Source organism: Papio anubis, chromosome 2 (genome assembly GCF_008728515.1).
Source record: "Papio anubis isolate 15944 chromosome 2, Panubis1.0, whole genome shotgun sequence".
Classification (NCBI taxonomy): Eukaryota; Metazoa; Chordata; class Mammalia; order Primates; family Cercopithecidae; genus Papio; species Papio anubis.
The window spans coordinates 129,595,962-129,740,140 of NC_044977.1; positions in this window are offsets into that span (position 1 = coordinate 129,595,962).

Here is a 144,179-nt window from a genome sequence, read left to right on the forward strand (position 1 = left end):
CACAGCCAATATCATACTGAATGGGCAAAAACTGGAAAAATTCCCTTTGAAAACTGGCACAAGACAGGGATGCCCTCTCTCACCACTCCTATTCAACACAGTGTTGGAGAGTTTTTTTTTGAAAGCGGAGTCTCGCTGTTGCCCAGGCACGGTGCAGTGGCGGGATCTCAGCTCCTGCAAGCTCCACCTCCCAGGTTCAGCTATTCTCCTGCCTCAGCTTCCGGGCAGCTGGGGCCGACCAGGCTCCTTCTCGCCGGCTATTTTTTTTTTTTGTATTTTTTTAGTAGAGGCGAGGGTTTTCACCGAGTTAGCAGGATGGTCTCGATCTCCTGACCTCGTGATCCGCCCGCCTGGGCCTCCCAAAGTGCTGGGATTACAGGTTTGAGCCACCGCGCCCGGCCATGTTAAATATTTTAATATTGTTACAACTATAATAACAAGTATTGTTCTTCTGAGTAGTCTTTTAATGGCAATATCAAAGTCAGCATTCGAAATTTCTGAACAGAGAGAATGAATTTACTTGTTTTTTGTAAGTTTATTCAATAATTATTTAACTGATTTAGTGGAAGATCAGAATATGTCAACACAAAATAATAAAGATCATTGAGGCTAAGGCAATTGAGAAGAAGCACATACAGCAAAGCTTTCTCCCTCCTTCTATTTGCCTAAAAGTAGGACATCAATTTCCAAAGACAAAAGGTTAGGTAGAACAAAGGTTAACCACGGAAGATAACTTTAGACACTTATGGGCCTGGAGTTGCTACAAGAGGACTAGGCATTGAACAGTTTTACTAATTAGCCTTTATCTGTAATTTGTTTATTTGTCTTTCCACAAGTTGCTACTCATAGACGCTAAAGGTCCTTTTCCTTTGTCTTGACAGGTCTCTAAAAATGTATTGTTCATAGTTGAAGATGATATACAAACTGTAATTCAGAGCCTCCACCTTTGGAAACTATTGCCTGCATATCCCCCATGTTCATATGAAATACACATGATAATAAACTTTTGTTTGCTTTTCTCTTGTTAATCTGCCTTTTGTTACAAGGGTCCATTCCAAGTAAGAACCCATGAGGGTCAAAAAAAAAAAAATTATTATTCTTTCCCTACCATTTGTATCCACTCAGTACTGGAAACTACATAATGTAAGGGAGGGAAAAATTGTTGCCCTCTACCCTCTTAGGTTCTTTGGCTGGGCTACATAAAATGACATAAGACTGATTAAAAGGAAAGAAAATAATTTTATTTATCTACATATGTATGGGTGACCTACAAAAATATGAGACTCAAGGAAAGGCCAGATGATTTAAACTTATATAGCATCCTAAGCTACAATAAAGAATAGTGACTTGTGTTTTCTGAGCAGTAGTGAAGACAAATTATTGCAAGATGAGGGGAGGAAATGTGAGTAAAGATTGTCTTTTTCTGATACCACAGAATAGAAAACTTAGGAATAAAGCTACATACCTAAAACCAATGATCTTAGATAAAGTTGATAAAAGTGAACAATGAGCAAAGGACAGCCTATTTGACAAATAGGTAAATGATGCTGGGAAACCTGGCTAGCCATGTTCAGAAGAATGAAACTGGACTCCTATCTCTCATCATATACAAAAATTAACTCTAGATGGATTAAACACTTAAATGTAGTACCTGAAAGCATAAAAATCATAGAAGAAAACCCGGGGCAAACTCTTCTGGACATTGATCTAGGCAAAGAATTTATAACTAAGACCTTAAAAGCAAATGCAACAAAACAGAAATAGACAAATGGACTGAAATAAAGTAAAAAGCTTCTACATCGCAAAAGAAATAATTAACAGAGTAAACAGACAACTTAAAAATGGGAGAAAACATTTGTAAATTATGCATCTGGCAAAGGACTAATATCCAGAATCTATAAGGAACTCATACAAGTAAGAAAAAATAAAATAACCCCGTTAAAAAGTAGGCAAAGGACATGAACAGACACTTTCAAAAGAAGACGTACAAGCAGCCAGTAAACATATGAAAAAAATGCTGCATATCACTAATCACCAGAGAAATGCAAATCAAAACCACAATGAGATACCATCTCACAGCAGTCAGAATAGCTATTATAAAAAGTCAAAAAATAAAAGATGCTGGTGAGGCTACAAAAAAGGGAAATGCTTATACACCATTGGTGGTAATGTAAATTAGTTCTGCCACTGTGGAGAGCAGTTTGAAGATTTCTCAAATAACTTAAAATAGAACTACCATTCAATCCAGAAATTCAATTACTAGATATCTACCTAAAGGAAATAATTCTGTACCAAAAAGACACAAGCACGTACATGTTCATCTCAGCACTATTTACAATGGTAAAGACATGGAATAAAACTATGTTGGTAGATTGGATAAAGAAAATGTGGTACATATGCACCATAGAATAATACACAGCCATAAAAAATGAAATCATGTCCTTTGCAAAAACATGGATGCAACTGGAGGCCATTATCTGAAGCAAATTAATGCAGGAACAGAAAACAACTGCCTCACATTTTCTTATAAAGGGAGAGCTAAACACCAAGTACTCATGAACATAAAGATAGGGAAAGTGGACACTGGGGACTACTAGAGGGAAGAGGGAGAGGGCGGCAAAGGCTGAAAAACTACCCATTGGATACCATACTGACTATCTGGGTGATGAGATAATTCATACCCCAAACTTCAGCACCACCTAAGATACCCATGTGACAAACCTGCATATGTACCCCCTGAATTGAAAATAAAACTTAAAATAAAAAAGAAAAGATTGACTTTTTATGCAGATTGAAGTTATCTGATGATGGAGATACCCGCCTGGTATAGATATATTTACTAATGAAAATTTGTTTTATAGATGTAAATATCCTTTACGAAAGAGCAGCTTTTCAGCAGTACTCCTGTGCCTGTAGTTTCTCTAAATAACCAACTCCAAAGAATCAATATGCCAGTGAAGTATATTTTTGGGTGCCATAATCTGGTATACAGTTAATGTTTTCAGATGGTGTATCTTGAACTTCAACAATATTATAATATTATATAAACTACATAAATATATAAAGATAAAAATGAATAAATATAGTTGGCTGGCATATTGAAAAATTTCTAAATTATTTTTATAAGGTTTTTCCTAGATTGCAAATTTGCAACCTTTATCCTATAAAAGGCCTAATTCAGAAATAATTAAGTTCAATAGCACCTCACAAATGTTAACAGAAATCAGCCAGTTTTTAAAATTTTTATAGATTTAGGGGTACAAGTGAAATTGTGTTACATGGATATATTGCATAGTGGTGACTGGACTTTTAATGTATCCATACCCAAATAGTGTACATTGCACCCAGTAGGTAGTAATTTTGTCTCTCACCCCCATCCTAGTCTCCCACCTTCTGAGGTTTCCAGTGTCTATTATTCCACTGTGTTTGTGTGCCCATAGTTTAGCTCCCACTTTTGAGTGAGAACATGCAGTTTTTGACTTTCTGCTTCTTTTTATTCTTTCTTTAAGACAGAGTCTGTCTCTTTCCCTGTCACCTAGGCTGCTGTGCAGTGATGGGATGACAGATCACTGCAACTTTGCCCTCTGACCCAAGCAATCCGCCCTCCTCAGCCTCCTGAATAGTTGTCACCACAGGCATAGACCACCTTGCCTGGCTAACTTTTTTATTACTTTTGTAGAGACGGGGGTCTCCATATGTTGCGCAGGGTGGTCTTGAACTCTTGAGCTCAAGCAATTCTCCCTCCTTAGCCTCCCAAAGTATTGAGACTATAGGTGTGAGCCATCATACCTGGCCTGACTTTGTGTTTCTGAGTCATTTTATTTAGGATAATGGCCTCCAGTTCCATCCATGTTGCCTCAAAAAAGATGGTTTCAATCTTTTGTATGGTTGTGTAGTATACTAACATACATGTGTGGTGTGTCAATAGAGAGATAGATGATAGATAGATAGATAGATAGATAGATAGATAGATAGATAGATAGATGATAGATAGATCATATTTTCCTTATCCAGTCATTCATTGATAAATACTTAGGTTGACTCCATGACTTTGCCCTTGTGAATAGCGCTGTGATAAACAGATGCATGAAGGTGTGCTTTTCGATATAATGATTTATTTTCCCTTGGGTAGATAACCAGTAGTAGGATTGTAGGATTGAATGGTAGTTCTAATTTTAGTACTTTGAGAAATCTCCATACTATTTTCAATGTGCTAATTTACATTTCCAACAGAAGTGTATAAGCATTTCCTTTTCTATGCATCCTGGTGAAAATTTGTTGGTTTTTGACTTTTAATTCTGACTGTGAGATAGTATCTCATCATTGTTTTAATTTGCATTTATCTGATGATTAGTGATGTTAAGAATTTTTTCACGTTTTTGGGCCACTTGAAAGCAGCCAGTTTGACTCTTTGCATGAAAGTAGTTCTTCAATGTTTAACAAATTCAGTATCTAAAAGTATCAGGATTTCTTAAAGGCATTATATATAACTTGAAATACATGTATAAAAATGGGGCTATATTACATATATTGAATTAATTTCTCAAATTTTAAATAATTTTCAGGTATGCAACATCAGGTCAAAAGTAAGAGTAAACTCCACTTTTGCAAATACATGTTCAAATTCTGAAATTCAATTATTTATTATACATATTCAAATGGATACATTTTTGTGGTGGAAATTTTACCTTTATTACAATGGATAATGTGATGTCAAACCCAAGTATGATGAGTAGTTTTAAGAGTAATGTAGATGCTATTGTTAAAATCTGCTTATATGAGGATTGTGCTATGTGTTGCAACCAGCACAAACATGTTCAAACTCCAAACACCATTTCTTAAACAATACTTTGAAATTCATTTGGTAAATGGCAACTGCCAATAATAAAAAAAGAGAAGTAGATTTGTAACACCTAAACTAAGAATCAGCTTATCTGGGTTCTCAGGGTCCCATAAAGCTGTGATCCATGTCAAAGTAGCCCCATTTCTTATTGGAGCTCAGAGTTCTCTTCCAATCTCATGTGGTTGTTGAGATAATTCAGTGTCCCATTATTTTGCTGGCAGTCTACTGAGCATGATTCTAAAGTTCTATATGCTACTCACTGTGCCTTCTCACAATTCAGTCTTAGTGATGGTGGTTCAGTTCTCCTGCCTCAGCCTTCTGAGTAGCTGGAACTACAGCGATGCACCACCTTATACAATGTATTAAATAAGTTTGTGCACAAAACAGAATTTTGGTTGTGTTTTGACTATGACCCATTGCATGAGTTCAGGTGTGGAATTTTCCACTTGTGGCATTATGCCAGCATGAAAAACTTCCTGATTTTGGAGCATTTCAGATTTAAGATTTTAGGGTTAGGGATCCTCAACCTATACCTTCTTTTCCGAGTTGTGAGGATTAAATGAGTTATTACATGTAAAGCATGTAGAACATAGAGTAATTATGAATATTTCCTATTATCATCACCCCGGTTATTTTTGATGATCATTCATGTATAGTCAATTAATTAGAAAATCCCAGTACAAAAAAGATAATACAACTTTGGGAAAATATCAAGCAGCTAAAACATTCCCCATAAGACATATTTTTAAAATAAATTTGATAAAATAGTTTTTTTTTTACTGAGTTATAAGTAGCAGTTGTAGAAAATTACTCATTTGACTACCTAATATCCACTGTCACTCATATTCCTTGTTAGGTAAACTTTGATTTTATATGGAACACCAATGTGATAAGCTCCAGGAAATGCATACAAATTGTTTTATGCCATTCATAATCCTATTGCTTGCTTCTTCAGTATCCCTTGCTGCTGGGGTGCCCACAGGGCTCAGTGTAGGCAAAAAGTCTTACACAGAACTCAGCCAAGAGGTTTTAGGAATGTTTCTGCTTCCCTGCCAAATGATAACAATGGCTCTGGCATTCATTGCTTTTTTCCCTTCCCCATGTCTGGAGATATAGCAGCCATCTTGAAGACAAGAAGAAAAATAACAACCTGCAAATGATGATGGAATAAAAATTCATAAGGAGCCTGGTTCTTTGATGATTCATTAAGTAACTGCGTCAGTGCCAGCAACCAACCACCTCTCTCTATTCTTATTATAAGGGATAAATGAATGTCAATTTGCAAGACACATTTTATGTGCTGATTCCTGTTACTGTTAGGTAAGTAGAAACCAATACAGTTTTTAGACGGTATGAAAGATTGACTGAATAACCTGATATTACAAAAGACAAAACAAATAACAGACACTTCTAAAGAGTGTTTTTATATGAATGAATAAGAGAATGCATGGACAGACAAGTGTGTCATTCATTAAGTCATTGTTTTCTCTGACTTGTTTAAATCTACCACATGCTCTAAATTTGAACAGAGATTGCCTTTGAATAAAGTTCACAGTATTTTACCTCATGAAATTCTCTGTTATAATAGCAATCTTGCATCTCAAGAATAAACAACCGTCTCTCCCTTAAGAAAAATATGCTGAAAAGAACAGAAAAGAAACTACAAAGAAAATAAAACCTCAGGGCTCTAAATCTTTATCTCATTATCTGGTATGTTCCCTCCTAAACCCACCCCCAATCCCAACCTTACCGATACCTCAACCAGTATTTGTCATTTGAATCAACCTATTTTACTTTCTTTTAAGTACTATACCCTATTTAAAATTATTTTGCTACTGTTACTATGTATATATTTATTTTGCCTTAGTAATTTGTCTCCCCTCCTTACAACTAAATTACAAGCTCCATCAGAGCATAGATTATGAGATGCCTATGAAAATTTTACATAAAGATCTAGAAAATATTCCAGAATATTGGAGATAATAAGTGAATGAATTAAGAAATAAAGGAAAGAATGATAATAATAAATAAATGTAGCCCCCAAAATATTTAAGTACCTTTTACATAACAGGCATAAATGAGTGTTCAATAATATTTAAGAAAGCTTTCATATATTCTTGCTGTTGGAGCACTGCAAGCCCATTTGCATTTCAATGCAAGTTTTCTGCAGACTCAATAGAATTTGCATTGTAAATATGCAGCTATTTTTTAGGAGAATCACAATAATATTTAATAATATCTACATTTGAAATACATAGGCACAAAGAGTCTATGAAATAATTGTTCATTAAATAAAGTCTTATTTCGAATTTGTAAAAATGCTGCTCTAATGTAAATAACACCAGGTCTCCTTAAGGTCTCCCAATGTCAAACCATCTTCAGAGAGTTTCACCATCAACTTATCAGGTTACAACTGTAGATGAAACAGCATTCTAAGCAATGAATATAAAAGATATCTTGTATAATAGGAATTAAGAATCTTTTAGTGTCTTTTTCCACTCATTTTTCTATGCATGAAAATACAACCGTATAAATTTTAAAAATTCAAACAAGAAGAAAGGCTACACAATGACAAGTGCCTTTCTCCCACCTCAGACTCTGCCTCTGTTCGAGTGAGGAAATAGCTAACAACAAGTCTTAAAAATTAATCTTTGATTTTTGAAAATACACACAAATAGGTACTTACCAATGTACACACATAACTTCTACCACATATGACAGCAGATTTAATATATCTGTTCTGTGTGTGTGTGTGTGTGTGTGTATTACAAGTTATTAATTTACTTAGCAGTATATTCTGGAGATCTAGCTCACTGTTCAGGGTTCTGTTCTATGGCTCCAGGCCCTACTAATGACCATTTGCAGTGTGTTCATTAAAGCTGTAATGAGTATGTGTATGTATATCTATGAAAATTGCAGAATGCATGACAGGGACATTTTTATAAATATTTAAAAACTGTCAGCATATTTGTTATACCAAAATAACGTGTCAATTATGCACAAAAATCCTGTTTTCCTATAATTTCTTCAATATTATATATGACAAAGAATTTTTATTTCCATCAAGCTGAAAAGCGAAAAATTCCATTTCATTTTCTGAATCTGTGCAACTTTTAATGTGAAATACCTCAATATATGTGACTTTTGATTGACTTACAAGCCATTATAATTTATTTCTCTCTATATTGCTGTTCATGTCCTTCCTTCCTTCCTTCCTTCCTTCCTTCCTTCCTTCCTTCCTTCCCTCCCTCCCTCCCTCCCTCCCTCCCTCCCTCCTTCCTTCCTTCCTTCCTTCCTTCCTTCCTTCCTTCCCTCATTCCTTCATATTTTCAGAAATGTGGGGTTTATCATATTGATTTTTAAGAATTATTTTAGTAAATTCGTCCTGTGTCATAAATAATACAAAACTGTTATCTTTTATTTTTTATTTGTTTAATGATTTTTTGTTTGTCTTTTGTCATATAGGAAACATTGCTTTTTAGGTAATCAAATTTTTCCACTTAATATCTTTTGACTATTAGGTATTCTATGTTAAGTAATTTAAGAAAAATAATACCCCAAAATTTTGATTTTTCTTTTTATTTACTCACTGTCATGTATAAGACCTTATTTCTGGTCAGTTGGTGGCATCCACAATACAGATAAATAGGATCTTTTGGTCTCTCATCCTCTAGATACTGAACCCATATTGATGTTTTGTCACGTATTGTGTCACCTGTCTCACCATTTCCTACCTCTGGATCCTTTTCCCTGGCCCCTCTGGAACTCAAGCCATCAGTTAATTCACTTTATCTTCAGCTGTTGTTATAAGAATTTTCTGAATTTTGTTGCTTTAAATGACACCTGAAATTATCTGATGACCCTACCTTACTAGTATCCCTCTCAAGTTGAGACTGTTTTCTCTTATATACCATTAAGAATGGAGAAAAAATAATTTCTTCTTGCTCATTCTTGCTTGCTTCTAAACCATTACCCATCCTTCTTTCTCCTCCTTTCACTTTGAATCTCATGTCATTATATTGGTCTTCAAGATCCCTCTATACTGTAGTCATCTACCAACTTCTGTTTATTCTCTCATTTGTTAATGATTTTAATTGTTTCCGCTGAAACCACTTCTGTCATAGCTTCAATAGGCAGGATTATGGCCCCTAAGAAAATTTCACATCCTTGTCTCTGGTATTGTGAATGTGTTATCGTACATGCAAAAAAATACTTTGTTAATGTAACTAAGGTTAATGATTAATTGAGTTTAAGACTGATAGGGAAATTATACTGGTTTAGACAAGAGAGCCCAATAAAATCTCAAGAGCTCTTACAAGCAGAAAAGAAGAACAAAAAGGGAAAGCAAAGAGATTAAGCATGAAGGATTCAATACCATGTTGCTGGCTTTGAAGATGGGTCCATGCGCAAGGAGTAGAGAGGAATATCTAAGAGCTGAGAATAGCCCCTGGACCAATCCAGCAAACAAACAGGGATTTTATTCCTACAACTGTAAGCAACTTAATCTGCCAATAAGCTAAATGAGTTTGGAAGTGGATTATCTCTCAGAGCCACTAGATAAAAGCCCAGCCCAATCAACACCTTAATAATTTTTTTCTGAAGAGAGAGAGAGAGAGAGAGAGTTATTTTGAACAGAAAATTCAGCCATGCTTTTCCAGACTTCTAACTTTAAAAACTGTAATATAATGAATTGGTTTTGGTTTTAATCAGCAAGTGTGTGGTAATTTGTAACCCATTACTATGCAACAAATACACACTTCCTGGCAATTTCAATATACACAAAATGGATCCCTCTGGCATGCTGATCTAGCAGTCCTTGACCTTTCCTCTAGTTATCTTGATTTCCACTTCTCCTTAGACTCTTACACTAATGGGCATACAGTAGACATTTTCATTACTACTTATTTTTATAAGTTAAATTTAATAATCTAATTTTCAAAACGTCACCTCCTGTTTTATTAGCTTACTCCCTCTAATACCTTGACTATCACAATCCTTTGATCACATATAGCCAGCAAAGTCATGATATCACCGTCCTCCTTTTCCTGTACTTCTCCTTGCTAATACATCTACTTTTATCCTAATATTTCAAGTACTTTGATAAATAAATATAATCACTCCTTGTAAAATGTATTTAGCTTTATTATTCCTTTTTAGCTCTTTTATTCTCAACTCAACTAGAGCCCTAGTTAAATACAACTCTTCAGTTATATTTGGCTGCACCCATACACCTAAGCATATTTGGAGAAAAATGTCATAGTGATGCATCTTTCAATCTATGATCACTTGTGGTGGACTCTTCATGTTATCTACTAATTTCACTGTATTACTTACTCAAGTAACTCTTACATTTATACTCTCCTAGAGTAAGGGTCTCTCTTTTTTTTTTCTTTTTAAATCATAAAAATTATTCAGACTATAAATAGAAATGAAGATCCTCAAGATTCAAAAATCTAAAGATTACAATAAAACAATACAAAATATGATAAACAAAATGGCAATTAAAACAAAAATAAAATTGATCTGATTGAGCTAAAAAACACACTAAAAGAATTTCATAATACAATTGCAAGTATTAAAGGCAGAATACACCAACCTGAAGAAAGAATCTCAGAGTTCAGAGACTGACTCTGCAAAGTAACTCAATCAAACAAAGATGTTTAAAAATGAATAAAAAAGAATGAGTAAAACCCCTGAGAAATATGGGATTTTTGTAAGAGAACACATCTGTGATTAATTAGTGTCCATGAAAGAGATGAAGAGAAAGCAAGCAATTTGGAAAACATATTTTAGAATATCATCCATGAAAATTTATCCAACCTCACTAGAGCAGTTAACATTCAAATTCAAGAAATGCAGAGAATCACTAGGAAACACCACACAAGAAGACCTTCCAAAGACACATAGTCATCAGAATCTCCAAGGTCAAAAAAAGAGTTAAAATGTTGAAGGCAGATAGAGAGAAGGGTCAGGTCACATCCAACAGGAACCCCATCAGGCTAACAGCAATTGTTTCAACAAAAACCCTATAAGCCAGAAGAGAATGAGGGGCTATATTCAGCATTCTTAAAGAAAAGAATTTCCAATCAAGAATTTTATATCCAGTCAAACTAAGCTTCATAAGTGAAGGAAAATATTAATAAGACCATTTTCAAACAAGTAAATGCTAAGGGTTTTCATTGCCACTAGCTATTCCTTACAGAAAGTCTTGAAGGGAGCGCTAAATATGGAAAGGAAAGACTGTTACTGGCCACTACAAAAACACACTTAAGTGCATAGATGAGTGACACTATAATGCAACCATACAAAAAAGTTTGCATAATAACCAGCTAACAACATAAGGATAGGAACATATCCATACACATTAATACTAACATTGAATGTAAATGCACTAAATGTCTCAATTAAAAAGCACAAAGTAGAAAGTTGGATAAAAAAGGAAGACCCAACAATACGCTGTCTTCAAGCTACTATCTCAAATACAATGAAACCCATACACTCAAAGTAAAGGGATGAAGAAAAATCTACCAAGTAAGCAGAAAACAGAAAAAAGTAGGTGTTGATATTTTAATTTCAAACAAAACAGATGCTAAACCAACAAAGGTCAAAAAAAAGGGCAGTACATAATGGTAATGGGCTTGATTCAACAAGAAGACATAACTATTCCAAATAAATATGCTCTCAACACAGGAGCACCCACATTCATTAAAAAAAAGTTCTTGGACACCTACAAAACAAAAGACAGTAATAGTGGGAAACCTCAACATTCCAGTGATAATATTAGACAGATCATTAAGAGAGAAATCTAAAAAATATATTCAGGACCTGAAATCAACACTTGACCAAATGGACCTAATAGGCATTTAAAGAAGACTCTATCCCAAAACAGCAGAATATACATTCTTCACATCTGCAAATGGCACATACTCTAAAATCAACCACAAAATTGAACATAAAATAATCCTCAGCAAATTCAAAAAAACAATATTATACCAACCACACTCTTGGATAGCAACATGATAAAAATAGAAATCAATACTAAGAAAATCACTGTAAACCATATAATTGCATGGAAATTAAATGACGTGCTTCTGAATTACTATTGGGTAAATAATAAAATTAGAAGCAAATTTTTTTAAATGAAATTAATGATAATAAAAATATAACATACTAAAATATCTGGCACACAGCTAAGGGAGGGTTAAGAGGTCAGTTTAGAGCATTAAATACCCACATCAAAAAGTTAGAAAGATCTCAAATTAACAACTTAACATCACAACTAAAGGAGCTAGAGGAACAAGAGAAAAACAACCCCAAAGCCAGCGGAAGACAAGAAGTAACTGAATCAAACGTGAATTGAAGGAAATGGAGAAGCAAAAAAAAAAAAAAAAAAAAAAAAAAATCAACAAACTCAGGAGTCTATTTTTTGGAAAAAATGAATAAGACAGATTACTAGCTAGACCAAAAAAGAAAATAAGAGAGAAGATCAAAATAAATACAATCACAAATGACAAAAGGACATTAATACTGACCCCAAAGAAATACAAAAACCCCTCTGTGGTTATTATGAATACCTCTAAGCACACAAGATAGAAAATCTAGAAGAAATAGATAAATTCCTGGAAACATACACCGTCTCAAGGCTGAACCAGGAAGAATTTTAACTCCTGAACAGACCAACAATAAGTTGCAAAACTGAACCAGTAATAAAAATTCTACCAACCAAAAAACCCCAGGACCAGACAGATTCACAGCTAGTTATACCAGATGTATAAAGAAGAGCTGGTACCATTTCTACTGAAACTATTCTATAATATCAAGGAGGAGAGACTCCTCCCTAACTCATTCTATGAGGCAAGCATCATTGTGATATGAAAACTTGGCAGAGACACAACAATAAAAGAAAACTTCAGGCCAATATTTTTGATGAACAAAGATGCAAAAGCCCTCAATATGACTCTAGCAAACCAAATTCAACAGCAAATCAAAAAGCTAATTTATCATGATCAAATAGGCTTTATCCCTGGCATGCAACATTGGTTCAACATATGCAAATCAATAAATGTGATTCATCACATAAACAGAAATAAAAACTAAAGACTCATGGTCGTCTCAGTACATGCAGAAAAGGCTTGCAATAAAACTCAATATCCTTCACATTAAAAACCCCCAACAAACTGGGCAAGAAGGAACACACTTCAAAGTAATAAGAACCACATATGACAAATCCACAGTCAATATCATATTGAATGGGCAAAATCTGTAAGCATTCCCTTTGAAAACTGGCACAAGTATGCCCTTTCTCACCACTTCTATTCAACATAGTAGTTATAAGTGTCTAAAAAGAGTAAAACCTTGAAGTAAACAATTTAACAATGCATCTTAAAGAGCTAGAAAAGCAAGAGCATGTACCATGACTGGGCTGGGACTCAAACCTCGAGATTCAGTCCTCACTCTTCCTTCCCCTTTTCAAGGCAGAGGAACCTCACATGCTAATCAGAATGATGATTATGAAAAAGTCAAGAAACAACAGATGCTGACAAGGCTGTGGAGAAATAGGAACACTTTTACACAGTTGGTGGGACTGAAACTAGTTCAACTATTGTAGAAGATGGTGTGGCGATTTCTCAAGGATCTAGAACCAGAAATACCATTTGACGCGGCAATCCCATTACTGGGTATATACCCAAAGGATTATAAATCATTCTACTATAAAGACACATGCACACGTATGTTTATTGCAGCACTATTTACAACAGCAAAGACTTGGAACCAACTCAAATACCCATCAATGATATACTGGATATAGAAAATGTGGCACATATATACCGTGGAATACTACACAGCCATAAAAATAAATGAGTTCATGTCCTTTGCAAGGACATGGATGATGCTGGATACCATCATTTTCAGCAAACTAACACAGGAACAGAAAGCCAAACATTGCATGTTCTCATTCATAAGTAGGAGCTGAACAATAACACATGGACACAGGAAGGGAAACATCACACACTGGAACCTGTTGGGAAGTAGGGGGCAAGAGGAGTGAGAGCATTAGGACAAATACCTAATGCATATGGGGCTTAAAACCTAGATGAGGTATTGATAGATGCAACAAACCACTATGGCTCATGTATGCCTATGCAACAAACCTGCATATTCTCCACATGTATCCCAGAACTTAAAGTAAAATAAAATAAAAATTTAACGAAACAAAAAATAACATGCAAAAATATATACGTACAAAGTTGTTCATTAGACTATTCTAAAAATTAGCCAAAAATGAAAAAGAAAACTAAATATCCATTAATGGGCACTCCTAGAATAAAGTTTCATGTTGCCATTTAATGAAATATCCAACTGATTATCTAACTGACACTTGAATGTTCATTTCCTGTTATAACATGATATAATAATAATAATAGTGTAAAATTAAACTTCTAAAATGTTAGGCATATTAACCAACAAATCCACATTTATAAAATCATTTACAGTACAATTTTATTTTTAAATATATTGGCAGAAAAAAAATCTGAAAATATCTGAATGTATGAACAATGGAGCAATTGGGAATTTTATTTTGTTTGTTTGCATTTTTTATGAAAAAAATCAATATTCTCTATTTCTGTGAAGAAATAGAAAAAAAAAAACCTTAAAATTTACATGTATTCACAAAAGACCTAGAATAGCCCAAGCTATCCTAAACAAAAAGAACAAAACTGAAGGAATCACATTAGTCAACTTCAAATTATACTACAGCCCTATAGTAACCATAACAGCATGGTACTGGCATAAGAAGAGAGACATAGATCAATGGAATAGAATAGAGAACCTGTAAACAAATCCACATACCTACAGTGAACTCATTTTTCACAAAGGTGCCAAGAACATATAAAGGACAGTCTCTTCAATACATGGTGCTGAGAAAACTGAAGACCCATATGCAGAAGAATAAAATTTGACTCCTAACTCTGACCATATACGAAAATAAAATCAAAATATTAAAGACTTAAATCTAAGGCCTCAAACTATGAAACTACTACAAAAAAAAAAAAGCACTGGGGAAAATCTTCAGGATATTGGTCTAGGCAAAAATCTCTTGAGCAAGTCCCCACAAACAAGGCAACCAAAGTAAAAAAGAACAAATGGTATCACATTAAGTGAAAAAGGTTCTGCACAGCAAAGGAAACTATCCACAAAGTGAACAGACAACCCACAGAATGGGAGAAAATATTTTCAAACTACTCCTCTGACAATTGATTAATAGCTAAAATATATAAGGAGCTCTACCAACTCTGTAGAAAAAATCCAATAATCTAATCAAAAAATGGTCAAAATATTTGAAAAGCTGATTCTCAAAAGAAGACATACGAATGGCAAACAGTCACATGAAAATGTGCTTAACACCACTGAGGATCAGAGAAATGCAAATAAAAACTACAATGACATATCATCTCTCCCCAGTTGAAATGGCTCATATCCAAAACACAGACAATAATGAATTCTGACAAGGATGTAGAGAATGTACAATTATGTACAATGGGCCCTTGTACACCATTGGTAGGAATGTAAATCAGTGCAACCACTAGAACAACAGTTTGGAGATTCATCAAAAAACTAAAAATTGAGCTACCATATGATTCAGTAATCTCACTGCTGAATGTATACACACACACACACACACACACACACAAAGAAATCAGTATATCAAAGATGTATCTGCACCCATATGTTTGTTGCAGCACTGTTTACAATAGCTAAGATTCAGAAGCAACCTAAGTGCTTATCAACAGATGAATGGATAAAGAAAATTTTGCACATATACGCAATAGAGTACTACTCAGCCATAAAAAAGAATGAGATCTGATCATTTGCAACAATATGGAAGGAACTGGAGATCATCATGTTAAGTGAAATAAGCCAGGCATGGAAAGACAAACTTCACATGTTCTCACTTATTTGTAGGATCTAAAAATCAAGACAATTGAACTCATGGCCATAGAGAGTAGAACGATGGTTACCAAAGGCTGGGAGGGGTAGTGGGGGGTTGGTGGAGAGGTGATGGTTAATTGTACAACAAATTATAATAATAATAATAGAAAGTATGAATAAGACCTGCTATTTTATAGAACAACAGGGTAACTTTAGTTAATAATTATTTAATTGTACATTTTAAAGTAACTGAAAGACTGTAATTGGATTGTTTGTAACTCAAAAAACAAATGCTTGAAGGGATGGATATCCCATTCTCCATGATGTGTTTATATCACATTGCATGCCTGTATCATAAAATCTCATATACTCCATATATATATATATACACACACCTATTATGTATCCACAAACATAACAAAGAGAATAAAGTTTGTAAATCGAAAAATAAGAAAATATAAAAGTACTAGAAGCAATTCACTGTGTAACTCCAAATGAATAACTTTGAAACACTAAAGTAAATGGCTTTTCTCTAGCCAAATATAACATACTAAAATGATTTTGTTAAATTGAAGGAGAAAAACAGTCCAGACACATGACCATACATGCTACTAGAGAACTAATTGCAGTAAACCTATTCTTGTGCAATTATGTGTGTGGTGAAAGGAGGCAGGGTGGCCAGAGTCGTGCCTCACCTGCCTTTCTATCAATACTGAGGACAATGGAGGAACCTCTCAGGGTTTATCACAAGATGATATGTAATTGCTTCATGGAATGATAATAAGTCACTGAAGGAATTTGAATAATAAGGCATCACGATCAAAATGCATGTTCAATTTCTCCAAGGTGATAAGGGGAACAGAATGTAGGACACAGATAAAAAAGGCTGCCGTGTGCAATGTGAGATCACTGCTGCTGGGAAGACATGAGAAAATCTGAGGCAGGACAATATAAAAATAGATTTGAATGGAGAGTCAGGGAGAAGTAGGGGAATTAATTTGAAAGTACAAATGACAGCACTTGATGATTGATTGGAAGATATGATTAGGAGACAGGGAGGTATCTAGAATTAGTTCCAGTTCTAGGTCATGTGCAACTAGGAGACATGCAAAATGAGGAGAATAGAAGAAAGAAATAAGGCAAGAAGAATAGAAGAAAGTAATACGAATAGAAGAAAGAAATAAAGCAGACTTACAAGAAAGGTGTGAGAAATGAACAAATGGACAAAATCTCCTCTAGTGCTCTGCTGATAAAAATTAAAGGGCGCTTTTCAGAGCCATTATGTAGTATAGTGAGTACTTGCTGGAGTGAATCAGCTCCCAATACAAACACACCAACACAAACTGAAGAATCAGGACGATGCAAAATATCCCAAAGCAAAATAGTTTCAAAATTCAATTTAACTGCAAATAAATAAATAAATTGGCCCGAGTATGGTGGCTCAAGCCTGTGATCCCAGCACTGGGAGGCCCGAGGCCGAGGCCGGATCCGCGAGATCAGGAGAGTCCAGGGGCCATCCTGGTGAACCACGGTGAAACCCGTCTCTACTAAAAAATACAAAAACTAGCCGAGGAGGAGGCTGAGGTGGTGAGGCCTGTAGTCCCAGCTACTGGGAGGCTGAGCAGGAATGAAGCGTGAACCGGGCCCGGAGCTTGCAGTGAGCTGAGATCCGGCCACTGCACACTCCAGCCTGGGCGACAGAGAAGCAAGTCCGTCTCAAAAAAAAAAATAAATAAATAAAATAAAATAAAATAAATAAATAAATTAATTAATTAAATAAATAAAAAATGGCAGCTTATGCTTATTGAATTAGGTTTATCTAAAGACAGAAAACTGAAAATTATAGTGGCTTAAACAATATAGAGTTCATTTATATCTTATGTAATAAGAGCAGTCTTGTCCTGGTTTGGTAATTATACAATTGGCCAGAATTACAGCTGCTTCTATCTTGTTTCATTAATCTCAAAACCTTCCACTTCATGGTGCAAGCTAGCTATTACACATTAAGTCAATACATCTATCTCCTGGCTACAAAAATAGTGAACAAGAAAGCATTAATCTTCTCATTAAGTATACTTTTCAAAAGTTGCCAAAACCAATTACCCTTAAATCTCATTATATTTTGTGGAAATTTGATACCGTTTAACTAAAAGGAAATTTGAGCAATTTAGTTTTTATTTGGGGAGGGGGGGATGTCCACCTAAAATTGAAGAGTGCTATTTATTACTACAGAAGAAATGCAGACTGGATTTAGGTAGACAGCCACAGAGTTAATTAAAAATAAGAAAATTTTGCAATTATAAGATGTGGATAAAAAATGTTATTCTTTATTCATGAGTCAGAAACTTCTCAGTAATGTTATCTCTGCATGAAAACATTTCGATCAAGATTTTAAGAGTTGGCTAACTTATCTTATTCATGTAACGCCTGTTATTGATTTTTCAGCTTTATGACTCTGTTTCATGACTGCCACAGAAACACATGCTTTTGGATTTTCTTAGCACATTTTTAGGTTTTATCTATTAATAATAGATACATTAAAGCCTTTTATTGCGTGTTGTACTGGACATTCAAACAATGGAACTCAATGTCAGGTACACAAGTTCTAAGAGCATGGGCAGAAAATCTGCAAAGAAAGAAATGGCAAATAAAGTACAAAGGGACTTTGAAGGCCAAGGGCAAAAAGCCAAGAAATGGAAAAGAATAAACCAAGTGGAAGAGAAGAAAGAAGAATAAAGTTTTTCTGAACAGAAGTAAAACATGAGAAATCACATATTAGAGAAGTCAGAAAATATGAGAATGATCCCCAAATCCCCACTAATATAAATAAAATGGAATTTTAATTGTACCAAATCCTTACTAATCATAAATGACATTAGTAGTACTGTGTACTATAAAAACATAAGTCTGGAATTATCTCTAGGGATAATGAGGCTGTGTCTAAAAATATTGCGGCTAAATATTCTGCCAATCACTTAGGTCTATTGGTTTATTTTATAGTCTAGATAAATTCAGTAAAACAAGACACTTAAATTGGGCATACACAAAAATCTGAATACTTCAGTTGACATCTACCAAGAACCTAGGAACAGTGACATGAGGAGGAAAGACACTAATATTAGTTTTTAGTCTTGGTGTCCAAACTGCTTTCTTTCTTACTTGTAAATATGTTTTCATTCTAAGCACATGAAATTAAAAAAAAATATATTGCCCAGTGAATCCTGATCTCCTACAGAATGAAGTAAAAGGATGATGCATGGGATAATCTACATTTATTTTGGAGACAGCAATATCAGTTTAATTAGATTTTACTCATGTAAGAAAGAGTGAAGTAAAACACAAGCCATATTTCTTGCCAGAGAAACACAATACATATTAATTTTTTCTCTAACATCCAATAGTTGCAATTCAGGAAGAAAAGAAAAACACATAGATATAATAATTACAATTTATTCCTTTGAGAAGAAAATTATAAATAAGAATGGAAACAACATTGAATTAAAATGAGAGATTGTCTGCAATAAAATTTCCAAGAAGAAGACATGCAATTCAGACACCCATTTTAGAAAGCAACTGTAGAAACAGTTTTCAAAAATGAATTTTCATAACTGGAGAATATACATATAAAAGACCTAAATGAAATAAGAAGGTGGCAAGTGGAAGGAGAATGAAGAGTTGGGGTCAACAGATCTTCCCTTCTGTATTGTATAGTATACAGTACCTAAATATAGTATTTCCAAGCTTACCTAACGTAACTATCATTCTTTGATACGGCTGGGAATGGTTTTGACATTTGAGGAGTCTTATATTTTGTACACTGATGCTGTGAGAAATGTTTGCAGAACTGCAGATGCCAATATTTTCAACTCTACGAGCTAAGTACCTACTAAAGTGAGTATTTTATAAGTACAGTGATATTGAATAGCCACAAATAAAGATAGGAAGTTGAAATTGCATGTTCATGCTAAAAGATGACTAGAAGGCAGAGAAGCAATACATTTTATTCTAGAGTGGTGTACATAATACAATTTGAAAAGACCACATTTTAAAAATGGAATTCAAGATGGAGTGATACAGGAAGTTTATTTTGTGTTCAAATAGGCCAGAAGAGATAAAAATTTTAATAGCTGTAACCCTACTTTAAGTAGCAGGGATTTTTTTTTTTTTAAGATGATCTATATTTTCATAGACACATGTAAACCTTTACTTTGTTGAAGGGCCTCAGGTCCTAAAATTAGCCTCACTTTGTGGATCTTTAAAGATATCATTTTTATTTCATTATGGTATAAGTTCTAAGAATTAATTAAAACTGAATTTACTCTGGATAAGACATTCTTGTAAGTGACAGATAATAAAAACATATTTTTAAACTTTTATATTAGGTTCAGGGGTACATGTGCGGGTTGCTCTATAGGTAAATTGCATGTCACAGGTGTTTAGTGTGTACAAATTATTTCATCACCCAAGTAATAAGCGTAGTACTCAATAGGTAATTTCTCAATCCTCACCCTCCTCCCACTCCGACCCTCAAGTAAGCCCCAGTGTCTGTTGTTCCTTTCTTCATGTGTATATGAAAACGTACATTTTTTAGATAACAAAGAATCACTGCTCAGCAGCCTAAACAAATAAGCCATAAATGAATTGTTCTCATATTTTAATTACTAAAGATATAATTTATGAGTGTGTTCCTATGTCATTCAATTATTGCCTGATTATAATAATTTTATTTTTAATAATAATTACTTGAGAAACTTGACGTTCATGGAAAAATTTCACTCAAGTATCCATTTATGTGCGTCAATTGTGAGCAGGAATGGCCTTGGAGCTAAAAGTGTCTTCTGTAAAAATCATAAATGAGGAACAATTGAATCATTTCAAAATCACCCAATTTTGCCTTTCATTTAATCTTATTTGTGTTCTAACCTTAAACCATATATCTTGGCGATGATTTTAGTAACATAACTTTACTTAATCAATTGATCTATGTCACTATATCATCTAAACTACAGTTTATTTATCCCTTTGTAATTCATGACATATGTAAACAGTTCCGTGTGTGACTGGTTGTTTGTGCATTTGACCTGAAACATAATATTTCAGTATCAAGCTGTGCCAAATTCTACAAATTCCAAAGAAAGAATATTCTAAATTGTGTTTTTCTTAAAAGTGTGCGCTAAAAATTAATTCACATTTATTTGCACATTTACATTAACTATGCATGTGAATTAAATTGTAGAAATTTACTTGTGTGTGAATTAAGTGATAAAATATTGCCTAGAATTAGAAAAACATTTACTGCAACCAAGCATGAGATTTTGCATACCTAGGAGAATAAGGGGTATCCAAATTCATTAAAATGCTATGCCCCTGGAATCAGACTGCCTGGATATGATTATTGGCCTCTCCACTTACCCTTGTGACTTTAGGTAAGTTACTTCACCTTCTTGATGCCTGCTGTTTATAGATAGTAACGGTAATGACCTCGTATTTATCTTAGGCAGACTAAATCAGATAATACCTAGCAGAATGCTTGACACATACTAAAGGCTCAGTAAATTTTAGCTTTGCTGATGCTAATTCTCTGCGTAGGGGTCCACCTGTTGAGAAAGGGTTCATTATATTGTGAACAAACCTAATCAATTTCTCAGACTCTATATATATTAGCATAGTTTGGGGTGTTTTCTTTTTCAGTTACTATGCAATCTCATTCGATCAACACAGGCATTTACTTTCTCCTTTCTATAAATGAGGCAAATAAGCAGATTATGTTTTAGAGACAGAGGTAGCTAGAGTCATAGGAAAGAAAAAGGGAACCAGATAGGAGAGAAACAGATAGAATGAAGTGGAGATAGACAGCAATAAATGATAGATCATAAGATGGGTGGAGGATTGATAGATGGATAGATAGATGGATGATAGAGAGATGACAGATTATATAATTTGTGTTAAGATTCTATTTAAAATGTGATTGTGAATTTTCTGAGTAAAAAGGATCAGAAAATAAAGAACATGTAAACTTAATGAAAATAATGTTGATATATTTAAAATTTACACCAAAACATAAATGAGTAATATGAAAACTTGTCTCACATATGCAGGAGTACAGAACATACAGTTGAGAAGGCTATTTTGTCTTCTAATTTGCACAACAGTACAATATGATATTAGTTGACTAATTATATTCCCTTTGCACTTAGACATTTAAATAGCCATGATTCAATAAACTATTATTTCAACTACAGAAAATGAAATTCATTGTGGGAGATCTCTCTCCTCCTCCTTTACTCTTTTACTCCCTCCCTTTCTTTATTTATTAATTACTTCTATGCACAACTTAGCAGTAGCTTAAGAGCAAAACAGTTTAAACTAGCATTTACTCAGGAAGGTGATACTGCTCCAGTATTCCCAGAGCATTAGACTTTTTGAAAAGATAATAAAAAATATTATTTTTTCATTAAAAAATTGAAATGAAGGTAAAAGTTCCATAGGAATCAAAATATTAAAACACAATATGAAATGTAGCTTTGAATTAATTAGAATAATTCTGTGCATAAGGTAAAAACAGAAATCTTACTCCTTCAGGATCTGAATGATGGCAAATGTTTTACAATATTTTGGGAACTTTTAAAATATTTTGAGGAGTATTTGCTTTCCTAATAGCCCCATTTACTCTCTTTATAATTTCCATATAAATTGGAGATAGTCTGAATGATAAAACAAAATGTGTTACTTAAAAGTCCATTCCTAGATAACTATGTTCACCCTTTTTTAATAACTCTTACTATGTTTTATACTTTCTCCATGTACCTTTCTGTTTCCCTCATCATCAGGTTGTCAGGTCATAAAAGAAATTGACCATACCTTATTTGTGACTGTGATTTTCAAGCCTAGCCTTCTGTCTCCTACATAGTTGATGATCTATATTTAAATAAATGTATGAAGAGGATGATTATTAAAGTATATGAATAAACTTCATCTGTCTTTGATCATAAAGATACCAACAATTATAGGATTTGGTTGAGAAAGATCCAGAAGTCAGGATGATTCCACTGCCAAGACACAATATTTAAGTCAGAACTAATTTCTACAAATAATTTTATGAAGTGGTCAGCTAACTTTCAAGTAATGAAAATGAGTGACATCTGTGAAACTTGGACCCATACTTTCAGTGCATATGAAAATGCCAGTCCAAGGGAGCCCACTCTACTAAGACACCTGCCAGATCAGGAAAAGCAACTTTCTTGCCATTCATTCACATATCTATGTGGTAAACTTCTACTAAGTGCTAACTAGAGTGTCAAATGCATGTGGTGTCAAAATTTTTCCAAAATGAATTTTATAATCAACAAAATACAGCAGGAAATGAATATCTGCAAAAAAAAAAAAAAAAAGAGAGAGAGAGAGTTTAAGGCATTAAATATGTGCACAGGATGCAAAAGACACAATGGAAAGAATCATTTTCACCAGGGTTTCAGCAAAGGAATTGGACAATGTTGTCTTGAAATTACTGGGGCAGGCTTCAGAACACAAACTCCTAACACAATGGAAAGAATCATCATTTATACTTGGGTTTGAGGAAAAAACTGGGCAATGTTGTCTTTAAATTACTGGGGCAAACTTCAGAGTACAAACTCCTGGATATTCTGAATGAATGAAGCATCTACTCCATCAGAACAATTACATTTCAGGTAAAAATGACCAAAGTGAAAGTGAGTTTTGTCCATCAAGAAGACAAAGTATCTTTGGAATCTGAAGGCATGAAAAGGAACCTAGCATCAAAATCCTGGACCTGCAAACCAAATTGTGAGCATTGTTTTTTTCTTCCTGGGCCTCTGAACATATTTTCAATTTCCTAAACAAATCAACCCTGAGAAGACCACCTGCTATAAAATCTTGGAGCCAGAACTGAGATATGCAGTGATGAACTTTCCAGAATAGTTTATTTTGCTGAATACTCATCAGTGGCATGCTAGAGTCACTTGTTTGTTAAAATTTCAGGAATTTTGTGAACACTTGCTAAGTTAAATAAATAAACAAAACTCTGCCAGGCGTGATGGCTCAAGCCTGTAATCCCAGCACTTTGATAGGCCAAAGCGGGAGGATCATGAGGTCAGGAGATCAAGATCGTCCTGGCCAACATGATGAAACCCCGTCTCTACTAAAAGCATAAAAAGTAGCTGGGTGTGGTGGCGTGTACCTGTAATCCAAGCTACTACTCGGGAGGCTGAGGCACAAGAATCGCTTGAACCCAGGAGGCAGACGTTGCAGTGAGCCGAGATTGCGACACTGCACTCCAGCCTAGGGACAGAGCGAGACTCCGTTTCAAAATAAATAAATAAATACATAAAATAAAAATAAGTAAGTAAATAAATAAATAAACAAAACTCAAAACTCCTCAGTTTCTAGTAATTTTAGTACATTTTGTTATCAACTGTGCCCTTGAGCTTATTTCTGCTGTTGTATTTGTTGGAGAAACTACATGATGGTGTGCTACTACACGTTGTTAGTGTGATCACATTGTTAGTTTCAAATCAGCCATTGGAGGAATACTAGCACCATGGAAATTGTCAAATGCTACAAATCAAGGCTTGATTTATTGTTCATTTGATTGGCTGGGCTTTAAAAAATGATGGATGAAATCTTTATAATGGAGATTAAACTTAAAAGTGCATACGCCTCTAGCCATTACATTAAGAATATCACAAAAATCCAAGAAAATACCCTTCCAATGGTCTCTAAAATTATTATCCAATTCAGCAAAGAAGTTACTCAAAGGGAAGATCTAATAAAGTTTCAACATGTATTTTATTGTTTCACTTTTGTCTTATCAATGTAAATGAAATGTTAAACAATATTTATATAAAAATTGCACTAATTTGTCAGCTACAACCATAGTTTCGTTATAGATACAAGAGTCAGCAAAAATCAATAAAAAATTCTGAAAAAAGTCGATTGGTTATAGGAAATATATAACAAAGAATATTATAAATTTATTTTGTATAAATTGTGAGCTACATGTCCTTATATCAGTGAAAATAATAACTACATATACAAATATATATATTATATGTATATAATTTATATTCTTTTATACACTTATTATTAAAATTGATACAAGAATAAGTTTAAGCCTACAAACGTTAATATGTAAGTTTTGTATAGTTAGTTAAACTGATGAAATTGTTTATAATAAAGTTAGTTATATAAACCTTACCCAAGTTGCTAGTTCCAATCTTGATCCTGTCTTCTTTACATGAATTCACTCTGTACTTCTTTTATTTGCATTTATGACAATTGTTATGAGATTGTATAATTTTTGGCTTAATGTGAGTCTTCCTATACCCAAACATATAAACTATTTGGGGATAGATCTGTGTCTATCTTCTTCCCTTCCAAATATTATGTGTCTATCACAATACCTGACATTAATGGGGATATCTGTACCAGGGTTCATTAGAAATGTCTGTTAAATATTTGCCTGATGAATAAATGAGTCAATTGACAGAAGAATGAATCTTTCTTAACGATTTTATTTTATTGTCATTTGAGCCATGGACACTGATGAAAGCATCAGAAAAACAGTTTGGATTTGTCAATAACATGTTTATAGAACAATAAATAAGTTGAATTTTCAGTGATAGCTCCTTCACAGAATTTAAACACTCAGAACTCTTTGGAAAAGTTTGGTCCTTCTTTTCTCTTTCCACCCCGTCATAAAATCCCACCTGAACTGGGTGAATGTTAGAGGGAGGACAGATAACAGAGGAAAGAAAAAAGATTCATTTGGAATGTAGAAAACTTGAAGTATTATGAAATTATCTTTATAAATAACCAGTGTTGAAAAAAATCAAGTGTTTTTCTCCATTCTTCTCCTCTGTCTGAACTTTTTTTCTGCATATATAAAATAATAGTTTTCATTATGAGAAAAAAAGAGAAATATAGTTCTTTCAAGTTTTTGAACAATTAAAATGTTGTTTTGAGCTGTCTCCCCAATGACTTTATGTCATTGGTCTGAGGAAATTCTGGCTTAGACAAAAGCTCCGAAACCCGATGTGATCATTGTTTTTTTTTTTTTTTTTTTCCTTTCTCAAAAAATTCAGTCAATTAATGATGAATAGTACAAAACTTAATTCCTTTTTTAAATGAGGGAAAAAATACTAAACGACGGATATTCTTACACATTGTGAGACATTTAAGAAATGTTATACACATTCTCTCAAATTTATTTAATCTGAAAGAAAAAATAAAAATGTGTAATAAAATATACAAAGAATAGGTTGTAAAATATTGAAATGATCATATATTTATTTGTAGGTGAATTCAGTAGGCAGACATAATTTGGTTTCTGATTTTTCAAAAGCTTTCTAATTAAATTCTCAGTGCATTAATTTTATACTTTGATTGCCTTTGATTGTTTTGAAAAAATAACAACAGTATATAGAGATCATTAAATAGATGAATAAAAACTAATTATGTCAAATTAAAGTAATATGCTTTTGATGTCAGATTTTGAAAGGGACCACTGGGCATTTTATCATGAGACATTTTAATACTAGTATAAATTGTTCATCATTTGAAAAATAAAAGGTATTACATGGCTTTTTAAAAGTAATATTTTAAAATAAAAGCTGCCAACTACAGTCACACACATCATCAGGGGAAAGCAGCCATGTCATGAACATTTCTACCAGAAATCAAGGTCATAAATTCCTTAAGGACTTAAAAGTGTAAGTCATTTGATTTTCCAAATTCATGTCTACTTATTCGTCTCAGGACTGTTCTTTACGAGACTTAACACTATAGGACCACACTCTAGTTTCTTAAGTGATGGAGCTGAAAATAGTAAGTGAATTCACAACCACCTGTTTGATACCAATCAGCAGGGAAAGTTTCTGAAAAGGAAAATGACTCCTACAAATATATTTAGCTGTAATAAGGAAGATAAAGGGAGAGTCTGTCAGTAAGCAGTTCTGGGAGGCAAGCAGGTTTTGTTTTTGTGCTGGCTCCACCCAACTATGTTGACCTGATTTCACCTACTGCTCCATTAAAAATATGCATCCAAAATTGAAATAATTTACTTAATCTTTGTAACTATATGTCTGTAAATTCTAAAAGATTATCTTCTTTCTGAAAGTCTCCCATTAAAATGTACACTTCCTTTGGAATGACCACTATCTCAACATTCTTGCCCTCAAAGTCAAACGTGGCCCTCCAGTCTTCCTAAATATAGATAGTGTTCCAAGGATCCACAACCAAATGAGGACTGTTTCCACTGACTTATGATCTCTAGCCTAAGATATCTTCAATTAGCAAATTAGCATTGACAATCAACATTTTAATACAGAGAAGTGAGATCTGATACACTGTAGACAAAGGAAGCTGATTTTCTACTTCATAAATCTGCAAAAGAGAGCATGTTGCTAGGATTAAAATATGTATACAATATGGTGCAGTGTTCAAGATAAAGATGTATAGATTAAAAGATTTGTGATCCATGCATAAAATTATCTTGGTACATTATTATGTCCCAATACATTGTAAAGAAGTTCTTGTAGCTTTCTCAACTACAAAACTTTGGAGTTGTAGCTACACATTTCGGGTTTTGTTGTTGTTTTTATTATTTGCTTTAGAGAAAAGTTCTCACTTTGTTCCCCAGGCTAGAGTGCATTGGTGCATTCATAGCTCACTGCAGCCTCAAACTCCTGGACTTAAGTGATCCTCCCACCTCAGCCTCATGAGTGACTGGGACTACGGCACATGCCATCATGCCCAGCTAATATTTATTTTTATTTTTTCTTTTGTAGAGATGGGGTCTTTCTATGTTGCCCAGGCTGGTCTCAAACTTTTAGCCTCAATCCATCCTTCTGTCTTTGCCTCCCGAAGTGCTGTTATGGAGATGTGAGGCACCATGTCTGGCCTTTCCACATTTTGAAACAGCTAGTATCACTGAGGTTATAAGCAACACAAGACCTTTGTGAAATAAAAAGATGTTTATACTGAGAAAGTAATGGTCTGTGATTGAACTGGCCAGAGCACTCAATTCATCTCATTAAGAAGCACACATTGGAATTTAGGTAGGAAGTAAAATGGAAAAAAGAAGATGGTGTGTTCTTCCCTTAAGCTAATAGTGTTACCTGAAATATGATCTTTTCATGGTTTTCAACATTTTATGGGTTACGATTTTTAAATGAATCAATAGTCTGGTTCTCGGTTTTGCTGAATTAGGCTAACACACATACGCATGTACACACACACACACACAAAACCAAGATAAGCAAGTGTTATTCAATGAGCTGAGATAAACAGAGCAGTTGGTAGTTTCACCATTTTGTGGTGATGCATAGGTGTTTAAGAATAGATGTTGGTTCTATGAAAAGCTGACTTAGCCTAAATGAAAAGTAGCATTATTAAAAAATAGAAGCAAACATGGTCAACAGCCCACTGCATCTGTTTTCACATATTTTTTGACTACTTAGTTAAGTTAAATTCATGAAGCATAAAGCACAGAGCAAACAAAATCCAATTTTTGCTCCTATGTTGAATTAAAGTATTACTAATCATGCTTTAAAAGCCATGGCTTTTGCAGACATACTGTAAGTTTTATCAGAGGGAAAACTAAATAACTAGTAACCATTTATTTGACAAGCAGCTAATGGATTACAACTGATGAATGCAATATTTTCGTTCTTTAAAAATCTTCAAATTAATAAAAAGGAGTCTGGTCAATACTGCTATTCTGATTAAATGTCAAACAAAAATGTTCATAAAAGTTAACTTATTTATATGATTTTCCTTCTTATCTATTTTGTTTTTTAAGACTACGGCAATGTGTAGATGGAAAATGGGGAAATGCTAATTTTAGATTAGTGTCAGCTTGCTAATATTTTTCTCTCCAACTTTATATGTAAGTAATTGTCCTTTAAATAAACTATGAATATACACTAAAAGCACTTTAACATATATAATGAGTTACTATGGAGTATTTGTTTTCCTAATTCTTCTATACATATCTATACACTGTGTCGACAATGAGAACAAATTAATAAGCACTTACATAATTGTTCATCATAAAGTATTAGAATTCTATTTTCTTAAACTTTCTCAGATAATTATATTTTAACTTAAAAAGCCATCAATAGAGTACTTTCAATGATTATGTATTTAAAAAAATGTTGAGAGATTTTCCTAGGTATATTTAACACCAACTGTACAATTCTGAAAAAACCATTTGGAAAAAAATTGGTTTTGGGGGCTGTAAATGGAAATTGAAGCAATTTTATAAAAATAAAAAACACAAAAAAGCTATGAGAGTTTCTCACAAAGTTCAACATACGCTTAACAAGTAATCAAGCAATCTGACTTCTGCATATTTTCCCCAGAAAAATAAAAGCTTATGGTTGTGCATAAATATGTGAATGAATGCTCAAAGCAGCTCTATTAATAAACATTCAAAACTGTTACAATCCAAACATCTTTCAATGGGCAAATGGTAGTATACACACTGTGGTGTATTCCACTGAAGTTCCTCTCTGAAGCTCTTTTAATAGGAACCCTATTCTACTTTTTACTTATCCAGGTAAAATTACAAGAAAACTACTCAGCAACAAAAAATAATGAACTAGGAATACACACAACAATTTCAAAAAATCTCAAAATCATTATGCTGAGTAAAAGAAACCAGCTTCAAAAGGTCACAAACTGTATAATTTCATTTTTTTGACATACCCCAAAATACAATACATGAAGTACACTTTCACCATAAAGACCTTTTGATTTTCCCATTGAACCTCCACTTTTCTTCTATTAAAATATTCAACTTTTGTTAAAGCTAATTTGAGAAAGGGAGTCCTGAAAAACCTCACAACTTACCCAACAGATGGGAGAAGGGAATGCATGGTTTTGGGAGGCACTTTATATTATGAAGTTATTATATGTATCTTTAATTCAGGAGTAATTATAGCAACTGCACCTATAATGGGGGCTCAGTGAGGAGTAATATCCTATAAAAATTAAATTTGCCTTCAGCTATTTTAATTAAAGGATAAATATTTTGAGGAAGGACCAAGTTAATAATATTAAGACAAGGGAAATAATGAGTGGAAATATGTGTGTATGTGTTTTCTTCATTTCTGTTTTCTTTCATGGACCATAAAACCAAAAAACCTAGCGACATAGAGAAAAACCACATTTGAAAAAGATACAGTTACTAATATTTATTTTTAAATGCATTATTTAAAGACATAATATGTTTTTTTCTTGCCTAAATTCATGAGCTCCAACTATTACAACACTTTAGAAAATGAACTAAAATTCCATTATTGCTAAGGATTGGACATTCTAGAGAACAGATAACTGGTTGTCAGAGATTATCGGCGGGGGAGTAAATGGCTACAAAGGATAGCATGAAGGAGCTTTTTGCACTAATAGAACCATTTTGTGTGCTGACTGTAGTGGTGGTTACACTAATCTAAACATGTTAAAATTCATAAATCTTTACACCACACAATAAAAATGTCAATTTTACTAAATGATAATTTTTAAAAAATAATCAAACGCAAATACTTATCAATGACTCCAGCATCTAGGTTGTGGTTTCAATGAAATTATTAATCTTTAGATAAGCATTTTTAAAAAGCTATGTCAGAATTAGAGAGAGGGAAATAAATCATTATAAGCTACATATCTTAGGATCAGCTGTGAGTCAATCTGGTATTAAGAACAGGATAGAAAAGGCTGGGCGCGGTGGCTCACGCCTGTAATCCCAGTACGTTTGGGGGTCTAGGCGGGTGGATCACGAGGTCAGGAGATCGAGACCATGGTGAAATCCCGTCTCTACTAAAATACAAAAATTAGCTGGGTGTGGTGGCGGGCACCTGTAGTCCCAGCTACTTGGGAGGCTGAGGCAGGAGAATGGCTTGAACCTGGGAGGTGGAGCTTGCAGTGAGCTGAGATTGCACCATTGCACTCCAGCCTGGGCAACAGAGTGAGACTCCACCTCAAAAAAAAAAAAAAAAAAAAGAAAGAAAACGAAAGAACAGGATAAGAAAAACACGCAACTGTTACAGTTCTATCGACAAAAAGAGTCAACCCCTAAAAAAAATTTGAAGAGATTTATTCTCAGCCAAATATGAGTGACCAGTGACCCATGACACAGACCTCAGAATATCCTGAGAACACGTGTCCATGGTGGTTGGGGCATAGCATAGATCTATATGTTAAAGGGAACCATGAGACAATAATCAAATACATGTAAGATATACATTGGTAGTGTTTGCAAAGGCAGGATAACTTGAAGTGGGCGTTTCCAGGTTATAGGTAAACTTAAAATTTTTCTGATTGGCAATTGGTTGAAAGAGTTCAGTTATTATCTAAAGACCTGGAATCAATAGAAAGAAATGTCTGTGTTACAATGATAAGGGGTTTTGGCAAGCAAACTTTTATCATGCAGATAAAGCCTCCAGGTAACAGGTTTAAGAGAGGATAGATTAGAAATGTTTCTTATCAGACTTAAAGTCTGTGTTGATGTTAAATGCTGGTCAGCTTTTCCTGAATTCCAAAAGGGAGGAGAGTAAAAGGAGCAATGTCCAAACTTTCATTCCTGACATGGCCTGAACTCATTTTGGAATGTCCTCAGCCGAGAAGAGAGATTCATTCAGATGGTTGGTTGGAGGGCATCTTAGAATTTTAGTTTTGGTTTAAAGTTCTCTTAAGAGCTGTCCCTCTCTGTTTTATTTCAGCTTAACAAATAATGTGTTGAACTCCTGGCCTCACTTAGCCCTGAGTGGCACGAGATGCCAGAAAAGAGAGAAAGAAGCAGAAGGTTAAGTTACAAGGAAAGAAAGAAAGAAAGAAAGCAGAAAGAAAGAGAAAGAAAAGAAAGAAAGAAAGAAAGAAAGAAAGAAAGAAAGAAAGCTAAGCAAGAAGAGGGAGGAGGGAGGGAGGGAGGAAGGGAAGGGAGGAAGGAAGGAAGGAAGGAAGGAAGGAAGGAAGGAAGGAAGGAAGAAGGAAGGAAGAAAAGAGAGAGAAAGAAAGAAAGAAAGAAGAAAGCAGAAAAGAAAGAAAGAAAGAAAGAAAGAAAGAAAGAAAGAAAGAAAGAAAGAAAGAAAGAGAAAAAGAGAGAGAGAGTAGATTTTTACTGAAATGCATTGAGTTCAGTGGAGATTTAAACAGTTAGCGAATCCAGTCGCAAGCTACCAGGATTGACATAGTCTAAAGTCAAAAGCTAGAACTTGTCTACAAAGATTGGGTATTCTTTGGGGGAAGTCACCGCGAGTATACAAGACCATAGGTAGCATTATCAATTTTCTCCTGGCAAAGTTCTTTATTTGGCTCCTCTGCCTTATAAGATTTTGAGCAACTTGGAAGCCAGAAAGCATATATAAGATTTTCATGCTTGATCTTACTATGTTCATTTCATATAGTAGGTGTTCAATAAGTAATTATGGAATTTAAAGTGAGTGTGGAAGAGAGTTTTATTTTAGGAATTTTTTCTTCTATTGAATGCAATCATTATGTTTTTTGTATCTTTCACTCTCCTTTTGTACATTTTATGGAGCTATCTATGTATTTAGTTTATAAGAGATGTAACAAAATAAAAACAATGTTTACCTCTTGATAATCGTGGGAAAAGGCCTTCAGTGAATTTCATAGCTTATCACAATTGCTTTGGAAACGTTTTTGTAATTAGACCTAGATAAGTAGAGTAGGCAAGGGTTCCTATTAGTTTCAGAAAGAAACTTCAAGTCTTTTGTGAGTTTGTTTTTATCACCTCAAATTCATTCTTATCCTTAGCCCTCTCTGTTGTGTGGCAGAGATCGTGGTTTAGCTTATTGGTTCCTCATCTTTCCTCATCTTATGCTTCAACTTCGGTGTTCCTGGTAGAAAATTTAAGTCAGTCTCCAATTAACATAGAAGAGCTTTTTACTATAATTAAGTATCCTTTGATGTTCATAATCAAAGCTTAAACAATCTATATGGATTGACAGATTATCTTCCTCCAAGAGCACATTTCTTTTCCACGTGAGTGACATCTTTTTAAAGCACTTTCTTCTGTCATATAGCTGTAACTATAGCTATATCCCTCTTGCTTTCTTCACTAAGTCTGAAAAAAAAAAGAAAAAAGAAAAGAAAATGAACGAGAAGGCAGCAGGAGCTTAACATTCTTTATCTCTTGGATAGAGAAGTAGGGCTTCCAGCTATGCTGGATGCATTTTCAGAACAGGCCAGAAAAGAAAAGCTAATGGAGAACAAAATCTTTCATAATTTCACAGTTGCTAACCATGTCCTGTTTTATATTAAGGTCAATGATAGTGGCTTTTATGCAGTTATCTTTGTCTCAGCTGAGAAAGTAACTTGGCCACGAATTTCTATTTAATTTTCTGTGGAAAGGAAGAAATGGGCATTAATGTGATTTTTAACAGAAACTGGTCTCCAGAGTTAGTGAATCACTTTAAAAATAAGGGCATACTTGTTTTCTCACCAACCTACCTACCTAAGGATTTAAGAAAGCATCCTTTAAGCTAGAGAAGCTCGGCTTCCTGTGGTTCCTTGAATCCATATCCCTCATTTAGGCATTAACAGGAAAGAATCCACCAGCTAACCCCCAATGTCCCTGGCACTAACACCTCAGTTGAGTGTTATTGAAAGGTTACTACTTATCCCTGAGCAAAAGAGGATTGATGAATTTCACAAAAGGAAGCTGGATGGTGTAACAGGCCAGACAGGCAGTGCTTATAAATGGATTTGAACTACAGTAGCTGAAAAATATTTTTCTCTCTTTCACTCTACCTTGCTTTAAAGTTTTAATTCATCAGTCTCTATCTTTTGCAAACTGAAAGTAGATGTGCCACACCATGGCCACTAATTTAATAGAAAAGACTTTTCAGATCCCAAAAGGTTTGGAAACAAACATCATCCAGCCTCTGCTCACTCCCCATTGTCTCCCAGGGCCTCAGGGACCTTTGCCATGATAGCATTGACTAATGCACCAGAGTCATTTTCTGTGGATGAAATATGCTTTCTTTGCCACTCACTGCTGGAGCTGTTTGCTCTGGCTGTGCTTTATATAGAGAGAGCTTTCAATTTTTCAATCATAAAATCTTGCTATTTGAGCTGTTTGCAAACAAAGGCTCTGCATTCAGTGCTCTTTCTCTCAGCTACAGGTACGAACTGACATACTTTGTAAGTTCACAATGGCCAAAGAGTTGTAAATAAAGATTTTTCTTTTCCATTTTTTTCGTATTTGAAATCAAGGAGGAAGTGATAAATATTCCTTATTGGTGACTTCATCATTGTTTGAGAGTCATTTCATAAAGCTTTATCCTATTTCTAATTGTTTTACGATGTTTTTTTCTTTATTCTGATGCTTTGAGGTCTTGGGGGATTGCTGACCCTGGAGGGACTACCCTTCCTAGGATTAGCCAATTCCTAGAGACAGATCACTCATTGGTAGTGTACCTTTTGTATGCAATCCAAGTAATCCAGAGTCCATATCCTCAACGACCTCCTTTAAAAACTCATACTCCAGGCTACTATCCACTGACTCTAATCATCCCAGGACCAAGTACCTAACAAAAGGGACAGCTCCTATGCCCCAAACTCCATTGAAGTTATTCAAATTAGCCAATACTAAACAGCCTTGCTCATCCTTTCCTGAGAAAATCAAAATAAAGTTACTTGCCCACATGTTTTCTTGCTCCTTCTGCCTTCCAACCGATCCACTGGTACTTTCTCCTTTCCTGCCCCCCATCCTGTGTGATGTGCTGTTGCCTCCTGTCTGTAGGAAACTATGAGTGTAATAAACTTCTTTCTTCATAACAGTAGTATTCCTGTGTTCATGTCTTACTATAGCTGATTGAAACAAATCCCGGTTACCTTTACAAAACTATACTATTTTTTTCCTTTTTTTTTTTTTTTTTTGAGCCAGGAGTCTCAGCTCACTGCATCGCCCAGGCTGGGGTGCAGTGAGCCAGATCTCAGCTCACTGGCTCCGCCTCCCGGGTTCCACGCCATTCTCCTGCCTCCAGCCTCCCGAGTGGCCTGGTTCTGGGAGCCCGCCACCTCACCCGGCTTGTTTTTTGTATTTTTTTAGTAGAGACGGGGTTTCACCGTGTTAGCCAGGATGGTCTGGATCTCTTGACCTCGTGATCCGCCCGTCTCGGCCTCCTAAAGTGCTGGGATTACAGGCTTGAGCCACTGCACCCGGCCCTCTTATTTTTTCTTATAAGTGACCCCAAATATTATCAATCAAAACTGTTTTCTCAGTTTCATCGTCATTAATTCAACCATTCATATCAACTAATTTAACTTATCAAGACCCCTACATTAGATTCTTCAGCTTTGGTAAAAAATTGACCATACCCATAACTATATCTCTGTTTTAAATGTACTTCTGCTCCTTTGCTAACTTTTGTTACTAAACACTGATGCTCCATTTCATTATCTATAAAATGCAGTCACTCATTCTATCACTCAATACAAATGAATTGAAATGCATATCATGTGTGAGAGAATGAGTTACAGATACAAAGTAAACATGATATATCTATGCCTTGCAAATAATCTGGAAAGCTGAAGTGGAAGAAATCACTTCTGACTAATTATTGAGGTTTTACAGAAAAGATAATTTAAGTGACTGTATATCTGATGGAGGAAAGCAAGAATTATTCAAGACAGAAAGACATCAGCTACAAAAACATCAAAACTTGAAACATCATAGGACTTACTTGGAATAAAAGAGATTCCAAAGTGTTTGAAATAGCTGTAGTTGGGTTCTAAAAAGGTAGGTTATGATCAAATAATGAAGATTCATACATGACAAGGTAAAGAATTTACACTTTACCTTGTGGTAGTAAGTGGTCAAAACATGAGAGTAATATAACTAGATTTTTGTTTTAGAATGATAATGTTGTTAGCAACTTGGAGGATTGACTGGAAAAAAAATAGACCAAATGTAGTGATAATGGTTGGTAGGCTATCACCACTTTCCTGTTGGGAGATAATGAATATTCAGCTGAGTCAAGAACAGGAAGAGAAAAATAAAATTGTTTGAAATGAGAATCAGAAGAATGTAACCAGAGAAAAACAAAGATGATTTAGTATGGGAAGTATACAAAAAAGGAAGTCTTGAAGGTTTCCAATGGCTCTTACATGGATAACTAGTGATAATACTAATGAGATTAAAAATAAGAAAAAGTTGGCTGGGTGCAGTGGCTCACACCTGTAATCCCAGAACTTTGGGATGCTGAAGTGGGTGGATCACAAGGTCAGGAGATCAAGACTATCCTGGCTAACACAGTGAAACGTTGTTTCCACTAAAAATACAAAAAAATTAGCCAGGTGTAGTGGCACACACCTGTGTTCCCAGCTACTTGGGAGGCTGAGGCAGGAGAATGATGTGAACATGGGAGGCAGAGCTTGCAGTGAGCCGAGATTGCACCACTGCACTCCAGCCTGGGTGACAGAGCAAGATTCTGTCTCAAATTTTAAAAAATTGAAAAAAAAAATAAGAAAAAGTTGATGCACAACTCTACAAATTTTATATTTTTGTTCTGAACAAGTTATATTAACTAAAAGATAAAAGAAATTCAAATATGTTGAAATATGTGATAAAGGCCAAAAAGTTGTTGGAAACTAATATAAAAAGGATTTTTTTAGAAAGTAAAAGATATGTATCACATTTTCAATTTCATACAAAAATTATTATAACTATGCTTCAAAATTTTTTGTAACAAATGATAAAACATACAGTCCTTAATCACTTTTAAATGCTTTGCACCCCATTTCTGAAGCCAAACTTTTAGATTGCTCTGGCTTACGTTTTTAGCTGCTCAAGTTTCAATAATAAAAATTATTGACTTACAGTCGATATTGTTTCACTAACACTTCCCACTACTCAACTACACTTTTTGAAAATAAGATTTAAAGGCAGGTTTGATTCTGCCATATAAACAATTAAAATAGGAGAATTCCAAGATAGTCAATAGGAACAGCTCCAGACTACAGCTCCCAGCATGAGCAACACAGAAGATGGGTGATTTCTGCATTTCCAACTGAGGTACTGGGTTCATCTCACTGGGTTGTGTCAGACAGTGGGTGCAGGATGGTGGGTGCAGTCCACAGAGCAAGAGTCAAAGTACAGTAAGACATCACCTCACCTGGGAAGCACAAGGGATAAGGGAATTTCCTTTCCTAGCCAAGGGAAACCGTGACACACAGCACCTGGAAAATCAGGTCACTCCCATCCTAATACTGAGCTTTTCCAAGGGTCTTAGCAAATGGCACACTAGGAGATTATATCCCGTGCCTGGCTCAGAGGGACCCACACCCACAGGGCCTCCCACATTGCCAACACAGCAGTCTTAGATTTAACTGCAAGGCGGCAGCAAGGCTGTGGGAGGGGTGCCTGCCATTGCTGAGGCTTGAGTAGGTAAACAAAGCAGCTGGGAAGCATGAACTGGGTGTAGCCCACCACAGCTCAAGGAGGCCCACTTGCCTCTGTAGACTCCACCTCTGGGTACAAGGCATAGCCAATCAAAAGGCAGCAGAAACCTCTGCATATTTAAATGTCCCTGTCTGACAGCTTTGAAGAGAGCAGTGGTTCTCCAAGCTTGGAGTTTGAGATCTGAGAATGGACTGACTGCCTCCTCAAGTGGATTCCTGACCCCTGAGAAGCCTAACCAGGAGACACCCCTGAGTAGGGGCAGACTGACACCTCACATGACCGGGTACCCCTCTGAGACGAAGCTTCCAGAGGAACGATCAGGCAGCAACATTTGCTGTTCAGCAATATTCACTCTTCTGCAGCCTTCGCTACTGATACCCAGGCAAACAGGGTCTGGAGTGGACCTCAAGCAAACTCCAACAGACCTGCAACTGAGGGTCCTGACTGTTAGAAGGAAAGCTAACAAACAGAAAGGACATACACACCAAAATCCCATCTGCATGTCACCATCATCAAAGACCAAAGGTAGATAAAGCTACAAAGATGGGGAATAAACAGAGCTGAAAATTCTAAAAATCAGAGCACCTCTACCCCTCCAAAGGAACGCAGCTCCACACCAGCAATGGAACAAAGCTGGATGGAGAATGACTTTGATGCGTTGAGAGAAGTCTTCAGATGATCAAACTTCTTTGATCTAAAGGAGGAAGTTTGAACCCATCGCAAAGAAGTTAACAACCTTGAAAAAAGATTAGATGAATGGCTAACTAGAATAACCAATGTAGAGAAGTCCTTAAATGACCTGATGGAAGTGAAAACCATGGCACAAGAACTATGTGACAAATGCACAAGCTTCAGTAACTGATTTGATCAACTGGAAGAAAGGGTATCAGTGATTGAAGATCAAATGAATGAAATGAAGTCAGAAGAGAAGTTTAGAGAAAAAAGAGTAAAAAGAAATGAACAAAACATCCAAGAAATATGGGACTCTGTAAAAGACCAAATCTACATCTGATTGGTGTACCTGAAAGTGACGGGGAGAATGGAACCAAGTTGGAAAACATTCTGCAGGATATTATGCAGGAGAACTTCCCAACCTAGAAAGGCAGGCTGACATTCAAATTCAGGAAATACAGAGAATGCCACAAAGATACTCCTTGAGAAGAGCAACTCCAAGACACATAATTGTCAGATTCACCAAAGTTGAAATGAAGGAAAAAAGGTTAAGGGCAGTCAGAGATAAAGGTTGGGTTACCCACAAAGGGAAGCCCATCAGACTAACAGCAGATCTCTCAGCAGAAACTCTACAAGTCAGAAGAAAGAGGGGACCAATATTCAACATTCTTAAAGAAAAGAATTTTAAACCTAGAATTTCATATCTAGCCAAACTAAGTTTCATAAGTGAAGGAGAAATAAAATCCTTTACAGACAAGCAAATGCTGAGAGATTTTGTCACCACCAGGCTTGCCATACAAGAGCTCCTGAAGGAAGCACTAAACATGGAAAGGAAAAATTGATACCAGCCACTGCAAAAACATATCAAAATGTAAAGAACATCAATGTTAGGAAGAAACTGCATCAACTAATGAGCAAAATAACAAGCTAACATCACAATGACAAGATCAAATTCACACATAATAATATAACCTTTAAATATAAATGGGCTAAATGCTCCAATTGAAAGACACAGACTGACAAATTAGATAAAGAGTCAAGACCCGTCAGGGTGTTGTATTCAGGAGACCCATTTCATGTGCAGAGACACAGATAGGCTCAAAATAAAGGGATGGAAGAAGATCTACCAAGCAAATGGAAAACAAAAAGAGGCAGGGGTTGCAATCCTAGTTTCATATAAAAGAGACTTTAAACCAACAAAGATAAAAAAAGACAGAGAAGACCGTTACATAATGGTAAAGGGATCAATTCAGCAAGAAGAGCTAACTTTCCTAAATATATATGCACCCAATACAGGAGCACCCAGACTCATAAAGCAAGTCCTTAGAGACTTACAAAGAGACTTAGACTCCCACACAAAAATAATGCAAGACTTTAACACCCCACTGTCAACATTACACAGAATAACAAGACAAAAATTAACAAGGATATCCAGGAATTGAACTCAGCTCTGCACCAAGCAGACCTAATAGACATCTATGGAACTCGCCACCGCAAATCAACAGAATATACATTCTTCTCAGCACCACATCGCACTTACTCCAAAATTGACCACATAGCTGGAAGTAAAGCACTCCTCAGCAAATGTACAAGAACAGAAATTATAAGAAACCATCTCTCAGACCACAGTACAATCCAATTAGAACTCAGGATTAAGGAAGTCACTCAAAACTGCTCAACTACATGGAAACTGAACTACCTGCTCCTGAATGACTACTGGGTACATAACGAAATGAAGGCAGAAATAAAGATGTTCTTTGAAACCAATGAGAACAAAGACACAACATACCAGAATCTCTGGGACACATTTAAAGCAGTGTGTAGAGGGAAATTTATATCACTAAATGCCCCAAAGAGAAAGCTGGAAAGATCTAAAATTAACATCCTAACATCACAATTAAAATAACTAGAGAAGCAAGAGCAAACACATTCAAAAGCTAGCAGAAGGCAATAAATAACTAAGACCAGAACAGAACGGAAGGAGATAGAGACAAAAGAAACCTTTCAAAAAATTAATGAATCCAGGAGCTGTTTTTTTTGAAAGGAGCAACAAAATTGATAGACTGCTAGCAAGACAAATAAAGACGAAAAAAGAGAAGAATCAAATAGACGCACTAAAAAATGATAAAGGGGATATCACCATCGACCCCACAGAAATGCAACCTACAGTCAGAGAATACTATAAACACCGTTATACAAATAAACTAGAAAACCCAGAAGAAATGGATAATTTCCTGGACACATACACTCTCCCAAGAATAAACCAGGAAGAAGTTGAATCCCTGAATAGACCAAAAACAGGCTCTGAAATTGAGGCAATAATTAATAACCTACCAGTCAAAAAAAGTCTAACACTGGACAGATTCACAGCTGAATTCTACCAGAGGGGCAAAGAGGAGCTGGTACCATTCCTTCTGAAACTATTCCAATCAATAGAAAAAGAGGGAATCCTCCCTAACTCATTTTATGAGGCCAACATAATCCAGATAGCAAAGCCTGGCACAGATACAACAAAAAAAGATAATTTTAGATCAATATCCCTGATGAATACCAATGCAAAAATCCTCAATAAAATACTGGCAAACTGAATCCAGCAGCACATCAAAAAACTTATCCACTATGATCAAGTTGGCTTCATCCCTGGGATGCAAGGCTGGTTCAACATACACAAATCAGTAAACGTAATCCATCATATAAACAGAACAAAAGACAAAAACCACATGATTATCTCAATATATACAGAAAAGGCCTTTGAAAACATTCAACAGCCCTTCATGCTATAAACTCTCAATAAACTAGGTATTGATGGGACGTATCTCAAAATAATAAGAGCTGCTTATGGCAAACCCATAGCCAATATCACACCGAATGGCCAAAAACTGGAAGTGTTCCCTTGAAAACTGGCACAAGACAGGGATGCCCTCTCTCACCACTTCTATTCAACATAGTGTTGGAAGTTTTGGCCAGGGCAATCAGGCAGGAGAAAGAAATAAAGGGTATTCAATTAGGAAAAGAGGAAGTCAAATTGTCCCTGTTTGCAGATGACATGATTGTATATTTAGAAAACCCCATCATCTTAGCCCAAAGTCTCCTTAAGCTGATAAAAAATTTCAGCAAAGTCTCAGGATAAAAAATCAATATGCAAAAATAACAAGCATTCCTATGCATCAACAACAGACAGAGAGCCAAATCATGAGTGAACTCCCATTCATAATTGCTTCAAATAGAAAGAAATACCTAGGAATCCAACTTCCAAGGGATGTGAAGGACCTCTTCAAGGAGAACTACAAACCACTGCTCAATGAAATAAAAGAGGACACAAACAAATGGAAGAACATTCCATGCTCATGGATAGGAAGAATCAATATCATGAAAATGGCCATACTGCCCAAGGTAATTTATAGATTCAATGCCATCCCCTTTAAGCTAACAATGACTTTCTTCACAGAACTGGAAAAAACTACTTTAAAGTTCATATGGAACCTAAAAAGAGCCTGCATTGCCAAGACAATTGTAAGCCAAAAGAACAAAGCTGGAGGCATCACGCTACTTGATTTCAAACTATACCACAAGGCTACATTAACCAAAACAGCATGGTACTGGTACCAGAACAGAGATGTAGACCAATGGAAGAGAACAGAGCCCACAGAATAATACCTCACATCTACAGCCATCTGATCTTTGACAAACCTGACAAAACAAGAAATGGGGAAAGGATTCCCTATTTAATAAATGGTGCTGGGAAAACTAACTAGTCATATGTAGAAAGCTGAAACAGGATCCCTTCCTTACACATTATACAAAAATTGATTCAAGATGGATTAGATACTTAAATGTTAGACCTAAAACGTTAAAAACCTAGAAGAAAACCTAGGCAATACCATTCAGGACATAGGCATGGGCAAAGACTTCATGTCCAAAACACCTAAAGCAATGGCAACAAAAGCCAAAATTCACAAATGGGATCTAATTAAACTAAAGAGCTTCTGCACAGCAAAAGAAACTACCATCAGAGAGAACAGGCAACCTACAGAATGGGAGAAAATTTTTGCAATCTGACAAAGGGCTAATTATCCAGAATCTACAAAGAACTCAAACAAATGTACAAGAAAATTTAACAAAAACAAAAACAAAAACAAAAACAAAAAAACCATCAAAAAGTGGGCAAAAGGTATGAACAGGCACTTCTCAAAAGAAGACATTTCTGCACCCAACAGACACGTGAAAAAATGTTCATCATCACTCGCCATCAGAGAAATGCAAATCGAAACCACAACGAGATACCATCTCACACCAGTTAGAATGGTGATCATTAAAAAGTCAGGAAACAACAGGTGCTGGAGAGGATGTGGAGAAATAGGAACACTTTTACACTGTTGGTGGGACTCTAAACTAGTTCAACCATTGTGGAAGACAGTGTGGTCATTCCTCAAGGATCTAGAACTAGAAATACCATTTGACCCAGCTGTCCCATTACTGAGTATATATCCAAAGGATTATAAATCATGCTGCTATAAAGACACATGCACATGTATGTTTATTGCGGCACTATTCACAATAACAAAGACTTGGAACCAACCCAAATGTCCATCAATGGCAGACTAGATTAAGGAAATGTGTCACATATACACCATGGAATACTATGCAGCCATAAAAAAGGATGAGTTCATGTCCTTTGTAGGGACATGGATGCAGCTGGAAGCCATCATTCTCAGCAAACTATTGCGAAAACAGAAAATCAGACACCACGTGTTCTCACTCATAGGTGGGAACTGAACAGTGAGAACACTTGGACACAGGAAGGAGAACATCACACACCAGGGCCTGTCATGGGGTGGAGGCAGTGGGGAGGGATAGCATTAGGAGATATACCTAATGTAAATATCGAGTTAATGGTGCAGCACACCAACATGACACATGCATACATATGTAACAAACCTGCCCATTGTGCACATGTACCCTAGAACTTAAAGTATAATAAAACATTTTTTAAAAAACAATTAAAATAGTTTAAGTCTGTAAATGGTAATATAAAGAATTCTAGACCATTAATATTAATATATCTGAGCAATTATTTAATGTCAAATTTTAGAGTAAATTGCATATTTTTATGTGAATAGATATCACATGTCATATCTCCAAAATAAAATGAACAAAGTTCATTGCTTAAAACTAGTTAGGCATAATGCTTAACCACAAGAAGATCTGAAAACACCTAAACGATAACCTCAGTATTATAGATGATATTATAACTATTTTAGTACAGCATTAAATATTGGAAACAGACAATTTGTTTTCGTATCATTATATGGGCTTATAGACAAGTATCATCAATTGCTTATAGTGGAGGCAGAGCATATTTTTACAAAGAATGATCTTATGAAATAATGTATTATTCAGGACACAAAATTCCAATGAGGAAAAATGACCTAAAATGTGAATGCCATTATCCATTTGGCAGGAGCCATTGGATCAATGACAGAGAACAATTACACACAGCACACCTCAGAGCTCTGCAAGCCTGGAAACAATGGCAAATGGATTTCAATAATATAATAATATCAATAAGTGTATGTTAAATAATTATATGTTATATGTATTATACATTTATACATACATTGTTTTACATATATAAACTTTATTAGTTTATATTATATAAATATACAAAACATATTTAAAATACATCTATCTATTAACTATCTATCAGGCTAGCTAGCTAGCTAGCTACAGTTCTTGGTATAATACAAAGAAAAAGATATAGCATTGCATGGAAGATAAAAAATTTGGGACCAAGGTTAGCTACTAACATCCTTTGCAAAGGAAAATGTACATGTAGTTTTATTAACAAGTAAATACACAGTAATTGCAAATATATGAGTTAAGATCTGCATCATACCTAGATATTGGGGAAGTTTTGTTTTTTCTTTAATTTAGTGATCATTTGTTTCATTATGTATTTGTTTATACTGACTTCAACTTAAGAGAGCACAGGTGGTAAAGAAAAAGATTATCAGTAAATAAAAGCCAGAATTTATATCAATCTTTTACACTATATACATATAACTGCTGAAACTTTAAAGAAACAAAATTATTGTTTAAAAATTATACGTTTAAAGAAGGCTCTAATATGGCATTTCTAGTTAAGACTTATTCTCTTTTATAAACTTATAAGATAGCAAATTAAACATTTATTTTATTATTATGTAAAGGATGATCTCAATATTAAACATATATGGATGGGCATATAAGTGCTCAAACATTATAAAAAGTTATTTTAAAATAATAATCTCCATAATATAATAACTATAGAATATTAAAGAGATTATAAACACTATGACCCACACCAAACCAATGTTAATTAAGAGTAAAGAATGATTTGGCCAGATGCTGTTGCTCATGCCTGTAATTCCAACACTTTGGGAGGCTGAGGTGGGCAGATCACAAGGTCAGAAGTTCAAGTCCATCCTGACCAACATGGTGAAACCCCGTCTCTACTAGAAGCACAAAAATTAGCGGGGCATGGCGGTGCACATCTGTAATCCCAGCTACTCAGGAGGCTGAGGCAGGAGAATCTCTTGAACTCAGTAGGCGGAGGTTGCAGTGAGCTGAGATCACACCACTGAACTCCAGCTTGGGCCACAGAGCAAGACTCCATCTCAAAAAATAAAAGAAAAAAAAAAAGAATGATTTGGTATCCTTTAAGATTTTTTTAGCTTTTGTTTGCTTTTTGAAAACATCCCCTTGAGTGAGTAGACTTACTGAGTGAGTAGAGTTATTTCTATGTAGTTATAGTAATAATTTAATGTAGACTAATTTTGTTTCTGCTAGTATTTAAGGTTTTTTTGTTTCTTTGTAATTATTGTTTGTCATATTTTTTATTTTGTAAATCATTAAAATGTTTATAAAATTAGAACTATGTAAAACTATGTAAGAATGTATGCTCATAGAAATCTCATTTATCCCCTATCTCTTTTCCCCATCCCCACTGTTCCTATAAGTAACTAATTTCATTGGTTTCTGGTTCATACTTCTTATGTTCTAAATATTGCTTTTTGAAAATATAAACAAGTAATGATAAATGTTTTATTTCCTCTTTCCTACATAAATATTAATATATTTTATATAATCTTTTGCATCTACCTTTTTTTAACATATCGATATTCCCAAGGATCATCAAAATTCTAGAGATTTTCCTCACTCATTCTTTTTATTTAACAGTGGCATGGTACTTTATTAGTTGGATGTAGCACGGTTTACTTAAGCAACTTTCCATATATGGACAGAAATATCTAGTAAAACAATTAAGTTGTTGAACTCCAAATATCTTTAAATTTTAATTTAGAAATATAACTTTATGGTTTATTTCAGAAAGACAAACTACTTCTCGTTAATAATTTTCAATGCGTACTTTATACTCTGTTTAATTAAAACATATGTAAGGTGTTATGGTGTTTTATTTTATTTACATACTCCATTTTATTTTGAATAAAATTATTTTTCATGAATGGGTAATAATTTTTAAACATTTCCTATTAAAGATTTTACCTAAATGCCTTGCCATACTACCCTAGTACAAAAAAGTATAGAATTAATAAGTCAGGAGTCCTGTGTGTTTGTTTGTATAAGTATATGCATGCATGCAAATCTATCAAAGTGATCATGTGGTTTTGTCTTTAGTTTTGTTTATTGATTGAAATAAACAATTTAATAATTTAATAAACAATTTAAATTGAAATAAACAATTTAAATAAACCTCTAGCTAGGTTAGAGATATTTTTGTGGATAATATCCTGAAATACGTTTTCCAAATTGCTTCCATTCTTCCCATTCCTTTCAGGGACACTAATGAGTCAGAGATTCAGTCTCTACATAAAGCCATATTCCCAGAGGTTTTGTTCATTTATTTTTATTCTTTTTTCTTTATTCTTGTTTTCTGGTCTTACTTCAGAAAGCTAGTCTTCAAGCTCTCAATTTTTTCCCCAGCTTGATCTATACTGCTGTTAATACTCATTATTGCATTATGAAATTCCTGAAGAGTGGTTTACAGCTCTATCAGGTCAGTTACTTCCTCTTCTATACAGGCAATTTTGTCTGACAGTTCCTGTATCATTTTATTTTGACTCCTAGCTTGCATGGATTGGGTTTCAATGTTCTCTTAAATCTCAATAATCTTTGTTCCTATCCATACGTTGAATTATATTTATGTTATTTCAACCTTTTCAGCCTGATTCAGAATCCTTGCTGGAGAACTGGTGCAATCATTAGGAGGAAGAACACACTCTGGCTTTTTGAGTTGTCAAAGTTCTTGACTATTTTTGTCTTATCTTTGTGGGTTGATGTTGCTTCCATCTTTGAGGTTGCTGATCTTTGAATTATTTTTCTTTTATTATTATTTTTCTTTTATCCTATTTGATAAACTTGAGGGTTTGATTGTGGTATACGGTGGGTTCAGCAGACTGGCTTTCTTACTGGAAGATTTTAGGGGGCCAAGGTTCAGCTCAAGACTTCTGGAACATGTGCTCTAACTCTGGGGGACTGGAATCAGGCTTGGCTTGAATCTCTGGCTCCTCAGCATTAGAAATTTGCTGTGCTAGAGGAGTTGAGGTGCTCCCAGACTGCTGGTCACAACCCTCTGATGGGTGATGATAGCTTCCTAGGGCAGTGGCAGCAAGATCCATCCTTGTTCACACATGCCAACAGCAGTGGCAGTGGAAGTGTAGTGGGGTGCATGTGCTTTGGCTGTGGCAAAGTGCTAGCGGGTGCCAGGGTGCCAGTCCCATGTGAGTGTTGGCAGCAGCGGTGGTGGCCAGTTTGGCTGGGGGTAGCAGACCCTCAGCAGTGACTGTGCATGTGTTATGGCAGTAGTGGTGTTAACGTGGGGGCAGGCATTGTTTGCCACAGGCACAGGACTCTGCACACCCTTTGTGCATGCGTTCATGGTGGTGGCAGTGTCCACTCAGGGCTGGGGTCCAATCTGCTGTTTTATGTGACTACTTTTCACTAACACCCAGTGCAGGGGTAGGGCACTGGTGAGGGTGGGGCTAATAGGCTCTGTGCCTACCAGCACTCTCAGGATAATGATAGTGTAGCAGGGGGAGGGGGTGCAGAGTGCACTCATGCTGGCAGTAGTGGCAAGGTAGGTTGCACAAGCACACACACACATACTGGCAGGGGACAGAAGGCTAGGTTCATCCGTGTGCATACATGCCAGCAAAGTAATATGGGGGTGGCAATGGGCAAGTCCCTGCAAATAAGTTGACATAGGGGAGGTTGCAGTTGAGGGGCATTATGGATGGGCTGATACATGTCTGCAGGGGCTGCTCTGCTGGAGCGCTCTGTCCGTCAGGTGCAGTCCACTAGCAGAGGAGCTACGATGCGGGCCCCAGGAAATACCAGAGGACTGTGCTGAAAGCAGGTGTGGCCAGGTTAGGTCCCAGGGGAGGTCAGCAGACCAAGAAGTGCTCAGGTCAGACTGCCATCCTCTCATGGGCAAGATCACTCTGCATAGTTCAAGTTCCACAGATCCTCTAGGGCTAAAGTCTCCTATGGAAGCAAATTGAGCAAAGGGAGATGGGTATCCCTGGCCATGTTCCACTAAAAATGCTCCTACACCAAACCCTCTGGGCTCCAGCCCAGCTGGAGTTTTGTCCCTACTGCTTCCCTATGAGGCTTGCCTTGCCAACTCAAGGTCCATGGTGAGGGTGGGTTGCTCCTTGCCTGTTAAACTTAACCCCTCTGCAGGAGTCATTGGGTGCCAGAAACTAGTCCTGGAACAGAGTAGCCCCATGCAGGGTTCTCAGCTTTCTCTTAGCCCAGCCTTTGTGTCTTTCCTTTGTCTGTTCTCAATGCCTTTCTTCTGAAGATCTAGCAGTGCATCAGTCTCCCCAGTGACTCAGTCCCTTGGTGGGAGATGTTCCTCCTCATCAGCCATCTTGGAGCAGGATCCAATTTTAAAATGTGTGAAACTACATTAATCAAGACAGTGTGGTATTGAGAAGAGACTAAACAAATCAGAAGAGGAAAATAAAGAGTTCAGAAATAGACCCACAAAAGAATGAACATTTAATTTTTGAAAAGGTCACAAGGACAATTCAATAGAGAAAGAGTTAAACAAAAGGAGGAAAAACAATAAGACGTCTATATGTAAAAATAGCCTCAATCTATACTTCATATTGCATACAATAATTAGCTCAAATGCAAAATGTAAAATTCTAAAATTTTCAGAAGAAACCATTTAAAAAATCTTTATATTTTGTCACTGGCCAAAGTTATCTGAGACATGACAAAAAAAAAAAAAAAAAATAACTGCAATGCATCAAAAAGGATTAAATTTCCCAAAAGTAAGAAAATAGAAAAAACACAAAAACGTTCCTCTATAAATGATTCTCTTAAAAAAATGAAAAAGCAAGGTACAGATGGGGAGAAAATATTTGTATGTCACATATCCAACAAAGGAGTTGTATCCAGAATATATAAAGAACTCTTAAAACTCAAAAGCATGAAAGGAAACAACCCATCTAAAATAAACACAAACACTTGAACAGAAATCTAATCAAAGAAGATACTGATGGCCCAAAAACATATGAAGGAACATTCAACAGCATTAGACATTATTAGGGAAATGCAAATGAGATGCCTCAACATGCATTTTAGTATGGCAAAATCTTCAAAAATATTGATGATACCATTTTTGGCAAGGATGTAGACCAACTAGAACTCTAATAGTTGCTCTTGGGAATGACAAACGGTTCAACCATCCTGGAAAACAGTTTGACAGTTTCTGAAAAAGTTAAACATATACCTGTCATATAACCCAGCAATCTCACTCCTGGGTACTTAATTTAGAGAAATGAAAATATGTGTTAATATGAAATAAACAAAAGGATGTTTATTTTTTCTCTATTAATAAGAACTAAACTTTGGGAATAACTCAAATGCCCTTCAATGGGTGAATGAATAAACACAATGTGGTACATCTACACAATGGAATACTGTTCAGCAATAAAAATAAATAATTAATGATACATGCAACAATTTGGATGATCCTTAAAGGTATTTTGTTGAGTAGATAAAGACAGTCTTAAAAGGTCACACAACATATGATTACATTTGTATAACACTCTTAAAAGAATAAAGTAATAATAAAATGCAGATTAGTAGTGGTCATAAATAAAGTGTGAGAGGAGGGAATGATGACAAAGGGTCAGGTTTCCTAATAGCTGTAACTGTTCTGGATCCTGATTATGGTAATAGTTCGTTGAATTTATACATATGTTAAATTTATAGACTCATATATTTTAAAGTCAATTTACTAAATGTTAATTTTAAAAATTAAGTTAAAAATGATCAAGAAACATGCATGGTCTTTGACTTTTTCATAAGCAACAATTTAAAGCTCATTCTCCTGCCCTGTTCTTCAGAAAGAAATGGTCTGAATGAGAACAATGGAAGGAGGGTCTCTAAGTGCATTTTATGCTTTTATATTTATATGTACATATTATTTTTTTCTCTCAAACTGAGCATGTGTGATTTTGTTTTGGATACTCTTTCTACAGTTTTTATCCTTACGTTATTAATTAAAATATTTCCTACAAAATTAGTCCCAGAAGGAAAAGTTATTTTTATGTGCAGACAAGGAAAGATAGATTCTGCTTACCATTTACACAACATATTAAGTGACAGCACTGAATTTCAGTTCATGTGGGCTTTGAGAATTATGATATTGAAGCATGTACTTTATATGCAAATATTTTTCAAAGATCAAGCTTCTGTCTCACAGATTATAAACTGTCATATTTCACTCTGTTTGAATCTGGCATATGTTAAAGTAATTCCCTGTCGTGCTTTTATCGTCACAAACAGTAAATTATTCAAAGCTCAGAGGAATGAAACTAACAGCATGTTTGTGGAGTTTCTTCAAAACAGTTAAAGAGAATACAAATTAGTTAATTCATCAGTTTTATTTGTCTCGGTAATTGACTCTGCTTTCGAAACTACACCATAAGATTTTAAAAAGGTTAAACGCAATGGTTTGGGAAAAGGTGTCATAGCAGATTGAACTATTTCACTATTTTGTAAATGATAATGTTGACTGACTGGACATCATATAATTTTCTCTTTAAGACTTTGGTGTCACTCAAAAGCTGGGCTGCTTTCTCTTATGGTTTAGTTACTATCAGTGATAAAAAGCTGGGATGCTTTGTTTTATGGTTTAGTTACTATCAGTTTAGTATTTTTTCTCTATGTCATTTATTGTCAAATCTTTTTGCCTAGAAAATGAAGGGATGGTTTGATTAAAAATAGCTGCTCCTGATTCTATCATTAGCTAGTTTATAGAAGTATAAACTAGCTGGGGGATGAGGGACGGAAGCAGGGATGGTTGATGTGTACAAAATATAGTTAAATAGAACGAATAAGATCTAGTATTTGATAGAACAACAGGGTGATTACAGTCAACAATATTTTACAGTACATTTTGAAGTAACTAAAGCAGCATAATTAAAATGTCTGTAACAGAAATAAATAATAAATGTTTGAGGTGATAGATGCTCTATTTACCTTGATGTTATTATTGTGCATTGTATGCATGCATCAAAATATCTCATATATTCCATAAACACACATGCTATATACTCATTAAAATTTGAAATTAAAAAGTTTTATTTAACTGTGCAGGGACAGAATTTTTCCTTATATTTGGCATACATTAAGATATAAATAGTTTTAAAATAATCAGGTGAAATATAACACTATGTGAACAATCAGGTTGCTTTAAAAACGTCTAAACAAGGAAATTCTTCTATCTTAGACAATGAAATGTTCTTTAGCACGAAGTATATTTCCCTAGTAAGAATGTATGGCTATATCCTTGCTTAATTTTAAGTATCACTGAATATTTTAAGAGAAGCAATCTTACACTTTAACTTGTCCAATCCACAGATAAGCTCCACAGCAGAGAAGTCATGTCGTTTGGTTCAACAGTATATTTTAACTGTCTAGTAACTACATACTACATAAATGAATTAACCACCTCATTTTGCAAATGCAGAATATCTAGCTCCAATAAAACAAAGAGAACTGAACCAGGTTATAGTAGATTGGGTTTCTAACATTGCTCACAACAATATCTACTATCTCATATGCTCATTTGCAATGTAACCTTACCAGTTTCCTACCAAGAAATGGAATCCATTTCTGTTGCTTTTGAACCAGCTCTTACTTTGCAGCTTGCTTTGATCATTAGAATGCAGCAAAAATGATGCCATGCAACATCTGAGTCTGGGCCTAGAAAGAGCAGCAGTTTTACATCAGCTATTCTGAATGCTTGATTCTAGGACCTATTCATGTAAAGAAACCTAGGGAGGCCATCTAGAGAGAGCCATAATGGGAGTGAGAGATAGACTCAACCTCCAGCCCATTTGCCAAGGTGCTAGATATGGGAATGAAATGATACTGGGTATTCAGGACTGCTTCCATCTTGCCACCACCACTTGAGAAATGCGTGACACATGGAAAAGTAAAACAACATACCCAAGTTCTATCCGAATGTTAACAAATACAGTGGTTGTAGTTTTAAAGCACTAGGTTTTGAGGTAGTTTATTACACAGCAATAGGAAACTAAAACATAGGTTATAAATCTAGTTTCGGTGGGATCCTCATAGAAAATGAGTAATTTTCCCTGCTCTACAAATGCAAAGCACTCAAATAGCTACTGCTCTTTTGTTATACAAAATTTGTGTTTCTATTCTTAATTTAAAAATAATGGATAGAACACAATACATTTATTTCTACAGTCTCTATTTTCTGTGACATTAAGAAGAAATGCAATTAAAACTCTCAGAACACTTAGCAAGATGAGAAACTTGATTAATTAGCACCTCTACACATAATAAAGAAGATCCTAAAACTAGAATCAAAATGTGGGCATCAGTAATTTCAAGTATTTTAAGATAAATACATTTAAATTATCCTGTACATATAATGAAAATAGGAAAAAGTGCCTGGAGCATTGTCTCTGGATAAAGACGGCTGCCAATTCCCATAGATGTCAAATAAGTAGAAATCCAAACTACTAGCTGAATGAGTTTTCTATAACTCAGCATTCTTTTTATAGCAGAACATTATCAGGCTATAAGTTTTTGGAATTCAATCTCTTCAAATGGCTTATATTATTAGTGTTTTAAAGATAAGAGTTTTGAATAGTAAGTTATAAACATTGAACATGAAATATAAGGAAATGAATTTAAGAACAAAAATTACATATTCAGTAGTAAAAATAATCCAAAGTTTTTATATACCATGGAACACTAAGTGATGGAAACAATTTTATTTAAATTCATGAGTATTTGTTAACCAGAATGTTATGTTCAGTGCTAAAAATTTTAAGTTGAGAGGAGGAAAAGGGGAAGGAAGGAAGGAAGGAAGGAAGGAAGGAAGGAAGGAAGGAAGGAAGGAAGGAAGGAAGGGAGGGAGGGAGGGAGGGAGGGAGGGAGGGAGGGAGGGAGGGAAGGAAGGAGGGACAGAGGGGAGGAAGCAAGAGAAGTGTCAGATTATTTCTTTCATTAAGGAGCTTGCAATAGAAATAGATAAAGGCAATAAAGAAAAAATGTGAAAATATTCATTACATAATTGTGACTTTAAATGCACAATCTATAAACAGACTCTTTTTACTTCTGTATTCCTCTCCTCAAGTGTCTGTATTGGCTCCTTCTAGTTTTGTGTTTCACATTCAATCCTCAATCTGCAGAAATTAGTGCTCCTTAGTAATGCCCATTAGTAAAAGCAAATGAATTATTCTATTACTTATGTTGCATAAGGTCTTTGAAATATGTAACAGAGTTTCAGGACATTGCTTTTCTGAAGGTCCTTCTTGAGTTGAGGTACATCTCACCATTTATGGGTAGAAAAAAAAATTTTGTTTTTAATTGAGACAGAGTCTTGCACTGTTGCCCAGGCTAGGGTGCAGTGGCACGATCTTGGCTCACTGCAACCTCCGCCTCCCCGGTTCAAGTGATTTTCCTGCCTCACCCTCCCAAGCAGCTGGGATTACAGCTGCCCACAACCTTGCCCAGGTAGATTTTTGTATTTTTAGTACAGACAGGGTTTCACAATGTTAGCCAGGCTGATCTCGAACCCCTGACCTCATGACTTGCCCTCCTTGGCCTCCCAAAGTGCTGGAATTATAGGCATGAGCCACCATGCCCAGCTGGTAGAATTTTTAAACTCAAAATATGTTGTCTAGCCAGAATTTTAAAGTTAGATATTAAATTGCAAAAGTTAGCCAAGTTCCAGATGAGTTGCTTATCATTAGTATGTGACATTCAAAACAGAAAATGTATTTAGTAGTGGGCATTAAATCAGTAAATTAAAAGTTAATTGCACTTGATTTTGTTTTGAACCTCATCTGGTTCTAGTTCCCAAGGAGAGTTCTATAGACAGGAAAATTTAATCATCTGAAATATGCATAGGCTCCTGGAGTTTCCTCCTTACCTGTCCCATTATAGATCTTAAGTTGTCTCTAATTTGTTAAATATATTTGTCCCAATAACACCTTTGTGTTTCCAGGATCAAAACAGAGATTTCTGTTTTGAAACAGGAGCCTTTAGTCAGCTTGTCTCTCAGAAGTATATTTCTGGTCTGCTGTGCTTTTTATTTGTGATCATATTTCTGAGTGATTTTACCCATTTCCATTCTAATGACTTCCAAATCTATATTTTCAGCCCAGACCTTTCTTCCAAGAGGAAGACAGGTGATATGGTTTGGCTGTGTGTCCCACCCAAATCTCATCTTGAATTGTAATCCCCGTGGTGTCCATGGAAGGACCTGGTGGGAGGTGAATGGATCACAGGGGTGGTTTTTTCCATGCTGTTCTCATGACAGTGAGTGAGTTCTCATGAGATCTGATGGTTTCAATGTGCTGCACTTCCCATTTGCTTGCTCTCTTCTTCTCCTGCCACCATGTAAGGAAATGTCTGCTTCCCCTTCACCTTCTGCCATGATTGTAAGTTTCCTGAGGCCTACTCAGCCATGCAGAACCATGAGTCAATTAGAACTATTTTCTTCATAAATTCAGGTTGTATCTCTATAGTAGTGTGAAAACAGAATAATACAGACAATTGGTACCAGTGTAGTGGGGGTACTGCTATAAAGATAACCTGAAAATGTGGAAGTGACTTTGGAACTGAGTACCAGTAAGAGGTTGAAACAGAGGTTGGACAGGTTTAGAGGGTTCAGAAGATGATAGAAAGATGTGGTAAAGTTTGGAACTTCCTAGAGATTTGTTGAATAGTTTTGACCAAAATACTTATAGTGATATGGACAATAAGTCCAGGCTGAGATGGGCTCAGATGGAGATGAGGAACTTACTGTGAACTGAAGCAGAGGTCATTTCTGCTATGCTTTAACAAAGAGGCTGGATGAATTTTGCCCCTGCCCTAGGGATCTGTGAGCTTTGACCTTGAGAGAGATCATTTAGAGCACCTGGCAGAAGAAATTTCTAAGCAGCAAAGACAGGTGACCTGGCTTTTTGTGAAATCATTCATTTACGTGTACTCACAAAAAGATGATTTGAAATCGAAACTTATGTTTAAAGGGAAAGAAGAGCATAAAAGTTTGGAAAATTTGCTACCTGACTATGTCGTAGAAAAGAAAAACCCATTCCTTGGGGAGAAATTTAAGCCAGCTGCAGAAATTTGCATAAATAAAGAAAAGTCAAATGTTTATAACCAAGACAATGGAGAAAATGTCTCCAAGGCATGTCAGAGATCTTCATGGCATTCCTTCTTATCACAGATCCAGAAGCCTAGGAAGGAAAAATGGTTCCCAGGGCCCAGCTGCTCTGTGCACCCTCAGGACTTGGTGCCCTGCATCCCAGCTCCCAGCTGCTCCAACCCCAGCCATGGCTAAAAAGGGCCAAGGTACAGCTCAGGCCATTGCTTCAGAGGGTACAAGCCCCAAACCTTGCTGGTTTCCATGTGTGTTGGGTCTACAAGTGAACAGAAGACAAGAGTTGAGCTTTGGGAACCTTCACTTAGATTTCAAAGGATGTATGGAAACACATGGATGTCCAGGCAGAAGTCTGCTGATAGGGTGGAGCCCTCATAGTGAATCTCTACTAGGGCTGTGTTGGAGCCCCCACACAGAGTCCCCATGAGGGCACTTCCCAGTGGAGCTGTGAGAAAAGGGCCACCATCCTCCAGACCCCAGAATGGTAGATCAACTGACAGCTTACACTGTGCACCTAGTAAAGCTGCAGGCACTCAATGCCAGTCTGTGAAAGCAGCTGCAGGGGCTGTATCTCCCAAAGCCACAGGGGTGGAGCTGCTCAAGGCCATGGGAGCCCACCCCTTGCATCAGCATGCACTGGTTGTGAGACATGGGGTCAAAGGAGATAACTTTGGAGTTTTAAGATTTGATGAATACCCTGCTGGATTTTGGACCTTCATGGGTCCTGTGGTCCCTTTGTTTTGGTCAATTTCTCCCATTCGGAATGGGAGCATCTACTCACTGCCTGTACCCACATTGTATTTTGGAAGTAATGAATTTGTTTTTTATTTTACAGGCTCATAGGCAGAAAGGACTCGTCTTGACCCAAATGAGGCTTTGGACTTGAACTTTTGAGTTAATGCTAGAATGAGTTAAGACTTTGAAGGTCTGTTGAGAAGGCATAATTGGTTTTGAAATTTAAAAAGGACATGAACTTTTAGAGGGTCCAGGGCAGAATAATATGGTTGGCTCTGTTTCCCATCCAAATCTCATCTCAAATTGTAATCCCCACATGTCACGGAAAGGACCTGGTGGGAGGTTACTAGATCATGAGGGCAGTTTCCCCCATGGTATTCTCATGACAGTAAGTTCTCGTGAAATCTGATGGTTTTAAAGTGTGGCACTTCCTCTTTGCGCTCTCTCTCTCTCTTTCTCCTGCCACCATGTAAGAAGGTGCCTGCTTCCCCTTTGCTTTCCACGATGATTGTAAGTTTCCTGAGGCTTCCCTAGCCATGCAGAACTGTGAGTCAATTAAACCTCATTTCTTCATAAATTACACAGTCTAAGGTAATATCTTTATCACAGTGTGAAAATGGACTAATACAACAGGTATACTGAATAGGTTACTTACGTGACCACTTCCTGGGCCAACAATAGCCTCTAATCAGCAATTATAAAACTGAATTTGGCATCCAAAATCCCACTTAAATAGCTTCTTTTCTTATCCAACTTGTCTTGGCTAATTCACCTCCTGGTTATCTAAGCAGTAAAATCTAGTTATCCTCCTTGGTTGCTCTCTCCCTTCACTTGATATTTCCAATTAGTCAAAAAATATCTATTTTGTCTGAAAAAATACTTTTACAAAATATATATTTCCCTCTTTCTCCAACCAACATTAAGGTCCTCAAATTTTCTTACCTGGACTACTAAAATCGATTCGTAATTTTTCCCCCTTGTTTTTTATTTATTCTATCCTCAGTCCATTTTCCACCATTCTACAAGGGTAATATTTTGAACACACAAATGTGATCCTGGCAACACACTGATGAATTGCTTTAAGAGTATCCCCTCAACTTCAAGAAAAACCCAATTCAATTTCAAGTTATAAAATCACTTTTCTAACTTATTAGTTTCATCTTGTGTTATTTCCATTCCTAACCCCATAATGCACAGAATCTTACTTTCCCTGAAATATCTTCCTCTGCTCATTTGGATATGCTATTTCTTCATCTGAAAATATATATCTCCTTTATTGGCCTGTTAAAAGCTCCATTCTTCACATACCTGTATATATTATTCCCTTCTATGAAATGCTCATTGTATTTCACACACTCGTATCCAACCACATTGGTTAAGTTGATGATTACCTTCATTGCGCCACATCTATATAATATAAATAAAAAATGTGTTTCTATATCTAGCTCCCCTGTTAAGCCCTAAACTCCTCTAAAGAACATAAACTATGTTCATTTGTTCATGACAAGTGCCTTGTATGTGCTAGCCATACAATACCTACTTGAAAAATGAATAAATGAACAAATGCACAAAATAATCATTAGTATCACCTTTAGGCAGTTTTGTAGTCTAATTTTCTTTGTCTGTAAAGTAGAAAATAATGCATAATCCCCCAAAAGCTTAATTTTACAAACTGTGGAATCAGAGAAGAAAAAATATGTAATTGTATAACATGCAAAATTTGGGATATGGCAAATATCAGTGCTGTAGAAATTCAGAATTTCTTCCAATAAGGGCTGGAAGACTCTTATAAGTGTAGGCATTTAAGCTTAGCCTTGATGGATTAGTTAAGTATGAGAAGTGGAGAGGAGAGTGGAGTGAAGACATCTCACATGAGAACAAAATTAGTAAAATGGCTGAGATCAAAGCCAGAATACTGTTTGTTACAGACAAAAAGGTGATGTTCTTTCTGGATCAATGGTTGGGCATCCTGAGAAGTTATGAGATAAACAATTCGATGAGACAAATGTAGCCAGTAAGCAGAAGATTTTAAATCATGTTATAAAGGTACCGATTATCATCATGAGAGTATTTTAAAATACTTTGCTGCAAAATTAGAGTCATTAACACAAATAACCAGATCTTGAAATTATAATTTTGAACATAATTTTTAGATGGCTTATAAAGTCTGAAAGAGTTTACTATAATTAAATAGTGATTCAATTTATTGACACTCATTCTACACACAAAAAGACTCTTCAATGCTTGTTAAAAATTATTTCATGCTCCATCCCTTGTAATTCTGAGACCATTCATTTGATGTTCAGTTAAAATTTAGTACCATTCCTTGAATCGGACTTTTGTTTCCTTGCCTCCTCAGTTTGGTTACACTCTATACCTTCCCTAAGATAGTCCTATAATCTACTTTGCAAATGTCTCTTTATCCCTCAAGACAGAGTAAAAATGCCCCCTCTTCCATGCTTCCATGAAGTTTTCCTGGACCACACAGGCCAGAATGACAAGCTTATTGGGGCTCAACAGCACCTTTTCACTCCTTATTACTGCTGTCATATTGCTTCTTCCCAAGGCTCCTCAAGGACTAAAGTGGACCTCATTTGTATTAAACTTTAGAACTTTGTAGAATTTCTAATAAACAGAAACAGCTCATTGAATATTGAAGTAACTAATAAATACTGACAACATAGTATTGTATGTTGAGAGGTATTTTTAACTGCCAACAGTCTAAGGTTAATGTTTTATTTTTTGTTTTTATATAAAATTCTCTATTAAAATGAATAAGCAACATGAAAAATAGAAATTTATCTGCCTATCAAATAAACAAAATATAAAATAATACTTATTATGTGCTAGGTAGAAGTAAAAAGAATACTCTCACATCCTGTGGCAGTAATATAAATTTCTGAAAGCAGTTTGGTAATATTTATCAGAAACTTTTTAAAAAGTTATTTCAACAAGTAATACTATTTCTTGTAAAATTTCCTAAGGAATACATCAGACTTATTAAGAAAATGTATGTTTAAGTGTAATGAGGGAATTGTGTGTTTTCAAACATTGTACAGTAAAATAGGACAAATACTTTGGGAGACTGAGATGAGAGGAATGTTTGAACCCAGGAGTTTGAGTCTTCCCTTGGGCAATATAGTGAATCTTAGTTTCTAAAAAAAAAAAAAAAATTAATTAGATGGGCATGGTGGCACACGCCTATTGTTCCAGCTCCTCAGGAGGCTAAAGTGGGAGGAATGCTTGAGCCTGGGAGGTTGAGGCTGCAGTGAGCTATAATCGTGCCACTGCTCTCCAGTCTCGTACATAGAGAGAAACCCTGTCTCAAAAAACAAACAAACAAAACAAAACAAAACAAAACAAAAAAACCTCTCTTAAAGACATTTTTGAAGACAGTGAAGATTGACTTGTATTCAAATTCTACTTCTGCCTCATACTAGCTGAGTGACTTTGACCAAGTCACTTTTAGTCTCCAAATTATGTCAAATTATACTTCTCACATATGTATATTGAGCATAATAATGGTAACTATTCCATAGGGTTGCTGTGAGAAGGAAGAGATCTAAAATGTAAAAAGTTCAAAGCAAGTACTAACATACACTGATCAATAATATAACCTATTATACTAATGACAATAATGATGACTGTAAGATGTGCCATTTCAATTTTGACACAGCTTAACTGCTAGGATGGTATTTTATAGAGAACTGAGGATTAAGCGACATAGAGAGCAACTTCAATGTTTTCTTTATGAGCATTTTTGTTGAAAATATAGAATCCTATTTTTAATTATTATTATTCTGGGCATAGTAGCATTGGACGTCTTGGTTTTCATGCTTAGAATTGATGATATCCAGTTCCTTTTTAGATATTTAAAAATACTTTATTTTTGACAGGATAATTCTGCCACCTCCCTAACTAATCATCTCAGAGCCTACACAATTATTTACATTGTATCATTAATGGTTCTTTACCTTTTTAAAGCTCAGGCAGTCATTGTGACAATAACAAGTGAAGGTTTTAGATTATTTGAGTTGTTGGTCTCCTTTGTTCTCTTTCAAAAGAGATGTCACTCAAATCCACCTCTGACTGGTACTTCCCAAAAAACAAGGAGGAAAATTTGCACTTGTCATGAAGTTATTTAAATGATGTCAGAAAAGATTGAAACATTTATAAATTTGTTTAGAGGTGCCTGCTATGCAAATGCGCTGAGTGGGATGTTGTTTAAAAACTTATTTAAAATCATACTTGCTTGAAATCATTTTGAGACCCCAATTAATTGTAAGTAGAGTGTTAGGAATCATATTGTAACTACATATTATTTTAAAGTGATTGCTGCATATCAATCTCTCTCTCTCTCTCTTTTTTATTTTATTTTTTAATGGAGTCTTGCTGTGTCACCCAGGCTGGAGTGTAATGATGCGATCTCAGCTCACTGCCACCTCCACCTCCCTGGTTCAAGCAATTCCCCTGCCTCAGCCTCCCAAGTAGCTGGGATTACAGGTGCATGCCCCATACCTGGCTAATTCTTTTTGTATTTTTACTAGAGACAGGGTTTCACCATGTTGAGACTAGTCTTGAACTCCTGACCTCAAGTAATCTGCCAGCCTGGACCCCCCAAAGTGCTGGGATTACAGGCATGAGCCACTGCACCTGTCCCATATCAATCATTTTTGTGCCAAAACATTTACTTTGAAAGTATTTAGAATGAGACTACCCATCCAGTTAAAATTATAACTTTAATGAAATAAAGATTAAGTAAATATATAATTATCTTTGGAACAAGAGTGTAAAAGACAGAGACTGATGAAGTGTGATTTATTTAAAATCACACAAGTGCAAAACGAAACAAGCAATGATGAGACATTTGCACAGTTGTTAAGATATATCTGTTTTGTCCTGTATATGTGACTGTGTGGTGAATGTGTGCATGTTGGGGTGTATGTGTGGAATTTCTACATGTATGTATAATCTTTGCAAGCATACACTTTTGGGGTAACTTTAACAAACATATTGTTTATTCCTGACATTATTTTAAATTCTAGCCACTCAAAGAGTTCTATGAATCTCTAGCCCTTCCTTTGGTATGCAATACATTTCTGCCAGTTGTCTTTGTGTAATGAGACAGCGTACCAGGTATGCTCCACTTAAGCACAAAGGAGAAACATAGCTTTTGTGTAACTCAAACATGAAGTTTTTAAAGCGATACCATTAATTTTTAGTTCCTTACCAAGCATGATACCAGCCATTCTTATAAAGAAAGCTATTTAAGATGGTGGAGAAAGACCTTCTTTCAAAAATTTCTTGTAACCTGGGTAGATTTCCCCAGCTTATGGAGGGAGATTTGATGGTACTATGAAAATTGGCCTTTGAGTATTTAAAATATATCAGAAAATTTCAAAAATTTATGCACACTGCATAGTGTTTGTATAATTCACCTTATAGAAGTCAGTCTCATTTACTGTCTTCTTTTTGCAAAATGATGGTATGGGGTTGGTCACTATGATGTCTTCCAGCTCTAAAGTCCTCTGAAGGCACCAAAGACACTGCAGACATTAAAGTGAGTTTTGATCAATATGGATATCTGAATTGGAGGAAGTTATCAGAAGGATAAAATTATTTGGATCTGATTAAAGATAGAATGCAAGTTGTTCACTTTATACAAAGGTGAAGAAGACTTCTGGAAACTGAGAAGACTAAGAAGGAGGAGAGAAAGTGAATGAAGGATAACTGACCAATGTGAAGCTACTTGATGCTTGCCAGCTGAACAGAACCATGATCAATGGAAAAAATAATACAGAAAATAAATTAATGGTTGAATGATATGGTGAGTAGACCCAGAATCTAAAAGACAAAACAGCCAAAGTGGTAAGAAAAGGTAAGTTTTAGTAACAGAAAAACAAAAGAAAGAAGAAAGAAAAAAATGGAGTTGGAAAAACAACAACAAAAAGATCTTAAAATATTCATAATCATAAATTGAATTTTTAAAAATAGCCTCATCCAAGACTGAAATATTATCAAGTATGAAATGAGAACCTTGGTAAAATGAAGTAATATAAACAATACCTTCCAGTTTAAAAATACTCAATATATTCCAGGCACTGCACTAAGACTCTAGATATAATTTTCTTGACCTGGTAACTAACATACAGGAATCTCCCTAGTCATTGCTTGCCTGATTAAAATGACCAAAGCAATAAAAAAAGAGTGAACAATCTGAGTCACTGCTAAAAATAAGAAACTGTAATATGTAATAGCTTTGAGGACAAGATCCTCGAAATGGATTATAGTGCCAGACAAACTGTAGTCAATTTATGTACCCAATAATATGAATAAGGGAGGAGACCACTCCTCATATTGTCTTAGCCCAATTTCTATCTCCAAAGAAAGAAGAAGTAAAAACTAAAAAGCAGAAATGAAATCCACAGGCAGACAGCCTGGCGCCGTGCACTGGACCTGGTTAAAGATCGACCCCTGACCTAACTGGTTATGTTATCTATAGATTCCAGGCATTGTATGGAAAAGCACTGTGAAAATCCTGCACTGTTCTATTCCATTCTAATTACTAGTGCATGCAGCCCCCAGTCATGTACCCCCTGATTGCTCAATCGATCACAACCCTGTCACACGGACCCCCTCAGAGTTGTAAGCCCTTAAAAGGGACAGGAATTGCTCTCGTGGGGAGCTAGGTTTCTGGAGACGAGTCTTCCCAAAGTTCCTGGCTGAATGAAGCCCTTCCTTCTTTAACTTGGTGTCTGAGGGGTTTTGTCTGTGGCTTGTCCTGCTACATTTCTTGGTCCCCTGACCAGGAAGCAAGGTGATTAACAGATGGCCAAGGCAGCCCCTTAGGCAGCTTAGGCCTGCCCTGTGGAGCATTCCTTTCAGAGGACTCCAGCCAGATTGAGTGATGGGGATCCTGAGAGTGCTCATGGGTAGGCAGGCATTTGCCCTGGTGGAATGCCTTGTCAGAGCAGTGCACGGCAGGCCCCCACAGAGGATCAACATGGTAGCTGAACACTGGGAAGGAACTGGCACTTGGAGTCCGGACATCTGAAACTTAATAAGACTAGTCTTTGGAACTTGCTCACTCCATTCAAGTGGAAGCGTGGCCTGATCACCCACGACATGCCTGTACTGACACTTTGGTTTTTGTTTTTGACTTGACTTGGATTGCTTGATACTTTGGTTTTGGTTTTGACCTGGCTTGAATTTCTTGATACTCTGATTTTGGTTTTGATTCTGGTTTGGTGTAAACTATCAAAGTGTGTGTGTGCCTTTTTTACCTGTTCTTTGTTTTGTGGTGTGCATGTGGTATGAGCTTGGTGTTTTGTCTCAAGGAAGCATGGATCAGGCACAAAGTAAACTCACCCCACCAGGAACTATGTTGAAAATTTTCAATAAAGGATTTAAGGGAGACTATGGAGTACTATGACGCCAGGAAAACTTAAAACTTTGTGTAAGATAGATTGGCCAGCATTAGAGAGGGATTGGCCATCAGAAGAAAGCCTGGACAGGTCCCTTGTTTCAAAGGTATGGCACAAGGTAACCTGTAAGCCAGGGCACCCAGACCAGTTCCTGTACACAGACACTTGGTTACAGCTGGTTTTAGACTCCCCACTCCTACCAAGACACTGGTTGAGAGAACAGCAGCATAAGCAGTTGGCAGAGACAAGTAAAGACCAGCAGAAAGAGAGGAAAGAGATAGAGAGAAAAGGAGGCAAAGAGAGAGAGGAAAAGACAAAGAAGAGACAGAGAGACAAAGAGGGAATTAAGAGAGGGAGAGAGAGAGGCAGAGAGAGAGGAAGAGACAGAGGCAAAAGGAAAGTCAAAGAGAGAGAGAGAGACAGAAAGTCAAAGAGAGAAAGATGGAGAGAAAGAGAAAAATATACAAGTAGTTAAGAAAACAAAAGCAGTGTACCCTATTCCCTTAAAAAGCCAGGATAAATTTAAAACCTATAACTGATATTTGAAAGTCTTCTCTGTGACCCTACAACACTCCAATACCACCTTGTTGTAAGTGTAAACAAGGGAGTAGCCTGAAAGCTCTGAGGCCCCTGACAACCTGCAGCCTTCCTATCAAAAATCCTTAACCCTGTAACCTACAGATGGCTCAAATGCATTCAATCTGCAGCAGCAACTGCTTTGCTAACAGAAGAACGTAGAAAAATAACTTTTAGAGGAGCACACCTCACCAGTTCAGAAGTATCCTAAGTTAAAAAAAAAAAAAAAAAGAAAGAAAGAAAAAGAAAAGAAAAAGACGATTTAACATTAACCACTGAAAATTTCGTTAACCCAGCAGGTTTCCTAACAGGGGATCTAAATCTTAATTACCATGCAAAGGTCCAACCAGACTTAGGAGGAACTCCCTTCAAGACAGGATGATAGATGGTTCCTCCTGGGTAATTGAAGGAAAAAAAAAAAAGCCATCTAAAGTCATCTATACCAATTCTAAGTTATTTTAGACTAAACAAGGTCTTATTAATGTCAAAAGATAATTAAAATCCCAAACTTACAAGGTTTTCAACAAAAGTAAAGTTTGCTAAAAGTTAACAGTGTAACATATATTATAGTGACTTCTATTCTTGTGGCCTTAGACAGTCTAGTCCACAGACATAAAGGAAATTCACTTTGGAAAAGAATGGTTACCATCTTTGAAAAAGAAGGGAAAAAAAGGGGGGCAAAATTTATGTAAAAAGAATGTTATATGGTAAATTCTTGTCCTGAAATAAATTAACTGGTTGTTTAAAGAAAAAAAGGTTTGTAATAAGTCAGAAAGTTGAGGCATGTCGAAGAATTGTCTGCGAAAGTGGTGAAAGAAAAAGAAAGGTTGTAAAAAATTGTATGCAAGAAATGTTGTATAATTTAAAAGTAATAAGGCCTCCTGAGTACCACTGAAGAAACAGTTTATATGAAAGGTGTATAAGGAAAGTAAAATATACCTTTGGTAAAAGGATTATAAGGAGGCATAAGAATGTAAATTTTTACCTACATTAAAAGGTTAAAAAAATGTTGTTCTGAAGGTTTAAGCAAGTTTTAAAATGTTAATTGTAAAGGAAATTCTGTGTGTAAACATATTAGCTAAAGTTAAAGGAGTATCATTCAGCTTTTCAGGGGCCTGGACATTAAAGTAAAAACACTACGGGTTTTTCTTAAAGCACTAACCTGCTCTTTAACAAAAATTACAAAAGGTTAAAAAGAGTCTATACAAATCTTACCTTATGGTCCGACATTAAAAATTGAATAAATATGTCTACAAAGTTTTATTAAAACTAGGTTTACACTAATAGCACACTAATATAAAAGTGAACTTTAGTTTATCTGGTATAAAAATCATACAGGAAGCATTGTCAAATATAAAATGGTGTTTGGCTTCTTTGGTCTAAAAATCTAATAAAAATAGGTGCTAAAGGAAATTTGTCAGTAGAAAGGTACCAAGGACTATAAAGTCCACTGCTGATGTCCCCACATTTAAAACAAAAGGTCAATTTCTTTAAATTATGTACTTGGTTTATCTTCCACTTTCCTTTCCCTCAAAACTAAGTCTTTTAGCACATGTACCACCCCTAGAATGTCTGGGGGGTATACCGGCACCAGCCTGAAGATTACGTTTTCATAAAACATTGAAAAGAAAGGAAACTCAAGCCAGCCTAGGAAGGACCTGACCTTGTGCTGCACTGAGACTGCTGTTCATACAGCGAAAAAAGGATGGACTCATTACACCTGAGTCAAGAAAGCACCACTCCCTCCAGATTCATGGGGCATAGCCCCTGGGGAAAACCCTACCTAACTAAAGCTAAGAACAATTTAACTCTTTCATCTATTCTATTGCTCTTTCTTCTTTCCTCTCTCTATTGCTGACCATCTAGTTATTAACATAACCAAGTCAATTTTGCCTCAAACTATTGCATTTAATGCTTACTTTGTTATACACTGTGGGGATTTGCCAAGTCAAAGACGGCTCTCTACTTCAGAAAATTACCTCTGTCCCTTCTGACTCTCAGACTGGGCATTAGTAAATTAGGACCATTTAATCCAGGGAAATTTCCACAAAGACTCCAGTATCAACTAGGAGTCTTGCCCCCCAATGTAGAGCTTTTATGTCATAGTTGGTCCAACGTTCTGTGGACCACTAAACAGCAAGGATGGACTGCCCCAACCAGTTTTTGTAATTTCCTAAAATCATACATTCATTTTACTAGAGGATCATAGAAGTTAAAGACTTAAAACAAACTTTGGCAATTAAAACATGATACCAAGATACAAATGCCTGGTTGAAATGGATCAAATATTCCATCTGTACATTAAACAAAAGCAATTGTTATGCTTGTGCACATGGCAGACCAGAGGCCCAGATTGTCTCCTTTCCACTAAGGTGGTCCTGCAGTCGACCAGGTGTGGGCTGCATAGTAGCACTTTTCCAGGATTCTACAGCCTAGAGTAATAGTTGTGCCAAGTTCTCTCTGCTGTATCCCAAAGTCCGGCACCCCGCGGGTCAGTCCCCGAGGGCCATCCAGCTTCCATCTCCCAATGCTAAGTTCACTTTGTGTCTCTCATGACAGGAAGGAAACAGCATTCCTTGGAGATCTGAAGGGATGCAGGGAGCTTAAGAATTTTCCAGAGCTTATCAATCAGTCAGCCCTTGTTCATCCCCGAGTGGATGTGTGGTGGTGGTCTTGTGGTAGATCTTTACTGGGCACTCAGACAAATAACTGGAGTGGCTCTTGTACTTTAATCCAATTGGCTATCACTTTCACCCTGGCATTTCATCAACCAGAGGGAGGAAAAATAAGGCATTGTAAAGCAAGAGAAGCCCCTTTTGGGTCTTTCAACTCTCACATCTATTTAGATGCAATTGGAGTCCCACAGGGAGTACCAGATCAATTTAAAGCTTGAAATCAAATAGCTGCAGAATTTGAGTCAGTATTTTGTGAGTGATAGTTAATAAAAATGTAGATTGGATAAACTACATCTATTACAACCAACAGCAATGAACTTTTCATGAGTTAAAAGAAAAACTCATGTCAGCTCCAGCCCTGAGGCTTCCTGTCCTAACAGAACCCTTTGCACTCTATGTGTCAGAAAGAGAAAAAATGGCAACTGGAGTTTTAACCCAGACTGTGGGGCCCTGGCCAAGGCCAGTGGCCTATCTCTCAAAACAACCAGACAGGGTTTCCAATGGCTGGCCCCCATGTCTAAGGACCCTGGCAGCAATGGCCCTGTTAGCACAAGAAGCAGATAAACTAACTCTTGGACAAAACCAGAATATAAAGGCCTCCCATGCTGTAGTAGCTTTGATGAATACCGAAGGACATCCTTGGCTAACAAATGCTAGATTAACCAAGTACCAAAGCTTGCTATGTGAAAATCCCTGCATAACCATTGAAGTTTGCAACACCCTAAATCCCACCACTTGCTCCTGGTATCAGAGAGCCCAGTTGAATATAACCGTGTAGAGGTATTGGACTCAGTTTATTCTAGTGGGCCCAACCTCTGAGACCATCCTTAAACATCAGTAGACTGTAAGCGGTACGTGGCCAGGAGCAGCTTCACCAACCCTTGCAAAGTGACATTGAAGAAGACGACAAAGCCCTGCTCCAGCCACACCCAGAAGCTGACTGGTCCATGCACAGTGGAAGCATGAGAAAACTCATCGTGGGACTCATTTTCCTTAAAATTTGGACTTTCACAGTAAGGACTTCAACTGACCTTCCTCAGACTGAGGACTCAATTCACTGAGGTAGGACAAAAAGTTGCTACAGTCCTACTATTTTATGATTATTATTAAGTGTAACAGGACTCTAAAAAGAACTTGTTTGTATAATGCTATTCTATACAAGGTATGTAGCCCAGGAAATGACCAACCTGATGTGTGTTATGACCCATCTGAGCCTCCCATGACCACAGTTTTTAAAATAAGATTAAGGACTGAGGACTGGGGGGGCTAACAAATGATACAAGTAAAGTGTTAGCCAAAACAGAAGAAAAAGGGGTGCCCAAACAAATCACCTTGAAATTTGATGCCTGTGCTGTCATTAATAGTAATAAGTTAGGAATAGGATGTGATTCTCTTAATTTAAAAAGAGACTGTATGGCAGAAAATAAGTACATTTGTCATAAATTAGGACTGTGTGGAAATAAATGTGAATACTTGTCTTGTGTCATTTAGGCTACTTGGATAAAAAAGAAAAAGAATCTTGTCCGCCTTCAGAAAGGGAAAAGTGGCCCTTCCTATACCAGTGGTCAGTGTAACCCCTTAGAACAAGTAATAACCAACCCCCTTAATCCTTACTGAGAAAACGGGGAGCATGTAACCCTAGGAATCAGTGGGACTGGATTGGATCCTCGAGTAAATATCGTGGTTTATAAATGCTCTCCTGAGCCAGTATTTCAAACCTTCTATGATGAACTGAATGTGCCAGTACCAGAAATTCCAGGAAAAACAAGAAATTTGTTTTTGTAATCAGCCGAGCATGTAGCTCGGTCTCTCAATGTCACTTCATGTTTTGTATGTGGAGAAACTGTAGTGGGAGATCAATGGTCATGGGAAACCCGAGAATTAGTACCTACAGACCCAGTTCCTAATAAATTCCTGACTCAAAAGAATCACCCTGATAACTTCTGGGTCCTAAAAGCCTCAATCATTAGACAATACTGTATAGTAAGAGTGGGGAAGGACTTCACCCTTCCTGTGGGAAGTCTCAGCTGCCTTGGGCAAAAACTGTATAATAATACTACAAAAACAGCCACCTAGTGGATTTCAAACCACACTAAGAAAAATCCATTTAGTAAATTCCCAAAGTCGCAAACTGTGTGGACCCACCCGGAGTCCCACCTGGACTGGACAGCCCCCACTGGATTATACTGGATATGTGGGCATAGATTTTATTCCAAATTACCTGACCAGTGGGCAGGTAGTTGTGTTATTGGCATTATTAAACCATCTTTCTTCCTACTGCTCACAAAGACAGGCGAACTCCTGGGCTTCCCTGTCTATGCTTCCTGCAAACAGAGAAGCATAGCTATAGAAAATTGGAAAGATAATGAACGGCCCCCTGAGAGAATCATACAATATTATGGGCCTGCTACTTGGGCACAAGATGGCTCGTGGGGATACTGGACCCACATTTACATGCTCAATTGAATCATACAGTTACAAGCTGTCTTAGAAATCATCACTAATAAGACCAGCAGATCCTTGACTATTCCGGCCTGGCAAGAAACTCAGATGAGAAATTGCTATCTGTCAAAATAGATTGGCTCTCGACTACTTGCTAGCATCTGAAGGAGGGGTCTGTGGGAAATTTAACCTTACTAATTGCTGTCTACACATAGATGATCAAGGGCAAATAGTTGAAGACATAGTTAGAAATATAACAAAACTAACACATGTGCCATGCAAGTGTGTCGTGGATTTGATCCTGGGGCCATGTTTGGAAAATGGTTCCCAGCTCTAGCAAGATTTAAAACTCTTATAATAGAAGTTATAATAGTAATAGAAGTTATAATAGTAATAGAAACCTGCTTACTGCTCCCTTGTTCCTACTTGTACTTCTTCAAATGATAAAAAGCTTCATCGCTACCTTAGTTCACCAAAATGCTTCAACACAAGTGTACTATATGAATCACTATTGGTCTGTCTTGCAAGAAGACATGGGTCGTGAGAATGAAAGTGAGAACTCCCACTAATGAGTGAGATTGTCAAAGGGGGGAATAAGGGAGGAGACCACACCTCATATTTTCTTATGCTCAATTTCTGCCTCCAAAGAAAGAAGAAGTAAAAATTAAAGGCAGAAATGAAATCCACAGGCAGACAGCCCAGCACCATGCCCTAGGCCTGGTTAAAGATCGACCCCTGACCTAATTGGTTATGTTATCAATAGATTCCAGACATTGTATGGAAGAGCATTGTGAAAATCCCTGTCCTATTCTGTTCCGTTCTGACTACTAGTACATACAGCACCCGGTCACATACCCTCTGCTTGCTCAATCGATCATGACTCTCTCATGCGGACCCCCTTAGAGTTGTAAACCCTCAAAAGGGACAGGAATTGCTCACTCAGGGAGCTTGGTTTTTGGAGACATGAGTCTTGCTGAAGCTTCGGCCAAATAAAGTCCTTCATTCTTTAACTCAGTGTCTAAGGGGTTTTGTCTGTGGCTTGTCCTGCTACATTACCTATGGAAGCAAATCCTCCATTCCCCTCAGATCAGGAAGGAAGGAAGGAAAGAAGGAAGGAAGGAAGGAAAGAAGGAAGGGAGGAAGGAAGGAAGGAAGGAAGGAAGGAAGGAAGGAAGGAAGGAAGGAAAAAAAAGGAAACAGCACTTAAAATCTGAGAGGGGAATCCTAAAATCATAACAGGGCAATTAATCCACCCAGTTTTCAGGCAAATAATATCCCTGAGTAAGATAATTTTTTGCAAGGTTTAACTTGAAACACAACAACAGCAAACAATAATAGCAACACAAAATAAATCAAGTATTTTTAAAAGTATATAACATACAAAAATAGAATATAACACTAAAAAGAGGAAGAAGGAACATACCATATTTAGGACAAATAAACAACCAATACTGGTTAATTTTAGAAAATAAATCATAGAGGGCCTCAACTTTTTACCTTTAAAAAATACTTAAACACTATGACACACAAATGTAAACAAAAGATGAAAACACAGTACACTGAGATGGAAAGAATTGAGCTTAACAGTAGGTAGATATAAAGAGGTAACAGAAACAAACTAAAAGAAAACACAAAATAAAATATAAATATGAATATACCTAGGCAGGGAAAAGGTGTCCATGTGCATTCAAGAGCAGCTCCTTTGGGGAGAAAAGTGAAATAAACTTCTAGATACACAAGAGAAGAAAGAAAATATAAAAATCATAAAATTAGAAATGATAGAATCATACATGATTTTTGAAGATAGTATATAAAGCATGTGAAATTATAGTGGAAAGTTTATCTGAGATAACAAATAAATTGGCAGTGGAAAGAAAGCAAAATGTTCACGCTTAATAGGAGACAAAAGTTCAAAAAATAAGCAAAAAGAGCAATTCATTGTATGAAATTTGCAAGACACAAAAAATATATAACAGTGAGGACTATCTGTGCCTCAAACATGACCTCAGACCTCAAATAACTCAAATTCTGGTAGAAGCAATAAAAACTGGAATTAAACATTTAGAAAGCAACGAGACAATATATAAATAAGAGCTGAATGGTATGTAAGGTTATAATGTAACCCCAGTGTGGAGATTGGAAGATCACTGACATTTGCAGAAAAGAAAAAAAAAAAAAGGTCATTGCCATTCATCAGTTCCAACCATAATCAGCTATTCAAAACAAGAACTCAAATTCTGGAGTGGCTATACCACCTCTCTGGGACACAATGGATTTGTGGTTTTAGCATTTTTTATTGCCCATTTGTTTTGTTGTTTCTTGTAATATAGACAGACAAATAAATAAAATGTGATATACAAACACACACAAACACACACTTATACACACATGGAGTATTATTATTCAGCTTTAGAAAGTAAGAAAATTCAGACATTCACTACAACATTAATGAACCTTGAGAACATTAGGCTAAGTGAAATAAGTCAATCACAAAAACACAAATACACTATAATTCCACTTATCTGAGGTATCTAGAGTAGTCAAATTCATAGTGACAGAGAGTAGAATTGTGGTTGGCCAGGGCTGAGGGAAGAGGAAGTTGTTGTTTAATAAGTAGAGAGTTTCAGTTTTGCAAGATGAAAGAGTTTTGGTGATTTGTTAGGCAACAATATGGATGTATTTCATGCCACAGAACTGTACATTTAACTATGGTTAAAATGTTAAATTTTATGTTATGTATATTTTACCACAACGACACATATTTCAAAAGGAATCAACAGGCCAAAAACTTCAGTAACATTATCAATTGACAACTACTCTAAACAGTGTGTGGAAAAATAAGGCCACTTTCCTGGCCCACATTCTATAAACTCTTGGGTCCTGGTTTTTTCTATCACTCTCTCACATCTGCATTTTAAGCCACCTCTATGTAGCTCCATCACTTCATAGTTGATCACTTTGCATTTCGGGTAAGAGAGTTCTATTGTCTTCAGTCAACTGGGGTCATGTTTTTTCATCACTTGCCTCCTATTCCTGTTTCCCCAAACTTTGACAATCTTTGGTAATTCTATCCTTAGTGAATGGATTACCCTACAAATTACTGTCACCATGTCCCCCAGAGTATCTGAGGTTATATCACAATTTTACACTCTGGATTAGATCCCTAGAATTTTGACCCTTGTCTAGAGTTTGGCTCGATTTTTTATGCACCTATCTAATACCTGTGGTTTTGCTTCTCATAAACTCAAGGTGTTTGATGAAACCATAATGTCTTTAGCTTCTCTCAATACTAGCTTGCTTTATGGTCTGCCTGAGAGGACAATGCATTTTAATAGGTTCCAAAAGTCTGCAATCCAGAACACCTAGAATTTGAGTAAGTGGGAACCAAAAAAAGGATTATCTGTTGTATGGCAAAGAAAAAAAGGAGAGATGAATTTTTATCAAGTTTTAATATGAAATAATGTTGATTATGTAAGGCCTAGTGAGATCACATTTTGTACTGTAATAGCCACTACAATTTTACCCAGAGGTTCAATTCATCCATAAGTTATTAGTGCAGACAGAAGTGAATTAATTTAAATTAGAGAAAATAGGCCTCCCTAGCTTCCTACATCATTAAGTCAAATCTGTCATTTATTTTTAAGATAAAGCTTTAAGCAATTTTCTTTTAAAGTTTTCTCAAATAAAAGCACCAGCAGTTGAGAACAGAATAGTCACTATCTGAGCCATCCTTGCAAATTCCTTAGGACGACCACCTGAAGACAAGTGAGAACGGAAAGTCCTCCATTTAGGGGATGTGCAACAGCAGGTGGCCCTCCTTGCCCATTCCTGAGGGCAAGGAATGTGGAGACTCTGCAGGGAGGGGAAGAAAGAAAAGAGGACAGGTTTGAAATGAAGACCACATGAAAATAATTAACCAGATGGGCAGCTGTGTCACAGCCGGGAACCAGAAAGTGCATAGGAAATTGAAACTCTAAAATAATAAAAAATAATTACTTAAGAAAAAGTCAGCTAAGGTGAAATTGAGACCTCTACTGTTAACAAAGCCTAGGAACTAAGAGAAGCTTCCAGTGTTGACTATAAAAATTGCGGGAATCGGATCAATGAAGAAAGGCCCTTTTGAGGCAGTTATCTGAGGTTTCTCTGTTAACCCAAAGCAGACTTCCTTCTGCTCCTCAGATGTCACTCAAGCCCTGATCAGATGATATTTCTGGAGCAGTAGTAGGGCCACACAATATTTCTCATTTGCCAAAGCTGCCTGGAGGTGTAGTCTAATTGTCTTTTTCGTTTCTCTTTTTTCTCTTTTTCTAATGCTGGCTAAAATAAAAACAATATAATAAAATGGAAAACATAGAAGCTAGGAGGCAAAGTTTTCCTTGTGGGAATAAATGATAAAAGTTTCTCATATGATTGAGCCTTTGAAAAACTAAGAACAGCAAGAAAGTAACATTGTATTTAACATTATGACTCTGAAATCATACTGCTTGTATACATATTCTAGCTCTATCCCATCCTGGTTGTGTGACTTCTACCATTGTCTCATTCTCTGGTCTTCAGTCTTCCGAACCACTATAAAATGGGGATGATAATTATAGTATCCACGTTAAAAGATTATTATGAGAATAAAATGAATGAATACATGTGAAACACTGAAAATAGTACGTGGTAGACAATAAGCACTAAGCAAGTGTTCAGTATTAGAAGAAATTGTGAAAAGACAATTAGAATCTAAGGGTAAAAAAGAGACAGGAAGGAAGGAAGAAAAGAAGAAAGGAAAAGAGAAAGAAGGAAAAAAAGAAAGAAATTATCATTTTTTGGGGTGTTCCAGTGATTAATTGTACATATCATAATAATAAGAATGCACTAAACCAAAATAAAGATACAATTAAAATAGGAGTATAGAAGACAGATAAACAGTTGTTTCTCATTTTTCATAATATAAACAAATACTTAACAAATAGTTAACTAAAATTAGTAAACAATATATATTTGGAGGTAATAATAAAAGCAACAGCTAAAATAGTTTAAAATATGGTGAGTGGAACTTAATGCTAAGAAAGTATTTATTACTTGATATTTTATCAGGTGCATGTCACTTTTATAAACTTTTTTATGTAAATGCATACACATACACACACATATGTGTATATATATAGACATATGTATATGTACTTGAAAAACACAAAGGTTTGAACGTGGAATCAGACTAAAATTTGGTTTGCTAATCATAGTGCATAAGCGCATAATGATGAACGAAATTTAAAAATCTATAAACGAGGACAAATGGTTTAAAGTATCATTGAAACACTATCTCCTAAATTGTTTGTAAAAGCAACTAACTGGAAAACAATCTAATTAGCTTGTGTACCAAAGTCATCAATTTCCAATGGAGTGTAAACTAGTTACCCTTGTTTCCCAGCTGTTTGTAGGAGTTTCTATTACAAAGAAAGCTGGTAACTAGTTCGAAATGTTTCTCTATTTCTTGTAAAAAGCAATATGTGGAAGACATTTTCTCACTTCTATATACTAGACAGAAAGAATAATCTCACAGCCATGCTGCTGTTCAGAAGTTGCCAACTCCTCATATCTTTGAATGTCTTATCATTATTATTATTATTAATATTATTATTATTATTATTATTATTTTTGAGACGGAGTCTTGCTCTGTCGCCCAGGCTGGAGTGCAGTGACATGATCGATCTCGGCTCACTGCAAGCTCTGCCTCCCAGGTTCACGCCGTTCTCCTACCTTAGCCTCCCCAGTAGCTGGGACTACAGGCGCCCGCCACCTCGCCCAGCTAATTTTTTGTATTTTTAGTGGAGGGTTTCACCGTGTTAGTCAGGATGGTCTCGATCTCCTGACCTCGTGATCCGCCCGTCTCGGTCTCCCAAAGTGCTGGGATTACAGTCGTGAGCCACCGTGCCCGGCCATTATCATTATTATTAAATAAATACTTTCTTTTCGGACAATTGCCATTCTCCCTGCCGAAAAGTGAAAGAGAACTAGCAGTGTGACCTTGAACAGGTTTGAATTCTCTGGGCGACAATTTTCTCACTCATGAGATGAAAGGGGGTTGAATTAAATTCTCAAGGACCCTTCTATATCTCACTTCAGTGCTTTCTCAAATTCCACCAAATATAAATATCTTTTTCTTCCAGTGGGCATTACTCCTCTTTCTTTGTGCACTATAGATGTGCCAATGTACCCAGAAATAATATAGTCTATTAGCTTTGTTCTCTCTCACCTTAATAAAGTTATAGATTTATCATACTTTGAAGCAAACTTCCATGTCCTTCAGATAATCTAGTTAAATGCTCTAAGACCCAGTCAATGCATTAGCGGAAACGGTAGTGCCTATTGCCATCCATGTTGAACTCCTAGGTTGAATTTTAAGGAAAGCTGAGGAAAATTTCCCACTTGTGATGACAGCGGATACAGTGAAAAGGAAGGACAGCAAAAGTAAAAATAATTTAAATAAAAAAAATTGAAACAAATAATCATTTTTCTACTTTTTATTAGAAGTCTCTGTTACTCATAATTTTTTAACCTGCAAGACTAAATTGGGATGAATTTATTCATATTACTCAGTTTCATTCAGGAAATACTCTTGTTTATATATGCACATTCTATACTTTTACATGTTTAATTTTTTATTATATTTTTCTATAAATAATCTTAAATTTTAAATGATTTTCTTGCTAGAATTCAGAAAATAACTTTAAAATAAAATTTAGAAGCATATTTTATTATTGCTTTTTAAGCAACATATAGCAAGATCTTGTTACTTAGAATACTCGCATTTTAGTGACAATAAAATCACTCAAGTGCTCTGAGTAAACAACATAAGAAATAAATAATGAAACCTTCAAACAAATCACAGATCAGTGGGTCTGAACCCCTGTTATTAATTTTATAGTAAATGTTTAAAATCATAACTTCGTTAAAATTAAAAGGAGATTTTATTCATGTAATTACTCTCTAGGCAAATAAATTAATTCTCCTTTCTGTAATTACCTTTCAACAGCTTCCAGTAATACTTTTCTCTATAATAATTGACCACAAAGTATTTGGTTTTCTTGCAAAGAATACGTTCAGTCAAAACTAATGACCCTAAAATAATTTTTCAAATTTGGAAGAACAAACCTCCTACTCATTTCTCGTGTGCACACATATCTAAAATGTATCAGCTTTAGCATGTTTTATTGGTTTTTATGTTTCGATTTAAGTATTTTAATAGGAGACAAAATAGAGTTATTATTTTTGGGTGGAAGCCATGCATGCTTAAATTTGAAACCCGGCTCAAGTACTTTATTACTTGCAATGTTGTAAGGAAAAGGGAAATAGGAACACCTATTTTAAATATTCAGGTCTCTACTTCCTGATTTTTCTGAGATCAGTGCTGCCCCCATATCGACACAGAGTGGGAGAAGTAGCATTTGTCAAATATGACATGCACCTTGTAGCCACAGTGGTGCAGGAAGGGTGAGAAAAGCAAGCTTTACCAGTCCTTTCTTGGAAACTGGAATTAGGACTTTGATGTCAGCCATCTATCATTCCTCAATATAAGCAGTCTCTTTTTGCTTCTCAACTCAAACATACAACTCCTATTTTCTTCAGGTTTCCTAACACAATCCACTTACAATAATGCATTAGAGAGAACTATACACTTTGCTGAAGACTTGTTGTAAGAAAGATAATAAAGAAATTTTTTTCATACTACTCACACAAAATAAATTAAAAATATTCAAGAAGTCTTTTTAATCTCCAAATCCCCTCGGGTCATTGTACTTTTCCTATTGTGAAGTTTTCCTTGGGAATGCAAAAATACATGTTTTTCTGTTCTACTCCATCTAGGTTTCATTAAATCAGTAAATACTTAATGCATGTAAGTACAATAAATAAAATAAAATTATCTCCAAAACTAACAGTGTAAAACTTGGGCAAGAAATTTTTGCCTGATGCCAGAAAACTCAATTCTCATGAAATGCAAAATGGTAACTGCATGATACATCTAATTTGTAAGACAATATAAGAGTTAAAGGTTTTTATTAGTTCATGAAGTCAATAAGGCTTCTCTAACTCACAGAGTTACATTCATTCTGTTATGACCTCAATAAAATCAAATGCTTAGAAACAACAGATTTGGAGCCATAAGGCTTTCTCAGGACCTGGCTCTTCAGTTCTCTGAAGATGTGATAATGCCTATCTGGATCTCTATTTTCCCATTTATATAATAGTGGTGATCTTACAAGGTTGAAGTCAATTTTGGATGAGATCCTATATGCTAAAATGTAAACCTGTGCTTATAATTAACATAATTACAGTCATAATAGTTATTTTTAAACTATAACATAGGCGTTGAGCCATAAACTAGGTTTTATTTTGAAACGCATTTTGAATAAAGTATGCATATGCTGTGTGTGATTGGCATACACAATGGGTTGGGGAGGGGAGCAAACTACAGTCCTCAGGCCAAATCTGCCTCCTGTTTTGGAAATAAAGTTTTATTGGAATACAGGCACGCCCATTTGTTTGCATATGATGTATGACTGTGTTCAAACTACAGTGGTGGAGTTTGAATAGTTGCAACAGAAATCATATGGCCCTCAAAAACCTAAAATATTAAGATTAGGATTAACTGTTAACAAATCGAAATATTGTTCTGAAAAAGCAAGTTGAAGTTATTTCTTTTCCTAATTCTTTTACGTTAATACCATGGTAATCAGGTCAAGTGGAACCATGGATAAAAACTGAGAAACTGGAATCTTTAAGCAACTGGCAGATAATATAGCATAGTGTTTCACAAAATTTGTCCAGCCTAACAGCAGTATCAGAATCAACAGGAATGCTTGTTCAAAAAAATTCAAATATTTTATTTCAGGACATTTACTAAGCAGAAGTCAAGGGATGCCTACAATCCTACAAGCTTGAACTCAAAGTATGATCAATAGACCAGCAGCATCTACATCACTTACAACTGATTACAAATGCAACATCTCAAGCTCCACACCAAACCTACTGAATCAGACCCCACATTTTAAGGAGCCCCTTAATATGCATGTTAAATTTTGAAAGTCTATAATTTGGAACATATAAATATTTAGACTTGAAATCTACCTGGAGCTGTCAGGAAAAGTAAAAGCACATGAGAAATCTTAGTGAAAAATTACCCACAGCAGCTACAAAAATAAAGGGTCATGCAATATAAGATGGGAATCGTGACTGGCGAGTCTTAACTAAGATCTCTACAGAGACATATGTGGAATATGAATTGCAACTGGAACACTATTTCTGTAGATTGCAACAGACGTGTGCATGGAATAATGGTGACTACCACTGGTGTTCAAGAAAGAATTCAGGGAAGCTTTAACTTGGGCAAGTCTCATTCAGAGAAGAGCTGTAATTATAGATGCATTAAAGTTAAAAATTATTAAGGTATTAAAAGTGTCTTTAAAATCAATATACATCAAAACAAGAAAGTAGAAAACACCTTACCTCTTACACAGCCAAACCTGGCAGTTACTATTCTTTGAAATTGCATCTACAATACAGCATTAAACTAAATTCTTAAATTAAGTTTCTAAAGAAGCTTTATATTGAAATTGCTTTCTTTGCTCAAAAAATTCTGAAACTTTCTGCTCTCTACCTCAATTGATTTATGGAAAATGGTCTTATTTACTATATCAATGTATTCAGTTTATTTAAAAAGAAGGCATGCAATATTGTAGTATTTTTATGGGGTTTTATTTAAAGACCCTCTTTTGATACAGAAATATCCTTGCCCAGATATTTTTGATCCTTACTATGGAATGAATAACTTTACATGTAATTCCAAAATTATTAAGTAGTTTGCACACAATAGTTAAATACATTCACACAGCTAAAATAATTACACTATGTCTACCATCATGTAGATTCAAAATAAAAATAAAGTCTGGTAGGCTACATTTTATATGCAATTAGTTTCATAAATTAGTTATACAAAATGATAGAGAATAAAATTAGCTTCACTTCTAAACTGACAAGATTTCCTGATTATTTTAACTATTGATTTTCAATTTAATTATGGTTTAACTAGATTCAAGTAAATTAAAGTTAAGACCAATTAGTACTTCCAATTCTGGCATTGTCAATAAATATTACTTTCTTTTGCCAAGAGCACTGAAAAGAGAAATGATTTGAAGTCATGTATTTTTTAATGTTACTTTTACCTCTAATTAAAACAATTTAATTACTACTCAAAATTAATGTAATTCATTAATATAACTTGAACAGTATACTGGTTATTTAGTTTTCCCTAACAGGCTCTATTTAAATCTTAAAATTTACATTTAAGTCAAGTAACTTGATTGTAACTTTGGCAGAAAAAAACTCAATTTTTTCAATGGCAAAGTACTATAGTTGTGTAAACTATATCTAAGATAGAAAAAAATTCCAATCAAAATCTTATGCAGAATCCCAATAAAAAGACCTCAGTAAGGCAGTGCTGCCTTTTCAAGGGTGTGTGTTGGGGAATACTATATATAAATCATTAACTATGTCCTCGCCCAAAGCCAAGGGCTATGCCTAAAATATCTCCACGAATAAAATGAGCGCACTAGAGTCAATGGTCACTAAGATACCATCTGTTAGATTCTATACATATCCTTACCCCTAGCAGCATAAGAATGTTCTTTTACAGGAAAGAAAAATGAATATTCTGCTTGGAATAGGGAGTATGTCTATATTTAGATTTCATTATTTACTGAACAGAAACAACATGAATTTCAAAATTTTTTTTCTTTGTTTTGAGACGGGCTGGTTTTGTTGTTCAGGCTGGAGTGCAGTGGCATGAACAATGCTCACTGTAGTCTCTAACTCCTGTGCTCAAGTGATCCTCTGCCTCACGAGTAGCTGGGACTACAGGTGCACACTATCATCATCATTACTAGTATTCTTTTTTTATTTTTAGTAGAGACAAGGTGTTGCTATGATGCCAAGGCTGGTCTCAAACTCCAGATCTCAACTGATCCTCTCACCTTGACCTTCCAAAAGATTGAGGATTACAGGCATGAGCTCCTGGTTGAACTTCAACTTTGTATTTATGAAGTATAAATGTAAATTTAATTTCTCATTGGAGGAGGAAAATTATAGGGTGGGAAAGAATTATAAATAAAAACAAAAACAAAACCTATTCTACATACTTATCTGTGACAATTGCCATGGTTGGATCTAGGTGAAGGGAGGATCTTGACGACTCACCTGATTATTCTGCACAAAGATAAGCACAGTAATATTCTTGAGAACTGGGCTTGTGCACAGAGGCCTATTTATTCGAATGCACTGATTGGAAATAGAAAATGCATGTGGTAGGATGACATATGAAATTGTAATGTAGTTTTCTGGGATTGCAAATTCTTTGCATAATTGGTCACTTTAGCTTTCAAATTGGCACTCAGTCTTTTTGCCCAATGAGAAGAGAAGTCACTCACAAATGCAATGGGAAAACAAGGGTTAACTCTGGAATTTCAACATCCAAGAGCTAGGTCCTGATACAAAGAGTAGGATAGAAAGAATAATGTGCTAACCAGATTCCAATCCCCTTGCCTTCATAAAGTGGAACAAGAAAATTATCTAATTTGGGACATGGTGAAATAGTATTTTATATAGAAAGTATTAGTTACGTTTTATTATGAGATAGTTTTGGTATACACAGAATATAGAGGATTGTACTGTCATGTGTGTGTTTGGGTGATGGCGGCAGCTAGACCAGAAGCAGCTCCATGTGAAGTGTTCAGGGGATGGCCTCACAGATCCAAGGGATCTTAGGGCGAGTGATGAGAAGATTAAATAAACATTTGAGCTAACCTTAGACATGAGCCAAAGAAGGAAAGTCAAGAGATCATCTTTATTGTCACTGCTGGAGCAAGAGGACTCTACACTACAGGACGCTGCTCAGATGCCTACTCTCAGTCTTGATTGGATTGCAAGGAACCATTTCAATTGATGTCAAGGCAGAGATGTGAGCACCTTAGGGCAAAAATGGATGAGCTGCAGCACAGAAGGAATTAGTATGTATTGATACTGATAAAGATTGTCTACCCCACACAGTGACAGAAGGTATATCTCTACTGAACCCAGATGCCACTGAAAAAAAAGGAGGGAAGAAAGAATTACAAAATGGAATTAAATCAAAGATGGTAAGACTGAGGAAAATTACCTAATTGATTAAGTGACAAGACCACATTTTCTGCATAAGTGGAAATGAACCTCAAAATAGAAATTAATCCCAGTCACAGAACAATTTAGAAAGGTTACATCTGAGTTTATAGTAGAAAGAATTTGATTTATTAGTTGTAAATGGTTTAGCCTTATAATATCCTTCTTCATTCTTCAACCAGAAAGATATTCCAAAACTCTTGACCTGATTCTTGTTGAATGCAGGAAATAGTGACAGTAACAGAATGAGCTTTGAAAGAACCCATTTTGTTCACCCAATTGTTGCTGGGCATCCACATTATGTTTTGTGCAAGGAGGCATCTGAGATCTGGATCAGATCTCAGCCTGGGTATTATGAGTTACAAAACATTTTTCCCAAGGGCACCACCCACGTGCACTGGCTCGGGAGTTTAGGTCCTCAAGGCCTTTCTTCTTGACGCTGGAGAAAGTGACATTCTCAAGTAAGAAAGCTCACTGCCTTGGTCAGATACAAATTTGAGGGAAGAGGTCTGTGTGGGTCAATTTGCAAATCCTGTCTTTCAGATTTATTTTATTGTTTTTCATTTTTTGCTTAACAAAAATGCACCTATCACATCATTCTTTATATTTTTCTGCCAAGGATGTCTTAATTGTCTTTACTGTTGTCTTATAAATATTTACCCAATTCATGACCCCCACTTTATCTACCCAGCATGAAGCAAGTGCATTCCAAGGCATTATAATACAGAAGAAATGCAAGGATATGCTCACATCAAACAGAATATTTCTGTGCTAAGCAAGACAACAACTTTACAAGATATGCTTTGTTAAAAGGAAGAAAAAAAAGATTTTCTAAATTTCTTTATCTCGTCCAACTAATATATCCAAGGAACTTATTTAGTGATAGATATCATAGAATGTAATAAAAGTGGTCACTAACAAAGAAGAGGAAGAGAAGAACATTCACCCTTACAGACCTAAAGAGAAAAAGAGAAAAAGAAATGAATCAAGAAAATCAGAAGCCAAGGATCTTAACAACAAAAGACGATCTGTTTTAGGGTACAAGAAAAGTTGCTACAAAATAGAGACCTCAAAACAAAATATGCATGCATTTTTCATTTATATAATAACTATTTAAATATAAGACACCCAATGCTGCTGGGAAAGCTCTTCTGTTCTCAAAACATGACTTCCCATCTTTGGAGCCAAGATGACTACCCCAGATGTCATCAATTCTCAGCTAGTGGAATGGAGAGTAAAGATAATGGAAGGTAGAGAATTCTTTTTTAAAAACATAATACAAAAGTTTCACAAATCATTATTACTCACATCTCATTAGCTGGAATATATTTACATAGCCACACATAGCAGCAAAGCAGGCTGAAAAGTGTTTTTAGTTTGTTGCTATATGTCAAACTAAATCTCCATTATTTTTTAAAGGTGAGTATACGCTTTGTGAGACAAATAGCCATCTCTCTCTCTCTTGCTCTCTCGCTTTCTCTGTGTGTTTCTCTCTTTGTGTGTGTGTGTGTGCGTGCGCGTGTGTGTGTGTATCACAATGCAAATCAAATTTCCAATATCTGGATATTTTATTGGGGTGGCCAACTTGTCCTGTTTGCAAGGAACTTTTCCACTTTTAAAACTGAAAGTCACCCACCCTGGAAACCCTCTTAGTCCCTGGCAAACTGGGGCATTTGGACATCCTATCAATATTATTAATAATTTTTTTAAAAGAAATTTAATAATATAAACTACTCCTGGCCCGTTCTGTCCTATACATTTTATAACCTTTTAATGTTTATTTGGAATGTATTTCAGGGTGCTTAGAGTACAACAATTATTTCAACATGGAAATAAAAATCGCTGATGCAATTTATTGAAAGATTGAAAAGGAGAAAGGAATACCAAGAATAGTCTCCAAGAGGACATATTAAACAGACACCAGGGGATGTTACTAAGAAGTTCATTAAATTTAAATTTTTGCCAAGCAAATTTTTAGTTTACTTATCAATTATTTATCTCAGTTGAAACCATAAAAGATAATGACAAATGTTGATTTAAGGATAGAGATACTTATGTCATCACTTCAGTGAGTAGAGTCATAGAAATTCAAATCTCCATTGTCAACTAGTGTCTACATTTGAATTCTCTACTGTGTAGTTATCTCCTATGAAAAGTTCAGTTGAAATACTCAGCAGTCCAATGGAGGAAACCCAAAGGAATCATTATTCATTTATTCCTTTTGGAAATCAGATCTCCAAAATTCTATGTAGCTGAGAAACCTTACTTGAGATATCTAAATAAATGCCTTTACATAATTACAGTTTCACATTATGAGGCTATATTTGTCAAGAGGCCACAAAAGAAAAGCTTGCAAGGGTGGCCATGCTTCTCAGCTGCCACTGGACTCTTCTGCCCATTTATCAAATGGCTCTCCAGGTGATAAGGTTTGGCTGTGTCCCCACCCAGATCTCATCTTGAAATGTAGTTCCTATAATCCCCATTTGTTGTGGGGGGGACTCAGTGGGAGGTAATTGAATTATGGGGGTGGTAACCTCTATGCTGTTCTCATGATAATGAGTGACTTCTCATAAGATCTGATGGTTTTATAAGAGACTTTCCCACATCCTTCACTCTGCACTTCTTGCTGCTGCCATGAGAAGGAGGACCTGCCTGCTTCTCCTTCTGCCACAATTGTAAGTTTTCTGAGGCCTCCCATGCCATATGAACTGTGAGTAAATTAAACCTTTTTCCTTTATAAATTACCCAGTCTTGGGCATGAGAATGAACCAAAACACTAGGATTTCATCAGGTACCCTTGTCTTTTTTCACTCCATATTATATTCTTGGTTTTCTCATTATTGTTGTGTTTTTAACTTCCTCTCTTCTCTGTACATGTATTGCTGATTTCCAAATTATTATCTCACATCTCAGACTTTTCCTAAGATATAAGTTTATGTATCTACTTATCTAACTGCTTGATGAAAATATATTCCTGAACATATCTCAAAAGTGTGTCTTCACTGCTGTTTCTCCTCTATGTCTCATTTTGGCTGATGTAAGTTTGTTTTTCACTCATTTTTCCCACTTCCACAATGTTGATAACATTTTAATTCCCACTGACCCTGAATATCTCTTTTATTCTTTCTCCTCATTTACAACCAATGGCTGAGTTCAGACTCCTTTCATCTACTGATTTGATCAGCAGTTTTACTCAAGTATGCAGAATAGTTACCTGGAAAACTTATTAAATATGCAGATTCCTGGGCCAATTGCTATAAATCCTGAAGCAGCATGTTGAGGGGAGACCAGTAAGCTGGCTGTCGAGGGCTGAGCTGAGCCTGACTCAGCAGACTCCCCTGAGACTAGACTCCTTTGTGTTCCATTTTCCCTCCATGGAAGGGCACCAGTGGAGGGTCAGGTAGATCAGCACAGACGTGGACATTCAGAACAAAAGGCTTCCCCAGTTTTATGGACCCAGGGACTAAGTGGTAGGAGGAAACAACTAGGGGTGGCAGAGTGCTGAGTATTAAGTTAGAGTGGCCTCTGCTGAAGAGGATGGCCTCTGCTGAAGACTCCCAGTATACTCCAAATGGTGGCACCTAGGTCAAGAACACAACTATGTTTAACAGTGTGGTTGTCATGGGGGCCTGAACCTTTGACAGCAACTCCTGTCACAGCCTACAATGCATTGGCTGTGCACCATATCTGGTGGGGAAGAACAGCATTTCCCTGTGAAACTTGTTAGGTAAAGACTTTTTTATTGCTTATAGTCAAGCCTAAAAAAATTGCACATACGTTTCTGTCAAGGAGCCAGACTTCTCTCTGACTTCTTAGCAACAGATGTTTGTGATGCAGACATCTGGGGATCCATATTTTGAGTAATTTTGGCCAATTTGAATATAGATGTTTGGATATATAATATTTAGAATAGACTAACTGACTTTCCTGATTTCAATTTCAGCATTTATCCAAACCATCCTTCATACATTGCCAGAATGAAATTATTTTAAAAATTCAATTTCAAATAAGCCTCTGATTAACTTAAGACTTTTCAGAAGTAATTGTCATTTTTGTAAAAACGTCTAACCTACTTACCTAGCACTTGCTTCAGTTACCATGTGCAAAACATTCTTATCTCTTTCTGAATCTTCCTTCCTCCCCCTTTAACAGCTTACAATACTAAACTGTTGGTTTTTATAGCAAGATCTTGTACATATTTTTCTGTATCTCATCCCCTATCCTGGTATAAAAATGGATATTAAGAAAAGTTTGTCAAATTAATTGAATCCAATTTTTCTATGAAACCCCTTTAAAAACACTATTTGGTTATTTAAAAGTTCATCACAATAACTTCTTCAGTTCGGATCTACCAAAATACTTGTGGACTCTAAATAGTTTTGATTTATATCTTATTTTATTAGCTAAGGAGGCTGACATAACTAATGGTGCTTTCCTTTTCTTTTTAGCTGTCAAAATTCAGGAACTAAATTTTGTGCTGAATTGCACTAAAAACTTAAATAGACACACACACACTCACAGAGAGACATATTTATCTCCAATTATTTAATTCAGTCTGTAAAAAGCAAAATAGTTCTTTATTTAAATTATGATTACCCAAAACTCCAAATAGTTTTGAAAATTAAATATAGATTTTCCTGGGAATAATGTAGTGAGAGTCTGGGATTTTGAATTATAATAGATACTATGTATGCTTTACAACCACAGCAGACATAACAGTCCTTAACATACCTTAGTGGTATATGACTCTTGGTTTTAAACCCTGAGTTAGGCTACTTAGTCTTCCCAATTTAACAATTCAAAATATATTTGAATATAAAAAGTAGGATATAAGAAATTACTAGAGTTCTAAATTTACTAGGATGCAGTATAATATATTATTATACCTCTGTACTATAATCAGAACATTAAAATTAAAATTAGAAAAATTATCCCTCCCAATTGATATTTTTGTTCCATCACAGAAAACTGGGTGTGTGTATGTGTGTGGGTGTGTGTGGGTGTGTGTGTGTGTATGAATAATATTTATTTTATTTAAAATATACTTTTTCTTGATTATTTTATCAGGTGCATTTCTCATTCTGACAGTCTTATTAATATTTTCATGCCAATACTTTTTATACTACAGTCTTATAAGTAAACTGCTATATATGTCCAGAACTTTATTTACAGAAGATTTTCTACAACCACGTTTTTATAGTTTAGCAAAAAGATAAGGTTTATTTTTGTCTTATACTCCACACTCAAGCCATCAGAAAATTCTATAGGATACCTTCAAAATAGATTCAGAATCTGACCTTGTTTCAGCCACCTCCTTCTCCTGTTACACTGGCCCAGGCCATCCATGCCTTCTGCCTGTATTATTGTAATAGCTTACTAACTGGTCTGTATTTGCCTGCCCTGATCCCCTTCTACTCCTAATTCCCAACACAGCAGCCAGAGTGAACCTTTTAAAGCAGGAGTTAGAACATGTTACTCTTCAACCAAAAAGTCTCCAACAGCTTCTGATATTACTGAAAAAATAAAAATAAAAAAGCAGTAGTTCTTACAGTGGCCTAGAAGGCCTAGCACAGCATGCCCCTGACCAATATTTCATCAACTTCCGCTGCTAAGACTCTGACCCTGGCTCACTCTGCTCAAGCACAACTGCCTCTCAGATGTTCTTTGGAACATGAACACTCCACATAACTCTTTTATCAGGGTCTTTACACTCACTGGTTTCTCTCCCTAGAATTCTCTTCCCACAACTATCTGTGTAGCTTACTTTCATTCCCTGAGGATCTTTCCTCAAATGTCATCAAAAAGGCATTACTAGACTACTTTATTTAAAATATTACAATCCTTTTTCCTACAACCTTCACCTTTCCCTGCTTTATATTTATTTTCCCCATAGCATTTATTAAACTTATACACATACAAATATATACATCATATATAGTGATAGTATGTACGTATACTTATATATGGTATTTTAAAATTTATGATTGTCGACAATCTTTTCTACTAAAATGTAAGCTCTATGAAGGCAAGAGGTTTTTAATGTTTTATTCATTTTCATATCCCAGGGCCTAGAATAGAATCTGGCATATAGTAAATATTCAGTATTTATTATATGTTGGCAGGGGGAGACCAGTAAGCTGGCTGTCAACGGCTGAGCTGAGCCTGACTAAATATTTGTAGAATAGATGAATAATTAAAACAATCAGAAAGTACATCATAGATTTATCAGAGAGCCTATAGAGACTTTGAGAAAATAGATGTAATTTTGATTTCATGTATTCTCTTTTCTCTCATTCATCAGGAAAGACTCTCGAGTAGATCATATAGAAAGATAGCAATGCCTTCATGTAATATAGAATAATCTTTAACATTTTTTAGTAAAAATTCTACAATCAATTTTTTGGGATGTTATTCAGAGATCATTAGTTCCTTTTATTTCTCAACATCTGTAATCATATAGAAAAGAATAAAGATTATTCTTACAGTAAATAGAAAAATCAGAATTAACTTAATAGAGTTCAATTTTTGAAGGTATATTTTTAGCTGTACCTGAAAGTTTGAATTCACTTAAAGACTGTTATTTATGTTTCTACTTGAACAACTTGGTACCTGCCAGAAGTTATCAATGATCCATACCAGTGTTTTTTAAAGGAGTATCAGTGAGAGAGAAATGGCCCTGAGCCTCAATCCAAATGCTTGAATTAGGTTCTTCAACCCCAGTAGCCACTGTTATCTGTTGAACAAGGTAACTTTTGTATGAGATGACTATAAAATTTTAAAAAAACTTACACACAAAATGTGTAAACAGTATTGATCAATATTTTTAGTTTAAGAAATAATTATGAATGGAGTAGAAAAGTATAATATTCCAAAGTTGTTTTCTATTTTATCTCTTACCTAAGCCAAGAATATATATACACTGAGCCTTTATGCTAATTAAGGCATAGCCATGTCTCTGGGAGCAATTCACAAAATAGGAGGCTTAATATTTAGCACAGAGGGTATGAACTTGATCTGCCTTTTTAAAACATTAATTAACAGTAAATTTGATTTTTTTTCTTTACAATGTCTTAGAGCCATTTTTTAGGCTACATTGGTTATTGATACTTAATATAAGGGCATTAATGAAAACATTATAATTTCCAATATAACATAGTTCATGTTTATGTTTCCAACAAATTATATTTCAAGCCACTTTTACAGAATATTTATCTGGCTACTATTATATGATAAATTTTGTTTCTACACAAAAATTATGATAAGTATATTTTTGTTCACATTCTACAATTAAGTCAATGTATATAATAATACTGCCACAAGACTAAAGAAATTCAAGTAAACAGGATCATGACAAGAACATGTAATAAGTTATAACTTATTTGATCTTATTAGAAAAAATGAGCTATAAAATAAAGTTTTTAGTTGCATCTAGAAAGTACTTTTTAAAGCACGCATTTTGTAAAGCATATATTTATGCATTTGTTCATAAAACTTCCATTTTAAGAAAAGGCGATGATGAAAAATATTCAATTCAGAATTATAGAATGAAATTTTTCTTTTAGCAAACAAAAACTAGCAATTTTCCAAGTAGAATACTAGTTTGATTCTTAATTTAATCATAAACTGAAAATTTGTTTCTTAAATGCTGAAAGTCAATTAAGAATATTCTGTTGAATTCTATGAATTGTCTGAAGACAAGTAGGAAATTATGGATACAAAGTTAGACACTTTTAATCAAACTGACCAACATAAGAAAAACTGTTACTCAGATTCTCATGTTGAAATTTCTCGGTCTATTTCTCTGCTCAAATCTCTCTGCAGCACCAATCTGACTACAATACACTTCAAAGGCTAAAAAAATAGTGCAAAGTATAGCATTGCTTCTGCTTTTGCCTCTTTGGGCTAATAAATTGGCAAGGTAAAGATTTGACGGAAGAAGGCAGAGCCGGGGTTGCTTTAATGGCCTCTTGAATTATGGGGTAGAATCTGGTTAGAGGTAATTGTATTATTGTACTTTGAGGCTGGTTTATAAATTTAAATTTAGACTCATATAATAATAGAACTAGATGTAAAGAACTAGACGTAATCTTTGGGTAATAGATCTGTTTGGAAACCTGATAAAACTATTGACATTTTCATGGTTATATAGATAGGCACATCCATGTACAAAATTGTAGGTTATTCAGAGACTCCAAGAAACACAATCACAGACCACAACACGTGCTCAGTGATACCTCATATTATCAAATAGGACAAGAGGTTCCATTTATTGATTGCACTAATACATATTTTATGCCTACATTAAGTAATATACCGTATTATTCAAGAAGATGAAGACAAGAGACAAAAACAAAACTGACAAAAATCTCACATTCCAAAATCTCACTCTTTAAAGGGAGACATACAGTTAAACATTATTAATGGTGGAATGATGGAGAATAAAAACAAAATGACCATCTAAAGGAATAGTTTATACAAAAACCTTTGAGAACAGAGATGTAAGATGAGTTCAATCTACCTATAATAAGATTTTTCTGAATGGGTCAGGGGAGACTCCACAGACAAAGTGGCTTTTAAATTGAGTCTTGAAGGATGAAAAACAATTTAGCAAGATAAATGTCAGAGGGGTATTATATGGAGAAGGAACAGCAAGCGGCGAGGTGTAAAAGGAGTGGCAGATAATTCTAGTGATTCCATGTGAGCTGATAGCTTCCTGCATATGTGGATTGATAGACTGGAGTATAAATGGGTGGGCAGAGACCAGGTCATGGGAGGCTTGCTGGCTTTGGTGAGAGGTCTACATGTATCTCATAGCTAACGGCATATCCTTGAAGTATTTGAATTGCTAAGTGAGATTTGCTGTATGGAAAAAAAAATGTCCTGGCAGAGGTGTGAAAAATAGCAATAGGACTGAGAGGAAGCACAGAGTTTGTGGTCCAAAGAAAGGCAGAGAGACAGCGGACTAAAGCCAGTGAAAGCAGCTATCAACCTGTTATCATATAGATATTAAAGATCCTTATAGGACTGAGAAATATTTGCTGAAAAGAATTATTAGTACTTGGTGGGGACCAACTAAATTAAGTAACTTGCTCAAGGCTATATGCTTAATTAGTAGCTGAGATGTATCTAGAATTAAGTTTTTTGACTCCCAGCCTATTTCTCTCTCTAGTACTCTCTATCAATTTTTATTGTCTGATTAATTCAAACATTTCAAATTAGGAATTTTAAATGGCCTACTAATGATGACCTTCCCTCAAAACCTTCTATTTTTCTTTTAAACAAGCAAATTTGGGCTAAGCACATTGCTATTGGTTTCAACAAAACAAAAGTTTCAAGGTAATTAAAGTAAATCACTATTTTTCCCCTTACAAATAAATGTAGTTCACTAATATCAAGTTGAAATTTTGCCTTTGGTTACCAGCTGAGAGGCGGCTAAACAAACGTAAAAGGGTTGATTTGTTGACGTGTGTGTGTGTGTGTGTGTGTGTGTGTGTGTGTGTGTATTAGAATTTTGCCAGTTAATTTTGTAAGAAAATAAATTTATCTGTGAATATAATATCCTCAGTATATGCCTTTTATATAAAAAACAGTTTATTGTTCCCATATTTCTTCATAGCAGAACATCTATGGTGAATTATTTTGCCTATAGACATCACTGAATATTGTTTGTATGTGACATGTCCTTTTTGCTCTGTTATCAGAAGGACTTTGGTTGGGGAAAGGGAATTTTATTGCTTTCCTTTGAAAGACCAAAGGACTAGAAGACTGTAATACCTGGTGTTTATTATTTTCTTCTGTGTTTTTCTTAAGAACACACAATTAGATTTTATTCTGTTTATTAAGTCAGAATAATTGTTTTCACTTTATATGATAACTTGGGATGTCTATTTTTGGTAAGTGTAAACAAGTGAATCACTAAACTTAAATTATTCTGTCAAATGGGGATGGGAATATTTCCAACTTAAGTAGAAACTAGGTATTTTTAAAATGTGTGTTAGAAAGGAATTAGAAGCCAACACAAAATCAGAACAAGATTAATAAATAAGGAAAGCTGGCTTCTTTAAGTATTATTCCAAGTTTCACCGTGTGAATATATAATTTTTTTCTTATTTACCAAAATAATTATTGTAGATTATTAAACAGAAAAGTTTTGAAGAGCTCCTACTCTGTGCTGGGTGCTGTGCTAGACACTGGAGATAAATAGTTAATCAACCTTGTACCAGTCCTCAAACAGCTCACGGTTGTTGGGAAAGTATAATCAAAGGAACAGACAATTGCAATAGTGACAATTTGATAAGTGACAAAGTAAGGGTATTGTGCAGTATCACTTTTTGATGGTTCAAATGATGGAATGGAAATAAAATCGAAATAGCCAAGAGACTAGGCAACAATGGACAATGATTTCTATTCTCTGTCAGAGTCATGAGTAGGATTTAATTATACTGACATGTTTTTTTGACTCAGGTCTTTTAAAATTCAATATTTAACTCTTAGAAATCTGCATCTTATGTAAAGAGAATTAATCAATCTTCACCAAACAGCATAGGCACCAGTGATTAAGGATGGTAAACTGTAGAGTTTTAGCTGTGCTGTGTGAATAATTCTTACTTGTTCACTGGAACACAGCTATAACCTTTTCTTGTAAGCAGGCTGAATGCATTGCCTCATTAGTTACCGCAGTAGCCTCAGTTGTTATCTTCCTGATAGTCATGAATTGAGAGGTACTGAGTAGCTAGCCTCAAAATACTCTTTGTATATTTATCAAATTAACTGAAATGGCAGTGGAGATGTTTTCCTTTTTTATTAAATATCTGGGTACACAGAAAGCCTAATTAAAATACAAATATTGACTGTGTGAGGGATGACATGTTTACTTATTGCTCATCTTATGGTATATGTTATTAGTTATTCATCACCTGGAGAATGAAAGGACAGGAAACTTATGAGGACATGTGGGGAAAATAGGGCTCAGGTGTGTTAGGTCTATCAGGGAACCCTTGGTCTGGACACTGAGGCAAAACCTCTGCCAGGATTATCCAGAAAGGATTTTGTTCAGTGCTCCTGTGTATCAGATGAAACTGTGATTTTTTTTTCTTTAAGGAATTGTTTTAATTTCAACCTTGTTCTTTTCCATTAACGAGTCAATTGATCTAAGATATATATGTCAATTGGGTTGCTTTGGCCTCATTTTCTTAATCAATTAATCAGGGAATATTCTTAAAGAACTTTCAAGGCTCTTTCCAACTCTGAGTTTTGAATAATGTAAAGATTATCATTAAGAACCAAGACAGCAAAGAGCTGTTGAAAATGGAGACATGAAATTGAGAATAGCTGCAAAAATAAGCTCTGATAACAAGTCTGGCCTAGGGCCAGCCCCTCGTTCAAGGTGATTACTTCATTATTTTTAATAACCCTATAAAGTCGATTGTTTCCTCCTTATTGTATTATTTTAAATAGATGATATTTTTAAAATACTAGGTTAAGATAAATATTGACTTAAGCAAAATTAGTGTGGCCAACTTATTTTATTATAATTACAGAAGCATCTGCTCTCCTATTTATATTCAATTGAATTTTATTCTCTACTAGTAACTATAGATATGTTGTTATTTTAAATGTTTCTTAAAGCTAATGCTTTTACATCACTTAAAGCTCAGACCAGAGGAGAAAAACTGAATCATGCTTATTTTTTTAAAAAAGAAGAACATTATAGAAGTTTTAAGATTATCATCAACTCCCAGAACTCGTTTGTCTTCATTTTGTAAAACTTCCTTTTACATTCAGTTTAATGCATTTAGGAGTAAATTATTCAGGAAGTCGATAAAGATTCATTACTTAACTACAGAGAAGTCAAAGAGTTGTTAGCAGCAGCTGTGTAGATTTGCTGCTCATTTACTCCATATATAGGGCATAATGGATTTCCAGCAATTTCAGCAATACAACATTATCTGTGTTGATTGTAGATATCATCGCAAGATATGCTTTTTAAGAGTGTTGTAAATTGAAACAACTATAAGATGGTAAGAAGACAGTCTCAATCGAGGAGTAAAGTTTTCTTTGGAACACCTCAAAATTTAAGTAACAGTAAGAGGAATCTGGGAACCTTTTCCTCAAGAAGGAGGACTGTGTAGGGGATTTAAAGGATCCAATGACAGGTGTTCTACATGAAATACACCCCTTTCACCACGACAAATGGTAAATGTGGAAACAACCAGATGTTACACACTGAATTGACAGCCTGTGTTGATTTTGACTCTGAATTAGCTATGCTTTGTGCAAGGTGGTGAATGTGGGGGATATGTTTACATGAAAGAGTGGGAAGACTTTTATGTTGCCAAAGGATGAGTAATAATTATGAGATGAAAATCTAGCTTAATATTACAATTTCATCCAGCTCTCAAGAGAGTATGTATCCACATTTAAAATAACTAAGCACAAAGTGAGTTTTACAATCTACAATGAATTGAGATTTAAGATTTAAAATATGGCTGTAATTTACAATGTAAATCAAATTTGGACCAACAATTACTATAAACAATTTAGAACAAATCATCAAGAGCAGTTTTCTTTCTTGAATGTTTTACAACTGAAGTTCTATGGAGTTATAAAGTTTTTGTGCTAAGAACAACTGACAACTATTATTTACTGAATACTAAGTTTCACAACTCTGTGAGGTAGGTAATATTATTATGCCATCTTTACAGATAAGGACACCAAGAGATTAAAGGAATTGACCAAGTATGCAGTTTTAAGTGGCAGAGTTAAGATTTGAACCCAGGCAGATTTATTCCAGACTATAACATATATCCTCCACCAATAGGGCCTTTGGTTTCATTTATTTGACAGGTGCTTAATAACACCTCTAAGTTGAAGGCATTGTGGCTGGTGGTGCAGAGAAACATATAAATACCACATAGCTCTTGTTTTCAGGCAACTCACGACAACATTGACAACAGCTACAGAGCAATACCTTACAATTGTGTCTTACTGTAGCAAATGTTGTTATTATTCTGGCCCATATTACCTTAGCCCAGCCCTGAGTTCATCTTCAGTTGCTATCAACCGTGGAATTTGCATCTGTGACACTGCCTGAGACACAGAAGGCCTAATATTGTTCTACAAGACACAAAATAATAATGATATGAGAGGCAGAAAATATGTCTTCATGATTCCTGGGCCAAATCTCTTGAACTTCTGATAATTTCATTTTAAGTTTTTATCCTTCTAAAGAATTATTTAATTCATTGAACATCATGATGTGACTAAAATAAAACTTCTTCCATAAAATAACCTAAAGTTTTGGAAGGGTCTATTGGAAAGAAATTAAGTATATCTATGGGGATTTTGCCTTACTTAAATATGTTTCACAGTGGGGAAGAGAGCTAGAAGCAGTAGAATTTCCACTGGAATGAACACACAAACTAGTTTGTCACAGATCCATGACTGCTTGACAGAAGACGTGAGATTTCTGGATCAGAGACAAAGGACTTTATTCAGCACAGCAAAAGCAATAGCAAGCATATCAGCGTATCTCTGATGGTTCCCCATACCCCAAAGTCCATGAGGCAATATGATGGGCCCAGATGGCTATGCAAACAAAGGATTGCACTGCAGCTGAAAACTTCAAGCTTAAGAAAACTGCCACTTTTATAGCAAGCAGTAAACAGGCCTGTTCTTTGTCCAAAGAGAGACTGAATACTTTGCAGGACAATGCAATTCAATCCTATGAGGCATTATTTCACTTTGCAGAATTGTCAGCTGCATAAACAATTTAGATAAGTGGCCAGGGTGAAAGAATGCTCAGGATCTGGGAATTTTGGCATATGTAGCAAGACACATAGAAGCACAAAAGCCTCATAGCAGACTGCCTCCCAACAATATTTGGGGCACAGTATAAAAGAAATGAGGTTTTGTGTGTGAGCCTGGGGTCTAAGAGGGTACACACAAAATTTTATACCAAAATCACAGAAACTTTTCAATAACTTCCTGGTAATTTGGATTACCTAAATCTCTTTTTAACTCTAAAATGTGTTTTTAAACGTTTTATGAAATCACAAGCAGAATGCTTCTACTTGAGCCTAAGTTGGGCCTACAGTAATACAGGCAAACATTTCTCAGGAAGCCTCATTTCACACAGGTAATCTCCTGGATAAGGATATTCTTATATCCTTATATATAAGTGGTGAAAGGGCAGGGTTAGGAGTTCTGTGGCAGCCACTGTGCTCACGCTCTAAGGAAGCAGGCTAATGTTTCTTTTATTGCTGGCTCTCCCTGCTTCTCTATGACCCGAAGAAAGTCAATTAACTTCTACATGCGTGTACAATGAGGATAACACTACTTGGTCACACACCTTTGAGTGGTGTTGTAAGGAAAAACAAGATAATGCTTATAAAGCATTTGTAGAAAGTTCAAAAGAAATGTAGAATGAGAGTAAAATACATTCTTAAATTTGAAAAATGACCTAATTCAAACTCTTTGACAGAGCTAGGCTAATAAGAAAAAGCATTTTTACCACTTTGCCAAACATAACTTTCTTCTGAGTATATGTCAGAAATATATTCCCCACCCAGATAGAGCTCCTTAAGCCATATTCAACTTTACTAAAGCAATAGTATAGTACCATTTAGCCAAGCAAGTGCACAAAATTTGTCTTAGTAGATGAAAAAGCTTTCTTTCTGCCTCATCAGTGTGGAAAAGGTCTAAAAGCAGTTTAATCATGATGCTAAAACTGTTTGTTCAGTCATTCCACCTCTCATTTGACAGTGATGATTTTTAAGGACCTACTGTGTCCCAAGGATGAGGCCAGGTGCTATGCTAAAGTATCATACTGGAATACAAGCCTCCTTAACAGAAAATCCTAGAATTTCTAAGTGTAAGTAAACACAAGCAGCTTGTACTTTAATAATTATTCTTCAGTACTCTGTGTACCTGTGAGGACACAAATCCTCTATGTTGTAATCCAGAGCATATCTGAGAGGTAATTAAAGATTGCAGTAATGAAATCTCAGAGAAAATCCTTTTTAAGGAGGAATGCTAAACAGTACAGAGAACAGATAATTGTGAAAAAGAAGACAAGTGGGTCTCTAGGACATAGTACTAGATCATAATGAGGAATATGTGTTCTCTGATCTCCTTAGACAAAAACTGCTAGTATCACAGCAACTTTTGTAAGCTATTTAGTCCAGTGCTACTCATACTATGGTCCATAGAAAACCACATCAGCATTATTTGAGATCTTACTAGAAATGCAAATTCTGGGGCCTTAGCCCAGATCTACTAAATCAAAAACTCCTAGGACCCTGCAATTTGTGTTTTCAAGTTTTACAGGGGCTCCTGTGATCCCCCAAATTTGACAAACATTAATCTGTACTTCACATCTCAATTCTAATCTGACCATGCTTATTTGAACTGTCACTTAGCCATTAGTATAAATTCACATCAATGAAATTCATCACATAAGACAAACACAAATGTAGACTGGCTCATGGACTGGCTTCAGTGATTTCAAAGCAGCCTATTCTAATTTGGCTTCACACGTGGTTAATCTAACTTAGCACACAATCTCTTAATATGAGGCACTTATAAAGGGAGAAGAAGCATAGTACGTTTTCTTAGATGGTGTTTCATGTACACTTAGACCTGTCCTTTCTCCTCAGGAGAAGTCAGAGAAGTCAAGTCGAATTTCAATAAGGCATTTTAACTAACATTGCTACCTACTGAATATTTGTGTCTCCCCACAACGTGATGGTATCAGGAGGTGGAGCCTTTGGGAAGTCATGAGGACACAGCTAAAAAGAAATATGCCATATAATTATTATAAAAATATGTCAAATAAATTATTTTTATGTTTGCCTCAACATTACATTCATAATTTATGTTTCTGCCCAGAAATCACAATCATAGTTCTATTTGGAAAATGAAGATGGTACATTTATGACAAGAATGATCATCCCATTGTCTGATAATTATTGTCAATTATTTCATCAAGTGAAATTCTAAGAAGAGTTAAATGAAGGTATATGTGGCAAGCTGAACTACTGAGGAATTGGAAATACCAAGGCATCAATAGGTTAATTGGAGTGAGTTATTAAAAAAATAAATAGAAAGGACGTAGCTCTGATTTGCAGGAGTACTCTTCCCACTGCTGTCCAGCTAAGCTTTTGCGTTGGCACCAGAGCCACAGAACTCATTGCAGAATGTCACACTAGGGATTTGCACCTGGTTCCTTGAATTCAGATGTTTGGTTAAGGAGACAATGTTGATTACTATGTATCACTATGGCCACAAGAGCGACTGTATTAGTTCGTTCTCATGCTCCTATGAAGAAATATTTGATACTGGGAAATTTGCAAAGAAAAGAGTGTAGAGGACTACGTGCTCACAAACGAGACATTCCCAATAAGTCCTGCTCTTGCAAACAAAGCAGGGCATTCCCGATAAGTCCTACTCTTGCAAACGAAGCAGGGTGTTCCTTCCCTGCAAACAGGGAGGACAAAGGAGCCAGCTGCAAACAGCAGACCCTGGGGGCTTGTTTATGTGTAAACATCTTGAAAATCCAGAAAGTCAGGGAAAGGTCAGAAAAACAACAATGTGTCTTGTGACTTGGCAACATTCCACAAATGACTGTATAAAATAAAGCAGAGCGTGCCATTCGGGCTGGCCACCATGTTTGTCTTGTCTTGTGTTGTCTTGTGTGTTCATTCCTTTGTTTAGGAAACATGTGGACCCCAACATCTGCCGCAGTGAGCAGGGTCCGTGGCTCCACGAGAGCAAGGAACCAGAGGGGGAGCACCCCGGGCAGGTAAATAAATGAAGGGGGACCCACGGGAAATTATGAGGAATTCCACCTCTCTGGCCTCTGAATATTTGCGGTTACTCCAGGGACTGTTGATGTCTATAGGAGTAGAAGTAAAAGAAAAGACTTTGAAGCGATTGTTTGCCCATGTTGAACAACATTGTTATTGGTTTCAATATCAAACCAAAGTTCAGTTAAATTGAAAGGAATGGTTATAAGTGGTTAAAGTCCTGTGTCGAGCTCATCAGCGAGGGCAAATGATACCTCTGACTTTGTGGACTTTGTGTAGTTCCATTACTTAGGCATTAGAGTTACTTGAAACTGACTCAGAGTGTGGTGATACTGCCACAGGAGGTGAGGCATCTAAAGCTTTAGAGAGGAATGATCCTAGAGAGGAATATATTTATGCCCCAGTTGTTGAGGACAAGGAATTGGAAAAAGAGCTAATGCCTCCTTCATCTGAAGGAAATTCTGATTTGCAGCATATTTTACAGATGTTACAACAGTTGTTAAAATTGCAAGGTACCGCTGCTCCTGTTTCTCCTATCTCTCTGCCATGAGCCTTCCCTGTTACCCTCCCTTCTGCTCCTTTGGAAAAGGATTTCCCTTTGCCCCCACCTCCAACCTCTTTGCCTATGTCAGGTCAGGTTTTCTCTGTGCCTTTTCCTCCTGTAGGAGAAAAGAAGGAATCGAAGGAAAAGGATGATTTCAAGGAATTAGATCTATTCCCAATAACACAGGCTGCTTTCGGCCCCAATGCTCAGTTCCCAAACGGTGGCCAGAATGTGACTTTTACAGCCCTACAATTTAAATTTTTGAAAGAAATGAAAGCTGCAATTTCTAATTATGGACCTCAGTCACCATTTGTTCTTGGCCTTCTCGATTCCTTCTCTTCAGAACATATGATGCTTCCTATTGACTGGGAAACGTTGGGACAGGCTGTCTTTGATCGTTCGCAATGGCTTCAATTAAAAAGTTGGTAGTGGGAGGAAGCAAGAGTACAAGCTAGAAAAAATGCTACTCGAAATCCTGCAGGACCTACTGAAGAGCAGCTTACAGGTTCATGACAATACACCACTCTTAATGCTCAGGCAGGCCTAGATGATATTGCTCTCACTCAGATTAAAGCGTTGTTTATAAAAGCGTGGACTAAGGTTGAAATAGCGGGTAAAACTTCTTTATCTTTTGTAAAGATCCTGCAAGGAACCACTGAGCCGTATCCAGATTCTGTAGCCCGTCTTCAAGATGCTGTATTAAAGACTGTAGGTTCAGGCCCTGCTGCTAAAATTCTTTTGGATACTCTGGCTTTTGAGAGTGCTAATCCCGAGTGCCAAAAATTGCTGCATCCTCTAAAAGCTAGTGGAGCTGATTTAGATGAATACATTTGGGCTTGTGCAGGTGCTGGAGGAGCTATTTACAATGCTCAATTGTTTGCTGAGGCACTTTCTAAGGCTTTAAAAGGCAATTCTAAACAAAGTATATGCTATCAATGTGGGAAACCTGGTCATTTTAAAAAGGAATGCGGAAAAAATTAGGCTCTTCTGCTCTAAAAGAAAAAAGGTTACCATCTGATATGTGTAAACGATGTGGCAAGGGTCGACATTGGACCAATGAATGCCGTTCAAAAACTGATAAAAGTGGGAATGTACTGTCACCCCTCTTGGGAAATGGGAGCCAGGGCCCGCAGGCTTGGGGCCCCAACAACTACAATGCAGGCCTACCCCAGTACCCAGTGAGCAGTAGCTTACAACATCAAGGAATGACCTCGAGTCCTCCTTAAAGACATCTTACCCTACCCCAGTTTCTCAGCTTTATGCTGCCAGTAAACAGAGTGCTGCTGCTGACCTAGCTATTGTCCAGTCTTATACTTTATCTCCTAATAGAGGAATATATAAGTTGGCTACTGGAGTGTGTGATCCTTTGCCAAAGGGACATGTAGGACTTTTACTAGGTCGAAGCAGCAGCGCTATGCAGGGGTTAATGGTGGTCCCAGGAATTATTGATCCTGATTTTACTGATGAAATCCTTATTATGGTACAAGTCTCACAATTTATGCACCTAGAGGCAGGGGAATGTATTGCACAATTGCTTTTATTGCCTTTTTTCTTTCCTTTCTTATCTAGAGATGTGTCTCATCAAGGAGGTTTCGGTAGTACTGGGAAAAGTGTTTTCTGGGAAACTTTAGTTTCTTATCAAAAACCTTTATGTTCATTGCAAATTAATGGGATACTTTTTGAGGGATTAGTCGACATAGGAGTGGACGTATCTATTATATGTTTGGCTCAATGGCCTGATCATTGGAAAAAGAAACAAGTATCGGTTACTCTATCCAGCCTAGGTACTGCTTCTATAGTCTACCAAAGTGTCGAGCCCCTGAGCTGTATAGGACCTGAAGGACAACAAGGAAAAGTGTTCTTTTATATTGGTCCCATTAATATTAACCTTTGGGGACGTGATCTTTTACAACAATTTGGTGCCTTTTTAAGCATTCCTCATGTTTCTTCAGCTGCCAAAAATATGATGTTCAAAATGGGCTACAATCCTTTAAACTCTTAGCCACTGTCCACAAGCCTCAAGCTTTACAATTGAAGTGGAAAACTACAACTCCTGTTTAGGTGAAACAGTGGCCATTATCTAAAGAAAAACTTAAGGCTTTAAAGAATTTAGTTAAGGAACAATTGGCTGAGGGGCATATTGAACCAAGTACTTCTGCATGGAATTCCCCTGTGTTTGTCATTAAAAAGAAAAGTGAAAAATGGCACTTATTAACTGATCTTAGAACTGTAAATACTTGTATTCAACCTATGGAGACTTTATCCCCGGTAGCAGAAGAAGAATTGTCATTTGTAGAAAATAGAATTAGTGAAACTCACCTTGATTATATTGCACCCAATCTTCCACTTTCATTGTGTCTTTTTCATACTCCCCATTTGCCAATGGCCGTTTTACACCAAGATAATAATATTCTGGAGTGGCTGTTTTTGTCTAATAAAGCCATTAAGAAAATTCACCCATATATTGATAAATTGGCTAAATTAATTATTAAAGGACGACATCGAGCTCGTCAGTTGCTTGGTGCTGACCCTATAAAAATTATTACCCGATTATCTAATTATTACATTGAATCTCTGTTGAAAACTCATGAGGGTTGGCAAGTGGCTTGCGCTGAGTATACTGGTTCTTTTTCTCAGCATTATACTAGTAATAAATTATTTGCTTTTCTGCAACAATATTCTTTACTGCCATATAATCCTATCTCTTACACTCCAGTTAAAGGTCCCACCTTTTTTACTGATGCTTCAAGCAATGGAAAGGCTGGATACTGGACTTCAGACAATTCAAAAATTTCTCACTATCCATTTGAATCAGTACAACAAGGAGAACTTTTTGCCATTCTTATGGTTCTACAAGACTGGCCTCAAACCCCTTGTAATATAGTTAGTGATTCCCAATATGCTGTATATGTAACTAAATATATTTCTCAGACTTCTTTACCACTATTTCCTCAAACTCCTTTACAAAAATTATTTTCTTTATTATTCGTAACTCTTACTTCCCACACTGCCCCCCTTTTTATCACTCATATTTGTTCTCATTCAGCTTTGCCAGGACCTTTATCTTTTGGCAATAATCAGATTGATTCTTTACTTATTGGCAGTGTCTAACGGGCTCAGGATGAGCACCAACTACATCATACTAATAGTTTAGGATTACAACGGTGATTTTCTAGAACATGCTGTCAAGCCCGAGCTATTGTCAGAGCCTGCCCATCTTGTGCTCCTATTATTGCACCTTTTTAAAGTCCAGGTATTAATCCTAGGGGCACTCAGCAAAATCACATTTGGCAAATGGATGTAACTATGTTCTTTCCTTTGGTCATTTAAAATATGTTCATCATACTATTGATACGTGGTCACATTTCCAGTGGGCTATGCCGTCACCCTCTGAAAAGGCTGACTCTGTTATTACTCATTTACTTACTTGCTTTACAGTTATGGGAGTCCCTGCTGAATTAAAAACTGATAATGCCCCTGCTTATTGCTCTCACAAATTGGCTTCCTTCCTCTCTTTATACCATATTCATCATTCCACTGGTATTCCATTTAACAGTCAAGGTCAAGCAATTATTGAAAGAGGCAATACTACCTTAAAATTACAACTTTTAAAACAAAAAGGGGGAGATGGGCGAGATTCCCCAAAACATCAAACTCTGAAAGCCCTTTTTACTTTAAATTTTCTCAACCATTGGCGCCAATTACAGCAGTCTGCAGCGGTGAAACATTTCCAACAGCCTTTAGAAAAGCCACAAAACAGTAATCTGTGGGTGTATTATCCTTCATTACAAGGGAAATATTTAAAAGGAAAAGTTTTACAATGGGGCCGAGGCTATACTCTTGTCCGTACAGGTGCCGGAGACAAGTGGTTTCCATCTCGACAGTTGAAACAGTGCCATGGCGAAGAGGAGCCAATCCGAAGAGTTCCTGAAGGAATTCCAGGAGCTAAATCTGAGCACTCAGAGAACATTCACCTTCGGAACTCGATGCGTGGAGCCCCTGACATGGGGACAACTGAAAAAGTTAACTCAAGAAGCTGAAGGGGTTGTTCAACAAGCTGGGCAGCCCAAAACCCCACTGACTTTATTCCTGGCTATGCTGGCCATAGTAAATTGTCAGGTAAGAGCTGGAGAATTTACATACTGGGCTTATATTCTTTTTCCACCCTTATATCAAGGTGTGGCCTGGGGAGACAGAGAAGTCCCAGTATTTACTAATGATACTGCTTGGATGCCATCACCTTTTTTAAACCAGGATCCTGAATTAGACACTGGCACAGTAAATAGTTCATATCAATTTGAGGTTGAAGGGTTACCTATATGTCTTGGGGGTAGTCCACATTGTCTACATCTTTCTCATGAGGCTTGGGCTGTTCACTATAACCATAGTCATATCTCTGCCTTTACTATGATTATTGTGGTTCAAAGTTTTAAGTATAATCATACTGCAATACTTAATGAAACTCTGCCAAGTACATTATCTTTATGCCCCATCCCCAATGTGTCTGGAGGTGTTTCCCAACTAGAGTGGACTAGATGTAGAGGTAGTGGGCCACAATTGTTGTTAGAAGTAAAAGGGAAGAGTCATAAATACCTTGTTACAGATTGGAGTGTACATGGAGATTTTCAGACTAAATTCAGCCATGTAAACCTGCATTGGCATAAAGGTAATCACAGCATTTCTGCAGATGGAAATGAAACTATTATTTGGCATGATGGTGGTCTATCACCTCCTATGCCACATTTGGCTAATACCTCACAAATACAAGGTCATATTTGGAAGTTGCTAGCTGCTGGTAGACCAATGTTCACTTTCACGGGAAACATGTCCTTAAATCTTACTAATATTGCTAACCGTTTCCATATATCTGTGCATCGAAATATTTCTAGATATGTTATTGCATGTGTAAGAAAACCTTACTTCTTGTTGACAGGAATTTTTAAATGGGATAATAATACAGGGGTAGTTAACTGTACAAACAATTGTACATTCTTAAGTTGTATAAATACTACTTGGTGGAATAATAATTGGAATGAGTCTTATTCCGATTTATATATACTAAGAGCCAGAAAAGAAACCTGGCTACCTATAAACTTAACACGTACTTGGAGTGAATCTGCTGGGGTTACTCAAATTTACAAGATTATGCAAGATCTTGTCCACCGCAGTCGGAGGATGGTTGGAATCATCGTGACCACGGTGATAGGACTTGTAGCAATTGCTTCCACCGCCACTGTTGCTGGATTAGCTCTACACCAGAGTATACAAAATGCAGAATTTGTGCAACAATGGCATGAACAATCACATTTGTTGTGGCAGCAGCAACGAGACATAGATACTCATTTGACTGAAAGAGTGGATAATCTGGAGCAAGTGGTTTCTTGGTTGGGAGATCAGCTAACAGTGTTGAATACTCAAGCTTTGTTGAAATGTGATTGGAATACTATCCAATTTTGTATTACTCCTGTTTCTTTTAACAGCACTGTACATAACTGGACTGAGATAAAGAGACTTTTAATTGGTCATAATAATCTTTCCCTAGAAATACAAGAATTAACACAGAACATTTCTGAAACATTTTGCAATCAGTTACCATTGCTGACTGGTGCAGATTTGATGACTGGTATTGCACAAAGTTTGATGTCTTTGAACCCTATGAGCCCTGTAAAAACTTTGCTGGCCTCTGTTTCTAGTAATGTATTGATTGTTGCTCTTGCCTTTGTCATTTTCACAGTCTGCTGGAGATGGTCCCAAAGGGCAAACACGGAATCCCAGTGAGCCCAACATGCAATGATGGTTTTAAAAGAAATTCAAACTTGTAAATAAGGAAAGGGGAAATGTTGAGGACTACGTGCTCGCAAATGAGACGTTCCCGATAAATCCTGCTCTTGCAAACGAAGCAGGGCATTCCTTCCCTGCAAACAGGGAGGACAAAGAAGCCAGCTGCAAACTGCAGACCCTGGGGGCTTGTTCATGTGTAAACATCTTGAAAATCCAGAAAGTCAGGGAAAGGTCAGAAAAACAACAATGTGTCTTGTGACTTGGCAATATTCCACAAACGACTGTATAAAATAAAGCAGAGCGTGCCATTCGGGGCAGCCGCCATGTTTGTCTTGTCTTGTGTTGTCTTGTGTGTTCATTCCTTTGTTTAGAAAACATGCGGTCCCCAACAAAAGAGGTTTAATTACCTCACAGTTCCACATGGCTAGGGAGGCCTCAGGAAACATATAATTATGGCAGAAGGCACCTGTTCACAGGGCTGCAGGAGAAAGAATGAGAGCAAGCATGGGAAATGTCACACACTTATAAAACCATCAGATATTGTGTGACTCACTATCACAAAAACCTTCATGGGGGAACCACCCTCATCATTCAATTACCTCTACCTGGTCTCACCCTTACAGGTATGGATTATTACAATTCAAGGTGAGATACAGATGGGGACACAGAGCCAAACCATATCAACCACTTAACAAATGAAGATCACTCTCTTTCTGAATATTCTTTGCAAAAATATATGACAAATCCTAAAAGAGGAGCCAAAAAGGATGACCCATTTAGAGCTGGAAAAATACATGTAAACACATTTCACTTCACAGGATCACAGTCAGTCTGTGTAAGTAGTATTATTTAAACCTAATTTTATAAGTAAAATTATTCCCTATGACTTCCATTGTGACAACAGAAACAATATTCCACAGGAAAAAGTCTTTGTAATGTCACAGAAGCAAACAAAAGTATGTTAGGTTCCATAATGTGAAATTAACAAGATGAAAATAGAGTCAAGAGGCCCAGTCTATGTGATAGACTCTGGGTAAGTCTCAAATCACCTAAGCTTCTATTTTCAATATGTAAAGTGAAAGGTGAGTGATTCCTGAGGTTTTGTTGTCACTGTTTCCCAGTATTTACTGTTTATATTTTTAAAATCTTTTCTCAATTTCCTGTTTTAAATAATAATTACATATCAATAATAATAATATTAAGTTAACTAGACCAAAGAATATGTAATATTCTATCCTATAGTTGTAGACAGTTTTGTAGTTGCTAGAGATATACTGGAGAAAAACGTCTCTAACCCTACAGGTAACATTCAATGTTTTTACATTGTATATATCAAGAAAAAAAAAAGTCTCTAAAGAGAACTGACTTGGATGTGTTTTTCTCCTTAGAGTTTTCCTTTTGTTTTCTGGCATCAGGTGAATATCCAGGATATTGATACCACTGTGGCTTTTAGTCCCAAGCCATGCATTTACATAGCTCCTAGCAATGCATTTGCAATAAGGAAGTTCTTCCCCTTTAATAAGCTAGAATAATGTTACAGTTGAGCAAAGATTTACACTCTTAGCAAAGCAAAGTGTCACACAAAGATTAAAGACACAGGAAACTTGGACACATTTTCATTATTCAACAAATGTTTTAGAGCACCTATTTGCCAGGAAAAATGCTGGGTTCTTTGGATGTATTAAAGTACAAGATGATTCTTTTCCTCAGTAAGCTTTTAATCCTTTGGTTAAACAGACAAGTAAGTATACTTAGGAAGACTGGCAGTATGTAGCTTCTTTGGGAGGACCAGGATAGACACTAAAGAAAGTTAAGTGCATGGGTTCCTGACTCTTTCTGTGTAAAGGGTATTACACAGCATAAGGCAAAGGAAGTGAGACAAGGAGGAAGAAGAAAATAATATGAGGTCCAAGCATTGCAAAAGACTGGAGAGTTTTAGCCCTTCATGAAAGAAAACCTACATTTTATTATTGAACAGAAACTCATTTTAAAAATCTAGTAGAATACTCTTATTTTACAAAAGAACCCCAGGAATATCTATGACTTCCTCATGCTACACAGAGAGTTACTGAAAGAAGTTAGAGCTCCCATCTCCCAGTCCTCCTTTCTCTTTTTCATTTGGAAGTAAGACAAGACAGAGCAGCTGAAACACAAAAGCACAATTTATTTCTTTTCATCATCATCAATGTATAAACCACTCATTCTTTCATTATCTCATACTATATAATGAATAGAAAAAGCCTAAAAAGTTATGAAAAGAATTTTTAGGTGTAACAGACTGTAGCATTGAAACTTTGTTTTGGGAAACAGTAACTTACGACTATGTATGAGCCATCGATTACATGATAAATCCAACCAAAACTTTACTTGATCAATAAGCTGATATGTCTACAAAGTAAATTCATAACCTTGTAGACTGATCAGCAATATTTCTTTCCAAAAATAAGATAGTGAAAAGTTGTTTAAAGTATATGCGTTAAGTCTTCACTTGACATTGTCAATAGATGCTTGGAAACTATAATTTTAAGTGAAATGATGTATGAAAAAGCAATTTTTCTCACCAACCTTAAAACAAAACAAAATTGAAGGGAAAAATGTGATTTGAGGACCATCATTTCACTTAGTTGAAATTTCTAAGAACCTATTGACAACGTTGAGGGCTTAGTATACAACCCTAGTTGAAGGACTTTAGGTAGCTTAATAAGGAAAGCCTAGACTAAAACTTCATAAGCTTGTACTCTCTTCATTTTGTGCATTGTTCTTCATAGATTATTTTTGAGATTGCTTTCTGATAATATAGAAATGCTGTGGTTATGTAATAACTTATAAATCAGTGAGAATTAAAATTTGTTCATCACAATGGACAGGAAAAGTGTAGCACTTAATTTCATTTCCAGTAAATCATTGCATTTAAACATAGTCTCACTTATGTACTCAAACCATAATCATGAATACAAAATGCCAGCACTGAATTATCTAACAAATGGCGATTAGATAAACCAAAATGGTAGATAATCCAAAAGTAATTTAAATTCAATGTTTGGATTTTTAAAATTACATTTATATATGGTCAGAGCAAATGTTCTTGGAATTGACTCAAGTAATGGTGCCTATTGAGCAACTGGATTACATTTTCTAATGTTGATCTCCTGCTGATTCATCAAAATAACACATGCCTTGTGGGAAATAGGAAACACATCTTTGGACAATTGACGCCAACACCGTAGTAAGTAGAAATGAATCGACCGAAAGAAACTTCCTTGGAAAAGGAGCAGTGTTTGCATGTAATGCATAATAATTGGTGAATTTATTTACCCAACCTAGAATTTTTGAATTAGCTCATTTTAGTTGAATTCTGAGTGAATGTATTCATTTTTTCACTGAGGCATAACTCTAACAAGTATTTATCAAGAGTATATGTCAGACTCTACTGGATATTGGGTATCAAATCAAGAATTAACTTATGTTTTCTGGTGGATTTTTGCCACTGCAGAATGTAAAATGGAGAACGTTCTTATGGAACATTTAATCCATGAACACAGTCATCTGATGAAATTGGACAGAGACTTCAATTGATCTTAGTTAGAAATGAGAAAAAAAAAAATGTTTTCCATAAATTTCTGGTTTTGTTTGTGTTGTTGTTTTGTAATTTTCTATTATCTGAAAAATTGTCTCAGATTTTGAGATTTGGGGTATTAATTATAATTGCAGTGAAATGGATTTACAGCATTGAGAAGTATTGGGAGTGACTGGAAATATTGCAAATGACTAATGAATCAATAAATCTATAAATAAACTCAACTGGCAATCTCCATTTTGTGAAAATGTACTGTCTATTTGTACTGCTACAAACAGTACTGTATTCTCTCTGGTGGTAGCTGATATTTCATTTGTCTTTATATCATCATTTGAGTAATGCTTTCTTTTATTACATTCTTGAATGACTATTTTATCTGTTATTGCTGTCTGAAGAATGCTGAAATAGAAAAACATCTGTGTATCTATGCAAGAAGGATGATGCAAGGATATTTAAAACACCAGATAAATCCTTTTGTTAGTGATAAAAAGTGTTTGTCTCTCTGCAGAAGCAATGATTGCATTGTGGTCTTTTGTTGCCATTAGGCTACTGAAAGGCTCCACTGTGAGGCTTATTCTCCTGCACCTGAAAATCCACATTATGTGCTCTGTGTTTTCTCTGTAGTTAAGCTAAGTGAGTAATACTGAGGGAAAGTTAATCATGATCAGTAATTTCTGGGTTACTCTAGAGAACTAAGGGAAAATAACTCCATATGAAGAACAGAAAAACATTTATAAAAGTTTAGGTTTAAAAACTATTCACCATTTGTCACAGCTAACAGGGGGCGTGAGAGTAAGTAAATAGAATTCACATAGAAAGAACAAGCTTTCCTCATGGTTTCACCAAGCCAGCACCTAGAACATGGTAAGCATTGGATAAACAAGAACAAACTAAAAAATAAGTATTTTGATGCCACCATTACAACAGCAATTCTCATATTTAAGTTTAGATAATCCAGAAAAATCCCAGTGATTATGATGGCAAAGTGAAGTTATTTTTCCTCTCATATCAAGTAATATTTAATCAATGTTAAAACCCTCAAATACCGAAAATCAAGGAAAAAAAATTTGCAAATCAAGAAACCAAGCAGAGAACTACTAGTGCCACAGCTTTATACAGATTTTTTTTGCTAATTGATATCTGACTGAATATATATTCAGTGCAGTCTGGTTGGAAAAAGACTAACTGAGCCAATCAGACTGAATCTAAGGAGCTTTTTGTGCCACTTGAAGTGAATAGTACTGAGACAATAAAGCAGTCCTACAGTCATTAATCATGAACTGTTATACAGAAAAAGCCAAAGGAAAAGGGAGCAGAAGGTGGTGACAGAGAGAAAACATGCTGTTCGAGCAAGAATGTCTTTTTATTCACCTTGATGATTATTTGCCCTTCTCTGTTCTTTCTAGCTGAAGGTCTATTAGATTGTGAAAAACTCTATTCCATTAAAATCATCTAATCTTGGGTGTCATTTAATAAAAAAGGAAAAGAACTTTATTTAATTTGAACAAATTAATGAGTATAAATAAAACATACATATAATAAACTCTAAAAAGTGTAACCATGCCATTTTTATAATAAAAATGGAACTACTTTACAGAATTGATATTCATTTCACTTTTATGCAAAGAACTTTTCAGATGCCAAATCATTCATTTTGATTTGCATTCCAGATTATCAGTCTCAAATTCTGAACCACACATATAAACAATTTGAATGTAGATTACATATACCATTTCCTATGATAATCATCATGGGAGCAAAAAGTAGACACTAAAAAAGTCAGCTAAACTCCTGATAATTTTTCTCTTGAAGAAAATGCAAACAAGCATGTGAGTCACTTTAATTTCTGCTTTGTAAATAGTCACTCAAGCACTTTCTTCTGAAATGAAAGTAAAAAAGAGTGATGTCATTTTTCATAATAATGTACACCCAAAATAGCAATAAGCTTAAAAATATTGGTGAGGAGGAATATGACATATGTTTTATATATTACATGGGAGAGATGTTATTGTAATTGACCTTCAGAATTAATTTAGTAGACTACTTTGTGATTAACCTGTATTTGCCAAAAGTATCATTCATCTAAGGTCAAGGAAGTCTTAACTGCCATCCTATACAATTTTAAATAAAACTTATATTCTTTAAAATGTTTAACACTATTTTAAGAACTCATTTTATTAAAATAATAATATAAGCGAACATCTATCCATTTTTATCATGCAATCATTTTTTTCAATAAATATAAATATTTATAATAAAATCATGCCTTTAAAGCTAAGTTCCAGAATAAGAAATAAGTGATTCAGCTTCACCTTGGCATTCATCTCAGGCTATCCTCTGTCATGTGTCATCACATGGAAAAAGAAGCATGTTCAAAAAGAATAATATGTACATATATCTTCAAGACAAACCTCCAAATAACAGTGGTTCCAATTGTATTTACATGTATGTGCACATCAACTAGATTAAATTCTTCCATTTGACCTGTCAGACACTTTGTGCTTTTAAATGACATCCCAGAGAGACTAATATGCCATGGAAAATCAGAATAGCAATCTAAAACTTTAAATGTTTTAAACTTAGGAGATACTCATGAATCCTCAAATCAGGAATATTCTCTCATAAAGTCATACACCAAAATCTCACCACTTCTGACCATTTCCACCACTGCTGCCGCCTGTATAAGCTACAACCATCTCTTGCTATTGCCATAGGCTCCTAACATTGTTATCTGAATCTACTTTTGCACAAAAGACAGGCTATTTTCCATGAAGCATTCTTTTAACTTACCTCTTCAAACCTAAAAATGTCTGCCTATATCACTGCAGAACCTGGACCCTGGCTAATTCTCTTTATCTACACTCCTCTTGTTCTAATTTAGCCACATTATCCCCCTACAAATACATGCACATGCACACACACACACACACTCTCACACACACACACACACACACATGCGTAAGGGGTTACATGGTTCTCTCCCTTAATTCATTCAAGTTTCAGCCCAGAGCCTTTCTTGACTACTGCAGCTAGAGAGCATCCTGCTCTACCCACTCTCCGCTCTGTCAGCTTCTCTGGCTTATCTTCTCCTATCTGGCTGTATTTTGTCATGTACTATAACCTAAGATATTATTGAATTTTTGCCTATCAATACTTGAATAAGAGAAATTGGGAATTTTTGTCTATTTTGTTCATTGCTATATAGTGAGAACTTAGAACAGTGCCTAGTACATGATAAATGCCCTCTAAATATTTGTTGAATGAAGTAAGTCATCCTTTGGGATTCAAATTCAGCAATGATAGCCTAGATTTCAGGGTTCTCTACTTTTGTGACTCTAGCAGTGGGGAGGGTATCTGTGTATATCCATTGAAAAAAGCAATAGAATGTCTCTGTGCACAGAAAAAGAAAAGGAAAAGGCTGAAAAGCATAGAAAATAGAAATTACAACTACCACGAATTCTACTACTTAGAAATAAGTACTATTAACATGTTAGTAAATATCCTACTAACCTGTTCATTTTTCTAAGAATATTCTGTCACAATCCAATCGATAGTTTATATTTAAGTTCTTATTTTTGAATGCACTTTCAGTAAATCAAGTTTGTTCTTCAGCTGTGTGGGTTGAAGAAGGTGTTTTTCAAGCTTCTACCACATATTGTCTAGATGCAAGAAAATATTTCAAAATATTACTAATGTTAATCAGTGGCCCAGAAATCTTTCAAGTCACAATGTATACAAGCTCTCCAAACCAATACTCCCCTCTCATCTTTTGGGTTAGTTGGTCCAAATCTATTTGCTAAAATAAAAATGTTTCAAAATATTCTACTTTCATTTAAACTATTTGTAATATGCGCTACAAAAACTATGAAGATTATTTACAGGCATACCTCATTTTACTATGCTTTGTTTTACTGCACTTTGCAGATATTATGATTTTTTTTAAATTGAAGTTTTGTGGTAATGCTCTGCTGAGCAAGTCTATTGGTGCCATTTTTCCAACAGCACGTGCTCACTTCATGTCTCTGACACATTTTGATAATTCATGCAATATTTTATACTTTTTCATTATTATTATTATATCTGTTTTGGCAATCTGAGGTCAGTGATCCTTGATGTTACCACTGTAATTGTTTTAGGATACCACAAACCATATCCATAGAAGATGGCAAACTTTATTGATATATGTTATATGTTTGCAGATTCCTTCACCAACTGGCCATCCTAAAGCATCCCCATTACATAAGACATACCAATATGGAAATTAGGCCAATTTATAGCCCTACAATGGCTGCTAAGTGTTGAAGTGAAAAGAAAGTCTCATGTCTCTCACTTTATATCCCAAACTAGAAATGATTAAACTTAGTGAGGAAGGCATGTTGAAATCCACAATGGACCAAAACCTAGACCTCTTGCATGAAACATTTAGGCAGGTTGTGAATGCAAAAAAGTTCTTAAAGGGAATAAAAAGTGACTACACAAATGATAAGAAATTGAAACAGCATTATTGCTGATAGAGAGAATGTTTTAGTGGTCTGGATAGAAGATCAAACCAGCTAAACATTTTCTTAAGCCAAAGCCTTAACCAGAGCAAGGCCTTAACTCTACTCAATTATGTGAAGGCTGAGAGAGGTGGGGACATTTCGGAAGAAAAGTTGGAAACTAGCAGAGGTTGGTTTATGAAGTTTAAGAAAGGAAGCCACTTCTATTATATAAACATATAAGGTGAAGCAGTAAGCGCTGATGTAGAAGCTACAGCAAGTTATCCAGTAAACCTAGCTATCTGTTACTGAATGTGGCTACACTAAACAAAATATTATCAATGTAGATAGAACAGCCTTCTTTTAAAAGAAAATGCCTTCTAGAACTTTCATACCTAGAGAGAAGTAGTCAATGCTTGGCTTCAAAGTTTCAAAGTACAGTCTAACTCTCATGCTAGGGGTTAATACAGCTAGTAACTAGATGGAAACCAATGCTAATTCACCACTCCCAAAACCTTAGGGCCCTTAAGAATTATGCTAAATTCACTCTGTCTGCTCTATAAATAAAACAACAAAGTCTGGATGACAACACATCTGTTTAGAGTAGTTTATTTAATGCTTTAAGCCTATTGTTGATAACTATTGCTCAGAAAAAAAGATTCCTTTCAAAATGTTACTACTCACTTGACAATACACCAGGTCGTCCAATAAGTCTGATGGAGATGTAAAAGATTAATGCTGTTTGCATGCCTACTAATACACTTATTTTGCAGCCCACAAGTCAAGGGGTAATTTTGACTTTCAAGTTTTATTATTAAGGGGATACATTCTGTATGACTATCACTACTATAGATGGTAATTCTTCTGAGGATCTGGGAAAAGTAACTTGAAAACCTTCTGGAAAAGATTTATTATCCTTGATGCTATTAAGAACACTTTTAATTCATAAGAGGAGGTCAAAATATAAACATGATCAGGAGTTTGAAGGAAGTTGATTCCAACCCTCATGGAAAACTTTGATGAGGTTAAGACTTCAGTGGAGGAAATCACTGCAAATGTGGTAGAAATATCAAGAAAACTATAATTAGTAGTAAAGCCTAAAGATGTGACTGAATAGCTGCAATCTCATGATAAAATTTGAATGGATGAAGAATTGCTTCTTATGGATGGGCAAAGAAAGTAGTTTCCTGTGATTGAATCTACTGCTGGTAAAGACACTGTGAGCACTGTGGAACTGACAACAAAGGATTTAGAATATTATAAAAATTTAGTTGTAAAAGCAATGGCAGGGTTTGAGAGGATTGGCTCCAATTTTGAAAGAAATTCTACTATGTGTAAAATGCTCTGAAATGGCATGTCATGCTACAGAGAAATCTTTAGTAAGAGAAAGAGTAAATCAATGCAGCAAATTTCATTGTCTTGAGAAATTGCCACAGTCACCCCAATCTTTAGCAACCACCACGTGATCAGTCAGCAGCCATCAACATCAAGTGAGGCAAGACCCTCCACCAGCAAAATGATTATGATTCACTGAAGGATCAAATTATTGTTAGCATTTTTAGCAATAAAATGCTTTTTAAATTAATACATGTACATTTTTTATGCATGACATCATGGTGCTATCATGCAAACTTAATAGACTACAATATAGTATGACCATTACTTACATGCACCAGAAAACCAAAAAAATGTGTGACTCACTTTATTGCAATATTCACTTTATTACAGTGGTCTGGAACTGAACCCAGATCATCTCTGAAATATGCCTGTATTGATTTTATTATGTTACTGTTTTAAATAAAAGGCATTTTCATATGCAATAGAAATTTCTCTTTGAAAAAATTTTGCTTGTCAAAATGCTAAAAAGTTTCCTGTCCCCAGTCCAGTATGGCAGACTTTAGTTAATTTCTACATTTTCAAGACAACAAAATGAAATTAAAAGGAAATAGAAAACAGAAGATGGTAAGAAGAGAGGATGACAAAATATAATGCTTTTATTGTAAGGCATAAAAATCTCAAAATTAATATGACAAAATAATAAGCATTCACACTTACAGTAGATATTTATAATTTGTGTGTGTGTGTGTATGTGTGTGTTCTGAAAATGGTCAGTGATTTTAAAAAGTATTTTCATTTTTAGAAAAAAGTCATCTCATATCCTTTTACATTGTGATGCTGAATGTAGCTGATTTTGTAGCTGCTAAAGCTGTACACATTCACAGTCTTTGGGGAAAATGTACTGCTCCTTAACATCCATTCCAGCCTCCTCCAGCAGCATTTGCTGAAGGCTATGGTGCAGAGGTGATTTCTTTGGAAATTTCAAAGATACACAGAAGCAGTTTAACAAGAAAGTATGACAAAAGAAATGCAGAAATGATGACAAAGAACTATTTTTTGTGTTTTAAAGGTCACTGTGAAATTTGTATTTAAAGCTTGATAGCAGTAGCAAAGTGCCATAAAGCTCCACAGGAAAAGACTCTACCCCAGGAGAGTCCGGATCTCCACTCCCTCCTTTGGACCTTCACATTAAAATCACATCTTCATATTTTTCCCATAAACTTCTCCCTGGTACTAGGATAAGGCTGTTGACTTTACATAAGAGAGAGCCAACGTTTCCATAGAGTTCTTTTTCTTTCAAAGGTGAACTCTTTCATAGAGTAACAATAAATTATATCTGCAACTTTAATTAATGTGGAAAAGAATATGAATGATACCCAGCTGTTACGATTGTGTTAGAATTAGGCCCTAACACCTTCATCAGTGCTTCTGAATCTATATCATGTTTTCAAATAGGATTGTGTCTGTTCCATCACAAACACATGCAACCTACCATATGATCAATTGTGTAACTGACTGTGAAAAATATCCAGCATTCACATGAAATATTTGATAGTTTAAAATTTTTTATTTTAAATTTTATATTAAAATAATGTTAAAATTCTCATAATTTTATTCTATTTAGTAGGGATAGGATATATAAGTTTGAGTGACCATACATCATAATGGTATAGCACATGAATTCTGGAGTCAGTTACCTGAATTTGATATCAAACACTGCCTCTTATTGACTGCTCAATACTGAATGAATTATTTAATCTCTCTGTTCCCACCATTGTAAAATGAGGATTATTAAGTACCTACTTGTAATGGTTTTTGTGAAAAGCTAATTAGTAACTATGTGTCAAGATATAGGAGACTACCTAACACACAAAAAGTTCTACATAAGTGCTTGCTTTTAGTAATATTTCAGGCATATTTGTATTAAATATATTAACTAATATAATCATTAGTTTAAAAAATATGCATCTGTATTTATTCAACAGTGTTTTCCTCTTCTCTATCTCAATACTTTATTTCTAATTTCTTTGCTTTATTTTAGTTTCTTTTACTTTTTAATAACATTTATGTTACTTATATTTTTAAAGAAGAATAAACAAAAGTAAGAATAAATTAAGTATTTCAGATTTTAACTTTTTTCTTTTCTGATCGATAGTTTGGCTATACCTCTAAGGGTCTGACACACAGTTTAGTTGTATATATTTTTCCTAACTATTCTCTAACAATGATTTTTTAAATTTCTTTTTGACTCAAGAATCATCTTTGCGGGCTTCTGTTTTTTATATGGTATGATTTCTTTTCAGTTGGAGATGGCAGACAGTACAATTAGATTAAAAATAAATGGCATAAAAATTGAAAATAAAATGATAAATTACTGTAATGAAAATATCACATGCTAAAGATCAAATAAAATATATACCCTGAGAATTCAAAATCTTTGTATATAAACTACCATTAAAAACAAATAAAAAACTCAGAAATATTATTATAAATAAGAAAATTTAATAAAATATATCAATGCAAAATTATTAGAAAATTAATAGTTTTTCTTACACAAATATCAACCAGATAATATAATTTTTAAAGTAACAAAAGAGAGATGACATCCTTAGAAATAAATTTAACAGAAAATAAGTAAGACCTAAGGGAGCTTTAGAAACACTACCAAATAGAGTATTTCAAGAAATGAAAAGACATACCATGTTTTTGATAAACTCCCCATCATAAAAATATTAACTTTTTGTTTTTCAATTTGTGAATGTGACATTTTAATGGAATCACAATGAAAATGCCATTAAGAATTTTTATTTTCCTAGACAGGCTGACTCTAAATTTGTGTGAAAAATAAACATGCAAGATTAGTTAGAAAAACTCTAAAGGGAGACTGTGGGAAAATTAGCACTACCAGATGTTAAAACATATCATTAATCTGTAATCACTAATGCTCCAAAGTTGTGGAACACAAAGTCATATACATCAAATGAAACAAAATATGCTATTTGAAAATAAATTCTAATATATTTAACTAAGACAGTTAAAATTTCAAATCAGGTAGAAAAGATACATTGTTTCATAAATGGTGTTTGGACAAAGCAATAGCCACTTAGAAAAAAAAACTGAAATATATCTCACTTATTAAACCCAAATACATTTTAGATGAATTAAAATTTAAACCAAAAGAATGAAACCACAAAAGTTCTAGATTAAAATAAGAAATTTTTCTTTTACACAGTTTATCTTTTCAGTGAGTAGTACTTTTCTAAATAACAAAACTTCAAAAGTTATGAAGAAAAATGTATAAATAAATTGCATAATTTTTAAAAATCTATGTTGAACAAATACCTACCATAAGGAAACTCAAAAGAAAAAAAAAAAAGAAAAATTTAAAAGGTAAGAAAAATAACATCACAGAATATTAATTTCCTAATTATATAAACAGATGAGAAAAATGCTAAAGTCCAATAAAAATGGGACGTGATCTGACAGATATTGAAACCAGGTATACCTCAAAATAATAAGAACCATCTATGACAAACCCACAGCCAACACCACACTGGACAAAAGTTGAAAGTGCTACCTCTAAGAACTGCAACAAGGCAAGAATTTATACTGTCACCACTCTTACTCATCATAATACTGAAGTCCTAACTGGAGCAATTAGGCAAGAGAAAGAAATGAAAGAAAATGAAATAGGAAAAGAGGAAGTCAAATTATCTCTGTTGACTGATAAAATTATTCTATACGTAGAAAATCAAGAAGATTCCTCAAAAAGACTTTTAGACCTGATAAATAACTTTAGTGAAGTTTTGGGATGCAAAATTAATGTATAAAAATAAGTAGCATTTCTATACATCAATACAGTAAAAGTTGAGAGCCAAATCAAGAATGCAATCCCATTTGCAATAGCCACACACACACAAATAAAACACCTAAGAACACATCTAACCAAGGAAGTGAAGAACTCTGCAAGGAGAACTATAAAACACTGCTAAAAGAAATCACAGATGACACAAACAAAACGGAAAAGATTCCGTGCTTGTGGATTACAATCATTAAAATGCCATACCGCCCAAAGTTATCTATAGATTAAATGTAGTTCCTATCAATTACCAATGTCATTTATCAGAAAATTATAAATACTATTCTAAAATTCATATGGAACCAAAAAAGAGTCCAGATAGCCAAAGCAATCCTAAGAGGAAAAAAAAAAAAAAAAAAGCAAAGCCAGAGGCATCACATTACTTGACCTCAAACTATACTATGGGGTGATAGTAACCAAACTAGCATGGTACTGTTACACATATGTAAACATATAGATCAAAGGAACTGCATAGAGAATGCAGAAATATACCCATACACCAACAACAGACTTATCCTTGACAAAGTTGAGAAAATAAACAATGGGGAAAGGGAACCCTATTTAATCAATGGTTCTGGGATGACTGACTAGCCACATGCAGAACATGGAAACTGGATCCCTACTTCTCACCATATACAAATGTTAACTCAATATTGATTAAAGATTTAACCTTTCTACCTCAAACTATAAAAATCCTAGCAAAAATCACAGGAAAATATCTTCTGGTCATTGACTTAAACAAAGAATGTATGACTAAGGCCTCAAAAACAAATGCAACAAAACCAAAAATAAACAAATAGGACTAAAATAAGCTAACAGGCTTCTGCACAGCAAAAGAAGCAATGCACAGGGTAAACAGACAACCTCAAGAATGAGGGAAAGTATTTGCAAACTATGCATCCTACAAAGGACTAATATATAGAAGCTATAAGAAACTCAAATCAACAGGTAAAAAAAAATCAACTCTGTTAAATTGGCATAGGGCATGAACAGTCAATTCTCAAAAAAAAGACATATAAGCAGCCAACAAATATATGAAAAAAAGTTCAACGTCACTAATCATCAAAGAACTGCAAATTAAAACCACAATGAGATGCCACTCACACCAGTCAGAATGGCTGCTATAAAAGGTTAAAAATATATATATGTTGTTGAGAGTGAAAGAAAAGGGTCATGCTTGTACAATGTTGGAAAGAACATAAAGTAGTTCAGCCCCTGTGGAAAGCATTATGAAGATTTCCCTAGAACTGAAGACTACCATTCACCCCAGCAATCCCTCTACTAGGTATCTACCCAAAGAAAAAGAAAAAGTTATATTCATAAGAAACCTACACTTGTCTTTTCCTAACTGAATACCCTTGATTTCTTTCTCTTGCCTGATTGCCTTAGCCAGAACTTCCAACACTATGTTGAATAGGAGTGGTGAGAGAGGGCATCCCTGTCTTGTACCAGTTTTCAAAGGGAATTTTTCCAGTTTTTGCCCATTCAGTATGATATTGGCTGTGGGTTTGTCATAAATAGCTCTTATTATTTTGAGGTACGTTCCATCAATACCGAATTTATTGAGAGTTTTTAGCATGAAGGGCTGTTGAATTTTGTCAAAAGCTTTTTCTGCATCTATTGAGATAATCATGTGGTTCTTGTCTTTGGTTCTGTTTATATGCTGGATTATGTTTATTGATTTGCGAATGTTGAACCAGCCTTGCATCCCAGGAATGAAGCCCACTTGATCATGGTGGATAAGCTTTTTGATGTGCTGCTGAATCCGGTTTGCCAGTATTTTATTGAGGATTTTTGCATCGATGTTCATCAGGGATATTGGTCTAAAATTCTCTTTTTTTGTTGTGTCTCTGTCAGGCTTTGGTATCAGGATGATGTTGGCCTCATAAAATCAGTTAGGGAGGATTCCCTCTTTTTCTATTGATTGGAATAGTTTCAGAAGGAATGGTACCAGCTCCTCCCTGTACCTCTGGTAGAATTCAGCTGTGAATCCATCTGGTCCTGGACTTTTTTTCATTGGTAGGCTATTAATTATTGCCTCAATTTCAGAGCCTGCTATTGTTGTCCCTTTTTGCAGATGACATGATTGTATATTTAGAAAACCCCATTGTCTCAGCCCAAAATCTCCTTAAGCTGATAAGCAACATCAGCAAAGTCTCAGGATACAAAATTAATGTGCAAAAATCACAAGCTTTCTTATACACCAGTAACAAACAGAGAGCCAAATCATGAATGAACTCCCATTCACAATTGCTTCAAAGAGAATAAAATACCTAGGAATCCAACTTACAAGGGATGTAAAGGACCTCTTCAAGGAGAACTACAAACCACTGCTCAGTGAAATAAAAGAGGACACAAACAAATGGAAGAACATACCATGCTCATGGATAAGAAGAATCAATATCGTTAAAATGGCCATACTGCCCAAGGTTATTTATAGAATCAATGCCATCCCCATCAAGCTACCAATGAGTTTCTTCACAGAATTGGAAAAAACTGCTTTAAAGTTCATATGGAACCAAAAAAGAGCCCGCATCTCCAAGACAATCCTAAGTCAAAAGAACAAAGCTGGAGGCATCACGCTACCTGACTTCAAACTATACTACCAGGTTACAGTAACCAAAACAGCATGGGACTGGTACCAAAGCAGAGATATAGACCAATGGAACAGAACAGAGTCCTCAGAAATAATACCACACAGCTACAGCCATCTGATCTTTGACAAACCTGAGAAAAACAAGAAATGGGGAAAGGATTCCCTATTTAATAAATGGTGCTGGGAAAATTGGCTAGCCATCAGTAGAAAGCTGAAACTGGATCCTTTCCTTACTCCTTATACGAAAATTAATTCAAGATGGATTAGAGACTTAAATGTTAGACCTAATACCATAAAAACCCTAGAAGAAAACCTAGGTAGTACCATTCAGGACATAGGCATGGGCAAAGACTTCATGTCTAAAACACCAAAAGCAATGGCAGCAAAAGCCAAAATTGACAAATGGGATCTAATTAAACTAAAGAGCTTCTGCACAGCAAAAGAAACTACCATCAGAGTGAACAGGCAACCTACAGAATGGGAGAACATTTTTGCAATCTACTCATCTGACAAAGGGCTAATATCCAGAACCTACAAAGAACTCAAACAAATATACAAGAAAAAAACAAACAACCCCATCAAAAAGTGGGCAAAGGATATGAACAGACATTTCTCAAAAGAAGACATTCATACAGCCAACAGACACATGAAAAAATGCTCATCATCACTGGCCATCAGAGAAATGCAAATCAAAACCACAATGAGATACCATCTCACACCAGTTAGAATGGCAATCATTAAAAAGTCAGGAAACAACAGGTGCTGGAGAGGATGTGGAGAAATAGGAACACTTTTACACTGTTGGTGGGATTGTAAACTAGTTCAACCATTATGGAAAACAGTATGCCGATTCCTCAAGGATCCAGAACTAGATGTACCATATGACCCAGCCATCCCATTACTGGGGATATACCCAAAGGATTATAAATCATGCTGCTATAAAGACACATGCACATGTATGTTTATTGAGGCACTATTCACAATAGCAAAGACTTGGAATCAACCCAAATGTCCATCAGTGACAGACTGGATTAAGAAAATGTGGCACATATATACCATGGAATACTATGCAGCCATAAAAAAGGATGAGTTTGTGTCCTTTGTAGGGACATGGATGCAGCTGGAAACCATCATTCTTAGCAAACTATCACAAGAACACAAAACCAAACACCGCATGTTCTCACTCATAGGTGGGAACTGAACAATGAGATCACTTGGACTCGGAAAGGGGAACATCACACACCGGGGCCTATCATGGGGAGGGGGGAGGGGGGAGGGGGGAGGGATTGCATTGGGAGTTATACCTGATGTAAATGACGAGTTGATGGGTGTAGCACACCAACATGGCACAAGTATACATATGTAAGAAACCTGCACGTTATGCACATGTACCCTAGAACTTAAAGTATAATAATATAAAAAAATTTTTTTAAATGTAAAAAAAATTAAAAAAAAAAAATAGGGCCTGCACAAGCACCTAATTCTCTCTGTCATATAAGAAACCCAATTCTTTCCATGTCTTGGCATTAAGTTCTCTATAAATTTTGTCAATCAGAAAAAAAAAAAAAAAAAAAGAAACCTACACTTGTATGTTTATCACAGCACACTTCACAATAGCAAAGTCATGAACTCAACCAAGGTGCCCACAAACAGTAGATTGAATAAAGAACATGTGGTACAGAAATACCATGGAACACTATACAGTCATTACAAAGGATAAAATTTTGTCCTTTGCAACAACATGGATGCAGCTGGAGGTCATTATCTTAAATGAATTATCACAGAAACAGAAAATCAAATAATGCATGTTCTCACTCATAATTAGCAGCTAAACAATGGGTACATATGGACATAAAGATAAAAACTATAGACACCAGTTATGCCAATATTGGGAGGAGAAAGCAAGATTAGAAAATCTATCTGTTGAATACTATGTTCACTACTTGAATGATCGGTTCCATAGAAACCCAATCCCTAGCATTATATAATATATCCATGTAACAAACCTGTACAAGCACCCTCTGAATCTAAAATGTAAAATAATAATAATGATGAAATTAAAAAATTAACTTTAAGGCCAGGCATGGTGACACACGTATGTAATCCCAGCACTTTGGGAGGCTGAAGAGGATGGATCACCTGAGGTCAGGAGTTCTAGACCAGCCATGCCAACATGGTGAAACCCTATCTGTACTAAAAAAAATTAAAAATAAGAAAATTTAGCTGGGTTTGTGGGCAGACACCTGTAATCCCAGCTACTTGGGAGGCTGCAACAGAAGAATCACTTGAACCTGGGAACCAGAGATTGTAGTGAGCTGCGATCATGCCACTGCACTCTAACCTGGGCAACAAGAGTGAAACTCCATCTTAAAAATAAATAAATAAATATATAAATAAATATTAAAAATAAAAATTAAATTTAAAAAAAGCTGCCCCCATTGGCTCAGTGCAAAACAAGCAGGAGAAATCCTCAATTCCTGGATTCTCTGTATGAAAGAAAGAGATGGAGTATGTGTCCAATGTTTAGCCTTTTAGGAAGAGGGAGTTCCTACAGGACTCTTGCCCAATTAAGAGTGCTGACAAAACCCAGCATAATCTGGAAGTCTGGGACCGCTGAGAACAAAAGACAGCAGGGCAGCTTATGGCAGTTCCAGAGAACCTGGAGTGCCACAGAAAACAGGAGAGGGAAAAATATCATGAGCCCCTGAAAATAAACCAGCACATTCTTCTCATTGGGAAATTGCATATGCAATTCTAGAGGAAATAAATTCACAGAAAAGGTCTGAGAGACTCTAAGACTGCCCGTCAGGACTGATTGGTGAATGCCTTTCCCTCAATGAAGCTAGCCTACAAAAAAATGGGACAGGTGGCTATGTTTTTAAAGGCACAGATTTTAACACAAAGTTATCAGGCACATGAAAAAAATAGGCATGGCACAAGCAAAAATATAACATAAACTTCCAGAATCCCACCCTAAAAAAATTATGTTTATGAATCATCTAACAAAAAAGTCAACAAAACCATCACAAAGATTATCAACATGCTCAGGAGAGCAATGCAAGAACAAAGACACAGAAAATATTTTTACCATATTAAAATGAACCAAACAGATATGTGTGGCTTAAGACTATAATAGCGGAATTGAAAAACTCTCTGAAGGGGTTCAACAGCTGACTTAATCAAGAAGAGAACTGAATCAGCGAAACTGAAGATAGGTCATTTTAAATCATTGCATCAGATGAGAAATAATAATAATAAAAAAAAGCCTACAGGACTTTCAAAACACCATGAAGCTGACCAATATACAGTATTGGTGAGTATGGGATTCCCAGAAGAAGACAGAATGAAGCAGGAATCTTATTTAAATAAATAATTGTTGTATTAGTACATTTTCATACTGCTATTAAAAACCTGCCCAAGACTGGCTAATTTAAAAAGGAACAAGGTTTAATTGTCTCATAGTTCAGCATGGCTAGGGAAGCCTCAGAAACTTACAATCATGGCAGAACGTGAAGAGGAAGCAAGGCACCTTCTTCATAAGGCAGCAGGAAAGAGAAGTGCCAAGCTAAGCGGGGAGAGCCCCTTATACAAACACCAGATCTCGTGAGAACTCACTATCATGAGAACAGCATGGTGGAAACCACCTCCATGATTCAATTACCTCCATCTGGTCTCTCCCTTGACACGTGGGGATTATGTGGATTATAATTCAAGATGAGATTTGGATGAGGATACAAAGCCTAAACTTACCAATTGTTAAACAAACTTTCCGAATCTGGGGAAAGAAATGGACATCATGATTCAAGAAGTCCAACAAAATTTTTCGTTTCTTCCAAGGTACTGTTTTACTTTCCTAATGATTACTTTGGGCCCTTTGGGCCCTTTGGTTATTCAGAAATCTTATAGTTACTGTCCACATATTTGTGAATGTTACAGTTTTCCTTCTGTTATTTCTAGTTTCATACTATTGTGGTAGGAAAATATAATTGAGATGATTTTAATCTTAAATTGGTTAAGACTTACTTGTTTTGACCTAACATATAATCTATCCTGGGGAGTGTTCCATATGCTGTTTTAAAAATTGTGTATTCTGTTGAAGGATGCAATTGATGCTTATGTATATGTCTAACTGATCTATAGTATGGCATAAATCTACTGTTTTCTTATTAATTTTCTGTCTAGATGATCTATCCATTGGTGAAGGTGGGCTATTGAAGACCCTTAATATTATTGAATTATTATCAACTTCTCCTTTCAGTATTGTTAATATTTGTTTCATATATTTTAAATGCTCCAATGTTGGGTGCATATATATGTAAAATTATTATATGTTCTTGATGAATTGATCCCTTTATCATTATGACCTTCCAACAAAGATGAACCCAAGGATTATAACGTATCCTCACACAAGATACATCACAATCAAATTGTCAAAAGTCAAAGAACAAAGAGATAATTTTTAAAGCAGCAAGAAAACAGTGACATCACATACAAGGGAGACAAATTAATACTATCGATGGCTTTCTGACCAGAAGCATTGCAGGCCAGAAGGAGTTGTATGATATATTCAAAGTGCTGAAAGAAAAAAGCTGCCAACCAAGAATACCACATGCAACAAAAGTGTCCTTCAAAAATGAAGGAAAAATAAAAACTTTCTCAGATAAATAAATGCTGGGGAAGTTAATCATCACTTGCTCTGGCTTATATGAAATAACAAGGGAAGTCCTTCAAGTTGAAACGAAAAGATACCAGACAGCAACATAAAAGTTTATGAAAGTATAATATTCAGTGATGAAGGTAAATATACAAATACAGAATGCTGTAATACTGTCACAGTGGTGAGTAAACCATTTCTAGTGTAGAAGTTAAAAAACAAAAATATAAAAATTAACTTTAACTAGAAAATAAAACTTATAAAGTATATAATTTGTTTCATCCACAAAATAAAGTGTATGTGTGGTGGAGGAGAACTAAAAGAGTAGAGTTTTTGTACATAATTAAAGTTAAGGTGTTACTAGTTTGAAATAGATTGCTGTAAGATATTTTATGTAAGCTTCGTAGTAACCTCAAATAAAAATCTATAGAAGATACACAAAATAAAATTAGGAAGGAATTAAAGTACATCGCAACAAAAATCAGAACAAAAAAAAAAAAACATAAAAAAATGAAGACAGTAAGAGTGGAAATTAAAGACAGAAAAAACAAAATACATACCAAATATAATTAATAAAATAACAATAGTAGATCTTTCTCTATCAGTAATTACTTTAAATGTAAATAGATTAAATTCTCCAATAAAAGATTTAGAGTGGCTGAATACATTAACGAAAAAACAAGATTCAATTATATACTATCTACAAGCTACTCCCTTTAGATTTAAGGACACACACAGGCTGAGATGAAAAAATATAAATATAAATGGATGAAAAAATATAAATCATTCAAATAACCAAAATAGGACAGGGGAGTGCTTACCTAAGGAAGCAAAAGATTCATACACTAAAAACTACAAAACGTTGCTAAAATAATTAAAGAAGACATAAATATAAACAAAAAGTCCTGTATTCATGGATTGGAAAGATTAATACTGTTAAAATCTCCACACTACCCCAAACAATCTACAGATTCCATGAAATCCATATTAAAATTCCAGTGTCATTTTTACAAAAATAGAAAACCAATAATAAAATGTTTGTGTAAACACCAAAGACTCTGAATAGCCAAAATAATATTGAGGAGGTATAGCTGGAGGCATCGCACTTCCTACTTCAAAACATATGACAAAGTTACAATAATCAAAGCAGTATAGTACTGGTCTAAAGTCAGACATACAGACCAAAGGAAGAGAATAGATATCCTATAAATAAACCCTTGCATGTACTATCAGATGATCTTCCACAATGGTGCCAATAATACACACATGGAAAAGGATAGTCTCTTTAATAATGATAATGGGCAAACTAGATATCCAATACAAAAAATGGAAATTGTACCACACACCAAACTTAAATTTAAAATGAATTAAAGACTTACACATAGGACCTGAAACCATGAAACTCCTAGAACAAGAGGAAAACTCATAACTTTGGTCTTGGCAATGGTTTCTTGGATACAGAACCAAAAACATAGGCAAACAAAGCAAAAATAGACAAGTGGGGCTACATAAAACTAAAAAGCCTCTCCATAGCAAACAAAACAATCAGCAAAGGAAAAAAAGCAAAGTACAGAATAAGATGAAATGTTAGCAAATCATATATCTGATAAATCATATATCTGATATATATCCAAAATATATAAAGAACCCAAACTTTTTAATGAATGAAGGACTTGAATTGACATTTCTTCAAAGAAGACATATAAATTATCAACAAGTATATTTAAAAAGGCTCAATATCACTAATTATCAGAGAAACACAAATTAAAACGGCCATATTAATTCTTACCTCATAGAATGGCCATTATCAAAATAATAGAAAATAACAAGTATTGGTGAGAATGTGGATAAATTGGAACCCATGTGCCATGTTGGTGGGAATATACAATGGTGTAACTGCTATGAAAAATAATATGGAGGTTCCTCAAAATATTGATCTAGCAAATCTAGCACCTAGGTACTTATCCAAAATAATTGAGATCCAGATTTCAAAGAGACATTTACACATAGTTGAAGCAGTATTCAAAATAGCTAAGAGGTGAAAACAACCTAAATGTCTATTGAAGGATAAATCAATAAAAGTTTTATATATATATATATATAAAATTTTAAGGCTGTACACACACACACACACACACAGCCTTAAAATTTAAGGAAACCCTGCCAAATGCTACAATGTAAATAAACGTTGAGGATATTATGGGAAGTAAAATAAGCCAATCACAGTAAGACAAATACTGCATGTTTCCACTTATATGAGATACCTAAAGTAGTAAAACTCAGAAGCAAAAAGTAGAGTGGTAGTTGTCAGAGGATGGGAGGAGGAGAAAATAGTGAGTTGCTGTTCAATGAGTATAGAGTTTTAGTTATTCAAGATAAAAAATATTCTAGAAATTCTCTGTACAACAATATGTATATAGTTAATAATAGAGTAGTGTACACTTAATATATATTAGAGTAGATTTCATGTTGTGTTTTTTTACCACAATAAATAAATAAAAAGAATGAACTAATACTATACACAATAACATAAATGGATGAATCTAATAGATATGTAAGAAACCAAACAACAAAGAGTATATCTCATACCAATCATTTAAAGTAAAAATTGAGGTTGGGCCTGATGACTCATGTCTGTTATTCCAGCACTTTAGAAGGCCAAGCCAGAAGAATCAATTAAGCTCAGGAGTTCAAGAACAGCCTGGGCAACACAGCAAGACCTCATCTCTACAAAAATAAAAAAATTAGCTGGGCATAGTGGTGCACACATGTAGTCCTGGCTACTAGTGAGGCTTAGATGGGGGGATTGGTTGAGCCCAGGAGCTGGAGGATGCAGTGAGCTATGATTGTGCCACTGCACTCCTGCACTCCAGCCTGGGAAACAGAGCAAGATTCTGTCTCTTTAAAAAGAAGTAAAGTTAAGACAAAATAATTGATAAACCCAGAATAATGGTTATCTTTGGGAAATAGCAAAAGTGCATCTGGGAGCTTCTGGATTACTGGTAGTGTTTTCTTATCTTCATCTTATTAGTGATTGAATGGGCAAAACTAGCGATTGAATGGGCAAAACCAAGAGGCATAATTAACATTTTGTACTTCACTGTATATACATGAAACTAAAATAATCTTAATACAATAGCTTTAAAAATACAAAGTGCCCAATCCGAATGAAAATGAACTGACCTATAAGCTGTTCTTTTCACAGACTTTTAGTTTAGTCAGTAGCTCAATGTAGAGATGACATTACATCATCTGCTAGCCTTACTAATCCAACTTTTTGTTTTATGATATGGGTATGACAGTGTCTTTTCAGTGTATGCACTTTTTTATCATAGAAACACCAAATATTTGACTAAAATTTTCCATTTTCATTAGGAAGTTTGGCACCATATAGATATGCATTTGTCAATGTGCTATTTATGTAGCAAATTCTAGGGATAACTTTCTTGTCTTTGTCTTCAGTGACAATTGTTATTTGTGCATACTTCTTCAGATAAGTCATTTTTAGCCTTCAGTTTCTGGCATGTTAGCATTCTAGTGACCCTGCAAAGTAATTTACCAAGCCCACTTGTAAGAGCTAACAGAAGAGTGGCTGGAATGTACTTAAGCCTAAGCAGCTCTCTCACAGTAATCTTGGATGGCATTTTCATCCTGAATATAAATCTGAGGAAATCCCATTGAGAGAAGCAATGGGCACTGATTTGCCCAAATTTATGACAAGGAAAGCAAAGTTACTAACAATAAGTTCTTTTAATAGTTTTAGCTTTGAAAAACTTTCAGATCCTGCCAAGACACGAACAACACAATGTTATCTAAACGACCAAACACTACAGGTTATAAGGCTTGACAAGGAGCTTGATGACTGCCCTAGCTGAGGTCAGTTGAGAAGTGAGATTACTCAAAGGATAATGCTATGGAAATTTAAGTTTTTTTTTTTTTTTTTCAGAGTTGGGTTTTCACTCTGTCACCTGGGCTGGAGTACAGTGGTGCAATTATGGCTCACTGTAGCCTCACACTCCTGGGCTCAAATGATCCTCCTGCCTCAGTCTACCAAGTAGGTGGGACTACAGGCTGGCATTGTCCCTCCTGGGGTGATTTAAACCAATTAAGAATTAAAACAAAACTTGCCCCCAATTGCCTATAAATAATCAGGAGCACAAAAGGCAATCATGGTGGGGGTACCTAGATGCAATAACAGGGAAGATGAAGACCACTCAACTTTCCCAATATGCACAGCCTGAAAATAGCTTTGTTTGCATTGACACAGGGAATTAGGTAGAATTTTGCTGTGGGTAGGTTTGCGAACTTTCTGGAATTGATACATAATATCTCAGGAAGAATTCTCAGTTCCTTAATAGACAACCTAGGCTTAGGACACAAACTTAGAAAATTGCAGTTTTAAGGAATTTAACCATAATTTTGTAATCAGAGATCTAGATAGAAGGTATTTTAATTTCAATGTATCTTTAGGTTTTGTGTCATTTTGAAAATACAATTTTTCTGTTGCATTTTGTGGAGTGGTGCAAATAGGTACCACAACAACTGTGTTGAGAGCCTCTAAAGACCCCTATTGCAGCCCTGTCCAAGGTGCCATCGTCTTTGCTTCAATCAGCTCTATCTTACTTTTTCATCAAGAGAATAAGGAGGGCATATTTTCCTGCTTGCTTGGAGACAACATAATGTAGGACAATGATTTTTTAACACTGACTGTACATCTGAGTTACCTAAGAAGCTTAAAGAAGTCCTGAGGACCAAGCCCACACACAGAGATCTGATTAAATTGTTCTAGGGTGGAAACTGGTCATTAATAGTTACAAAATATTTTCTAAGTGGCTCTAGTATTCATGGAGGATGCAAACTACTGGTATGATGGTTCAGAAAGCCAACTCAGAAGTCAGATTGCTTTAGTTCAGATCAGGAATCAGCAAACTTTGGCCCACATGCCAATTCTAGCCTTCCCCCTACAAATGCAGAGTAGAGTCCCTGCAACAGAGACAGTATGATCCTAAGTCGAATATATTTACTAACTAACTAGTCCATTACAGTTTACTGCCCTTTGGTTTAAATCCTGAATCCACTGCTTACATGTCTTGTGTTCCTAAAAGAGCTAATATACAGTTAAGTGCTAGTAAATGTTTCATAATCAGTTCCTAGAGAGTTAGGGAGGATGGAAGCCCTAATTTGCAGTTTGCCAGTTTCCATGGTGTAAGTGCTTACACTGTTGCCAATTTCAACCTATTGACAAGAATTACTAATATATTTATATTAGTAACAAAATAATATTTGGGAGATTTATTCAAGTTGTTATGTATAGAAATAGTGAATTGTTTTTATTGTTGAGTGATGTTCTATTTATGAATATACAACATATTAATTATCTTAATAGAGGTTTGAATATTTCCAGTGCTTTACTATTATGAATATGTAGGTTAGAAACATATTTGTACAATATTTCTGGAGACATGTGTTTTAATTATTTGGGTAAACACATAGGCACGGAATTGCTGGATCAGCATATAGACATATGTTTAACAATATTAGAAAATGAGCTGTCACAATGTAAGGGAATTTATAGGCCAAATGTGAAAGCTCTGTCAAAACTGTCCTACCCTTTAAAAGCACATGCTATTTTGAAATAAAAACTTTAAACGAAATAAGTAAAATGTCATATAGAATTTTATAGTGTATAATTTAAAATTGTAGACAATAAAATTTTAAACTTTGTAGATTAAAGGATATTGAATAATATAATCAATGTATCAATTATCTAAATAAGATTAAAGGCAAAATAATTGAATGATCAAACAGCTAGTGAGAGCTCTCTCTAGATGTTCTTTTCAAATTTTTAGATTTTAAATTTTAAAAAATTCACATATTCCAAAATATGTTGTCACATCTATATTCATTATGATAATATTTTATTTATATGTTGTATATCTTATAATAGTGTTTGTAAGTCCTATTTTTAGCAAATCATCAAAATAAGTATGCTTATATGAACATTTCTAAATGTACAATCCATTCACCATAGTAATTTAAAAAGGGCTTAATTTTGAGAAATTAATCATTCTCATCAGCGTTGTTCACTCTACCACTCTGCTCAATCCAAAAACAGTTCAATAATTTTCTCCTTGTCTTTCACGTTATTTAGTTTCACAATAAATCTAGTGGAGTAAGTGTAATAAAGAGGTTTAGTAAGCATGTTAGAGAAGTTGTTCTGGGTTTACATCCAGTTAAACTTATTCTATCAAAAAAATCATAAGAGGCTGGGCACGGTGTCTCACGCTTGTAATCCCAGCACTTTGGGAGGCTGAGGCAGGCCGATTGCTTGAGGCCAGGAATTTGGGACCGGTCTGGTTAACATGGCAAAATGTAGTCTCTACCAAAAATATCAAAATTAGCTGGCTATGGTGATGCAGGCCTGTGATCTCAGCTACTCAAGATGCTAAGTCACTTGAACCCAGGAGGCAGAGGTTGCAGTTAGCCAAGATTGTGCCACTACACTCCAGCCTGGGTGACAGAGCGAGACTCTGTCAAAAAACAAAACAAAACAAAAAAATAAGATTTCTCAGCCAGAAGAATAGATTTTGAGATTGGAGAGAAAAAATGTGCTATTAAAAATTATATCCTAATAAAAATTTTTATTGCATTTTGAGCCCATTATGAAGAAACTCATCTTCACATAACGGTGCTCTGGAATCTTTAAACTCTACACAAAACTGTTGCACTTTCAAAGTTTAGCCTTTATGAAGTCAAAGAAAGAAAGGAAAAAATAAAAACATGCAATTTTTTGGAAAGAGATTGATTACTATATTATTTTAAAATATTTAATGGGGGAATATTCATAAGAAATCACTCTACTGGAATTTATTTTTCTCCTCAAGAATGCAGAACTTCAGAATAGGAAAAATGATTTACAAAGCCAAGAAATACAGAAAAAGGACAAGAATGTAGAAAAGGCAGACTCAAATGGAAATAAAGCTAAAACAAGTTCGTATGTGCCAATATTGAGAAGAGATAATCCTGACTTTTAGGTAATATATCTAAAGACTTGTGATATATCTTTTAGATAACAAATGAATCTATAAAACTACACTAAACAAATATTTTAAAATGGAACCTGAAATAGTCTATGTGCAAGGGAACATAATTTTTATATGATGTTTACTCTATTTTTTTTCTTTGAATAATGCATTTAGAAGTGAGACTGAGTATAAAACATAGAGAACAACAAAGGTAAAAGTTCTAAGAAAGAGGTCTATGAAAATTTGCAAATTGTTCAGCAAAGTGGGGAAAGCTATCATATAATTACACAACAAAAGACAAAACAGAGAGCAGTAAAAATGCAAAAATAAACTCATGGGTAAAAACTCATGAAATTTTATTTGTAAGAATAAATACTAGCTGGAGTAAAATACATCTGGATATTTTGGTGGCTTAATGAAGTCACTGAGTTAATTTCTGACTCGTATCACATTCCAGTGCAATTTTGGGTGATATTGCACTATGCAGTGTTTCAGTAACCCAGGATGTTTTCTTCCTGTTCTGTCACCATCCTGAAGATCTACATATTTCCTTAATGGCTAGCCGGAGGAAAAAGAGAGAGAGAGAGTAGATGGAGGGGAGAAGGAGGGGCAAAGAATTGAGGGACTGTCTGGAAGGAACATACATGAATTCCACTCACATACCATTGGCCAGAATTCAGTCAGGTGGCTCCACTTCAATACAAAGATTTCAGAGAAATACAGTTTAGCTGGTTTCCCTGGAGGAAAGAGAAATGAAGTTTGGTGAAAATCTAGAGTTATCTCTGACTCGGACCATTGTTATTGTCATTAAATATGCTTGTTATTCCTCCCCTTAAAGAAATTGCAAAGTTTCATCTGTGATTCCTCATGATCCAGTGACTTGTCAATTAAAAAAAAAGTCTGCCTTCCAACTCTTCCTCCTGCCCCTGTCATCATCCCAATATATAGCAGTGGATCAAGCGTAGAATAACCTCAATGAATAGAAAAAAATGCATCAGTCAGTAGTCTGCAGTGATACTGACTGACATTAACTGATAGTGATACCGGCTAACATTGAGAAGGCCCTCCAACATGGAAATGTAGGAAGATCCCTGATGATTCTGCATGCTGAGAGAAATGCCTTTGTCATTGCTCTCTAAAATCCATAACTCTGACTCGTGGTGGATCTTTCTTATCTGAAATCTTCATGGTCACACCTGAAAGGCTTTAGGAAATTACATCCACCCTTGAGGACTACAGTTCTCTTCCTGCCTTCTTCCCACAGCGAATGCTTTTAAGGCTTACAATGCATTTTTTGTGTTTTTTGTTTGTTTGCTAGTCAATGTTTACACATTTCCTAGGAAACACAGTTATCTCAAAAACTTAGTAGGCCCCTAATGTAATTGCTTCCAATCAGCTCTATAACCTGGTAACCACATTCACATTTCTTTTGTTAAGTGTAATTCTCAAATATTCTTTATTCCTTTGCTTCATTACTCCATTCAGATGCCCATGTCTTTCAGTTTAATGGTGACTACCTTGAGACTATCTGAAACAATAATCTTCAGTTAGAATGTAATACTATTGATTTAATTTGCTGCAGAGCTGAGTCACAGTTCAACTGAATAATCTCCTTGGGCCTTCATAGCTCAGAGTTTTTTGAAAATCACAACCCTGACTATCTGTGATCTGGAAACTTTTATGACACTGAAAAACCTTGAATTTCTGGACACTATTTCCTTTCACCTCTGCTTGCAAATTGGCATAATCCTTCCTGAGCTCACTTGGATTCGGTAACACCTTGCCAATGACAGGCAGTAGTAGCCAACACACATTTACGTTCTGATTATTATTATCCATTTCTCATAGATCTACTAGCGTAAGAAGCATGAGATCTGATTTCCAAGTTATTGTAGAAAACGCTTTCACCAAATATGATGCAGATAAACATATTGCCAGCCTCTGGTATTGGTTTTGGTGCAACTTATCACACCACAGCTAAATATGCCACATATTTTAGGTTTTGTTATAACATCATCACACTGCCAGTACTAATTTCTGCATTGAAATAAATGCTAGCTGCAGGAAAAAAAAAAAAAAAAAACACATAATCTTAATCTTAAATTACATTTCTCAGTCATATTGCAATCCAACATGAATCAGCACAGGGCTGTGGGATGGGACAGATAAAGGACTTTCTGTTCTCTTCAATTATTAAGGGATCTAGGCTCCCTTTATCTTGCATATCCACTATGCTCTTGGGAAAGGATCAGCAAATTTTCCTTAAAGCACCAGATAGTAAATATTTGAGTCTTTATGGATGATACAGTTTCAGTCATACTACACATCTCAGCCATTGTGGCAAGAAAGCAGAACTAATGAATGAACATGCATCTATTTTAATGAAACGTTACGAAAATACATTTATAATACAGTCTCAAATTTAAATCCAATAAAACATTTAGGCTAGCTAGATTTAGCCCATGGATTGTTCTACTCCAGGGCCTCAGAGACTTCTATTAAACTTTCTACATCTGTCTAGTGGGCAAAGAAACAAGCATTGCATGGAATATTTCATGAGAGATTTTTCAGGGCCAGATCTAGAAGTGGCATATATCTTTTAGGTCCATATTCTATTAGACTTAATTCAGTATAATTGTTACCTAACTACATGCAAGATAGGCCAATGTCGTATACCATGTATTCAAAAGAAAAAGGAAATAGTGCAGAGTGAGCATAATTCTGCTGTGTAAATATAAAAAGAAAATATTGACATCCACTAATATACGTTGGAATAATTGTAACTTTTAACATTTGAATAAATGACAATAGAAAGCAACATTAGATTGCTACTTTTGCAATTCCTGCTTCACAGGTAATTCTGGGGATGTGTCTGTTTTTGTTACATGTCATCTCTCCCTCAAAAATAAAAAAGGGAATAGGATGTAAATTTATGGTTCTAGATACCATGTTTAGTATTTTTTAAAAATATGGTCCTATATCACTAACAGCATTCCTGTGATGTAGATATGATTGTTACTATTATGTAGAGAAAACTTTAGCTCAAAGAAGTTTAATAACTTGCACAAAATCAAAGTTAGTGATATAGCCAGTTAAGTTGCCTTTCCATAATTCTAATTCCATAATTCCATAATTCTTCCTTACATTGACCCATGAACAGCTTCTATGAAAGTAAAAAGCACGTTTCTGCCGTTCCCCCATGGTTTTACACAGGTAGGGCTTCTATTTTAATAGAGGAGATAATGAACTACAGCAGATACTTACCATCAAATGTTTTCGCTCAAATATATTTCTTTAAAAATAAATGAGAGAAGTCTGTAAAAACCTTGCCTTATGAAAATCTGATATTACTATCAACTTTTCAAATATTTTTCTGGCATTCCTATCAACTCTTCAAATGTTTTTCCAAATGTCCTCAGTTCTAACAATGTCCATGGTGCAAGTTATAAAAGGGTACATTGACCTCTGGATGGCACAGCTCATTAGACAGAAAAATGATTGGATTCTTAGTCACCACCTGCCACTTTGGCCAGTCACAATGTGGGCTCAATGGTGGGCTTTAAAAGTATCAGGTTGTAGTCTCTGGAACTCCTGAATGTTATCTTACATGGGAAGCTTTGCAGATGTAGTTAAATCAGGTTTTTAGATGAGGAGATTGCCCTGAATTATCTGGGTGGACCCTAAATGCCATCATAGGTATCATTATAAGTGGAAGGTAGAAGGAATTCAGCAAACACAGACAGAGGGAAAAACAATGGAAATTCAGAGGTAAAGATTGGAGTGATGTGGCCACAAGTCATGGAATAAGAGTGGCCACCAATATCTAGAAGATGCAAGGAATGGACTCTATCCTAGAACCTTCCAAGGGATTGTAGCCCTGCTGATTTAATTTTTGATGTTTTAAGTTACCAGGTGTGTGGCAATTTGTTACAGCAGCCACAGGAAACTCATACAGATAATGTCCTAACTCTGGAACAGTTTCCACTCTGCAAAAGCAGTGTAAGAGAAACATCTGTTCTCTTGAGAAAGTATCATTTTGCCCTCAAAAAGCATTCCACTTCCTTAATCTGTGGGTTAACCAATCATAATTTTTAATGCTTTTCTTGGTTACTCTTTAATGTTATGAAGACATTTTGCCTTCCAATTTATCTTTAATATTATGAACAAAACAATATTCTGTCATATCACCACCTATTGTTTATATATTTTATCAAAATCAATCCAATCATCAAACTAGAATTTTCCAATTATTAAATTTCTTCATGCCATCGACTTCCCCAATTTTTTTAATTCTGCCTTTGTATTATCATCTACTTTCCCCCCTAGTCAGTTGACCACGTTCTTTCTTACTGATTTCTAAGCTTTATTTTCCATATTCCCAAACTTTAGAAAAGACTTTTCATCACTTCTGTACAACAAAACACTCCAAATGTAGATCCCAGCCTATATTCCCAAAATGCTTCTCTTAAGCTAGAAAAAAACTTTCAGATCTAGGCAAGCTGAGATTCCCACATGAAGCCAGAAATAATCAGTGTATGTACGTAAAACAATGAGCATTATCAAATGTACGAAGTTACTGAGTCAGTAGGGATCCACTTAAAATTCCCCTCTAAATGTCAACTTGGTACAAAGTTAACATGTATTTCATTGTCAGAGTACAGAAAGCAGAGTAAAGAACCATGAGAAGACAGAAGGGAGATAATCCAATTTTTAATTTATCTCTGGATTTTTCCTTTCTGTCTCTCTGCCATTCTTCTTTTACTCTGTTTTCTCTTATGTCTCCACAGCTTTTATCACAGCTCTTATTTCTTCACAATTAACAAGGAATAAAACTAGATCACTCAAAAATACAAAGATATCAGAGGTATAAAGTGAATAGGGAAGAAATAAGGAAACTAGTAGCCAGTATTTATTTTTTATTGCTTCTCCTTTTTTCTTAGTATCAGATCCATTCTTCTTCAATAAAAAAAAAAATGCATTCCAAAGAATCAATGTTTATATCTTAAATCTTAATCTCAATATTTATGTACCCACCTATACATATGTTATACTTGCATGCTTTGCATCACAAACTAATACATATTATAAACTTTCCTCAGGTAGTCTAAAGAAAAAGAAAATGAGACCAAAATACTCATGCAAGTATTGACATAGAGATATGCAACAATAGGTGTTGTGCTGTTGCTAAAGACAGTGAAAAATTTAGGTCTTAATTTCTACCAAGGAACGTCAAGAGTCTGAGATTTTACCCTGCTTGCAGTCCCATAAATTGGTCTGCAACAATTTTATGAATATTGGCAGAAAACAACACAACAAGCAACATGAGTTTCGTTTTAGTATCTATTCACTTTGTCCTCCAAATCTCATCGGGTCAACACAGACCAAGCCAGATGAATGTTTTAGGTGGGTTGCATGCAGTAGTTTTGCTCATTCCTAAGAAAAGTATCAAGCTCAGAAAACCCCAAGGTGTCATAATAGAAAACAAGCAAATCTGCTTTACATTTACCCTAGAGAGACACATTGTCTCCATATTTTGGACAGAAAAGAGATTTGCCCTTTGCTTCAAATTTTGCATTATTTTTATTGTTGTATTTTTATTTTCTATCGTTTTCACTTTTTAATATCTTCTATCCACAGTTGGATCCCTGGATGCAGAACCCATGAATATGGTGGGTCCAGTGTATTTTGACACATATACCATCATCCCTTGGTATTTGTGGAAGATTGAGTCCAGGACTCCCATGTATAACAAATCCATGCATATTCAAGTCCTGCAGTCGGCCCTGCAGAACACTCGAATATGAAAAGACAGCCCTCCATATATTTCAGTTTTATACCCCATGAATACTGTATTTTCCATCTGCATTTGGTGAAAAAAATACACTTATAAGTAGATCTTCACAGTTCAAACCTGTGTTGTTCAAGGACAATTTTATTATCAAGATAAAGGAGTTAAGGGTTCAAACATAATATTTCATATTTAGACTTGTATATTTTTCTGATACTGCAGAAATTTCACATTAGAATATTTGGTTGATTAGCTTTCTCCAAGCCCACACTGGAGAAATGTGGTTATGGCATCTGTAATGCCATTGCGTTGAAGCAAGGCCAGAAAATGAGGGTGGCTCCCACAGCCTCGAAAGTGTTATGTGAAAAAATGGAAAAGTAGTTCAAAGACAAATTCAGTTAAGCCAACAAGTAGTAAAGGAATGGTATTCAGAAAAGAGTAACATCTTCAGCCTTAACTTAAACTTTTTCAATTGTTTTCAAATTTAATGGACTATTTATTTCAAGTTATCAATGATACTTAGTTCTGAACACCTTAAATTTTGTTCTACTGTGGTTTTATGTATTAATACATAAAAGACATAAAAAGCAACTATCACATGCCTGTTACTTTTACCAGAAACTACTTAGTGAATTTTAGTTCATGAAGCTTAGAAGCTAATATTATCAAGCCAGTAAGTCCATTACTGTTCTGACATGACAATGACTACAGACTGCTGTGGACATTTGCTTTGAAAAATTTATGCTTCATCCATTATTTTATTCGGTTTCGGTAAATGCAATAAAAGCCCTTTTCATAGAAGGGAGAAAAGAAAAAATGTCTCCCATAAAATTAATGAGATTCTATATACATAAATATACATATATTCTATGAGAATGGAGAATATATTCTCCATATAGTCCATGATAATTTTGTTCTATTTTTTCCCAATCTTATATTTTTATACATGTAAATATAGACATCAATTACCTTTTCCTCTTACAATGGTCTTTTTAAATTATTGCATAGAACTTTATACAATGGCTGTATTGTGATACATTTAAACAATTTTCTATCCTTAAACATAATTTTCCTATTTTTATTGTTATTAGTGTTACTATTTAAAAATTATGCACAGACATCTGGTTGTATAGCATTTATATTGACAATTATTCCATAGTATCAAATTTCAGAGCTGAAATTACTGTATTAAAGTTAAAAAAATGTATCATAAAATTATCAGAAGCTGCCCTTATATATTCTTTCTTTTTCCTCTAGACTCATCATCCACACACACTAATTTTCATGATCACTATCCTACATTAAGGTGAAAAAGGATACAGTTTCCTCCACTAGTTAGCTGGAAAAAATCATTAAATAACAAACTCTTGAAGAATTTTTTTTTTAATTTGATGATGGAAGAAAATTATTTTCCAGAAAGGATTTTTGTGTTTTAGCTTGTTGTTGTTCTAATTTCCATAATTGGCTAGAAGTTAAGTATTATTAACCTGATTTTATAAAGAAAGAAGTTGTGTCTCAGAAAGTTTAGGTATTTTATCTAAGGCTGTATCTAGTGAGTGACAGAGTTTGACTTCAAACCCAATTCTGTTTGACATTCTACTGCACTACTTTCTTTACAAAAATATTGAGGACCCAAAGCATAGTCCTTCCTAAAATGAAGTTTTAGGCACCTATAAAAGGTATTTTCATGACAGGAGTTATTCCTAGCAATCCTCAAATCTCATCTTTATGCAACTATTTTCTCTGGTGAATTATAACGCTGGGACTGTCAAAGATTTTGATGATAAATAAATCACATTACAACCATCTCTTGCTCCAAGGTTATCACAGGATCAACCTATTTTATTTAATCCATTCTTAAACCTTTATAATTGAATCCATTTTAAAATTTCTGCAAATTTCCTAACTACATATAAAAGCAACTTTCTCCCAGATTATTTTCGGTTATATTATATACAGCATTCTAATCTTGTCCCTTATTATCTGTACATTTTCACTTAGCCAAAAGGGATATAAAAATTTGCTTTTATTTCCATTAAACTATATTTTCTTGGAAATGTTTCCAAAAATATTACAGTAAGAAAGTATTTTATAATGTTGATGCAAGAGTTAGTAACATTTATTTGGAAAAAAAAAAAATGCCCCAAATTGACTCCATATGATCAATCTCAGTGATTAGTATATGCTACTGGCCCCAGAAGATCTAACACATGAATAATAGAAACAATTTTGTAATCTATCTCAATTTGCCTTTTGAAAAGGTTAATAGATTTGCTTCTATGAATTCACTTTTGACACCTTTGTTTTTGTGATGTGCATCTAGTAAATTGTGAGGTCTACCCTTGTGCATTTGAATCTGGTGAGAAGAACAACAAATACAATACTCCCTTATTTTATCTACCACCTTATATAAAACTGTTCCTAACACCAAATTCACTGAAAAAATCCATATGAAAGACACATTAAGGTATAATTTTGAAAATTTACCAAAAGAATAATACATTTTAATATTCTAATTTATAGTTACAATAGACAATTTTAGGTATTTTTATTGAGTAACTCAGCATAGAAAAATATTTTTAAAATACATAAGAATCAAGTTGTGTGGACATTACAATGTTTCTTATTTTTGAAAATTGACCACTTTGTTTTAGTTTGTGAGCTCCTCAATAGAACAAGCTATTGTTAACTTCAAAGTTTTATCTCTAGGAAGCTACATGAGCTATCTCAAACAACAGACCTAACTTCCATGCATGACAGGTACCCATGTAAATTAATACATAAAGTTAACAATAGTATTATTATTACATAACAATAATAATAAGAAAAATTTTGTTATTATTAAGATCAATGGAAGTAACCAGGTAGGAATGTCATCAAAATGTCAGAATAGACAGTATCCTTCTTACATCCCCCAAACAAGACTTGCACCCATCCACAGTCAAGTCTCTGCAAGAGCCTCAGGATTTAAGTAGAAGTTTTTGAAATCTCAGTGGAGCCCGGAACCTAGGAAGGTCATTTTGAGAGTGCAGACAACCAGGCTGATCCATGAAGCTTGCTCCCAGGTTCAAGCCCAGAAATGGCCCAGTTCTCCAAGGGGGTTTGCTATAACTCCATTTGGTCTTGAGACTGCAATCAAAGCCATCTGTCAAGGGGTGCAAAAGGAATCATGCACACTAGTGCCTTGGAGGAAAGGCTCATCTGTTCACTGACATTAGTCTCAGCAGTGAACCTGAAGCTTGCCCTGGGATTTAGATCTAGCTCCCCTCAGCTGAGGTGTAAGCTCAGAGCTGCTCATGCAAGGACACAGAGGAAGCCTCACTTGTATCTTACAGGCCAGGAATCAGAGCCTCCCTGAAGGGATCTCCTACCTCTGTCCCATAGCAGATTCCATGGGGACCCAGTCTCCTCTCTGGTCCCTTCTACTGAAGACAGGGAACTATCCTGTCTGCCCACAAACTTGCTGAGAGATGCTATCTCCTCTGAACCAACAAGACTGGGTTTCCCACCCTCTGTCCCACAGCAGATCCTTTGGGTGACTAGCCTCAGCTGCAGTCGATCCTGATGCAGCTGAGGAACTAACCCATCTGGGTAGGGTTCTCCTGGGAGACATGTGCTACTCTGAACCAATGAGACCAGGCTCTCCAGACTCCATTCCCCAGTCTCAGTTCCAGCCCCTACTATTGCAGTCAGAGAACTATCCCATCCATGCTGAGACCTCTGGGAGGTACATACTTCTATAAGCCAAGAAGATAGGCTCTCCAGCCTCTATCCCACAGCAGATGCTGAGAAGACCCAGTCTCAGCTTTGGCACCTCCCACTACAATCAGGGATTATACTGTCTGTGTAGAAACTTGCTGGAAGGTATGCATCCTTTTGAGCTAGTGAGACTGGGCTCTCTAGCCTCTGCTCCACAGCAGATCCAGAGGGGGCCAGATCTCAACTCTGGCACCTCCCAGTGCACTCTGGGAACTTTCCCATCTGTGCTAAGACCTGCTGGGAGATGCATGCCTATCTGAGTCAATGAGATGGACATTCCAGCATCTGTCCTATAGCAGATTCCAAGGGGGTCCAGTTTCTGTTCCAGCTCCTCCTGCTGCAATCAATGAACTATCTTATCTGTGCAGAAAATTGTTGGACAATGCACATATCTCTGAGCTGTAACTAGGCTCTCTGACCTACGTCTAACAGCAGATCCTCAGGTGACCTGTCACATCTCTAGCCCCTCCTGTTGTAGTTGAGAAACTACCCACTTGTTCAGGGACCTGCTGGATGATGCACATTGAGGGAGCTGCTGAGAGGAAGAATCATCAGGGTAACTGGGACAGTATTCTGGACTCAAGTCTCTGAGAAGCATTCTCATAAAGCCCCAGTAGCCTGCCTGGGACATCCCCAGGTACATTTGGGCCAGAAAGCCACATCAGCCTTAGCATCCTCATGAGACTGTAAAAATGCATGGAAATTAAATAACATGCTCCTAAATGAACAATGGACCAATGAAGATATTAGGAAGAAAATTAAAACATTCTTTAATGGAAATAAAAACAATGAATTCAGAACACATGGAATACAGCAAAAGCAGTGCTAAGAGGGAAGTTTATAGCAGTAAATGCCTACCTCAAAAAAAGAGAAAGACTAAAAATAACCTAATAATGCAACTCATGGTAATAGAAAAGCAAGAATAAACCAAGCCCGAAATCAGTAGAAGAAAATAAATAATAAAAATCAGAACATAAATAAATGAAATTGAGACAAAAATAAAAAATACCCAAAAAATAAAAAAGGTTTTTTTTGTGTGTGTGTGTGTGTGTGTGTGTGTGTGTGTGTGTGTGTGTGTGAGAGAGAGAGAGAGAGAGAGAGAGAGAGAGAGAGAGAGAGAGAGAGATGGAGCTCACTCTGTTGCCCATATTGGAGTGCAGTCCCAATATCAGCTCACTGTAACCTCTGACTCCCAGGTTCAAGCAATCCTCCTGCCTCAACCTCCTGAGTAGCTGGGACTATAGGTACACCACCACATCAGCTAATTTTTGTACTTTAGAGACAGGGTTTCACCATTAGACCAGGTTTGTCTCAAACTCCTGACTTCAAGTGATCCTCCTGCCTTGACCTCCCAAAGTGCTGAGATTTCAGGCATGAGCCACCATGACTTGGCAGTTATTTTTTAAAAGGTAAAAAAAAATGATGAACAAACTGATAAAATCAACTAAGAAAAATAAGACCCAAATAAAATCAGTGAAAAAAAAGAAACATTACAACTGATATAGAAATAGAAAGGGATCATTTGGTATTTTTGTAGAGACTAATATGAGCAACCATATGCCAAGAAATTGGAAAACCTAGAATAAATAGATAAATTCCTGGACACATACAGCCTACCAAGATTGAATCTTAAATAAATAGAAAATCTAAATAGATCAATAATAAGCAAGGAGATCAAAGCTGTAATTTTAAAAATCTGTCAAATAAAAGCCCAGGACCAAATGTCTTCACTGCTGAATTTTATTAAACATTTAAAGAAGAAATAATACCAATTCTACTCAAACAATTTCAAAAAATTAAATAGGAGAATATAATTCCAATCTCATTATACAAGGTCAGCACTATCCTGGTATCAAAAGCAAATAAGGACACAACAAAGAAAGAAAATTACAGTCCAATAACCCTGATGAACATAGATGCAAAGTTACTCAACACATTACTAGCAAACTGAATTCAACAATACATTAAAAAATCATTCATTATAATCAAGTAAGATTCATCTCAGGGATGTAAAAATGGTTCAATATATTAAGTCAATAATTGTGACAGATCAACAGAATTGAGGATAAAGCCATATGATCATTTCAATAGAGGCTAAAAAAGCATTCAATAGAATTTAACATCCCATCATGATGAAAACTCTCAAAAATTTGGGTATAGAAAAAACATATCTTAACACAGTAATGGCTATATGTGACAAAACCATGACTAATATCATACTAAGCAGGAAAAAATTAAAAGATTTTTCACTAAGCTCTGGAGCAAAATCAGGATTCTCATTTTCACCACTTCTATTTAACATAGTTCTAGAAGTCCTACTGAGAGAAATTAGATGAAAAAAAAATAGAAGATATCCACACTGGAAAGGAGGAAGTCCAAGTATCCTTATTTGTAGATGTCATGATCTTATATTTAGAATAAACTGGATTTCACCACAAAATTCTTAGAACCAGAAAATGAATTTAGTAAAGTAGCAGGATACAAAATCAACATAAAAAATTACTCATGTTTCTATAAACTAACAGTGATCAATATTAAAAGAAGTCAAGAAAGAAATACCATTTATAATAGCTACAAAAAAACTGGCATAAATTTAACCAAAGAAGTGAAAATCTCCACAAGAAAAACTGAGACACTAATGAAAAAAATTCAGAGAGACAAATATTCCACAAATATTCCACAAAGCTGTAGTAACTAAAGCAGCATGGTACTGACATAAAAAGAGACATTTTAATCAATGGAACAGAATAGAGAATCCAGCAATAAATCCACACTTGTTCCTAACTCATTGTATTGTATGTTCTTAGTGCAGGAAAAGACAGATTCTTTATAAAATGATGCTGCAAAAACTGGGTATCCATAGGCAAAATAATAAAATTGGATCCTCGTCTCTGACTATACACAAAAATCAACCAAAAAAACTTAAAGATGTAAATTTAAGACCTAAAACTGTGAAACTACTGAAAGAAAATATTGGAGAAATGCTACAGGACATTGGTCTTGGCAACAATTTTGGGGGTAAGACCTCAGAAGCACAGTCAATAAAAGCAAAAATAAACAGATGGAATTTATAAGGTAAAAAGCTCCTGCACAGGAAACATTCAACAAAACATAAAGACAGACTACCGAATGGAAGAAAATATTTTCAAACTATCCATCTAACCAGGGATTAGTAACCAGAATATATAAATAATACAAACTACTCAATAGGAAGAAAAATAATCTAATGACAAAACAATCATGAAGGACCTGAATAGACATTTTGATGGCTGCAGTGGTCCATCTGGAGTGGCCTCTGTGAAGACACTGG